The sequence below is a fragment of the Sander vitreus genome, chromosome 9 (assembly GCF_031162955.1).
Source record: "Sander vitreus isolate 19-12246 chromosome 9, sanVit1, whole genome shotgun sequence".
NCBI classification, from domain to species: Eukaryota; Metazoa; Chordata; class Actinopteri; order Perciformes; family Percidae; genus Sander; species Sander vitreus.
The window spans coordinates 33550809-33663749 of NC_135863.1; the positions used below are offsets into that span (position 1 = coordinate 33550809).

The following is a 112941-nucleotide window of genomic DNA, read 5'->3' on the forward strand; positions in this document are numbered from 1 at the left end:
TTCTTGTCCTGTCTATACTTGAATATCACATTGCACTTTTCTGCCTCTGTCTTTGTACTCTGCACAATGACAATAAAGTTAAATCTAATCTTATGACTTTTTATGACTTTTTCGACATACTATACTATGACTTTTTATGACTTTGTTTGACATATAATACAATTACTTTTTATGCCTTTTTCGACATACTATACTATGACTATTTTTGACTTTTTATGACATACCATACTAAGACTTTCTCGACATACTATACTATGACTTTTTATTGCTTTTTTTTCTACATAATATAACTTTTTTAATGGTTCAAAAATCCTATGAAAAATCGAGGAAGGGATGAAGTGACCCTGCCCGGAGGAAGCCCGGGGCCCCCGTCTGGAGCCAGGCCCAGATGGAGGGCTCGTCAGCGAGCGTCTGGTGGCCGGGTTTGCCACGGAGCCCGGTCGGGCACAGCCCGAAAAAGCTACGTGGCGGACATCCCTCCATCCCATGGGCCCACCACCTGTGGGAGGAACCGCTGGGGTCGGGTGCGCTGCCACATGGGTGGCAGTGAAGGTCAGGGGCCTCGACGGACCAGACCCGGGCAGCAGAGGCTGGCTCTGGGGACGTGGAATGTCACCTCTCTGTGGGGGAAGGAGCCGGAACTTGTGCGGGAGGTGGAGCGCTACCGGTTAGATCTGGTGGGGCTTACCTCTACGCACAGTCTTGGTTCTGGAACCATACTCCTGGATAGGGGTTGGACTCTTTTCTTCTCCGGAGTTGCCCAGGGTGTGAGGCGCCGGGCGGGTGTGGGGATACTCACAAGCCCCCGGCTGAGCGCCGCTACGTTGGAGTTTAACCCGGTGGACGAGAGGGTCGCCTCCCTACGTCTGCGGGTTGTGGTTGGGAAAACTCTGACTGTTATTTGTGCATATGCACCAAACAAGAGTTCAGAGTATTCGGCCTTCTTGGAGACCTTGAGTGGAGTCCTGCATGGGGCTCCAGTCGGGGACTCCATAGTTCTGCTGGGGGACTTCAACGCGCACGTGGGTAATGATGGAGACACATGGAGAGGCGTGATTGACCCTCTCCATGGACCCTGATCTAAACCAGAGTGGTTGTTTGTTGTTGGACTTCTGTGCTAGTCATGGATTGTCTATAACGAACACCATGTTCGAACATAGGGATGCTCATAAGTGTACTTGGTACCAGAGCACCCTAGGCCAAAGGTCAATGATCGATTTTTATAATCGTTTCATCTGATCTGAGGCCATATGTTTTGGACACTCGGGTGAAGAGAGGGGCGGAGCTGTCAACCGATCACCATCTGGTGGTGAGTTGGGTCAGGGGGTGGGGGAAGACTCTGGACAGACCTGGTAAGCCCAAACGGGTAGTGCGGGTAAATTGGGAACGTCTGGAGGAGGCCCCTGTCCGACAGACTTTCAACTCACACCTCCGGCGGAGCTTTTCGTGCATCCCTGTGGAGGCTGGGGGCATTGAACCCCGAGTGGACAATGTTCAAAGTTTCTATTGCTGAAGCTGCGGTGAGGAGCTGTGGTCTTAGGGTCTTAGGTGCCTCAAGGGGCGGTAACCCACGAACACCGTGGTGGACACCGGTGGTCAGGGAAGCCGTCCGACTGAAGAAGGAGTCCTTCCGGGATATGTTATCCCAGACGACTCCGGAGGCAGTTGCAAGGTACCGAAGGGCTCGAAGGGCTGCAGCCTCTGCCGTGAAAGAGGCAAAGCAGCGTGTGGGAGAAGTTCGGAGAAGACATGGAGAAGGACTTTCGGTCGGCACCAAGGTACTTCTGAAAACCGTTAGCCACCTCAGGAGGGGGAAGCGGGGAACCATCCAAGCTGTGTACAGTAAGGATGGGACGCTGTTGACCTCAACTGAGGAGGTAATAGGGCAGTGGAAGGAGCACTTTGAGGAACTCCTAAATCCGACTAATACGCCCTCTATGGTAGAGGCAGAGCTGGAGGATGAGGGGGGATTGGCATCAATTTCCCTGGTGGAGGTTGCTGAGGCAGTTAAACAACTCCACAGTGGCAAAGCCCCAGGAACTGATGAGATCCGTCCAGAAATGCTTAAAGCTCTGGGTGTGGAGGGGTTGTCTTGGTTGACACGCCTCTTCAACATTGCGTGGAAGTCTGGGACGGTGCCTAGGAGTGGCAGACCGGGTGTGTGCCAATTACAGGGGTATCACACTTCTCAGCCTCCCGGTAAAGTCTACTCCAAGGTGCTGGAAAGGAGGGTTCGGTCGATAGTCGAATCTCAGGTTGAAGAGGAACAATGCGGATTCCGTCCCTGGTCGTGGAACAATGGACCAGATCTTTACTCTGCAAAGATCCTGGAGGGAGCCTGGGAGTATGCCCAACCGGTCTACATGTGTTTTGTGGATCTGGAGAAGGCGTATGACCGGGTGCCCCGGGAGATACTGTGGGAGGTGCTGCGGGAGTACGGGGTGAGGGGGTCCCTTCTCAGGGCCATCCAATCTCTGTACGACCAGTGCGAGCTGTGTCCGGGTTCTCGGCAGTAAGTCGGACTTGTTTCAGGTGAGAGTTGGCCTCCGCCAGAGCTGCGCTTTGTCACCAATCCTGTTTGTAGTATTTATGGACAGGATATCGAGGCGTAGTCGGGGGTGGAGAGGGGTTGCAGTTCGGTGGGCTGGGGATCTCGTCGCTGCTTTTTGCAGATGATGTGGTCCTGATGGCATCATCGGCCTGTGACCTTCAGCACTCACTGGATCGGTTCGCAGCCGAGTGTGAAGCGGCTGGGATGAGGATCAGCACCTCTAAATCGGAGGCCATGGTTCTCAGCAGGAAACCGATGGAGTGCCTTCTCCAGGTAGGGAATGAGTCCTTACCCCAAGTGAAGGAGTTCAAGTACCTTGGGGTCTTGTTCGCGAGTGAGGGGACAATGGAGCGGGAGATTGGTCGGAGAATCGGCACAGCAGGTGCGGTATTACATTCAATTTATCGCGTCGTTGTGACGAAAAGAGAGCTGAGCCAGAAGGCAAAGCTCTCAATCTACCGGTCAGTTTTTGTTCCTACCCTCACCAATGGTCATGAAGGCTGGGTCATGACCGAATGAACAAGATCCAGGGTACAAGCGGCCGAAATGGGTTTCGTCAGGAGGGTAACTGGTGTCTCCCTTAGAGATAGGGTGAGAAGCTCAGTTATCCGTGAGGAGCTCGGAGTAGAGCCGCTGCTCCTTTGCGTCGAAAGGAGCCAGTTGAGGTGGTTCGGGCATCTGGTAAGGATGCCACCTGGGCGCCTCCCTAGGGAGGTGTTCCAGGCACGTCCAGCTGGGAGGAGGCCTCGGGGGAGACCCAGGACTAGGTGGAGGGATTATATCTCTAACCTGGCCTGGGAACGCCTTGGGATCCCCCAGTCGGAGCTGGTTAATGTGGCCCGGGAAAGGGAAGTTTGGGGTCCCCTGCTGGAGATGCTACCCCCGCGACCCGACCCCGGATAAGCGGATGAAGATGGATGGATGGATAACTTTTTTCGACATACCTTACTGACTTTTTTCGACATACTATACTGACTTTTTATGACTTTGATATTCTATACTATGACTATTTTTGACTTTTTTCGACAGACTATACGATTACTTTTTACATACTATACTATGACTTTCTTCGATATACTATACTATAACTTGTGATGAGAAATCATTCAATGAAGCCATCCTTAAAATAATTTAACAAGAGAGTATTACAGCAAGTATGGTTATTTATTTCAGATTTATATCAAAATACCCTTGGTATATTGCAATATATTTACAACACATTGTACAAAAATATGAAAATGCAGACCGTTTCTGCTTTCTAGTAATGCTGGCTACTTGAGACAAAGTTAAACATTGGGCTAGTGTAGTACGCACATACTGTATGCACTTCTTTGAATTAATACAAACATTGTTCTTAATGGTAAGGCTACCAGGCAATATTCACATCTGTATACTTTGTTCCACGATGAAAATCATGCATTTTCTTTAGGGAGACTTTCAAAAAAGAACTATACAAATTTATATACATTTATATCAGGTTTTGGCCAGTTATCAAATGAAATAAACCTTTTACCAAAACATGGTTCATAAAAACATACTAGCCATCCACTGCAAGAGAAACACCTGCTCTTTGATGCAATCACAACCATGTTTGCACAGCAGTAAAACAAGAACAAACACAAAAGGACATCAGTCATAGTATTTTACTATTAGGCCTCTATATGGCTACATCAAATGAATGACCATCTGTCACTTAAACACATACTTCACAAACTGACACAAAAAGGTGATGCATTGGTCTCACAATAGACATAAAAAAGCAAAATATAGAAGTTACAGCAGAAAAACAAATTGCCCATCAATTGACATAATACTTCTGACAGGAAATGTGTGAAATGTATACAATCAATGCTGACTTCTGCCACAAATGAAAACCAGTGTACTTGACTAATTTGCACAACCATAATGGTGAAAACTTAGAAGTCTATCAAAAAATTATTAAAATACACTTTTGCTATGGCCCATAGCAGAAATAGAAGCCCTAATAAGCCCTCTAATGCCAGTTTCCAGTCATGCTTTAACATGGGAATGAATCATGAACATTTAAAAACTCAAAGCATACTTGAAATCCTCAGCATTTCTTAAGTGCTCTCAAGAAATTAGAAAATAATAAAATGCACCTTTGCTCAACACCGTGTATTTCTCCTCGGCGATAACGAGAACCAGAACAATACAGAAAATAAGTGCACTCCCATTTGAATATGAATTTTGTTTTCAGCAGTATTTGCATTAATACCAGGTTTTCAAAAGAAATGTTCCAACAGTGGGCGAGAAATGGGGACATTGAGAGCGAGACGGAGGCTGTCTTACTCTCCCTCCTCCTTGATGCGCTGCTGTTTGTTGCGGCGAGAATCCAGGTCGAAGGAGAAGTCAGACCACTCGTCGCGTGGCGGGAAGGAGATGGTCTGGCGCAGGGTGAAGCGCACGGCGTCGATGACGCGCTCGCCTCGGGCCTCGGAGGAGCCCATGCTGACGGTGGAGGCCCCGCTGGTGGTGCGCACAATGTGGGGAGGTGGGGAAAAATCCATGGCCTGTCGGTGCTCCATGATGCCCTTCCAGATGATGTGCTGGAACTCAACAGGGATCTTCATCCTGGACAGGTCCTAATGGTCATTACACAGGGGAGCGTTAGTATTCGCAGGCGGAGCCACTCTTCTCTCTAACCCATCAAATGACTCGTGTTGGATAGGCAAGGGCTCACCTCCATGTTATAGTTCTCAATCTGGTAGATGTTGGTTAGGCCCTGTGCTGTGAAGTAGTCCAAGCAGCCTGCGCAGCCCAACCGTATAAGGAAGCTGTGGGAGGAAGGGACGAGAGGAGCTTTAACAGGTGGAACAATCTAACTGTTGCTCACTGTTTAAAGGTTCTCTGGGTAGTGGCACTTATCAACAAATTCTACTTTGCTAGACCTGCTGCATTACTGGTTTTATCAAAGTTTCAGACTCAAGTTATGTTGGAAAGTTTACCAAAAAAATAGACAAATAAAATCTTCTTTTTTTCTTTAAAATAGGTGCTGGCAACAACCTCATTCTAAATTAATACATGTATTCAAAATATATTATAGAGGCAAATCATTGAAGTACAATTCCAGGCCTGCATGGTTGCTATCATTTAAGATACAGTACAGGTCAAAAGTTTAGACACACTTTCTCATTCAAGTGAATGGGAAAGTCCAAAAGTCCAAACCTTAGACTGGTACTATATGTGCAGTAGCCTATAATGTGATGTTTGTTAGTGCTGTTCTGTGCCTGATGAAGATCTGATTGATGGAAACGTTGCACAGCAACAGCAAATACAAAAACACTGTGAAAGCATAAAATTGCAAATTCTACTTTTTTACTTTCAAATGTTTCTAAATTTACAGGATATTTTCAAGCCATTAATATGCCATTCAAATAATGCTCCTGTTTGGTCCAGCAGACAAGACTGCTGAATAGAGATTTCTTGGATGTGCGTACAGTTCTCTCTCTCTCTCTCTCTCCAACATTTGAAGGTAAAATTCACACTAATTTCCCAGGTCAAGGCAAAAGGAGATGGGGCCTCTGCACTCTGGGCTCTTTGACTCTGGAACACCTTTTCAGAGGCAGGCTAGCCCTTTAAGTCTCTCTTAAAAACACATTATTTTTTAATTTTCTTCTGTGCTTTACTGCAATCATTCTTTTAGTTAGAGTAAATGGCACTTTATTCTAATCTTACTCATATTTTACTGTACTACACTAGGTCAAACTGTGGCTCACTATGTATGTTGTTTGTTATGATGATGCATTTCTAAGTGAACTGTAGATGTATCCACTGTGGTATGACGAGGTACCTGGAGATGCTGCTGTCCATTGGGTATGGAGGAGGGGGAGTACAGTGGGAGGAAGGCACCATGGGTAGCTGTGGCTGCAGTGCGTGTGTGGGGCTCAGTGAACTCATGTCGTTCATGGGGATGTGAGTGCCCATCATGGGAGTCACTGCAGAGACAAAAAGGAGCTACTGTGAGCTTTCTTTTACTGCTCTGGGATTTAGAGATTACGTAACGTCAAATGAAACACATGGGGGGAATGGATTGGGAGGCGGGGGGGCATGCAGAGGTTACTCTCAACATGACACATAATGCATCATAACAGGTCCTGCGGGAGAGTCTCACAGGGATCACATTCTTTTTGAGGAGGAAGCTTTCTGTCAGGCGGGTGGTGGGGGAGGGGGGGCTGAGAGGTGTTCAGGTCCCCTCCTGCCTGCCCGGACATGCAGTCTTTATAAGACCACAATAAGCCCAGGGGGGATGGGGCGACTAGTGGGGGGTGGTGGGGGGACATAGCCTGAGATAGATAGGAAGAGAAACAAAGGGGCACACTTACTGTCAGTCAGGCCTCCAGCCATGCTGGATGGGGTGAGTGTGTTACGCTGCTGGGGGTTGATGAGCTGGCTGACGGAGGGCAACTTGTTGACTTTTCCGTGAGTTGGGGAGCAGGAGCCGTAGGAGGGCTGAGACTGCATCGACGTCCTGGGGCGGGAGAGAGGAGGCGACATGCTGTTACAATCATCGCTCAGCAGCACTCACACGGGATGACAAAGGCCTGCGCAGTTTGCTCTTTACATTTATTCTAAGTAAACATAACTGTAACTGATAGTGCATTCCATTTGTTATTAGGAAGTTGGAATTTTTGATTTCTTAGTCGGAAAAACGCTCCCAACTGAAGTCGGATTTCCGAGTTGGGAGGTCAGAAAACCTTGCAAATGGTTCAATAGCGCCCCCTGTAAAGTGTCAAAGAAGTAGCCCCTGCAGTGCGTTTCACCTAGATGTATCAAATTTGGTATGCAGATACAGATCCAGATCTACAAAAAAGCCTCTTGCAGCCATACCCTAAACCCAACCGGAAGTTCGCCATTTTGAATTGAACATTTTTGGGACATTTTGGACCATTCACAGGCGTTGTAATTTAACAAACTCCTCCTACAGATTTAACCCGATTGACTTCAAAATTGGTCAGTACAATCTAAAGAACCTGGCTATTGCAGTTATGTCCAATGGTGTGGGCGTGGCATGGCATTGAATTTTCTTATTTCGCCATGAAACAATGAACATGGCTGCTCCACTGTAGTAATACACAGTTTATTAGCACTACTGTCCTATTTATGTCTCACTAAATCAGTTGTACACAAAGTCCTGTCCAACTTCTATCTGTGGACATGTTACGCTGTTTGTATGCACAAAATACAGCGTAATGCGCTGTTATCAACTGGTATTGCTAACAATGGCGAACCTGGCTAGAGCACTTGGTAAACGGAACGCAGTCAACTCGGGTGTGACGTCATTCCTAGCTCTGGCTTCCGAGGTGAACGGAACGTACTGTGATAATACCATTTTAGTAAATTACTAACGTCATTTAATTTGTGGGCCCCTAGAGAATGTTTCCTCCTCATACTGACCACATATTTCAGTCATGAAATAGCAGAGCAGTAAAAGAAAAGGACAGAGTTCAAGCAACAACAAAAAAAGCTATTTATTATGTTCTGACAGACAAAGTGCAATAGCCACATAAAATAACAAAACAATCTGTTTCAAACAGAATGGTCACGGATGGAAATGTTCACATCTGCTCTGTACATCACAGAGTGCACATCAAACAAACGCGCAAACTGTCCTGCAGTGACTTTATAAAACATGACCAGCATTAGCAAAAAGTTCTCTCAAGAATAAAGTCTCTTCCCCCCCACCCAAAACCCAACGAGATAGATTTTGTGAGTCCAGCTCTCATGATGATGCAAGGTCAAAAACACATTTACTTAAATAAGCTCAAGTAACATAAAGAAACTGATGTTTAAGCTTGGTTCCTGTCCAACTTCGCCTTCATAAAAGGCTGAATGGGACGAACGTTTCACAGACTCTAAGCAACAGATACATGACACTGCCATAAAACTAAACAGGGACGACCTGAACAAAGTGAGGGTGTCATCATAATAGGCAACCTTACAAAATTTACTTTTTATGGACAAAAAGAACGCATGCAAATCAGTCTACAAATTATAATCTATGGATTTCAGATTGGTAGAGAGCCAGTAGGCCAGAGTGGATAAACAAAGGCTTTGCAAGGCCAGCATGTAGGGCTAAGGCCTACATTTCACACTGACAATGTCCAACTCATAATGGCTGAATAAAATAACAAAGATATTCCATGATCTTGCAGCAGATCTTAAAAAACTGAAAGTTCCAGTGTCACATCCTCAGTGCAGAATCCCAGAAGGCAGAAAGGGAGGAGATCAGAAAAAAAGTTGATGAAAAGGAGACAGAGAGGAGGTCCGTGTGACTCGGAGGAGGAGGGAGGAGGAATGTGGGTCAGAGTTTCAGGAGGAGCTGCAGCGCCACCTCTGCTCTCCTGCCGGTTCCATGAGTTGGCTACCAAGACGGGCTTTAATCAGACTGCAGGGAGGAACCAGAAAAAGAGAGAGAGAGCAGAAATAAGTGCTCACTGACAGAGGAGGAGAGAGTAGTGACCCCAGAGAGGCCCAGAGCTTCAGAAAAGTAGCTCAACAAATGGCAGGGTTTCCCCCAGCCTGGTGGCCCATTGGGCCTAAGTTGTCCCCCACTAGGCCTAAGCCACTGGGGAAACATTTTTAAATGTACTTTTAAGACGTTTTTTAAACCACAGTTAAAGTTGGGCGGCTCGGTTGGAACTTTAGACATAGTTATATTTTCAAATCTCCAGTAAGCTTTTAGGGCCCTATGAAATCTGTCTTATAGCTTTTTTAAATTCTCAATTTGGCGATTCCGTCCATGATTCTGTTGAAACTATTTGGCTCTACGTTAATGCTGCCATCAGTCTGTGACTGGCCACAGGCGGGCCCTCGTCAAAAAAAAAAGACACTTGCCACTGGGCCTAATAACTTTTCTGGGGGAAACCCTGAACGGTATTGAAAAAAACAGTGATAAAGAAAGATACACACACAGAACTACACAAAGTTTATGTGACAGAGAGCTGTAACTTAACACATCAATGTCCTACACTAATGAGTTTGTCCAGAAGATGGCACTCTATGAACACAGATCACAGCATGTCAGTACTGTTATGTGCAGCAATATTTGGCGTTAACACAGTGGAGGAATAAAAAGACCTGGCACAATTGTTGTTGATAGAACCTTTTATTTCAAAGGCTGTGAGGGAGACATTGCAGGAGTTGTAAATGACAGAAATGAGTACCACGCTATGTTGGCCATGACAATTGTCAGAATATACAAAGAAAACTAAGAAAAACATGCATGATAACCACACAAAGAAGGGCAAATATACCAATTTCTTTTTAAATATTCAGGCTTTAAAAAAATCTTGAATTTAGAATCTACACTTCTCAACAAACCCACTAAAACCTGAAATGCAGGATTTAGTTAAATGTTGGTTTGTTAAATGATTGTTAATAGGCTTTACCAACATGACAGCAACCGGTAGGCAGCAACAAACAAAAGTGAAGTAAAAACCGGCAGATGCAAGCATTATCTCACTGTGAGGCTGTTTGCCAGTCTCTTAATGGGAAACTATAACGTAAGCAATAATTATCACCATCGGGCTGTCAAACTATCGTTTACACCCATCTCCTCTTTTCCATAGCTTATAGTGAAATGGGCGTGGACAAGGAAAAGTGTGTGTGAACATGTGTGTCTGAGACAGTTTTAATTATGCTCAGAGTGAACAGATGAGGCTGAGGCACGGATTTTGTTGGGTGCTGTTGTGCAAACCCTGGCAGAGCACCCAAAGGCGTTACCGCCAATCGTTGGAAGCTTCTCCTTAACAAAGCATAGCCAGGTACATTTGTCACGATTCGTCAGCTTTGGCTCACATCCCATGAGAGCGCAGAAGAGAAAACAAAAGCAGCTCTACTTGATGCAAGGCTCACCCTCGAAGTTGCCAGCATTGAGCAAAAAACTCTAGGTCCATTCTTCGCTAAGAAACACTGAACAACACCCATTTTAGAGCAATTATTATCTGCGATGCTTCAGTGGCAGCAATAAGTAGAATCCAGAAATCTCATGCATAACCTTTATCAGTGCAATCCACTTTTCCAGCAACGAGTCAGTCAGATTTAGTCAGTTAAATCACTGCAGTCTATTTAAAACAAAAAACAATTTCATCCAAAACAAATCTTCTGTGCAAGCAAACGAGCAGTTCAGTGACAGTAGATAAAGAGAGCATAGCTAAAAAAAACAGCACAAGTAAAACTTTGAAAATTTTTTTGAGGGTAAACCTTACAAGTAATGTAGGTATGTTTTTCATAATGTGCCTAAGAACAAATGAGCAAGACTTTATAATGGATCTGAACAAGTACTCACTGTTTCTGAAGGAGATTCTGCTGCTGCTGCCTGTACGACTCTATAGTGTGCTGTGGCAGAAACTGCATGAGTTCCAGAGACTCTTTGATTTTTACCAAAATCTCATAAATTTCACGGCCTTTGATCTGTAAGAAAAAAGAAAAGAAAGAAAGGCGGTGGTCAGTAAGCAGCTTGGACACACTCAGAACAACGTTTCAAAGCAATTCCCTGAAACAGTAAAAGTAACACCTACAGGCAAACAAAAAACCTCCTCATCTGTAGATCTTCTCTTCTTGATGGTGGACATCTGTATGCCATGGGAAACCTGGCGGAAGGCTGCAAAGAGGAGGGTAAAGTGTTAAGTATCTTTGGCCAAGTGCTTAAATAGTGAGCCTAAGTCAGAGCAGGAGGGGAAACAAGTGAGAGAAGAAAGAGTTAGAATGTGGAGAGTCACGTGTGGAGTGTTAGCGAGTGCAGAGGTTAGGGGTCCTCGACACTGGCAGCATGTCAGATCAGACCAAAGCATGACAGACCACCACCAGCCCCGGCCCTACTTACGGCGCTTCGTACCGTCATTGCTCTTTGTGCCGTCCGTTACATGCTGCTTGCGGATGCTGTCCTCGTCCGCCTTCCGGTCTCGGCCCGGGCAGGCGCAGATCCTGGCCTCGAAGCACCGGCGGCCTAATACCTGACCACTGGGAGAAGACGGGGGGACACACACACAGCACGTAAGACACAATCCACCGCTTAACTGGAGGCATGACAGGCAATCACAGCAGACGAGGATAATTGTGTCTCTTACTCTCTGGTTTCCAAAGTGACAATGATGAGAATTGGGCGTCTGTTCATTCCGCCCACGCAGCTCGAGTTGCACATGAAGTTGTACAAAATTGTGGTGAATTCTGTCCCCACCTGAGAAAGGAGAACGACACTGATGGTGAGTGACATCACTGGGTGAAATGAAAAATGGGAAAAACAAAAACAAAGAACTGGTTTTTAGACAGGATATTGAAGACTGCATTTACATGCACAGCCATGACCTGCCTCCTGTAAAACCTGCGTTTAAAAGCAGGCGGCCACAAATAAGAATTCTCCCCATCCACTTCAATATTTTTGAAACAAGGCTGCTGTATTTTAGTTTTGTAAGTGATGCAGAAAGCTCTACTAGATTTTATCTCAGGTTACAGCAGAAAGACGCCTAAATATGTACATTTAAGTGTATGTAAATGCAGTGTTAGAGTCATTAAAGTTACAATTTTGGTCTTTTATCACATATATTTAATATATCGAAAGACATGATTTTAACCAAAGACAGCGCAATTCCTTTATTTTCCCCAGCCAGATTTTGCTGATGCAATTCACAAAAAACGTAGAAGTAAAATGGTTTTAGAGTGGTCTTTAAAAGTCAATTACAACGGCACAATATTTAGCCTACCGTAATAACTAAAGTAATGACTTCAACATTATTTAAACCCCAGTTACTGGATAAAAACAGATTAATCACCCTGATCCTTCCTGATAGCTGTCAAAGTGTTTTAATTACATATCATAACTTTCCATGTGACCTGTTACCCCCACATGCAGACAAACAGGACTATTTCCTTCTGAGGCCTGTATAGAGATGAAGTAGTGTTCCTACTGAGGGGCTTCAGGGGGCTGAGAGGCTGGACATGACAAGTCTGTCACTGCTGTCACAGTCTGTCAGAGTCAGGCGGAGGTGGTGAGGCGTCGCTGACGGGGCATTCAGCTAGCCTTGCTCGGCGATGATAGACAGCTCACCTGGGGAGGTTCATAGGGAACTAATACGCTCTGTCTTCCAGTGATGGAGTCCTCCACATACTGGGCATGGTTGTTTCCCTCCACACGGATCAGGTGGCTCGGAGGAGCTATCTGACCTGGAAGCAGAACACACAAGTTGTGTCATTAAATGTCGACACCAAACACTATTTACTAAAGTGAACCGTGCGAAGATTTGTTTAAATAAATCAAACAGAACTGACCATCGTTGAACTCGCGGCTAAGCTCGTGGTTCGGGCAGCGCTTCACCACCTCGGTTACATGTTCGGCTTTCTTGTAAACAGGCATGGCTCTGATAACAGCGCCCTGGGGTGGGTTGGTCAGGACTTTAATCTGAATGGGACATGTCTTGGCAATTTGGCAGTATAACTTCTTCAGGTCTGTCGAGTACTGGAAAAGAGAAATCACAAGACAAAAGAGAAAAAGATTACATAAAGCATTGCAAAAAAATAATATAAATTAAAGATACCAAAGTTGTTCAGAAAAGTTCATGAGCAAATTGTTTAGAAGCTTCCAAAAATGTTTGCCTAAATTTTAAAAAGCACAGATCAACACCTGTTGCCTGGACTGTGCACTTCTGGTTTCCCTGAAGCAAAAAGGGTTAAAGACAAGACTGTGATTATGACCTACTTAAATAAACTCACACAAGAGTTTTGGTGCTACGAGTGTGTATTGGGCAACCTCAAGGATGTCTCACGGAGAGCCTCTGGGACTTCCGTGGAGAGACATAAAATGGACCCCTCCAGCAGCAATTAAACTAGGCCTGGCTTTCATCTTCAAGGGAGGAGTATTCTGCTAAAGCATCTGCTGGCCACTCATCACACAGAACAGGGCTTCTGAAGACACTGGCAAACTAACACTACACAAAGTAGAGTGCAGTTTTCCTTGTGCAGTTGAAAATGACTCGGTTTTACTTTTGAGTACAGGAATGAAGTAGTATTACAGGAGTTACAGAAGATCCATGTATGACTGGTGCCAAAATGTGATGGTCTCTTACACAAACTGGCTCACATTCAAGGTTTGTAAGCCAGGAGTCATGAAGAATGGATGCACGTTGATCCCTGGCACTGTTAGGATTGATAACCAGTAAGCCATCAGAAAGACTGAATTGTTACTAATAGGCAGAACCCAACTGTGTAAACAAACCATTCAAATCAGTGCTGTGTAAGCAGAGCCTTAAATCCTCTGTGTGCAAGAAACATCGGGTGGGGGTGGTGGGGAATTTTTTTCATTTCTGAGTGAACATTGTGAAAGCCGCTTGGGGCTGTGTTTGAAAAACAATGCAACATAAAATTCCACCTCCATTAAGTTTGGTTCCAAAGAAAAGGAGCTCATCCCAGTACCTGTCTATGCTGACTTTAAATATTACACAAGCTTGGCAGGGACATTTTCTACTCTGCTCCCCAGGCACAACCTTTCCTTTCATCAGGACAAACTCAAAACACTGCCTTCTCATCTCTCTTTCCCAGATTCTTGCTCGCAAACCGAACACATTACTGCTGTGCATTTCAACCAGAGACCGGATCCACTAATAAAAGGCAAGTTAATAATAACCCAAATTCTCCGCTACGCTCCTTTCCTCAAGTGACCTCATTATAAACTGTACATGCACAGGACAAATTGACACAACACTACAATACGCTGTGAATATTCACTGCTGGAAAGTTAAGGTAATATTAAATATTAAAGCAGACAGTAAGGTAAAATAAAAATCAGTACCAAGTGTTTGCCATTGTGCATAAATACATCTAGCTAACATGATGTACTGACGATGAGCACAATGAAAGCTCTGGGACATGTACGTCAACACAATGACTGAAGTGATTCTTCCTTAAAATCAAAGCAGCTTTAAAAAGAAAGAGAGAGAAAAGCCTAAGATGAATGGTTGCAGTTGCCCCCTCGCTCCTAACCTGATACTCCCCGTACGCCTCTGTCAATCAGCTAAATGAGGTGGAGAAGCCAAGCAGAGGGTCGGGGGAAAGAGCAAAAGAGAAAGAGCGAGCAGGAGATCATGAAGCAAAGAGAACGAGAGATGTGCTGGGTAAAGGGTCACTACGTAGTGTTTGGAATAATTACAGGGTGCTGGATTTGTGTACCTGAAGGCGAAAACAACAACTCAAAGCAATAAGATCTAATCAGAGATGCAGAAAAGCGAAGTTTGTTTAGAACATATGCTACCGTGACACACACACACACACACACACACACACACGAGCCCTGAAGGTACAAACTTTGAGCACACAGCTATGCGCTGCCGGTGCTGTGTTTGCTCAGCAGTGAGAGTGGGGAGCTGCTGCTGATTGCTGAAAGCAGTGCCCGGCTAAAGCTAACAGTGTTCAGGGGTGGAGGACAGCCAGTTGACTGATGGGATTCAGTGGCTCACACAGGGCGCGGTGCTCAGGTGTTAACATGCAATTATGAGCCTTTCATTGGTCACATTGTGAATTGCACAGCCAAAGGAACACACAGGCGCACAATACAGAGCTGCTTAATCACAATCATTTGAAAGAAAACGGTTTCTACATATTTTGCAAGAACCACACGAGACATTGCTTTCAGCTGGCACGTGATGTGTCAGTGAGGCGAAAAACAACAACGAAAGACCTAAAGTGGCTGCATTCACAAACACAACCTACTCAACTCCGCTGTTGTGCAGCTCTGCAGGACAAAGAAAATGAGCTGGTTTAATAATGGAACTATGTTCTTATAATAATCTAACTGCATGCAACATACAATTTGTTCCGATGCTTGTACAGTGCTGCATGTGTGCAATTACTTTCTAACACATGCAACTCTTGAACACACAAACACACTTCCCGTGGAGCACAGGTTGAGGCAGGCCCACAGCTGTAGCATTCTTTTCTCCCTGACAGGCGCTGCGGGCACATGCAGAAGTCAAGTCCTGACAAACATCAGGCCTTAAACAAGCGCTGTTTGGCGCCTCGGGTCTTGTCTTCTTCATACCTGACATGTCATGTCATGCCCAAAGCTTCTCCCAAACCTGTTTAATTCCTCAATAATGCAAAGGAGTTTTTTTCTACTCTCCGCTTTTCTCTGAAACAGAAGTAAAACACCTGCTTTTTCGAAGAAAACGTTTACGGGGTCAAATGTAAAGTTTATACAGGATAACTACCTTTCTCTATATCTCAGTCTACAAAATAAAGAATGTTATGTTGTAGTCATCAGCACCAATCTTGACCACACAATCTGAGTGATGACACCTGTCCCAAGGCAAACCTGTACACTGACATGTGGTATCACGTTTGTGTGGTCAGTGCTGAAAGAGTCAAATATGCATCTGACACTTGGGATTAGCCAATCAAACCCTTTTCTAACCAGCGGCCTAAATGACTATAACTACAACTGAGTTCATTGTGCTTGAAAATAAAAGCCAGTAGAGAGATATGAAGCCATGAAGAAAAAGATCTTGTTTTTCCTTTCATTCTTTTCAAACATTGCGCTCCTCAATAAAAAAAACTTGTTTTAATGACTCAAATAATTCCCAAAACCTGTTTGATCTACTTATCCTGCAAGGAAGTAATAAAGCTGCCAGCGTGTTTGTGTTATTCTAAAGTTCAGTCATCATACAACAATGGTTTTTGTGTTGAGAGCTCCCACAAACTCAGTTGTGGTTTGATCCAGGAAATACTACCTTTTTTTGTATTTATACAACTACAGCATGATCCTGTTTTCTGTTGAGGTAAACCAATGCTGCCAGTATCTGTACAAGGTTGTTTGCGCAGAGTAAAAAAGAATCTTGTAATCTAAACTGTAAGAGAATGGGCTTTTCCACAACGATTTATGAAGAAATCGCATAGCCCATATCATAAAAAACCTTTTCAACTCTGCTTGTTTAAAAAAAATTCCCCTCTAACTTTTCCCATCTGTAGCTTTTAGGGCTTGTCTCCCTGTGATGGGCGAGTCGTGGCAAGCTTCTTGACAAAAACAAGTCTCAGCCCCATCTCGTGAGGCGTGGGACGGGCCCGCAGATGTTCCAGGGGCAAGCTGTGTCTTGCTGCCTTTCGCTAGAACACTCTTCTCTTTGAGCATTCAAGGGCTCTCTCCTCCGGCGCAATGTGAGATGCAACCATCAAGCTTAACTCTCTCAAAAAGACAGAGCCTACTCCAAAAGCACAGGGTTCAGGCGAGAGGCACACAGTATTTACACAAGTATTACCTACAGGCCCTCAATCCATTACTGTAATCCCTCGAGCTCTACAGCGTCCCAATGATAGCCCAAACCATGACATTCCTCTCCTTTGACTACTATATGTGGTGGCAGTTAATACACATGGCAAACACAACCAATCTTCAGCCTCACAATAGTTGCCTCTGCAGCCAACAATGGCTGCCTCATTAGCGACACTCCATTAATTTAGTAAAGCAAAGAAGACAAAACATCTCTAACCCATGTATTCATTTGACCTGGCCAAGTGTTTTTTTTTTTTTCCTAACTAAATGATTGAAGAGGGAGCACCATGGAGACTGCAGGAGTGCCAACAAGAAAACGGTGTGGGAGCAGTTCTGGGAAATGTTGACGTGCTGCACCTTACTGTGTATGTGTGTGTCACACAGTCATCCTAGACAGGAAGAGGTTAAGGTGTGGGTTAGGGATTAGGTGTGTCTCCATAAGAACAGTCATCAAAAAGCACAGTACACAGTCCACTAAGTCGTGTGGAAGATCCCGCAGGCCTTCAAAAGGGGGCATTAGCAGATCTATGCGGTGAGCAAAGCTGTGGCGGTGACATCTTCAGTGGCTCTCTGCCATCCGTCCATCAGTCCAGCAGTAGAGCTATTGGGTTGAGATTACGGGAGCTTTGGAAAATAGCTCCTCAGATCAGGGGAGGGAGCCTCATTGTGACGGGAACCAACACTATAATCACAATTCTTTAGAATTAGGTCGACGGCTACTGTACACCACAGGGGAAATGACCCTCTCTATGAGCCATTATGGGAAATAAGCAGCAGCACAACAAAATAACGTTCAGTGAGGCAAAAGTGTGACAAATACTTTTTGGTAGGATTAAGTGACGTAATGCATCTAAATGGCACTACATGAGAAAACAACTCTGAGACAGTATTAATATGTTGTTTTATTGTTTTTAGGGGTACAAAGGAAAAATAGAAACCAGTAAACAAACACCAAGAGACTCTTTACGTAGCTCATCCATTAAAACAGCGAACAATTAACTCTATCTCGATGGGTTAGTTAATAGGGTCATACATGTTGGACTCAATTACTATTAAATTAAATTTGTGCATTTTTTATACTGTTCCAATATCAAAATATAATCCTATTTTTTTATATCATCTGCTTTATAACTGTGAATGTACATTGTATGTTATATTCTATCATTCAATAATTCTTTCATATGAATAGAAATAAGCATTGGCACAACAATATACTGTATGTATAATTTTTTTTGGCTCAATAAATAACATTTGAAATAAATGATGGACGCAGGTCAGGAAAAGTGCCACTGTATTCATCACAGATTTCCTTTTATTCATATTTTTATTTTATTTGCTATATTTTTAGCTCTCATTGTTGTTTTTCATCTTCAAAGATATATTCAAAGTTGCCACTCGGACAATAAAACTGAATTTGGTTGGATCATGCTGGTATTACCGGACTTTACAGTATGTAAAACCTAGGCGTCAGGGAACGATACACTTACTCAGTACGGTAATAATAAGTAAACAATCCACTACTTTGCCATGTTAAGTCAGACCAATCAAACCAGTCTTGCATCATGTGTTGTGACTGTGGGACACAGACTGTTGCACTACATGTGTCTATAATGGGGATGTGTCCTAAACCAGTGTGGCTCAAGCTATGGGGCGTGCCTCTCACAAACCACACTCACAACCTCCTCACAGTTGCACATCAGACAAACACTTTTGTTTTTGGACTGTGAAAATGAGAGGGATGAGTGAGGCAGTGTGGGAATTGGGTAAATGTCACAATCCCACACTCGGCGTGGCCCAGGAATAAGGTGAGATCGCCCAGCACTCCCTTCAGTTCAGCCTGTTTACTGGAAGGCACAGTGCAATGAATTCACTGCAGTCAGCTCAGCAGGTTTTTCAACAGTCCCATTGGACAAATCTGACAGGGATGCTTGCGTGGACTTTTAGTTATCAATCTCATTTGCCATTTGCAAATACTTCATTGTATTGGGGGTCCATTATGTAATCGGCAACACGTCACACAATAAGTAAACCAGTGTTTTCCCTAGGTTTGTGGAAATAGGTGCACATATTTAAATGTTGTCCACTGTGGACCAACTTCAATCAGTAGATCTGAGTCATTTAATAAAGTAATTTAGTTAGTTTTGATGCTCACATTGATTTTACATTCATTCAACTTAGGTGATGCCCAAAACGGCTTGGGTGCTGTGCCTAAGCCTTATTAAGGTAGGGAAAACCCTGCACGTGACGTAACTGTGACATCATGTGAATATCATCAATCAGGGTCCCTCCAAAAACACATCATTCATACGTACAATGAAAAAACTTTGTCTGAGGTTGACATCCCTGTCACCTACGATTGTCCGCCAGGGTGCATTAATACACCGAACTTGTGGGTCTGTTACAGTGTCTGCACACAGCAGACACATAAACATCAGAGCAGGTGGGGCTCTGATGCAACAGCTGTCCCTCAGCCCTGTCATGCATAATGACAGAGCAGGAGGAGCTGGTTCTGTAGGTTTACGGAGCATTGCATGGTGACATCTAGCTGCACACGGCATCACCACACCTGGACCAACTGCTCACCTCTGTCATCAACAAAGTACAAGTGAACTAAGCCGAAGGTAAGAGTAAACTGAAGTTTAAACATGACATGAACATTCAGGATTTCACCCAGTGCATTAGAGCTGTAATCGGGCCTTAAAAGTTAGGCTCAACAAGGTCCGAGCCCGACAGAATTCGGCCCGAGCCCGACAAGTACATTTTGATTGACAGCTTTTTAAAAGCCTGAACCCGTTTACAGCCCGACATTATTCAAATGTGCGCACGCACACAACTCTTTTGCCTTTTGTCAAGAATGACTAATTTATAAATTTTTTAACATCATTTGATCAATGATAGAAATTAGGACCCGACGAGACCCGACAGTTGGGTTCGGGCAAAGATCTTCAGCTCTACAGTGCATTGCAAGCTTGGTGGCCCAACAGGCCTAAGCCACTTGGAATTATTTTTTAATGTAATTTAAGACGTTTTTTTTTTTTGTTTTTTTAAACTCCAGTTAGCATTTAGCACTGACTTAATGTACGGCCCTATGAAATAGGTCTTATTGCTTTTTTAAATTCTCCATTTCACGATTCAATCTGTGATTCTGTTGTTACAAAAACTATTGGGATCTACATTAATGCTGCTATCAGCCTGTGACTGGCCCCAAACGGGCCCTCGTCGCCACCTGACTAAATAACTTTTATGGGGGAAAACCTGTAACATGATCACCGGGAGCTAAGTGAAGGTATATTTGAGAAATATAGAGGAGCAGTTTTTAACATCCATCCACATTCTGGGCGATTTGGACAAAATCAAATATCACAATATTTCTGACCAAATACATCGACATATACAGCGATATTGTTGGGTTGACTATTGGTGCTTTCAGAAAATATTTACACATTGAGATTTTTGATAAATAATCATTTGTGGATATAATGACTAAGTGAGAAAAGGCAAATAATAAAACAGCTAGTCACATTACGATATTCAAAATTTAAGACAATATCTAGTCTCATATATGATTAATGCGTGGTTAATGTGAATGGTCTCTTTTAGTGACAGCCAATTCCTTTCTTTTTCATCAAATGCAGTGTAATGTCTGAGCCTTAGCAAGAAATGCCTGGGGTTTAGTCGCGATTTGAAGCTAGACATTCTCAGGTGTCATTCTTCCTTGCCAGATGTAGTTGTGCAACCTACATCTGCCTAGAGCACAGATTGTCAGATAAGGAGTTCAGGGTTAGTATCTCTTCAACCTGACAAATCACTGCCTCATATGATGACCTGTTCTGGTGACAGCTAGAGCATAAAAGTGTCTCCATATGTATTATGACAAGCATATGACTGCTTATATGACACATAAAAACGATATGAAATGATGTTAAAAAAAAATTGACATATGCCAAAGAACCTTTTGGTTTTTCACCTGGTAAAAAACAGCACACAGAACAGCAGCAGAGGTTAGCATATTGTGATTGGAAACTTACCTGAAACTGTGTGAAATTGTCCTATAGGAGTGTGACAGTGTGTCACTAAAGGCTACATCCACACTACTACGTTTGACTCATGGGAGATGTAAAAACGGTTTCCTTTTTTGATGTTGGTTAAAGGAATAATTCAACATTTTACGCTTATTTGCTATCTTGCTGAAAGTTAGATGAGAGGATCAATACTGCTCTTATGTCTGTACATTCAATAACATAATATAATATAACAATATAAGGCAACAAAAACCAAAGTATAAAAACAAGTCTCCGCTCGCTGCCTTGCTCCTGGACAAGTCATTTTTACACTGTTGGTTTTGGATGGAATGAAAAAACAAGATATAGATGTTAATTAATAAGATCTGTTTTTTGTTTTTTTACCTTTGAAAAGCACTAGGCCAGGCTGTTTCCTCCTATTTCCAGTCTGTACGCTTCCCTTAGCTAACTGGCTACTGACTGTAGTTTTATATTAAATGGACGGATATGAGAATGGTCATTGATCTTATCATCTAACTCTTATATAAGTGTATATAAGTGAATAAATGTATTGCCCAAAATTTAAATCTAGTCCTTGAAGACATTACTATCCAGTACAGTAGTTAATACCCATTTATGTAAGAGTATGTGCAGAAAACCACTGGAACATGTTTCAGCTTTTCAGGAAGATCAGTGAAAAATACCCTCTATTAAATCAGAAGCTGAATTAAAGATGTTAGTGTTACAAAGGCTAGCTAGGAGTGGAGATAAATACTGCTTAACAATGAGCTAGAATCACTAACTTTAAGCAGAATAGGGCTGTCCTCGACTAAATAAATACTTAGTCGACTAACACTCAAATGATTTTATCGACTAATCGATTAGTGTATTTAATCGACAGATCTGTAAAACTGACTTTCTACACAAAGAATCAGGCAAAAGCACCACGTTACATCTTGTGTTTACCAGAGATCATCAGTGTTCATAAGTTTCTTGGAAATAAGTCATTCAGCATGAAATCACATAAAAGACTAAAGAAATCTTAGTCGACTAAGACCAAGACGTCCAAATAGTCGACTAATCGACCAAGAGGGGGCAGCCCCAAAGTAAACTGCACAAACTAATCTGATGAGTAAGCGTCTTACCGTCCAGGTGGCAGACTTTGCGGTGCTAGACTGCTGGAAAGACACATCAAAGGTGTGGGTCCCGGCATAATCTGTGTTGGATGGGATGGCAGGTGAGGGAGAAAGGGCATCAAAGGTGGAGCTGGGCTGGGCGTAGGGTGATGGGGCTGTCACGTTGTTCTGTGCATGGTCATTGTTGTACGGGCTGGTGGAGGTTGAGCCACCGTTCTGAATGTTCTGATCCATGCTGTTCAGCAGCCCCAGGTTTGTATACTGTGACTGGAGACAAAATGGAGGGGATGGGGGAGAGGGGAGCAACAACAGAGGAATGTCTTTAGTCATTATGGGAGAATTCTGAGGTGCTTCAATCTGACAGAAAGGAAACAGGTTAATAATGACTCTTGACCATGTAAATAGGCAAATTGTTTTGTGAAACTTGGATATTTAATGTCCAAGGGGAGTCAAGGCAGCTTTATTTGTAGAGCACATTTCAGCAACAGGGCAATTCAAAGTGCTTTACATAAAACATTAAAGAGCAATATTGAAACAGTTGTACATTTTATTTCCAAATTGTATATATTTTAAATATTGCTCGTGTAGTATTCTATTATTATTTCATGTATATTGTTTCCTATTATTTAGGCCTATTATGTTTACTCTGTATGTGTGCTGTGTGTCTGATATTTTGCTGCTGCAACACCGTTATTTCCCTTTTTTTGGGATCAATAAAAATCAATCTGTCTGTCTGTCTATCAGCAATATAATATATATAATAAAAAAACAGATAACACAAGATTTTATGACGCTACTGTGGGACAATGTATAAGCCGATGCTATATACACGTAATCTACCCGCAATCCTTGCCGTTCCTAGAACGGCCGGTCTCACTGGACTTACTTTTTAATTCTCATTATATGCTTACAAGGGTTGGTCTGTCATCTGTTAGACTGATCTACATAAACATTGAGAACGTGACTTGCTTGAATTAGCTTTCGGTATGTGGTGTCGTAGTTTCAAATGACACCAAGAAACATGTGGGTAAATTACTACATAATACCACATAGATTCAGGTAAAATAATGATTGACCTTAAAATGCATGTTCAAGGTTTTTACTTATTTAAAAAAATATGGACCCTGGTGGCCCTAAAATTTGTTTAGAATTAATTTACTATAAGAACACATAAAACTATTGACAAAAAATTGCATGTCAAGTGACAACAGAAGGTGGTGAAGGCTCACACACACACACACACACACACACACAAGAAAGCATGCTACAGGAAGTGGAGATCTTGTTTCCCAAAAAAAAAGGAGGAAAGTTCCATGGTATATCAGAGTAACATAAACCATCTTTCCTTGTGTTGTGTCTATGGTCAAGCTCCTTCCTGAACCAACACGTTAACACTCCTGAGATCACTGGCCTCAGCTACGTCTATATTATAAAACTACTAAATGTGATTTTATAATTTAAACACTCAAATTACCTGCTGAGCTTTGCTTTTAGATCAATGTTGTGCTACAAACTGCACTACCTCGCCTTCTCATTCCATTTTCCACAGCCACAACTATTCAGACGGGAGGAATGGCATTAAAATATCTGCCTTTAAACAGGATGGAGAATACACCTGGGTCGTAGCCAGACCCTTCCTACTTGCTCTGCTTGCCATTCACCCCATTCCTTTCCATTTATAAACGGCACATTCCTGGACGAGGTGCCATGGCTCTCGCTCTTTAGACAGCCATTAATCTCTCCAGGGCCTCTTGTTTATTTCAAGCCCGACTGACCACAGCTGTCCGGCTCACACCCATCACACTGCCAGGTGTTAGTGGTGTGCCAGATGACCAACAAAACACAGACTAGGTAGGTTATTTAACTATTAATCAGGACAGTGAAGTATGAAGCAATGTTGCTGCTTTATTAGATACAGATCCGCTCAAACTCAGGCACAGACAGACACACCTGAGAGAGGTCATTCGAGTCAACCTCAACATACTTGTGCAACAACGCCACAGGCTAGCTAGCTAGATTTTCAAATGAGGGTCACTGTGTGTGGTGCAGGGCTGCTTAACCCCCCGGAAACAATGACACCAGGGCTTAGAAGAGCTTGTCTGGAGAACAATTATGCTGGTCATGCAGGTGTTAGGAGACAAATGTTTTGTGAATGGAAGACAGACAGACAGACAGACAGACACTCCAGCCTTTGGCAGAGGCTTCCCCAAACACACACTCCCTTACAATGGGCTAATTACACACACACACACACACACACACACACACACACACACACACACACATAAAGGTTAAACTCATTGGGCTGAAGAGTGGCAATGTGCAGAAAAAAATGTGAATGGTTCAAACTGGTGTGACTAAAGATAAGTTTTTCAGTTACTCAAGAATTTTTATTTATTTATTTTTGCCTATGTGAATTAACAGCAGGAAAATCCCTGTTTTGGGAACTAACAAGGTGACACAATTTTCCTGTTTGGACAATATGTTCCCGTATGTGAGGAGTCAGTGATCATGATCATGATAACAGAGTGATTCTTTTGAAATGTGACACAATTTACTGCAGTTGCACAGAGGTGCTCAGCCGTTCAGAGATGTCACAGCCTCCCCCGTTACCTGATGCAGGCATCTGCAAAGGGGAATGTGACAGGCACCAATTATCAATCTCAAATTATTATTCTAAAGAAAAGACTGATGCTGGCCAGAGACCAAACATAGATAAAAGCAGGGATATAAAGCAGAATGCCTGTCATAGAATACTTAACATTAAATACAGGGCCCTGGACAATGCTTCTCGTGATTTAAATGAATATAAGGATTAAAGATGAGGAAAAAAGATAAAGCCATAATTGACCGGATAGTGAGGCCCAGCAGTCGAGTCTCACCTAACTCATCATGCTTTAATGTTTAATTGAGTGGAAGTGGGATACCAGCCTTTAAAACGGTTGTGTGAGGCAGTTTCAGGCCTTCTATACATTTCCTTTCATCAGATCTCATTCCACTATAATACAGCAACCATTTAATAACCACTTTAGCTGCTCTTAAAAATTCCTTGTTCATAGCCGACGCTGTGTTTAGGCCTTTGGGATGTCAGGCTGCTAAGCAGGAACACTGTAAATCAGCAGCCTTGACATCCTCAACAGCCTTTAATAAGGTTTTTGAAAGGTTGTGCAGTCTGTTTGGGGCCTTCAAGCTCATTTCTTTGTCTGAGAAAAATGCTGGGGTAAGCATTTCAGGCCAACGGGAAAAGGAGTGATGGCTTGTTGATTATAGAACGTAAGATTCTGAATGATACATTATGAAGGACACATATCAGAGACATTTCAAAAACACATGGCAGCACTCATTTAAAAGTTACTGCTAATGCCAACTTACTTAGTATGGCATACTGAAGCATTCAAGGTATTCCTGGTTGTTGTTATAGTTATTGGTAGACCAATGGCCAAATTAACTACCATGTCTTACTATGGACATATTAAAATAGTAGGCTCAAGAAATATTATTAAAATATAGTTGAATAAAGGTAAACCATGATCTCTGCAACTTGTGGAGGGCTGTTAAAACATGAATGTCTGCAAGTTCTGTGTCAGTTCAGTTATAACTGGTGTCTGATTAATATGTTAGTTTGATTATTATCCCCACCAGTGTCACACAGCATCACATATTCTGTGATCTACCAGTCCCTCTGCCCATAAGTGTCCCGATCGACACCATGAACGGTACACTGTCGTATAAATTGCAAATTTGCTTTACATTTAAGTTGTCCTGCTGCTACTACTGTTGGGTGGTCACACACAAAGTCTTGAGCACTGATAAAGCCAGAGCTTGGGAGACTAATAGATGACAGAAACCAGAGCAGACTTGGCCTGAGGGGGGAATAGCTCCCATTCCAGGCTCTCTGCTGACCCGCTCCCTGTACCTTGGGCCAGCATATAAGAGCATTGAGGGGACTGGGATGAGTGACCACAGAGGAGGGAGGCATTAAAGGCTCAACAGGTTGGGGGTTGAGGTGTGGCTGGGTGGGGGTCTATCTACACCTTATACCTGCTGGGGTGGGCAGAGTAGGTGATTGTATCTACATCAACACACCATTAAAGCAATTACAATGGTGGACTCAACAGCAGCGCCTTGCCAGCCACATTTTAATGGCTGCAGCGGCTCCCTGGAGACTGAGGACAGAGGAACCTGATACCTCACACACTGAAGGGATTGAGCTGGACACCACTTAAAGACCCCCTGCTCAACAACTTAAAAGACAGTGACCTGACACAGCTGCTATCTGCAACCTGCAATCTGAGAATCTATCAGCGCTCTCTTGCTCTGCTGTTTAGGTGCAGGATTTAGATGGTAAAAACACAAGAAGCCCGACACAATAGTTCACTAAAGCAATGACAAAGAAAGATGGGAGCCTTGTCATAGAAGAGATACTGACAATTCTAAAAGTAAAGCATGTATTTCACTGACAACCTGGTTGTTGCGTTCTAAAATACTGTTAAGACTGACGGGGCTAAGCTTTCTCCTTGCTATTGTAACATGATGGTTAAATTAAATTGATGCAAACCTTACTATTTCCAAAATCACAATATTGCAAGGTTGCCTGATAAAATAAAAAGCTGAAAGTAACATCAGTACAAACTTCTTTTCATATTTCATTCAATTTAAAACATCCTTTAAGTGTTTACCGTCGAGCTCTGCAAACACAGATGAATCAATCATGACGCTTGCACTTTCAAAGTGAAAAAATGGGAATCAAACCTCCGTATTTTTTTTTATTCTTCATATTAACAAATGTAATGCAGGTTGATGCATTTGCCATTTGTGGTTTGTTTTGTCTGTGAAAGAACAGAAGAACATTTAATAACGTCAGACATCTTGGAAAAAGACACTCTGTTCCCAAAAAAGCAAGTGTAAACTCCTGGTCCCATAAGTATCCTTCTCAAAATTAGTTATCAAATAAAGCACAAATATCTGGATCATTTTATTAAGATTACCTACACTATGAAAATGGTCTACTCTCTTTTTCATTCTTTATATTTTCCTTAGCTTTTCCATGAAAGGAACAAAAAAGTCTCACCGCAGAAAATCAAAACCCTCCAAAGCCTTTTGGAAGTCAGATTTTCTCATTCGACATTTTAAATCTTTCGACAACAACAATCAGACACAAATAAATCACATCAACGGACTAAGTCAATGCCCAGCAAGATACAGTAGCAGCCATTTCACAAGGACATACAGTATTCAAAGAGATTCTCCAGCTGTTTACATTCCCCTGCTCTCTGTCTACCACACGCACACACATGTGCACGCAAACACACGTCAAATGCAAAGCCATCTTCCCTGCGTTGTCTTTCTATAGTAACTTTTACTTGATTAAAACAGGCTATTTATATTTTCTTTTACTTAATCAGCATAAAGAATGCCTGGGTTACCATCCAAAAAATATCATGTGAGAAATAATACGATAATAAGATTTTGGATAATTTAGAACACTGACATATCATTTTAAGTCCTAAAAAACAAGGCCTTGAACTCCTATGTGATATTTCATTAGTCCGACTGAGCTCTGGGGAACTAACTAAAGGAATGGGTACGATGGATGCTGCCCTATTACCAGTTCCTCTGCTGGTCTTACCTCGCTGTAAGATGTGGTGGACCCCGTCTCCAGGTACAACATGTTGGCGCTGAGATTGAGCAGAGCTGCTGCTGTTTGCTCCACTGGCTCCAGGATTCCACAAATCTCTTTCCCTTACTCTAAAAGAGTGATGTGGACTACAGATGCAAAGTGGACAAGCAGGAGCTTCTATAGGAATCTATGGGAAGGTCATATATACCGGGAATAGAGGGGAGGGCTCTAAGGAGCTACCTGTCCAATACCTGAGTCCACACCCATCTCCAGGAGAAGCACTGTCTCCTTACTCGTCCTTTGAAGCTGTGCAGGGCTCCTCCGAGGTATTAGTTGAGCAGCCAATGACTATTTCGTCATGGTAGCAATGCTTAAAATCAACCTCAAGAAAAAATCTAATTGCTGTTATCATATGCTTGCATTTTTACTTTATTTACATTTTCCTTACTTTCCCTTACAAAGCAAATATGGCAATCCAAATAAAGTAACAGTAAAAACTTACAACTTTAAATCACTTCGGAATATTTTTATCTTCATGCACTGCCCAATGCAATGCATCATTTCTACCTGTAAAACTTAATTTAAAGTAAGCCACGACAATGCATCCTTGAGTATATCTACACAGGTGCATGATATTAAAAAAAAAATCCAAATGGACAAAAATTCTATCAATGTCGATGACAATAAAGATTAACATAATTTGAGTTGATACATTCAGAGAAAAATCCATTAGGCCAGCCAGCCCCAGAGTGGAGTCTGGGGTTGGGAGACCTACAGTAGCTAATTAGCATAAGAATTGCTCCCCTCTGCAGCCCCTAAGCAATCCTAATGTAGAAAAACAATGTGACTCCTGTAGATTGCTTGTATCTATCAGAGATGACTGATGTAGATCTGTTTTGGAAACATGCATTGTGTCTAGATAAAGCAATGGTGCTAGCCCTGAACAGCTCTCTAGAAATTTGACAGTACCAATACAATTACCACATGAATTTAGGAACTATTTGGCCTCACACATTTATTTTCCATATTTTACCTGGGGAGCTAAAAACCGCCAAAAAAACAGCCTATTGTTCCTTTCAGCAGACATGCTTTTGAAACCAAAAATTGAAATTGTTGCTATTGAATCTCCTACACGCCAGAGCTATTTCCTAAACAAGCAAAAATTCCATCTGTAGGTTTGTATATTTATAACTTGTAAGTGAAAGTAAATCGAAATGTGCAATCATCTACTGTAAGAGCAATATGGAGTAGAGTAATACTACAGATATAAATATGAGTGGATAGTGCTAACTGCACTGGTAGATGACAAAGGAGGAGACTGGTCAGTGGGGCAAAATCACTTCTATTACAGAGCCATGGGGCTAAAACTCTTGCCCTCTGGTCAGAATAATTTAAGAGCTGTCTGAAAACTTAAGCACAACTATGACCTGAAGTCAGTGTCTCCAATCACCAGCCACACCCTGGCCGGGCCCTGTGGCCCTGGGGCTCTGAGCCTACAGGTCAGCCTGTCACAGAGGCAAATCAACACTTTAAAGGGGCCCAATTCAATGGCCTCCCAAGGTACCCAGGCTTCAATGAAGACCTTTTGAGTGTGACAATTAGTTTAACTTAACAAACTAATTATGTTAAAACAACATTGCCATCTGAAAAGCAGATAGAGTACTCATCGTAAGGGTGAGGCAGTAGTAAAATATAGAACAGTAGCTGTAACAGGGCAGGACAGACTTAGTATAATGGCTATATAATGCAGCTGAGACTTAGGTGGCAATAAACTGCAGTGGGATTGTAAATCAACACATAGCCTAATCTTTTTAAATGTCATGCATTTCTTCCATATTTAAACAGAGAAGACAACAACAAACCAATAATGAAACAAATCCTAAAATGATGCTTGTTTGTGGAACAAAGTCATTCTTAGGCTTTGGACTGTGGATAATAATTGAAGGACCCTAAAACCGGTATACAGGTATTACATTGCCTGCCTATTCCAAACGCTATACTCAGACAGTGCAGACACATCTCTTTTAGCTGCATCACCTCAGATGCTCCAGCGGTGAGAAACTAAGAAGAGAGTCGGACCAGGCCGCAGCTAAAGATCTGCAGATCCTGGGGATCAGACAAAAGAGGCTTTACTAAAGTTTGTCCCTTTAAAGAGCCTGTTCCTTAAGTCAGCTAGATTAGTTTAGTATCAAGTGTCAGGCTGCAGTAGCTGTGAAGGCACAGACACCTGCCCTGAAAACAGTGTAAGCTCCCATCCACACTGACATACGCAGGAAGTCAGTGGGGGGGGGGGAAGAGAGAGAGAGAGAGAGAGAGAGAGAGAGAGAAAGCATCACTTGGGTGGCAATTCCTAAAACCCAAACAATCAACTGCCAACAACTCCTGAAATGTTGCTGTTTAAAAGAAATAAACTTAAGCTGCTTTAGATAAAACTAATTTACCATCTGGACTATTTGATTTAATAAACTGCCAGAAACATTTTCAAAGGAAAAGAAAAGACCAACTACGCAATTAACCAGCCATTATTTTATTAGTAATTAATTAGTATTTGGTATGTGGCTTGTGTTCAAGCTCTATTTAAACCGCTGCAGAGTCATTATTCAGTATCAGGGTTATTTTAGTGAGCGACTGAAGTAGTTAAATAATATATATAGATAGATAGATAGATAGATAGATATAGATAGATAATAAAAATGTATTAGGACAAGTGTCAACTCAAAGTGCTGTACAAAAATCCATTTCTAATTTTCCTTAAACTTGACACAAAAAGTCAAATAGATGTTTTTAGTTCTTTACTTATGTTGCTGCTGCTGTAATATCACGCTGAGGGAAAATGCAACCTAGTCACTATACCCATTAAGGGATCAGGAAAACACTGTTAACTCAGACATAAATGGATAATTCCAACTTGATGGCAATGCCATAGATCAGTTTTCTTTTTCATACATTCACTGTTGTCATGACCACTGATATTTGAAACTTTTTAGGAACTAAGGGGAAATTACTTTGCACTTCAATCGCAGGAAAATAGTTCTAGTTTTGGTTTCAGACCATGGGTTTCTGCCTTCAAAAAGTCCAACATAAGTTCTTTCCAATAGGCAAAGAACTATCAAGGTGGAGATTAAAGTACTGAACCTATGTGAGTGGGCAAACACTAGCCACAAGATGCATTAAAGACTGCAGCAAAGCACTGGTTGCAGCAAGTATCAGCATTAGGACTAGTGATGGGAAGTGTTGTGTAATGTCGATGTTTAAGTGACAGCTATAAATATGTGTTGAATCTAAAAAAAAAAAAGAGAAAAAAATGAAAAAGAGAACAATTTAATTCAGCTCTATTTGATTTTTGTTTTTCTATACTTACATACTTTGGAAAAAAGATGTTTTGCCTTTCTGGTGTTTTCAATCTGCTTTCCAACATCCCTTCAAACAGCAGTCACACAACAGTAAATTTCGAATATCTCTGTGTTGTTATCTTGTTGCATGCAAAAAGTACATCTTAAACAAATCACTTTTAAATCGGTTATTGGACTGAATTTGCCTAATCGCCACAGTTCTTCAGATACAGTGAAAATGTAAATAGTAAAACAAAAAATTTAACTTTTAGTTCCCAAATTGGTTTACAAGCTCCTTAGTTGTTGGAATTATTTGGTCCAGAAGGCACAGAAACGAATAAACAAAAATGTATATTCTAACCAAAGCTTGTCCCACCATTGAGAATGTCCATTTCTGATAGCAAATAAAACTATACATCTCTAATATTGCTGTTTAAATGATGCCATGTGTCCTGCTCACTTCAAACTAAATGTATTAAAGTCAACAACTGACTTTTTGAACTAAATTTTACAATCTAACGGAGACTTGTTTTTCTCCCCTGAATCCACCTCAGTCTACTTTAACTCTCATGCATGTTGAAAAGTATTGTATTAAAACTCCAGATTTATAAAAAAATATTGATAATTGGTGTTTTACAAAAGACATTTATGGGATTACTGCTGGAGGATTTATTCATGCACTCTCTCTCAAAGGGTGTGACCTACACGTTTTTCAGTTGAACCTGGTATGATATAATGCTGCTGTATAAAAGAAAAAGTTAAATCTGGTCTAAGCTGTAAGAAAGATGTAAGAGAAAATACAAGAGATAAGGGTAATAGGGGCATCCACAGTCAGAGGAGGTCTCATTCTGACTCAGCAGTTAGTAAGTAAACCGAGGTAAGCACTCATTCCTTGGAACTACACCTTAAAAAACACTTCTTAACGTGCTGGAGGCCAACTGGTGGAGCATAACAAAAATACAAAAATAACTTATTATGGTTGGTAGTTAATGCACAGGTTTACTTTGGATTAATATAGCAGTCCCTAATAATTAATCCAAGTTAAGGTTAAGGTTGTGCTTGTTGTTACTGAACTTTTTAAAAAAACATGTAAAACTAGTGTTGTAGTATGAGAGGTACAGCGACCTAAAACAGTTGCACGTTTAGACAAATAAAGAGCAAAATGGACTGCTAACATACATTATTCAGGTAAGGTGGATATAACGACTCATAAAGACTGCTTTGAAAATGACAATGACGAAAACATCTGATGCTGACATGGCAGCAGAAATGATTGCACCACAAGTGGCAGATTCGTTTCAGATGACAGCATTACCATTAGATTGACATTCTGTTAAAATTAGGTAACAGTGGAGAAAGCTGATCAGCTGCTTAGAGATTAAACTAGCCATCACACATAAGACACACAAGGTGTGGTGAAAAAAGCAAGAATCCAAAAACAAACATGTAATTAGATCTCAGAGAAGCTGTGTGTTGATTGAGCTACTCTGCTGCAAAGTTGTTTCAACTCTATTCTGTGTCTGTTCCACTGCTCAACGCTGCATCTTCCACGCACAGCTGATCAGAGCTTTATCTGGGTGTAAAATCAGCTGTTTAGGGTAGGATATAGCGTTTCTCCTGCCACTATTTCTGCTACATTCCTTCATGTTATTCTACCCTGCGTTTACTCCTCTCCTCCTCCTCCCCCCTTGTTGCCGCCCCCACCTTTACATAGAAAAGACACGTACTGATAGATGAGAGCTGGGACCTTTTGCAAGAGAGGCAGGTGCTTCTTTAAACTGTTGCCCTGCAGCTTCAGAAAAAAAAATTTAGAAGAAAAAGGAATTTCAGATTAAACATAAACCCTACACAATACAAATAAGTTCCCCAGGGCACTAAACGGTGAGCTGCATTCTAATGACTCATGAAAGAGGCACACCTCCACATGGGTGGAGAGGAGGGGGGGTTTTGCCTACCTCATCTTTTCATCAGAACAGACACCAAAGATTGGGGCTTGGTGATTAGCAAGCAGCCTTGGCAGCAAGCTCTTCGCCCCACACGGATGCTGCCCACGTTGCTGGCGTGCCAATCACTGCACCACGCCCCTCTTTGGTGTGGAGGAAAGTGGGTTGTGGGGGGTGGGGCCATTAATCACCAGTTCAAAAGAGCAGCAGGCCCCCTTGGGGGATGTGCAGGGTAACATTACTCAGCTCCTTTAACAAAATTTTTTATTTGCTTTTTTTTTTTCCACCCTGGCTGGACAACAGCATTCCTACACTGGGAGGGGAACATGCACATCATCTCTCAGTAGCAGAACTGGCAAAGAGAAGTCCCTCACTACAGGTCATCAACATCTAAACAAAACGTAAGGCAACATAAACTAAACATCTAATACCAAAAAGTTTTTTTTCCCACAATGCTTTATTTGACTGCACTATAAAGTGAATGTGAAGAAAAAAAAACCAAGCGAAGAATCCCTGGTTCAGCTGATTTTGATTTAAAAACGAAAAAAAAACAACTAGGAAATGAAATGTCACTACCTAAAGCCCATCAGCCATGTGAATGTCTAAATGCACATTCTACTATCAACAGACTCTCTGAGCGCTACCTTTCTCAGAGGGGCCACCCAGGTCAAGCACAACTCAGGCTGAATCAGATAATATCATCACCTTACAGACAACATCTCAGACAGAAAAAACAGATAAACCAGCCTGATTCACTGGCTGATAAACAGCTCGGCACCACTTTTTCACAACTGTCTTGGGGAAATTCCAATGGTGATATGAAAATTAAAAGTACATTTTGTACCTATGGAATTTACCAACGGAAGTCCCATTAACTCAAAATGAAAGTAATCACAGATGCTACTATGTTGTATAGAGACTATGCTGTTTTTACTGAATCATTTAAAAGGTAAATAGGAGCATTGTGTAAGGCATCACTTCTGTGTTTTAGAATTAACTGGTTAAGAAAGTATATTGTCTTACAAGGCATAAAACTGACAGGTTTAAAAAAAGAGAACTATTTGTAAACCATCCATATTGTGTCTGTGAAGGGTACTGATTCAACACTTAATCAGATGGAAGTTGGTACTGCCAGGGACAGAAAGGTAATTGCTTGAACCTTATTGAAGGACTGAATAGGGTCATACAATAGAGCTCAACAGTGACCGCCCACTCTGGTTCCAGAAGTGATTTTCCCCATTCAATTGCTCCGTTGATGTTTTTAGAAAATGCTTATATAAAGAGTTTTTAGTCTGGAACCAAGCCAACCAGCTACGAGATGAATCTTGACCATAAAACATTTGATTTGGTTAAAGAAAACATTTTGAAAAGGTATTTAAAAAAAAAAAAAAAAAATCTGTTATTATTGTAAATAATATAATAAAATATATTTAAAATTAGTGTGTAAGTAGTAAAATAATACAAATGTAAACGGGGCAAAAAAAATTGGTTTTGTCCACTGCCTGCATTTCCCCTTTACGTCACCTTCAGCGGCCTTTGCAGTTTAGTTTAGCCGACAAAAGGTGACTGTCCTGCGGCAACGACAGCTTAGACACCAAAACGTCTATTTAAGATTAGAAAAAAGTGGTCGTGGTTTGGGTTAAAACACCGGTCCTATGTCCTATACAAGTACAATTTTGGCTGTACTAATTGTGTCACCCACTGTACGCCCATGGTTGAGCTCTATAATGACGAGCAGGTCATGTTATTTTGAATATTGTTAATTTTACATATTTCTTATCTTTGGTTATGGTGGGTCTGAGGCAGCAGAAATTGCTAGTGAAAGACGATTAAAATGAAAACTGGTGTTTTGCTTGAACAGTAAACCTACGTACTTACAGTGAGCGTCTCATCTGGCTCATGCATGGTTATACAGTCCATACTGATCTGAATGGTATTTCCTGCAGACACATCAGTTGGACTGTCTTTGAAGTTCAGCTCAATGGGCTGGGCTGAATGGATGGCAGATCTGAAACATAAAAAGACAGATTATACTGAGAATAGTTAGTTGATATACAAGTTTTATTTTTCTTAGTCGCTTAAGTCTGTTGTGTATGTTTTTGCCTTTACAGTACAATGTTGTTTTTGTAGTGTTCACTCACTGGTCCAGCATATCAAACAGCTGATTGAACACATCTTGGCTGAAAAAGTCCGTTGTCTGTGCTGACTGATTCTGGGACATGGTGGTCAGGAATGAGCTCTCTCTCCAGGACAAACGAGACGAAGGGTCCCTGAGTCTGCAAGGAGACAGAATCAACCACAGTCACATTCATTTTACTACTCAGATTCCAAAAAAAGCAATACTTACTTTTACTATTGGCATTTTCAAAAACGGCAAAACTATTTTAATAGGTAGTTTTAGAAGCTGCAATGTCAGCAAACATTCAACATGAATGTTGATGTGCAGGGCTGAGATTTGGCCACCCAGTCAGTGGAGGAAAAGAGGAGGAGGAGTCCTGCTGGCAGCCATTCATGAAGAGCACGTCCATTGTGAAGAAGTCAGCCTGCATAATACTGAATATTTGTACTACACATAATGGTGATTATGCACCATTCAGACAGAGGCACTTTGACCTGCTCCTCTGAAACATTACACCTGCTTCAGAGCTCAGCCTGCCATTGTTCCTGCTGAAGTGGCGCACGCTGCAGTCTGAGACAGGCGGAATTCCCCCCACAGTCTATATGATAGCACTGCTGCAACTTCTGGTATGTGTACAGCTGGACGGGCTTGGGGGGGGGGGCGAAAGGAGATGGGGGGCCATAATCTGAAGCTGGCACTATTTTGGGTTTTGGAATTCCCCAACACTGCGTGGTGAATGATATTAATACCTGACTTACAAACACAGGCATATCTAATGAAGCAAATAATTTAACTTATGCAGGAGGTACACATGGAGTGTTGCATTTAGAATAAAGGTTTATTAAGTTTGCAATGCCTAAACATAACCATAAAAAAATGAGATGCAGGAGATTAAGCATACAGATAATTCAGTTTGGGGGCAAATTAAAATATAGTCAATTTAAAAGCTTTTGCAATATAAACACCATTTAGAACTGCTTAAGAGGCGCAATGATGTACTACTACTACTGGATTATACTCTAGCTCATCTTGTGTTGGAACTGAACATGTACACAGTTTTACATGCTGTGTACCTGTCAATTAAACATGTCAAGCACATTACTGAATACACGTGTTTGTGACTATTGAAAGAATAACACAAATAGTATTTTGACAGGCTAAATGCACTCAAAATTTAGTAGTAGGGTAAAGTAACAAAACATTGACAAGGTATGCATTAAAACGCTCTGTACATCAGTTAACTGTTAGCCGAGTCATGATAGGAGGATATGAATCAAACTGATTGGATATGTCGGCTAACTTAAAATATGAGTTAAAATGACGTATGGTTACACGCGCAAGCTAGCGTTAGTTAAGAAAATAAACATATTTTCGCCAATCTAATTTGGTTAAAGTAACAGTTACAGCTAACACTAGCTAAGTCGTTTTGTAACAATAACCATTATATAAAACAAATATATCTGCCATGCAGCTTTAACGTGAATTTAATAACGTTAAATTAAATTGCAGCTTGTTGACTCAAATGTTAGCCTCTTTAGCAAAAGTTAGCCTCATTTCATTTTGAACAGGTAACGTTAACTATTGGTCATTTTACCTCAATTCCCCTTATCTGGCCAAGCTATTATTTAGGATACATGTCTGCCTTGGCTTAGTATCTTTACAGCACAATTTCCTGTGCCAGCTGGAGTTTATTTAACCTAACGTTACAATTATTCTAGGAAATGCTAGCTTAAAACCGTGTTACCTTCAGCGTCGCGAGTTTAACTAACCCGTCTGATCTTGTCCCGGTTGCCTTTACGGCCCTTGTTAATTGTCATGGAAACTAGAGTCTCACGGCAGCACAGGGCAGATGCCGACAGATGTTTTTTATATTTGTAAAATAAATAAAAAAAACAGGTTAATTAAAATGTTGCAGCACTATTCATTAATCAAACACACATATTTTTGATCTATTTTTGTGATATGATGCAAAATAATGTTATTTGTAAATCATTTAAATTTAGACATTAAGCCTACTTTTGCCTCAGCAGCTTGTCTTTGGAATCAAATATAGGCCAAAACATTCCACGTTTGGAAATTATGTAGGTTATATTTCTTAAATACTTAAGATTGTACTATAGCCTATATTAGACTTTGGGCAGTTTTAATTTGACTATTAATACTATTGATCTACAATGTAAATCAAAAAGACTAAGGGTTTCATAGCAGATAAGTCCAACCAAAAAACAACTTGAGTGGATGAATTAAAAAGCAAATAGCCCAGGTAAATTGCAGGTGGAGCAGGTGTGGCATCATCTCTGTTAATGGAGAAGGAGGGTTAAGGTGTGGTCCTCCTACTGACCTCTGCCTCAGTTAAGCTCCCTTTGATTGTGGCTTGAATCTTCATTTCAAATTGGCAGAACTCATCCAACTGTCACCTCATTAACTTGTCTAAAAGACTGTTGAGCTTTGATTCACAGCATTGTCTGTTGACTGGTTAAAATCCAGAATATAATCACAAACGTTGTGCATCAGGTTCAACATGTATAGCCACATTTTCATCATAATAAACCTATAGGCTACACCTGATGTCATGTGCTTTAAACAGTTTTTAGCTGTGTTGCATGTTTTCTCTGCAGTTGCATACCATGTGTGCGTGGTCCTGTTGGAGTTATAACTCAAACGTATTGGATAGAGTTAAAAAATGCATCATGTCATCAAACTAAGAGCAAGGCCTTTAAACAATAAGTAAAACATGTCAGAGTGGGAAATCTTAATTTATAAAATTTGAAAAACAACATATAAACATAAGTTCTTTATTGTACCCATGGACACCCTATGGTACAATTCTGGTTTAGTTTAAAAACTTTTTTTGTAATCTATCATTAAAACTATTTTTATATATATTTAGCAGTTTTATCTGTTCAAATAGATGGGTTTATCCCAATTCTGGGTGTTGTTTGTCTGCTTTTGGGTGTCTGGTTTCTCAGAGAGTCTTTCAGTTAGCCTGAGGCGAAGGCTATTCAGCATCCACTTAAAGACAGTGCAGCGCCTCCAGACGAGACTGGGCCAGAGGTCAGCACTAAACAGGGGTGGCTATTGTCTCTTGGCAGGTTGGGCACACCGACCGATGAAAATGCAATCAAAACAAACAGTCCAGCCGATCGGGGCCCTTCTCCAGTGTCTTTATTAATCACTTGTTCAAAGGCCTAAGACCATCTCCCCCTCATCTGTCAGCCCTGGCTGGAAGAGGGACATGACTTCAAAACAATAGAAAGCCCCAAAGTTTCTCCTCTTCTCATCCCCTTACTTTTATAGAAGTGAAACAGTCTGAAGTCAAATCCTCTGGGGCAAAAGGACAAGCACAAATTCCTCTACGGTTTGGAATGCAAAAAGAACAAGAGAGGAGGTGAAAACTAGTGGACCAAAAAGATACCTTGATGCTTGAAAGCTGATCAAATCTAAAAAGCAACACCATAGAAAAATGAATGCTTCCAAAACATCCCTTTTTCAAAAATGGACTAAAGCACGACTGGTAGCAGGTTTTATTTGAAAGCATCATATAATACGTTTTAAACCTGTAGCAGTGTAGTTCAACTGTGTACTCAACTTTCTGTTCAATCAAAGCAGAAAACTTGAAGCGCAATGATGATTTTAAAAATCATTGTCATTGTGTGATTGTCAAACACTACTACAAGGACACATGGCATTGTATTAAAAGTGTCAAAGAGCACACAGTACATAATGTTTCTGCACACTATTGCATACACAATGACAAGCTGTAAGAAAATTATATAAATTTAAATATATATTTAATATAAATTATTATGAAATGAACACAGTGAGATAAATGAATGAAGTAGTGCAGATGGAAGCTGTACTTCTAAATAGTATTGACAAAATCAAGGTATGTTTGATTTATTTTGTCATTGGAAGACTACATGAATGTGTGTCTGATCACGAGTGAAATCAAGAATTATGATTAGACATGCTTGACGTAGTCATGGTAGTTATGATGAAGTTATTTAATACTTTGCTTTGCTTCATATATAATACTGAAGAACTGTTCAAATAAGAGATGTACTGTATGTTGATATCCAGATCTAGATCTTATTGGTTATTAATTATATTGGTTGATACATTGTTTTTGTTTAATCCCAGTATTTTGTGCGTTTTAACAGTTGCATGCAATGCCTGTTAGCAGCAATTGAAGTTTATATATTATGTTTATTTAATAGTTGGCACATATAATTATTGGGTTTTCTTTTTTTCTACTTTCTTCTGTTTGATGTTCTAATGTGCTTCATAATGACTTTATTGTTTTAGTTGCATTGATATGATTTTTTGATGGTGAGAATTTTTGATGGTGAGAAACATACTTTTGTTTTGTCCTGATGCCTGTGCGTATAAATAATCTTTAAACTCTAAACTAAATGTATAATCTCAGATGTCAAAGAAGCAACATAATGTTCTGGCATCATGTTATCATCCTGACTTTGGTATTGACCTATTGAGACATTTATGGGCCAAGTTATACAGGATTCAGAATTGTGCTGCAATTAGTAATTCAATCATCTATCATTCTGGATTTAAACATCTGCAAAACACCTGATGTATTTTGAATCACAACATGCATTTACATTGAAAAGGCAGTAAGTCAACTTCAGTTAGGATCAGGAGAAGACCAAGCAACCGCGATTGTCATGTAATCCGTTTGCCACTTTGGCCCTGATGGCCTTTTACACATGCATTGTTGCCATAAGTATACCGCACTTAAATATATATTAGGACAGAGCAGCAGCTGAGGATCCAGGCAGACACAACTGTTTTCAGATCGCTTTGGACCTCCAGACAGTATCAGTCTGAGTGGCAGTCCAGGTCAAACAATGAGTAATTTTCTCAGTTTTAATAAGTCAGAACTTAGTCAAAGGGTAATTATACGTGTAAATGTTTGTAGCTAAGTACACATTTCCCATATTTGTATCCCATGTTAAATCAATTCAATGTTAATAAAGATGAGTGTGCTGATGCAGGATTTAATACCTTTTTTATGTTTTTATAATCACATGGCTTCAGCTACATCGTAATATTAAGGAAAACTAATTCTGTATGTTGATATAACATGTATGTACTTACCGATGAAAGGGAAACTCTGGGTAATACTGCACAGCTGTGTAAGGTGAATTCATGTTGTCAAGCCAAACTTCACTTTGCTGAACTCTTCACAAATGATCAGCTTGTCATAAAGGCACCTGTATCAACGGCTGTGCATGAGCTACAAGAATAAATACAATTAATGAAGAACACAAAAACAAAGAAACAAATAAATAAAGGCCTTGATTAAAGTGCCGGAGGGTACAGTGCAAAGTGGAGAACGTTTGAGAGATGAATTTGAATTTAGGTATTTTTTTTTAGGCTAGCCTACAAATAGGAGGGGCCTGTGTCAGCTCTCTGACCAATCCCCAGCTACAGTTGTACAAGATATCACTCACTCTCAGTTGCTAGGATATAGATATCAAGCAACTACATTTGACCCTGCTCCTCCCCACTTGGTGAACACAGCTAGCCACTATCCTGAAAAGCTCACCCCTACCCTGCTATGTGTTTCTCTTGCCAGTTATGATATTTCCACCCAGATTCCCCAGTGGCTTTGTGGGTTGAGGGCATGTCTGTTGCATCAAACTTCTCACCAAGGCCCGGGAGGCTTCGAGCATGCTGAATATTACCATGAACACACTCTGAACAGCATTGTGTGCCGATTCAGCAAAGATTCAGTTAGTGAAACAACAACAATATCACCCAAATATTTGATTATAAGGAAGTGAAATACTCTTTTTCTAAGATCTCAGATGTCTAATGAGACATTAGAGGAGGACAAGATGGCCATTACAGAAAACGAGAAGAAAATGATCCTCCTATATCCTCTTTAAGATTGAGCGGAGATAAACAGACATCATACGAAACACGAGGCGGTTTTAAAAACTCATTACAGTAGCCTACATCCTAGCACATACTTCCAATCCAATATCAGTCTCTCTCTCTCACCCTAACAGTATGACACCGTAAACCTAGAGGTCTTGTGTGGTTTTCAGAGATGAACCGCAGATGAATCAGCAGGCTAAAATAAAAAGGTAGGGTCACAGCGGGGGGAATGATAATAAATAGATGTGGTGTATCCAGGGAACACAAACCTCTAAGCTGCTCTCTTGTACTTTGAATAAAGAGATACAGTCTCTCTCTCCAGCCTCTGACTGCCTGCTGTGCGCCCACTGCCACAGATACAGCAGATATGTACGCTGTGGGCCAACCTGGTGACGTGACACTGGGCTCACACAGCTGTTATTTGAAAGATATAATCTACCGCAGCACAAGCATTTGCTATGAAACAAGATTTCATATAAAAATTTCTGATGTTCAGCAAGTAATTTTTACCATGGCCACTATCTTAGTTTGGCCTGTTAGCATGCTAACTTTTAACTTTATTTAAACTTTATGTAAACTTGAACTTGACTTGACTTTTTTGTTAACACAGAACCATTTGAGAAGCCGGGGTTGGAAACTGTTTAATAAAGGGCAGGCACTTGTAAAAAATACCTGGCAGGTGATTGGATGAACCATCTGTCTATCACATTCTCTATTGTTGTTTTGAACCAACAGTCGTGGCCGTCACACACACCTAAACCACGCCTGTAGCTGTCATGAGCGCCTCACGGGACGCTGGTTGGTTCGGTCCGCAGCTGTTCGGATACAAACGCATTACTTAAAGCCTAGTCTATATCAACGACGTTCTACTTCCGGGGTTGGTCCATTGCCGACGGAAATTCCACTGGATTTCACTCATTTAGGCCGGATAGCCAATGCCTTGGGCTTTCTTTGTGTTGCCGTTCTAAACGTGGATTTGTGAGGACTATGGTTAACTGCTCCTCAGATCTCTGCAGGGTAAATCCAGACAGCTAGCTAGACTATCTGTCCAATCTGAGTTTTCTGTTGCACGACTAAAACTACTTTTGAACGTACACATGTTCCACCAAAACAAGTTCCTTCCTGAGACTATTTAGCAGAGGCACCGTGGCTCCGTCCAGCGCTTAGCGCCGCCCAAGACGATTGTGATTGGTTTAAAGAAATGTCAATAAACCAGAGCACGTTATAGCCAGACCTTCCTCCGCAGATGTGGAGGAAGGTTGCAAAGTGAGACTACTTAAAGCCTGACAAGATATATGTTATTCTCGCGTGATCTAGTGATGTAAGAATCCAGCTGCCGTGCAAGGTAAGCTAACTTTGGCTTATTAGCACTAAACTCAAAGTCCAGCTCAGCCTGATGGGAATGTCATTATTTTTGCAGGTATTTGATCATAAAATAAAGGATTGGACAAATGAAAATTTTGACCTGATGATGGTACTAGATTCTAGAAGTGCTAAGGAATCATTAGCACAAGGAAGTTGTGATCATTCATTGATACTAGTTAATTCAGGGAGATTTGAATCTCTACCAATTTTCATTCCGATCCACCCAATAGTAATAGAGACATTTCACTTAAAAAAACAAAATGCCAACTCATGGTGGCGCTAAACAAAAAAGTCAGAGGATCACCAAAGTCATTAGGATTCATCCTCTGAAGACCATGAATGTCTGTACAAAATCTCATGGCAATCCATTCAATAGTTGTTAAGATTTTTCAGTCCCGAACAAAATGGACTGACCGACTAACACTGCCATTCTTAGAGCCATGCCGTTAGCATGACTAAAAATACGTTTTGCAACATTTTGATCATAAATGTGTGTAATAAGGTTTAATCCTCCACACTGTTGTTGTCATCTTTGGCTAAGATGAGTGCGACAAATTGGCTACTAGTAAATATCAAAATTAAAATTAAATCAAGGAAACCTAGTGTAGAAATGTAGTGTGAATATCTTTAGTTTTCTATACTGTTTGGTTTTGCCTTACATTTGCACTATTTAGAATTTATTATTGTATTGTATATATTACTTTCTATGTATATTGTATATATACATTCTTTTTTTAATCATTTTTTATTTGTATATATTACTTATCTTTTATAGTATACTTGTTGTACCTGTTCTTATTGCACTGTGGGTTGTAGAGAAACATATTTTCTCTGTATGTCTGGCACATATTGCAGAATTGACAATAAAGTTAACTTGACTTGACTAGAATTGTACACAGGATTTGGATTTAAGTATCTAAAATGTGATATGATGTCATAAAAGACACTTGATTTGTTAATTAGCAAAAAGCTATATACGAAAAAGAAACTTTATTCTCAATTTGTCACATACAATTGACAGTACAATGTAGGCAAATTGAATCACTGCATTTAACCCATTCTAAGTATTAGGAGCAGTGGACAGCTGTACATACAGCATCCGGGGAGCAACTTGGGGTTCATTGTCTTGCACAACAATATCTGCAGTCAGTCACTTTGACATGTGGTCGGGTGAGACTGGAATCAAAATCTTGCCAATCTTGTGGTTGAGGGGCAACCACTCTGCCACCATACCGTCACTTTGTGTCAAATTCTTTGACAATAAAAAGTTAATACATGGATAAAATACAGAAAAGTTGGATGTCAAACTTTGAAGAAGATACCATTGCTGTTATCATGTGCACTGAATCACAACACTGCACTGCGACTGTCTGCCTGTCTAAGCAACTATTTCCCATGGCCACTGCTGTAAACATCAGTTGTTGTTAACCAGCTTGCTCTCCATTTTAATCTCTGCTCACAGCTACAGTAAACATGCACTTGTAAAACCTCTGCGCAATTATTGTTATTAATACAACAAATATCCTCTAATAAACCTTTTACACACGCTGTAGCTTTGACCATGTCTACCTCTCAACATAACAAGGACAAACTGACCTCAAGATGTCATTAAATCTGATATTTACAGCGACATCTGAAACCCTTACATCATTAATTACTCTAAGGCCCCGGCGTTGGGAACCAGTCACCAAACGCCTATTACTTCATTTGAGATGTATGTGTGTGTTTATGAGTTGGCAGCTACGTCAGTGACAGCTCAGATACTGTCATCAGTAGGAGTGCACATATGTCTAATGTGCTTATTATTCTCGTAAGGCTCTGATTTGTGAGCGCTAAGCTCGCTCTAATCTACAATGTCGGCAGTCAAAACCATAGATGGCAGCCAGCCTGTACAGTGAGTGTACAGCCCAATATCTGCTTCATTCATTTTGGTGTGTTCATTGTCCTGAAGGCATTATGAGGCCCCGTTCACACAGCCTTTTAATGTCTAGAGTTTACATATGGGATGCCAAAGAGCAGTTGGCGGAGCAGCTGATGAAGTAGCCCCGACGTTTGCTGCACTATGAAGAGATGTATTATCAGTGTCAGTCACATACACCACACTGTGGCCAATCACTCTCACACAGTGAGGGGGTTATGGGGGCATACTTGTGTGCGTCTGTGTGTATATTCCAGTTGGTGACTAATGCAGGGGAAATCCAGATGAGTCAAAACTGCCAGTGTCCGGTGCAATGTCTGAGAGGTGATAATTTACAGCCTATGCACTAAACTGCCCGGCAACATGGCATTGTTCAAAACATCCCCCCATATAACTATACAATATGTTGGGGAAAGTTCAAGCAGGCCGTTAAGTGGAACATTTGAAAAACTTTCAGGAAGTAAGTACAGTAAGTAAAGTTTATGTGTATAGCAATTATCACAAACAAAGTCAGAAAGTGCTTCACAGCCCAAATAAATAAATACATAAAAACCCATCGATACCCAATAAAAATCACAATAAATCACAACGGCAAGGAAAATTTAAATAAGTAATACAGTCAACAATGTGGCTAATAAAAACGCATGAATTAAAAGATGCGTCTGTAGCTGCTTTTAAAAAATATCAACAGCATATAAAGTAGAAGTATATAAATGAATTTCCCAGAGCATGGAATATTTTCAATGTCATACAACCAGTCCTGCACTTCCATAACGGCGCTTAAAGGTAAAGACCTGTAAACTAGCACAAGCTTTTCCATGTGACCAGTTAAACCTGTATCTGTGTTCACTGAATCACTTTTTGCATTAATATTTAGACTCCCAGACAATTATAAAATGCTTTCCCACGGTATGATTCAACTTGTGTCTTTTGTCACAGTGACTTTTACACCTGATATCCTGTCGTCAACTTGGGAAAACCAATCATGCCTGCAGCAACAAAAAGGCAGTGAGCCAGAATTTTATAATGCTTCCAGTATAACCAGCTTCAGTTGGAACCAGATTTGTTAATTAAATGTTTATACACTACACGAGTGATTATGAGAAATAATTTGTTGTGATGGAACTGGTGAATTAAAGAAAAGGTCATTAAAAAATAATTGAAATGAAATTGATTACATGGTATGTTTGTGACCAGAAAATGACATCCAATGGCATAAAACCACTATGAAGAATCATATTACTCACTGACCATTTGCACTGTGCTGATCTCTGTACAGACACAGTACATACATATCTCACTTATTGGCATTTATGTATATATATATATATATAAGGGGAAGAAAAGCATCACAGGTCAGATTCAAACCCTGGACCTTCTGCGTTGAGGAACAAACCTCTGTATATGTGCACCTGCTCTACCAACTGAGCTAAACAGCCACTATTTATATTTTTTTTAACTGCAATGTCCACACTTTTCTATTTTTATCTTAAGTTATCTGTATATATAGGCATATACGTATGTATATATTAGTTCAACTTTACCTATTTTCATTTAAATATTTGATTACAATGTTATACGGCTCTGTTTACAATTTATTCTAGTAGATGTTTTTTATTGTATACATATTTTTGTTTTTAAATTCACACTTGCCTTTGCAATGTAAACGCCTGAGTAGTGAAACCAAAAGTCAACTGTCATTTAGAAATTTTTACGGACCTCATTTCAGTAGTTTTACGTTTAGATTTAAGTATTTTTGATGCCTAAACTTAGTTCTGTTTCACGTCTACATCCATGTTTAAAAGAAGAAGGAAAGACACCTAAACTGGAATTGTTCATTTGTCTAAAAGGCCGTTTTTCCTCGCCACTGTCTCACTAAATGCTTGCTCCTGTGGGAATAACTGGAATAGTTGGGTCTTTGTAATTTATAGAGTGTGGTCTAGACCTACTCTATCTGTAAAGTGTCTCGAGATAACTCTTGTTATGATTTGATACTATAAATAAAATTGAATTGAATTGAATTAATGGATCATAAAGGATGCTGCATTGGTATTAACATTATTAATCTGAATGCAGACTTTTAAAAAAAGAGGACGGTGTAAAGTGGAGCATTGCTATCAGAGAACACAGTGAAAACAGTGATTCCTCAAACAGAAGTGTACAGTGTGTAGTGTACAGTATACAGATTTGGATTAACCAGCAGGATGCTGGAGCAAGGGATTGCTAAACAAAAACAAAAACATGAAACTGTGGATTAAATCCTGCTCCGGTTCAAACGAGTACCAGTGGATCGCTTTGTTTTTCTCCCCGAGGGCACAGAATCCCATCACGAACTAGAGCGGAGCACTTTTGGTAAACACAATCAAAGCTTTTCACCAAACCAGTCCCAGCACTGAGGAGCAGACAACCAGTGAACCACAAACCATCAATCATAACTAATCCAACACTAAACCTGTCTTTGCTGTCTTTTGATGTCGGTCGACATCACTCATGGTGCAGTGTTAGCTTAGCACAATATAATTTCACATTCACAGTGGGGAAATGAACTGAAACATTGGCAGTTTGAACTGAAACAAGGGCTTATTACCACATAATTACATTAATAATTGCCTAATGTGACATTCAAGTGAGCCACATACAGTTAAATAAATGAGGGCTTCAGCTTAGTGCTTAAATCTTGACTTAAGATACATTTTAACTGAGCAGGCTGTTTTCATGAACCATTTGTACATTTCGCAACGAAAAGCAATGCACAGTAATTCCTTTGTATTCCATGTATTTATTGCTGTATGCACCACATTGACTGCTGATGTATAAGAGCGCAAAGTGCCATGCAGGGAGGAGGTCAGGGTGGACGGGAGCGTCATAAACACAGGGTTTTTAAGCCGGGGAGCGGAGTTTGGGTCTCAGAGAAAACATAAAACTTTCACCCAGGAAACGTGTGTCGTGTCCCGGGAGTACCAGTTAAGGGGATTGGTGTTTTAATCCAAACCACGATCTTTTCTCAAATCTTAACTAGTCGTTTTGGTGCCTAAACTTAACTGTCATTGCCGCATGACGCTCACTTTTTGGCGGCTAAACTTAACTGTAATGGCCTCTGAAAGGACCGTCACCACGCGATGCACTTTCCTCGGCTCACAGCCATCTTTTGTCGGCTATTTCGTAGGATATCATGCGAATTGTTGTGCATAACTTTTCGTACAATATTACACAAACCCGTTTATGAGAATCCATTGAACTGAACCATTATCACCTCTGCTTTACTAATCGTTTCCATGCAGACAACCTATTAGGATCAGATGGTGATCATCTTCTCAATTGAGAGCAGGCATTAAATGAGGAAATTGTCCGGACTCAGGAGCAGGGGTGATGATATTTTACACTGAAAGAGCAGGTGTTCCCAGGACTTGCTTCAGCACTTCTGTGAGGTAATACAATCTTTCATATTCTAACTTTCAGAAATATAGTCCATGATGTAAAAGTTGTGGACCGATGTTTAGCAACCACACCGCTGGTATCCTGGCAACAGGTTGACAAGTGTGATTGGTCTGCCCCTCAACCCATTAAAAAGCATGTATGCGTAGGACATAATGATGCCTGGGGCAGCTCAAAGACACATTACCCCCCATCTATGAGCTTACACTCGTCCACATGTAATCTAAGCGAGGGGTTGAAGTGTCCTTTGTCACTGGATATGCTTTAAAAATAAAACACGCTGTCGATGTTCTGGGATGCTTGAATGAAAGTGGATAGTTCAGAGGCATTTCTTCGAGTCTCTGATGAGTAGATAGATATAGTTCATCCATAACATACCGAAGCCATCAAACAATTACATGTTCAACATTGTGATGCCAGAACAAAAAGTCCCTAAATACCACAAAACTGGGACACAGTCATTTTTATCTTCTTCGAAGAAAACAAATCTTGTATTCACACATGACTCAATTCACGAGAGAGCATATGGTGCTGGCATTACAGAAGGAGAAAGGCTTGCTTTTATTGGTGCTGATATCATTGTTAAATTCCTATCATGAGTCACAGTCAATAAAACAGCATGACCTTAAACAATGACTTTGATTTTATTAGTTATACCAACTGCTATAATTATTATGAATCATATTTCTCCATATCTGTATATATCTGTATCTGTGTCTCTCTTTCCCAACCGGCAGCAGCAGATGGCCTCCCACCAAGAGTCAGGGTCTGTCCGAGGTTTCTGCCTGTTTAAAGGACATTTTTCCTCGCCACTGTCGCACCAAATGCTTGCTCTTGGGGGAAATTGTTGGGTCTTTGTAAATTATAGTGTGGTCTAGACCTACTCTATCTGTAAAGTGTCCCAAGATAACTCCTGTTATGATTTGACACTATAAATAAAATTGAATTGAATTAATTGTTCATTCTTTTTTTTGCCGACCTGTTCTCCATGTACATGAGGTGACTTAGCTCAAGTGAAGACCCATGCATTTCTTTTTGCTAATTGATAGGCTTAGAGAATTTACACTGCAATGACCACATATGAAAGTTGATCCAGTGAGCAGGAGGCAATGGGATGGGAATGTTTGCAGTGTCAGGTAGTCCAGGTTCCATTGGGATAACGTCACATGTCAATCTCTGTGAGGGTTTGTGATTGTGCATATGTTTAGGTGTCATGGCATGGCCGTGTAAGCTTAGTGTGAAACAGACATGGCGACACACTGAAGGCCAGTTCCGCTCTTCTCATCTTACTATAAGCCGTACATGATGTCTCTATCTGCTGCCGAATCATGCCAGCGCAGCAGAAGGCCTTCGCAGCAGAGGATGTGGTGTTTTTTTAAGGTTACAGATGCTGATCGAGGTGAACGGTCCGCCACATCTGAAAAGTTCATAAGTGGCATTTGTTAACCGACGGTGTCAGTGTCAACCTTGAGCTTCACATCCCATAACCAAAGTGGAGTCTGACTCACTTGGCAGTGTGTCTGAGTGACACCTGGCTCAGCACTAACGCAGAGTTCAAACCTTCAGACACCTTCAGATACATAGTCATTAACCCTTTTTGTTACAAGCCCTAACTAGAATCAAATCAGTTGTAATGCAGAAGTAAAACAAAAATATCACTACTCTCTTGAGATAAGATATTTTTCAGTGTGAAAACATTTATTATGCAGCCTGCAGTATTTCTGTGAACAGATTAATGCACTAATTTGTTTCTAAACACACAGAATGGTGCTATTATATGTAGTTTTATATCTAATTTAACTTACTGTAACTCAATAGTTATTTACTTAATATTATCATCCATGTAATGACATGTAGCTGAGGATAAATTGAATTCAAAGGAATGATTCCAACATTTTAGGGAATACACTTTGCTTTCTTGCCGAGAGTTAGATGAGAAGATTGATACGACTCTCATGTCTGTACGCTAAATAGAGAGGCAAATTCCTTTTTCATCCGGTGGACCCAATGGGACCATAACGGCAGTGAATGGGTAGAGACAAATATTGTTTTGATCCCGTTTGCATTGAGCCATGAATTAAACACATGATGTTTGTCAATTTAAAAAAAATGTTTGCAAGTGAAGAAAGTTTGTTGTAGATTTGTCCACTTACTTTTGTGCAGGGGCAGAGCCAGACGTTGTAAACCTTCGGGGCTCAGCCCAAACCTAGGGGGGGTCTGGGGGGCATGCTCCATTTACAGCAGCTATGTGCACCATTTTTCATGCCATTTGATAATAGAATGCCTAAAAATCTGTACATCATATGGGAAAAAACATGATAGTTGCCAAGAAAAAGAATCATCCTGTAGAGCCTACATCCTATTTAGTATTTGATTGTTCTCCAACTGTCTTCATCATTCTGAAACTAGAATGAAACAAATGTTGAGGATGACTCATTTTTACTTCTGCCACTTAAAAAGAGGCAAAACTTGTCTGATGTTACTATTTTTAAGTTACATATCATAGGGTAGGAATTTGACGCAAGTTCACAGAATGAATGACGATATTTCCCCGGTAATAGAACTTTTGCTCCATTAATTTGCCGGTCCAGTCTGAGAGACTGAGAGGAAATGACACAAAGTGGAAGTTATTTTAAAAACCTAAAAGATTCGGGGCTTTTGAGAAAACATTCGGGGCTGGAGCCCCAGAAGGCACCCCCTTGCTCCGCCCATGCTTTTGTGCAGGCTTAGCTAGCTGAGCTGTGTTCCACAACACACAAAAAGTTATCTTACATGATGTGTTTTATCCAGCGTCTTTTTTTTAGCCAGGAAGCGAAAGAACAAGCAAGACCCACCACCTGTGTGATTAACGTTACATTCCGGTACGAAACACACAGGCAAATTAGCTTCCAAGACGTCACAAATGCAACTTTGGGGTGAGTAGTCTTTCTAATTACGTATTTTCACAGCCTCAACAGTTTTACGACAAACTGGGGGTAGATAATGTGTCTACCAGCACAGGCAAGCTTTTTAAATAACTCATTACACAAGACCAAGAAAATAGTTCCAGCACTTAATCATTTAGAGGTGCTGTTGGTCGGATATTTTTAACACAGGCTAGCTCTGTCCCCCTGCTAGGCTAAGCTAACTGCTTGCTGGCTTTAGCTTCATATATTGTGTACAGGTCAGGAGAGTAAGATGAGGAAATTCCACATCACTTTGCCAATTTGAATGGTTTCGTTCAGTTCAGCTCAAAGATACGTAGTCACTGACGGGTTTTTTTACGCTAGGCAATCGCATCATCGTTCAACTGCACTTCAGAATGAAGATAAGTAAGTAAATACATCACTGTTCCTCACGGTATACATTGGGCACTGTTTTAACTGTCTTTAGTTCAGTAGTACGTTCAGTATTTTGGCTGTTAAGTTCAATTCAGTACAAAACTAGGCGTACAAGCACTGCTTATACGGTTAATAGCTCAGCAGACACTTATTTATATTTATATAACAGATATCACATCATGATTGTTTCTGTAGTTTTTGAAGTTTTTTAATAATCTTTTACCCAGTAAGTAACATACTGTATATCACGGTGGAGCTGACGAGGATGTGCATTCACCCTAGTCGGGATAAAGCCTGACATGTCCCTCATCTTCCACTCTCTGTGTGTTCTGTTCTCAAACTCTGTTCGCTTCAGGAAACAAACTGCCATTCTCAGCGTATGGCTTTCTAGCTTGGTGACAGACAAAGCCTGACAGATGTACTTCCATTGATCCAGACTACCAGTCTGACTAAACAGTTGCGTAACAAAGACGGCTCCCAAACTTGATGTCATTTGGGATTATGGTCCATTCCACAACGCAACAAGCACCCAGATGGTTTAATGTGTTAATTATTTATTATATTATTATTATTATTATTATTATTATTGGAATGCTGCAGGTGATTACCAACCTGAAACCATGTATACAAATAATAAAACTCCACAATAATAGATTTGATCATGTTAACAAGGAACACCAAGCTTGAAATGTGTTGCTATGCCTGCATGACACATATTGTTGTTGCCTTGTTCCATGTTTGTTAGTCAGTATTAACCAAGCAGGAAAATAACAGGTCTGAAAAACAAATCTGTTTTGAAGTCTTCAGCAGGCTGGCTGAGAAGGTTGCAGGACAGGTTTGTTGAGCCTCAGGGGCCTGTGGATCCATTCAGCTCCTGCACTCAGTCTCTCCTCACTCAGATCCTACAGTACAGCTTGTTACTTCTACATTAGGCACATAAACCATTTAAAATATGCGTAATCCTGACAGACGCTCATATACAGCCGAGTTAAGTGATCCCAAAAGATCTCAGAGCCATGCCACTCTCGCGCAGCCAGAGTCTGAGAAAAAACCCACCTGATGACAAATCTCTGAACTTTCACTGCTAAAGCAAACACATCAAGTTGATGGTGAGTTTAAATGAATGCATGTCCAGTGCTGTTTGGGGGTGATATGTGATATGCACGGTTGGGTTTTTAGTATGCATTATTCACCTGCTTTTGCTTGGAAAAAAAGTGGAAGGGTGGAAAATGTGATGAATATGTCATCAGACAGTTTTTCCGTGTAATCTACAGACGTCGAATTGCTCCTTTTCAGCCCCACCCCATTCTGACACAGCCAAGTAACTTTGCTCAGTTGCAACACACACACGCACACACGCACACGCACACACACACACACACACACACACACACACACACACACACACACACACACACACACACACACACACACACACCCTCAGGTGGACTGCAGCGAGAGCAACGGATGGGAAAGAGATCAACCGTGGGGTGAACTTGGACGAAAAGTTCAAATGCCAAACTTACTGTAAGGTGATTCTGTGAAGGCATTGCCATAGAATGCAACGCGCGCACACACACACACACACACACACACACACACACACACACACACACACACACACACACACACACACACACACACACACACACACGGAGGCTTCATAACACCTCCTTTCCCGCTGTCAGTATTCGTCACAGAGAGTCATGGCACAAAGAAAAGAAGCTTATCTTTCACTATGCGAGGCCTTTCAAAACACTACACTATCCCGCTTATCAAAACAGTTTGCAGGAAAAATGCCAGGAAGCACAGAAAATGTAACTTTAGTCCTTTCAGACTCGGTTCAGATCACGCTGAACTGACCGGGGAGTGTCTGTGACCCATCTGCACTGCCAGAACTGTGTACACTGTGGCACAACAGGAAATGCCACAGCCATGTCGGTGGCACCAAGACTGAAGACTGCTGGAATGTAAACTCTGTCCACACACAGACATCACACCCGTCAGCACTGTCTAACCAATGGCAAGGCGTCACAGTGCCACCAGCAGGTTTTGGAACAAAGGACAAAAGAAATGCATGCTCTTAAACATTTTCAGCAACAACTCCATCCTCCAGGATCATCCAATGAGCACTGAGAGCCCTGGAGATGTTATTTCTCACTGTGTGTGTGTATGTCTGTTACAGCTCCAGCTGTGATTCTCTTTAAGTAATACACAGGCTGCATCTCATAAGTACTTGCCTCCAGATCTTATAAATCAGGCCCCTGAAGGCTGCGGCCATGTGAGCCGTGACAAACAAATTTTGGTTTGCGCCTTCTATGAGCTTCATGTTGAGAAAATATTTACTGTGCATGTAAAGTACGTCCAGGGGCTGGCCAGTTCACGTCTACTGAAGGTTAGCAACGGCGGACATCTGGTGAAATTGTAGCCCACAGCTGTCGCCAGCCTGACATCTCCTTGCTCTCAAATTTATCTCCCGCCACTGGGACATCTGCGTACGACATGCCAGCCATATCGAGGACATATTTGCAAACTGTGAGGAGGTTGCTGGGGACACAGTGGCTGACACAAGAAGCCCGAGGGCTGCTGCTGCTGCTGCTGGGCGGAGGGGGTCAGAGGGAGAGCCGGGGCACTCACTTAGCGTCAAGACATCACATTCTTCCCTCCTGTGCCGCAGGTCAGGCTGGGGGGGGGGCAGTTAAAGGAGGGCTGGTCTTTAACCGGGGCTCACACTGACATCTTAACCTCACTCATAAACTGCTCCACTTGCTGAGGAAAACAGGCCCTTGAGGCAGAAATGGCCACTGCTCGGACCAGTGTGATTAACATTCTTAAAGGATAATAACACTGTTTTGACATGATGACATGACATGATGTGTGGTATGTTTTCACACTGATAGACACACTGTGTGATATGGTTTTGTATTTCTGAAATTTTTGGTTTTCACTGAACAATGCCAACAAATTTGCCTCTGTGTTGCCATGTGTATTGGCTACAAACATGATTAAAGATACCAAAGTAAAAGTACCGATTGATTAATTGAATGATTCTTTATTTACGTGTCATGCACACTTAAATGCCCAAACCCTGATGTGTTTATACACCAACATTTCAGTTGCAGTGTTCAAACATTTCATCAAATTATAGGTTGTTTTACAGCTCGTTCTTAAACAAAGTATTCTGCCTTCTCTTCTAAGCTTGGCAAATAAAATCTGCTACAAAAAAGGTTCCTTTCTTTAAGCATAATTCAAATTCTTCATAATCATCCACCCAGAAGATATCATCACAAATAGAGGTCATTTTAGTAAAAAGTGCATCCCTTATGTCCTCGTAAACAGGACAATAAAACTAAAAATGAACCTTGTTCTCAATTTCAGCCAGCTCACATAATAAACAGAGTCTGTCCTCCTAATGACCCTGTCAGTGTATTATTGGATCAGTATTACTGATGCACTAACAAAGTAGTGCTACTTTACTGTGTAGTTGGTCAAAGTGGAGCACATTCATAACAATTAGTATTTTGTGGTTTAACTTACTTGCCTTTACACTGCCCCTGAAACTTCTAACATTTAGATGAAACACTGTACGACAGTTTCACATACAGTATATGAGTATCTGCTTGTTGTAGCACTTTACTAAAGCTGTATGTCCTCACTGCGAGAACATTTAGAATGGTGACTTTCTAGATGTATTTTGCATACTTTTATAGACATTTGCTCAACACTCTGCCTGGAATACCTGCTGTCTTTGGAAACTTTGGCACAACATGAGCATGTAAACATGGAGTCTAAGAGGCTAAAAGTGTCGAACATAAACTCACCTCATATGTCTTCTTTAATCCCTGATAAAAATGACTGAGGCTCATAGGAATAGAATTAGACTTACAAACACACAACAGTGCCAGTGCTGAGGCAGCCAAAACCATAAGAAAACAACACTGATAAAGCAATTTATCATGTTTAAATACATTTTACTACTGTGTATTCTAAAAATATACTGGAAAAGTGCATATCCTATGATATATATATATGTATATATATATACATACATATATATGTATATATATATATATATACATATATATATATACATATATATATATATACATATATATATATATATATATATACTGTCTCTATGCAGTGGTGGAGTAACCAAGTACATTTACTCAAGTACTGTACTTAAGTACAAATTTGAGGTACTTCCACTACATTTCAGAGAGAAATATTGTACTTTTTACTCCACTACATTCATCTGTTACAGCTTTAGTTACTAGTTACTTCGCAAATTAAGATTTTTGCACACAAAACACATGTAGTTTATAAAATCTGATGTTTTATTCTAAATGAAACTACCTGACAATATAACGGCCTACCAGCTGAGATGATCAGACCATTAATCACTTAGTTGATTGACAGAACTGTTTTGTTTGTTTCCAGATTCTAAAATGTGAGGATTTTTCTGCATTGAGTACTTTTACTTTTAATATTTTAAGTACATTTTCCTACTTACATACTTTTACTTCAAACATTTTCAATGTGGGACTTTTACTTGTAACAGATTTTTTTTTTAAAGTGTAGTATTAGTACTTTTACTTCAGTAAAGGATCTGAATACTTCCATAACTGTTTTATGTATTCACAGTATTTAGAAGAAAGCAGACTATTTCCCCCTGTTGGCAAGAAGGTGGAGGTTAAACTGTAAACTTAACTAAATGGAATTTAGAATTGATTTACCTTCAGGCAAACTAGTGTAAATCATAACTCTGACATAAATCACACTATGTTTTCCACTGTAGCCATAAAATATTATCATGGGCATCAGATTGCAGACAGCTATGTTGCGTATGTGTATGAGGGTTTTAATACGAATGTGGGTTTAGTATGTGTGTGTATAGCCTACATGTCTGAGGCTCCCGCCGGTCCCCTCCGCCGCAGCCTTTCCAACAGCTTGTCATCAGTGCTTAGTGTCACCGCCGCTGACCGTCTGCCCAGCGTCTAGTGGGGGCATCCTGAAACTAGGAGCTGGATAACTAACATGGCAACACAGATACACTCTCACATACAGTACCAGTCAAAAGTTTGGACACACTTTCTCATTCACTTGAATGGGAAAGTGTGTCCAAACCTTTGACTGGTATACTGCCTGACATGTGAAATATGGCAGGGAATGCAATCATTAGTGAATAGTGCTTGTCTAATGTTGAATACATACCACTATGGTGATTTCCATCAGTTACACACGCTGCATGTACAGACTGGAGCTGTCAGCAGCTCAGTCAGCACACTGTCACTTAACACCTAGTCTATATCCTTGATGTTTCACATAATATAATCATAGTAATGATTAGTAGTTATTAAAGTAATAATAATTGTAACGTGAGGGTTCGATATGTGGTGGTTGTATCCCTCCAGGGTTTCCCCCAGAAACCTTGTTCAGCCGGTGGCAAGTGTCTTTTTTTGACGAGGGCCAGCCTGGGGCCAGTCCCAGACTGATGGCAGCATTAATAGTAGTTTCTGTGAAAACAGAATCATGGAAGGAATCGCCAAATTGAGAATTTAAAAAAGCTATAAGAAATATTTCATAGGGCTCTACATTAAGTTAGTGCTGAAAGCTAATTTCAGATTTGAAAATATGACTATGTGTAAGTTTCCAAACGAGCCGCCCCACTGTAACCAGTTTAAAAAACGTCTTTAAAATACATTCAATTTTTTTTCCTCAGTGGCTTAGGCCTGGTGGGGGGCAACTTAGGCCCGGTGGGCCACCAGGCTGGGGGAATACACTGGGGGAAACCCTGCACTCTAACTTAAAAGAAACAGCTGGATGGAGACGGTTGACTTTGTTGAGCAGCACTTTACTGTTCTTCACTCTTCATCAGCTCCACAACACTTCCTCGTTTTGCTTAATCACATGTAACTGAACTAACCAATCAGACGCTAGCAGAACTTAGACTCAGGTAAATGGGAGAAAACCACAGAGGTAGATTCATAACTGCTGATATAAATAATGAATCATATAAATACACGAATACTGTAAATATGTGAATACTGACTGTGTAAACACAAATATCTAAATGGTTAACTGTGTAAACATACAGCTGTGTAAATTAACTGAAATATATGAATTAACTTGTAAACCTTACATAATGATTTCAAATTAATTTTGATTAAATGGACTTTTGTTAACCATATTGTATGTTTATACAGGAATAAAAACTTGAACCAATACTTTTTGTGTCATGGCCTAACTTAGTTCAGCATGAAGCTAGCCTGGCTCTGTCCAAAGGTAAAACATGGAAATATTCCAGGACATAAGGCCCAAAAACGTGCTAAGCTAAGCTAACCGGCTCCAGGCTGTAGCTTTAGTGGTATCGATCTTTTAATCTAAGTCCCAGGATGAAAGTCCATATTCTCCAAAAATGTTAAACTATTTCTTTTGAGTAATGGGGCTTCTGGTTAGCTCACCTGGTTGAGCTTCCCCATGAGTTAAGGCTAGGTCCTTGTCGCAGCGGCCGCTGGTTTGGTTCCGAACTGCGGCCCTTAGCTGCATGTCATCCACCTCTCTCTCCCACTTTCCTTACTAACCCTAACCCTTAATCTGACCTATCAAAAGCAATATATATATATATTTACAGTATATATAAATATATATATTTTTTAAGTAGTTAAAATGAACTCCACCTCAAGAAGCTACAACATTATGTCTCAGTAATATCAATCCAATAATAGAATTGCAATTTATTATTGTAATAACAAAACACTGACAGCGTCCATCCAGAGTTCCTTTCCTTTAATACTTTAATTACATTTAGCTGATAATGTTCTTTTACTTAAGTAGAGCTTTAAAAGCAGGACTTTTGATTGTAATGGAGTATTTTTACACTGGGGTATTGCTACTTTTACTTAAGTAAAGGGTCTGAATTCCACCACTAGAGGAAAGCTGTCTGTAAGAGAAATAAAACGGAATTAATTCTTTGTGGTTTCGCAGTTATTGTTGACTCAGCAGGTTGGCCTGATATTTGTGTCTCAGTAATCCAAAGCATTTGAAAACATTTGAAAATGATTAGCTAAATGTGGGGGCTCTGGGATTCACAGTGCTTGGGGTCAAAGGTTTTAAGGCAGAAAAAAATCTCAAAAAAAATATCAAAAGAATCAAAAATATTGCTGCTCTGATTTTTACTGTGCACAAACATAAAGGTGGAGAGTCAGACAAAAGGTTGCACATGTCTTGAATGTCCCTCTCAGCTTTTGTTTTCCATAATAAGAATCCAGGGTGTGTTCTCGGCTGTAACATTCTGCATAGTTGGGAGTGGATTTGACAGTTCTCCAAGTGTCCCATAGCCCTGAGTTCAGCAAACACGCTCCAGACACAACAGTGACAGCTGGGGGAGAGATACATAAAAACAGCGTCTCTATCTCCATTACAAGACAGCAATCCAGACAACAACCCAGTAGCCTCTGTGCGCGAGTGTGCCAACACATCCACATAGGCCCAGAGTACATGCGCGAACAAACACATGCACGCCTTTCCTCACACATTCACTCCTTCACACTTACTGTATTCACTGCTGCGAGGGCAACAGATGGAAAACCGAGGGAGGCGAGAAGAAGGGGAAAGTGCCACAGAATATAATAAATGCTGTTGGACTTGGCCCGTTAGCAACCAGCATTCCTCTGACAGGCGTAACATGTTTCCCAAACAAACAAGCAACACAGATGTCAGAGGAATAAAAATGGTGACTTGAGGTTGCATGACCTGTGAAAAGAAGCCTGGTATTCAAGCTGGCATATCTTTGAGGGCTTTGAAGGTATTTCAGAGAGATGAGAAGACTGCGTGCCACACCAGTATTGCAAGAGTGTCTCGGAGAATTTGTCTTATGTTACCCGCCCCAAGCATCCCAGGCAGCTCTGGTTGTTAGCCGGGGCCATCCAGGGTCACAGGCACTGATGGGCACTTTTTAAGCCTCTCACTTTCTCGATCACATTCAGCTTCAGGGCAGTGGGGGAAATCATCTTGCATCACAATCAAGCAAAATAACCACTTGGACCTGTCGAGCTAGACATGGAGACTTCCGATGACCCTGACCTGCAACAAAACCACTTGTACAAGGCCATCCCTCAAACAGGCCTCAAGTTAACTAGCTAATTTGTTAATAGCTAATTCAATTCAATTTTATTTATAGTATCAAATCATAACAAGAGTTATCTCAAGACACTTTACAGATAGAGTAGGTCTAGACCACACTCTATAATTTACAGAGACCCAACAATTCCAGTGATTCCCCCAAGAGCATTTAGTGCAACAGTGGCAAGGAAAAACTTCCTTTTAGGCAGAAACCTGGTGCTGGTGCCAGTTGGGACACAGAGACATTGATACAGATATGATTCATAATAATTATGTCAGTTGGTATGATGAACAGTGGCTAGCTCACTTAGTACTGTTTTCATACACAACATGCTTCTTGTCTTTTTCAGAATTAGTCTGGATCAACGGAAGTACATTTCCAGGATAAAGCCTGAAATCGGAGGTCCCTCACCTTCTGCTAAAAAAAAATGCAAATAAGCCAAGTGTTTTTTTCTCCTATCCTATATATGCATGTGTGGTTTAGCCAGACCTTACTCCACAGCGCTGTGGAGATAGGTCTGGCTATGTGAAACTATTCCAGAATAAAAGTGAACACGCCACCAGAGAGTAAGGATAACTCACTGAGGAACTTTTAAGGTTTTGTTTTACAGGCTGGCTGATGTGCCTGACAGAGGTGTGTCCTAGTGTCAGTCCATAGCCGCAAACTGCCAGTTTATCAGTTTGATGTTCTACTGTTGGAATAATAATTGGAGTGAAGCACAGGCCGTATTATCTAGCCCAAGGCGCTAACTTACCTTTCCAAAAAGGAATGCAATCATTAACTTTGAAAGTCATTTGTCTTCTCTGAGTCCATGTGCTTCTCTTTGACAAAGCAGTGATCTACACGTACTGTACTGGGTTGTGAGTGTAGAGGAAAAGGTGATGAGAGTTTAATCCCTCAGATTTGAAATGCAGCACAACCTCATATAAAATGGCTGTTTAATTTGGTTATTATAAGATTTAGGCCAGAATCTGTATAACAAAGAAAATACTAATCAACTTTACTGTAGTTTAAGTACTTTAAAGGTCCCATGACATGGTGCTCTTTGGATGCTTTTATATAGGCCTTAGTGGTCCCCTAATACTGTATCTGAAGTCTCTTTTATAAAGACCTTAGTGGTCCCCTAATACTGTATCTGAAGTCTCTTTTATATAGGCCTTAGTGGTCCCCTAATACTGTATCTGAAGTCTCTTTTATAAAGACCTTAGTGGTCCCCTAATACTGTATCTGAAGTCTCTTTTATAAAGACCTTAGTGGTCCCCTAATACTGTATCTGAAGTCTCTTTTATATAGACCTTAGTGGTCCCCTAATACTGTATCTGAAGTCTCTTTTATATAGGCCTTAGTGGTCCCCTACTACTGTATCTGAAGTCTCTTTTATATAGGCCTTAGTGGTCCCCTAATACTGTATCTGAAGTCTCTTTTATATAGGCCTTAGTGGTCCCCTAATACTGTATCTGAAGTCTCTTTTATATAGGCCTTAGTGGTCCCCTAATACTGTATCTGAAGTCTCTTTTATATAGGCCTTAGTGGTCCCCTAATACTGTATCTGAAGTCTCTTTTATATAGGTCTTAATGGTCCCCCTAATACTGTATCTGAAGTCTCTTTTATATAGGCCTTAGTGGTCCCCTAATACTGTATCTGAAGTCTCTTTTATATAGGCCTTAGTGGTCCCCTAATACTGTATCTGAAGTCTCTTTTATATAGGCCTTAGTGGTCCCCCTAATACTGTATCTGAAGTCTCTTTTATATAGGCCTTAGTGGTCCCCTAATACTGTATCTGAAGTCTCTTTTATATAGGCCTTAGTGGTCCCCTAATACTGTATCTGAAGTCTCTTTTATATAGACCTTTGTGGTCCCCTAATACTGTATCTGAAGTCTCTTTCCCTAAATTCAGCCTTGGTAAAATCGGCCCATCTGAGCTTTCATTTTCTCAAAGGCAGAGCAGGATACCCAGGGCTCGGTTTACACCTATCACCATTTCTAGCCACTGGGGGACCATAGGCAGGCTGGGGGAACTCATATTAATGTTAAAAAACCTCATAAAGTGAAATTTTCATGCCATGGGACCTTTGACAATCAATTATTATATTGTAGCCTACTGTTTATTGTCAACACTGTTACAGTAGTTGACAGTCCACATTGAAGACTTGCCAAAAGTATTCATAATTTCCAAATCTTTATGTCACTCTCATACTCTCACTACACTGTAAAACCTCATGCTGTTATGCAGTTAAATCAAATGATCTTTTATCGTTAAAATGACTAATGTGTACATGTAATCAAATGTGAGGCCATTTGTAGTGATATGAACCCACAAAAAATGATAACCTGACTCTGTAGTTCCCCTTCAGCTCGACAGAGCGTTTTACCATCTGTCAGCTCACTGTTTTGTTTTTCCGGCTCACGACTTTTTTTCACTGTTTTGATTCAGTTTCACTGATCTAACCAGCGCTGTTTGCAGCAGACAGCTGTTTTCAGCCTAACACCTAAACGACTGTACGATATCTGCTCGGCACTAAACAGCAGACACATTTAGAGATAGCTGGTGAACTTAGTCGAGCATTTAGCAGCTAAGATATAAAAGATATTTTTTCAGGAATTTAAATCAAGTACATAATATGTCAATGTTGTGTTTACAGCTTGTTTCTGCTGCCCCCAAGTGGCAAACAAATAAACTAATTCTGCTTTAATGTAGCGTAAAAAGATGTCACTTTTAGGTGAAGTTCATTTTTAACTTTACAAGATGGACATTTTTCTTTTGTGTCTTTTTATAGTTCACTTCATTTCATATTTTATATGCCGTTTTCTTTTGCGTTGTGCAAATATTTCACCAAAACAAGTTCCTTCCTGAGACTATTTTGCAGAACCACTGTCCACACTTTAAGGTGAATCATGATAGTTTCCTCCAATAAAAGTAAAAACTGAAAAACAACACTGATATGACAGTAACTCCTAAATTAACTGCAAAAAGGTCTGATTTTGTGGCAGGTAAAGAACTGATCCTCAAACTCCTTCAAACTGAGCAACGCATTCTCATGAACGGGTTTGTATGCAAATTCTGAATTCTTTAAATCAACTTGCAATGTTTTATGGCAGCATATACACTTAGATGTTTAAAATGAAATAGATTAAAATGTTTAACAGTGTACATTTTGTGATGAAATGCTTTTTTTTATAAGCGAAAAGAAAACTAACATCGGTGTCCTTACATCAAACCTCTTATCACAACTGCAAATCTGTCAATAATGTAATTAGTTATATATACTAAACTTACTGCATCAGTATCTGCCCTCCTGACGTGTCTCAGCAGTGAATCCTGAGTACAGACTCTACAGACAATGTTAGCAGCAAATTAGAGCTTTAATTCTGGTGGAGTACCTCAAGGGCAAAAGGAACATCTGAGGACAGCGTTGGATCATACATAACACACCCACGCTCCCTCCTGTCTCCTACACGCACATGCACACACACACACACACACACACACACACACACACACACACACACACACACACACACACACACACACACACACTGGGCCATCATATTCATTCTATATCCTGACATTTAGAGCAAGTCACATCACATCTAGACGTCAGCCGAGTGAAGCGATGCTCTTAAATGATAAAGGTCGGAAAAAAGGGAACAAAACACGTAAGCTGCATCATCTGACCACGTAATCACAAACGTTCAGCGGTATAAGACGTATTCAGATCCTTAACTTAAGTAAAAGTACTAATACCACACTGTAAAAATACTCTGTTACAAGTAAAAGTCCTGCATTGAAAATGTTTTGTAAGTATCATCGGGAAAATGTACTTAAGTTTTAAAAGTAAAAGTACTCAATGCAGAAAAATCCTCCCATTTTAGAAAATGCAAACGAACAAAATAGATCTGTCAATCAACTAAGTGATTAATGGTCTAATCATTTTAGGTGGTCTTGTAGGCCTGTATATTGTTGGGTAGTTTAATTTATAAAACACATCATATTCTATAAACTACATGTGTTTTGTTTGCAAAGATCTTAATGTGTAAAGTAACTAGTAACTAAAGCTGTCAGATGAATGTAGTGGAGTAACTAAAGTAACTAGTAACTAAAGCTGTAACAAATGAAGTGGAGTAAAAAGTACAATATTTCTCTCTGAAATGTAGCAGAGTAGAAGTAGACAGTGGCATGAAAAGAAAGTAAACTCAAGTGCAAGTACCTCAAATTTATAGTTAAGTACAGTACTTGAGTAAATGTACTTAGTTACATTTCAACAATGCAAACATTACATCTAAAGAAATCCGTCGTTATTTCAAATGATTAGTGACGCGACGATTTCGTTGCAATGCTACTGCTCAATGCTTTTGGTAACTGCTTTACCTGCAACTAAAATGAAGGCATGACAATTACAGAGTAAAATGATTACAGGTACAAATGTAGTCCATGGAAACCAAACAAAAACAAACACACACAGTTGGATATTCTCCCAGTAATGTCACCGCTTTGAATCATTGGGTGACCTGAATGTAAAACTGAAGTTTTCTTGAGGGCCAAAGCTACATAACTTTATAAATGTTCATTTATCTGGCAGTTAATCCTGTTTTTCGGAACATCTTTTTACAACTTGAAGAGCAGAAATATGGATGACGTGCTTCGCTCCAGGCCAGTGCTTGATCCAGGATACAAAACATGTCCTCACTCTGGGAGGAAACATGTTAACCCCTTCAAACCCTAAGGTTATGATACACGATCCTGAAGGTGCTGAACTTAACCGTATACTTTACGTTGTGGGAAACAGCTGCATGTGCTCCTGGGATGAATGCTACTTAACCTTGTTTCCTGAAGAGAAAACCTGCTAAGAGTCTAAATACTGCTGGCTTGATTTGCCTACATGTACTTGTATTTGTCACTCATTTGTGAACAGAACCATATTTTATCAGTGTACAATTTCACTTTCAAAGCTATAATACTTCAGATTTTCATGAAATTAAATCCTGTTTTTGATACTATTTATGGGTGGCATTCTTTCGGCAATATCCATATAATGCATTTAAATTCTGTAATTACCTCTCTATATAGTAGTTTATAGTAGTTTTTTTTGTTCTTTGGCGAAATCGGAATGATTTGTTTATGATTGTGTTTTGCCTATGTGTTTTTTTTTTAATTCTTTTTTTATTTCAAAGTATGTTGATTGTTAAAAAAAACAAACTAAACTAAATAAAATAGTAGGCTAGTTTTCATTGTTACTGGCGGCGTCCGCCATTCCCGTGCTGGATTCTGATTGTCTACCTGGGCAGAGTAAACAATACAGCGTGCAATACAGTGTTACTGTAATGTTTCATTTTGTCTCAGCCTCACTGTTTGCTCTTTACTCCTCTATCAGAATAGTCAGAAAAGTCCCTCCCCCTCCAGGTGGACCACCATGGGACCTTATTTCGGAAAAAATAGGAATGGTTATGAACGGGGAGGGACACATTATTTTTTGTTCCCAATTGAATTGAGCCATGGATTACACATATGATGTTTGTCCATTTAAAAGATACTTTTGCAAGTCAATCAAGTCTTAGTTTGTGGTAAAACTTTAGTATAAGACTGTGAAAATTAGAAAGACTACTCACTTCAAATTCACATGGATGACGTCACGCTGAAGCTACGATGTTTCCGTGTTCCGTAATGGAATGTAAAGTTACTCTTGCTCCTTCTTTCGCTTCTCTGCTGATAAAACTTTACTGGGTAAAACAACGTTACATAGCTAGTTAGTGAGCAAGCCGAGCATCAAGCAAGGGGACATATATTGTAGGAGACGAGAGATGTAGTTCACACAAAACTAAGTTGTAGACAACAAACCTACAACAAACTTTGACTTTCTTCACTTGCAAAATTACCTTCTAAATTGATGAACATCATATGGGTAATTCATGGCCAATTCAAATGGGATCAAAACATGATTTGTCTCTTCTCATTCACTACCGTACATATTTTTCCGAAATAAGGTCCCATCAGGTCCACCGGAAGGGGAGGGACTTCGCCTCTCTATTATACAGTAATGCATTATTTAGAAACAAATTAAAGTAATAGGATTACTTTTTTCCAGTAACAAGTAGCGTAAGGGATTACGATTTAAAATTCAGTAATTACAGGGTTAGGGTTAGAGTAACTACTCCCAGTAGCGCTCTGTTACTTAGACATTTGGAAGTCAGCATGTTTAACCAAAATGTCTCACATATATTCCTACATATGTTAAATACAAGAGATGTGATGTGTATTGCCACTGTTTAAAGGCACATAGGCACAATAAGTAATGCTGCTGAATGTGGCTCAGGTGGTAAAGCGGTCGCCAATCTACCAATCGGAAGGTTGGTGGTTCGAATTCCCTGGCCCTGCAGTTCCATGTCGAAGTGTCCTTGGGCATGACACTGAACTGTGACTTGCTCCCGATGCTGTGCTATCAGTGTGTGAATGTTAATCTGATGAGCAGCTGGCACCTTGTCCAGCAGCCTCGGCCACAGAGTATGAATGTGGGTGAATGGTGAATGGTTTCTGTACTATGTTAAAGCACTTTGAGTAGTCATTAAGACTAGAAAAGTGCTATATAAATACAGTCCATTTAATTTAGTAAAGTAATGTAATGTACTATTTATTGAGTAATGCACAATTGATTGCAGTTTTTAAATAACTTGACCAACACTGCTCTCGTTACACCGTATTAGACCTGCATTACATTACTACTAAAATATTAAATTAACTGTTGACATAACACAGTAATGTGAGCTATTTAAATTAGCTGATACATGGTTAAATGTAATTTGCTCTTACCAGTGTATCGGTGTGTGTACTTCGTCCACAGCAATCCCACCAAGCCGTCCCAAAAAGTCCCAGTTCCGGAAACATATTCTTAGTAAATCTTTACAATCATTCCCCAAAAGAACCAAGCAGGTCTGCTTTGTTGCACCATCCAAATTGTCTTCAAAACTTGACATTTTCAGCGTGTAGCTCGCTAGCTCGAGGGTTTACAGAGAGCGGAAGGTGAGGGACGGAGCAAATGTCAGGCAACTATCCTGCAAATGTACTTCCGTTGATCCAGATTACTGCTAATGCAAACCTGAACATCCTGCTGCTGCTTGACACTAAAAGCATACAACTGGCGAAAACAAGGATGGATTTTGATTGTGAAGCAGTCACAACAAACACCATGTATTTGTCACTGAGGTTAACACTGACCACGATCGTTTTTTCATCTATAAACAAAGACATGGTCATATTGAGAGTGGATCAGTTTGATATATTGCAGGGAGTAACAGAACAGGAAGGAGCAGCCACAGTGAGCTGTTAGATGAAGAGCTGCAGGCTGCACACCTCTAACTCTTCAGCAAGGTAACCAACTTCACTATGTACTGTTGTTGTGCTGTGACATCAGATTGTGGTTTCTATCATTATCAATCAACTGCTTATTAAAGCAACACAACTTTGTTTGGCTTCTCTGTGTTTCCTGTAGTAAACTAAACTTGCTGTTACCAGGGATGGAGCCAGACGTTGTAAACATTCCTAACCCTAAACCTAACCCTAACCCCTTTGTTTTAACCCAAACCTAACCTAGCGGGCTCCAGGGGCATGCTCACCTGGGAAGATTTTGTTCCCCATTTACAGCAGCTATATGCACTATTTTTTCAAGCCATTTGATAATAGAATGCCTAAAATCTGGTAAATCATTTGGGAAAAACCTAATAGTTGCCAAGGAAAGAATCATTCTGTCACTTGGACATCTCAAGTTGTGTCATGGCCACCACTAGGTTTATCTTTCAGCAAACATGAATTCTTATATATTTTGAACAAGGTCAGGGAATTATAACTCACTACTTGTGAGTGTTCTGAAGTAAAACAAAGTGCAAAGGAATGTGCAAATTGTATACCACCTGTTAAGTTCTGGGAAGTTGAGGACCCAAAGGCAGAGAGCAGGCAGGAGAAAACAGAAGTTGAGAATTTATTAAACCAAAACACAAAAAAATAACCAAGGGAGTCCAGAGAATAGCTGACACGGAGAACCACGACCGGAACAAACACACACATAGAATGATCTGACACAGGACAAGGGGAACACAAAGACTAAATACAGAGGGTAACGAAACTAAAAGGGCTGGGAAACAGGTAGAAAACATCAGGCAATCACAAGAGCAGGAAAACACAGGGAGTAAAGAATCAGAATCAGAATCAGAATCAGAATCAGAAAGGGTTTTATTGCCATGTACGTTTTTTAACACATACAAGGAATTTGTTTTGGTGTGGTTGGTGCACGTCACACATTCTTTAGATGGAATATTAAACAATGTAAGTATAAGTATATTTACACAGTATGTATTAAGTTAAAAATAAAGAATAAATAAAGATATAAATAAAAAATAAAGAGCAAAGAGCATTACAGCAGAGAGAGAACAGTGGAATGAAGGTGGACTAGACAAGACAAGACAGAGAACAGACTATCAAAATAAAACAGGAAACAGAACATAAAACAAGACCAATAATCACACAACAGAAGGAAACAAGACATGACAGTTTCAGTTTCAGTTTATTTATAAAAAGGACAATGTGCAATTGCACCAGATTTAGCCTTTGGCTAATTTTCATCTGCAGTCCCTTGAAAACAGAAAACCAGGCTACAAAAATGACAAGAAAACAGACTACAATAAGACAAAACACCAAAACCATAACACCGCCACAAAAGGAAAAGGGAACAAAATTTGGACGCTCATATTTCTTGTCTGTGACATGCTCCAAGACAAACAGGTGATACCATACGAGGCCGAGCGACACACAGTAAACACACAAATCAAGGGGAAATTCCAAAACTGCATGTACTGTAAAAATACACTACGAATGATAAAACTAAACTGACAAATGTGCTCCCCATGCTCCAGTGAATCTCTGAGGGGCAGAAAGGCATGGGAATGGGCTTTTAAAAGAGACACTGGGGGAGGAAGAAAGGAGTCCCATTGCGAAAGAGTTGAATTACCATATCACTGAGGAGCAAAAACAAAGCTCCTTGAGAGCAGCGGGGGATCCGTCATCCAGTGAAGAGCGGTGTTGAAATGCAGATATTTCTGAGTACTCAGACACCACACACTGGTAATAAGCAGTGGGGGGAGATCACACAGTTGTCACAACCTTATACAGAACATCCTGAGAATCAAGGCTTCAACAGTACACTAAAGCAAACCTGAATATGCAAAACCCTTTGGCAGGGCTGGGTATCGCTGATTTCCCGAATCGATTCGATTCTGATTCACAAGGTCCTGAATCGATTACATTTTCGATTTGATTTGTGATATTTCAGTTGCCAAACCAATTGATTGCCATATCAATCAAAACAGCTTTGATATAAAAGAGATTCTACAATTGTACAAGGTTCCCTCTCACCTGCTGCATTATTTAAAGTACCAATGTTTACAATAAGAATGGACCCCAAGGCAGTTACATTAAAGTCCTTTTTATGTAACATGAACACACAATAAAGTGCAGCTCTACAGAGTCTATAGTCAGTGAGGACTGAGTGACATTTCATTTAGATATCTTGAGTTGAGAGGTCAAGGGACCCCTTTTAAAATGGCCGTGTTAGTTTTACCCTCACCAAAATGTAGCCTATCTTTGGAGCGTTTTTTAACCCCCTTCCCGTTTCATATGATACAGACAGAGATCAATTCTGGACTTTATGAATCGATATCGGATCATTCAAATGAAAATCAATTTAAATCGGAAAATAGATTTTTTATACCCAGCCCTACTCTTTGGTGATCCTTGTAAAATTTGAATGTAAACAAACGTATCAACATGAATTCAAGATTTACAAATCTTAGCAATCAATTTGAACGAAAATAAAACTACTACCGTGTATAAATGCAGAAAGGTTAGAAGCCGAGATTTCCTCGAGCCACGCAGTATCCCAGTTTGTTCTGGTTCCCGAGGAAAGACACGAGGCCCACGAACGCCTCAATGTGGATGGGCTGATTCAGGACCAGGACACCGTTGGCCTTCCCAGGAACGGGCCTCATGGCGTGGACTTTCTGCGCTGCATCCTTGAGCTGCTCACAGAACTTCTGGATCTGTGGACGGGAAGAAGGATCAGAAATCACATTTATTTCCTGTTTGCACCTCTTTGACTTCACGCCTTGGCAAACATGAGGTCCCATTATTATTATTATTATTATTATTATTATTTGGAATTCAATCTGTTCTGTCATACTGTACAAGATAAGTAATCGTTAGGCCTTTTGAAATAAGATTTTCCAGTTTTGTAAGTTTTGGTTTGTTTTTATATATTTAAAAAAAAAAAAAAACACAAATATTGAACAGGTGGTTGCAACTGTTACTGTTGAGCCCTGAGCTGTTTGAGTCTGTGAGGTTCAGGTGCCAGTCACCATCTGTCTGAAGTCACTGAAATGTGTATAATTCCCCTCCTCTCTTAGTCGGCCTGACAGCAGAAGCAGCATGTATGACGTGTTTGAAACACTGTTGAAATCTCACTACATAGTAGATGATTGCTCCATTCCTTTCTCTTCCTCATGCTGAGTCGCCTGCTGTAATTGCTCATAAACATCCATGTTGAAATCCCTTGGATAGGTTTTGCAAACACACCATACTTTTGTGTTTTGGTTACAAAAAACACAAATCGTAATTTTGCACGTTAAGTAGTCCACACCTGAAACTTTTTTGAAAGTTTGAGTGCTGGTTTTCTATAGGTATACATTATATGTAATAACTGGGCAGTCTTATGATCCACATGTGTGTGTCAGAGGATTTTATTGGGTGTGGAAACAGATTGACAGATTACACATGAATGGTATCTGATGCCTAATTCCAGCAAGTCATTTCTGTGTGATGACTCATTTAACCACACGATGAATGTCACCACACTGTTGTTGTTTTAATGGTATAATAGTTAAGTGTCTCAATGACTCTCAGAGTACACACCTCCACTTGGATTAGTCATAAAACCTAATATCAAAATATTTCAACAGATACATTCTGAGAAATTAACAGTTCACCCCAATCACAAACTTCCACAGAGTCCTGCAGCTGTTCCAAACTTTCAGTTGTATATGCTGAGATGTGTTTAGAGATATGACTCTAACTTGTGCCAATTTTCACTGGGAATAGTCCCAATGAAAGCTGCTGACATCGAAGTCTGTGGATTATTCTGAAAATGAAGCCACAACTATTTGCATGGCTCGACACCACTAGTTTGAAGCAGGGTGTTTTTTTATCGTCATCGCAATATCAACTGCCGCAATAAACACATCGCAAAAGGCTGCAACATATCGCAAAAGAGTGTTAGTTGAAAGAAAACTGCACTTTAAAATGTAACTGTCATTCTTTTTTTAGTGGTGCCCTTTATATTTAATCCAATGTTAAATTTGTTCAATAAAAGAAAGTTGGAAATGTTTTCATTTCATTGTTTTAAATTCAACAACCAATTTGTTGTATTTTAGCAGAATACTGACAGCAGTAGAAATGCAGAGCTGAGAACACTTTGATATCTGTATATTTATCGCAAGTAATATCGTTATCGCGATATTCAACAACGTTATTGCATATTGTGATTTGGGTGAACGGAGCCTTCAAACAATGCCACACTGTTATCATGATACATATGATTGATCCACTTACGTCGCACAGAGCAGCGAATGTGTCACTGACGTTCCTCACAGGGTGGTGGGTGAAGGTGATGAAGGGGAAGTCTGTGGCGAAGGGGTTCCATTTGGAGGTAAAGGAGGGCTCTCTTAGCCGGTCCCAGAAGACTCGCACCCCCTCCCCCTCTCTCCTGAACATAGAACGACACAGAGGAACACAAGTGATTAAGTGTTTCTCTCTGTCAGGGACACGTTTGACTCAGATGGATAACACCACTAACTGCTTTCTACAGGCACGTTCTTGTTTTGTTTTTCATTGAGAATTATACAGAAAAGACACTGAATATAAGCTATATATATATATATATATATATATATATATATAAATTGATTCAGGTTAATCAGGTTGATTCATTTAGGTACTACAAATTAAAAAGCCTGAAAACTGAAAAACCCTTTTTTCAAAAGCACTTGCTTCTCTCTGCCTTTAAGTATCTAATGTTAAAGTAATCAGGTGAACAACTAAGAATGTAGCTACCTCCTAAATGGCCACACCTTCATGGACCGTTCTTTTTGCCTTACCTTGATTTCAAAAGGGGGACTACCAGACCTGTTGGTTGCATGGTAAAAATGTAAGAATAATACTTTAAAAAAAAAGAAAATGGCACTAATCTGTCCTCAGGGCAAATACTTAGTGTAAAGAAAACCTCATGTTTACCAGTCTTAGAGGTAATCTACAGTGTGTTCATCATATTAAAGTAAATACCGTGGGTTTTAATGAAAATGCCCTGGGGTCATATCTTTCCTCGGCCTAATGAAACCTCAGAAGACTGAGAGCAAACAGACCTCTGAACACTCGCAGATCCCATCTTTGAAATGATGTTGGTATCTACATTCTGTGAAGGTCCTTACAATTCTCTATTTACTGTTTGTCCATCAAATGTGATCTAGGGCTCTCATATCTGATTACAGTGTCTGTTCAAAAGGTACAGGGTCACAAAGAGTTTAAAACAATCTCCTCTCCTTCTTGTTTTAGGCCAGTGTTACTTACCTTCCTGCATCATATTCAAATAAAGCTGAACTAAAAAGCAGCACAGAAAATAGATCTGTAAGTATGAGAAATAATGATAATTTGAACCACGCAAAACCTTGGTGTTTTGTATAAACCAGTTTCCAGGAGCAGTGTCCTCCATTTACCGCACCTGACTGGACATGGAAATGCCTTTTCTTCAACGGCTTTACTGCCATTGTGATGCTCTGGATCTATCCAAATAAAACCATATAAAATCATCTAATAGGAGCCTTGCATAACCTCCATTTCAACTAGCAACTCCAGTCATATTTCTAACATGCCTGAGGTTCATGTAGCAAACATACAAATAGAACTAAACAACATGACATCATGACTTCACGTAAACATACACGCCACTTGGCTTTAGGAAAGTGGCGTTATCTGTACGTATTTTGATCTACGCTGTATACAGCGGACGGCAGTCTGCAACGTCACAGCGTAAACATACACGCCACGTGGCACTTTCTAAAGCCACGTGGCGTGTTATCGCAAGGCTACGAAACATCACACGCGGGACAGGTAGTCACATGTGGGACTCGATCCCTGCTCTCCTGGGTGGAAGTCCTGTGTTTGACCCATCCTCCATTTGGTCAAAAGTATCATGATGTTAGATTTTTCCCATATCGCCCAGCTCTAAGTCGATTCATTGATTGGCTTAATCATGAGTCAGCAGAGATGAGGAGCGGGTTACAGATGTCTGGTAAGCTCAAGTTTTCTAAATCCACACCTCCAGATTGTTTTCATTTTCAGACTTGTAGTCTTCAGGCCCAACCGACGCTGACTCAAGTGACATCACTTGAGACATTTATCAGACTTCAAACAGTTCGTCTGGAGGCCCAAAAGGCTTTATACAACTTCCTTCTTTTGATTCTTTTTTGGGGCTTTTTTGGCATTAATTTGATAGGACAGCTGAAGGTAGGAAGGGGGAGGGTCTGACTTTTATTTGATATTATATAGACCAAAGTAATTGATAGATTAATTGAAAATGTATTAAAAAATTGCAGCACTACATATGTATATATTGTATTATGTATATGCAAAACAAGGATTTAAAAGATTGTACTGGAGATATTGTATGGGCAATATGCACTATTCAGGGGTGGCTTGTGGCTCGGAGGTAGGGTGGTTGGCGGTTCAACATGTCAAAGTGTCCCTGAGCAAGACACTGAACCCCAAATTGCTCTCCAGATAAATAGCTGTCCACTGCTCCTAATACTGGGATGGGTTAAAAATGCAGGAAAAAAATGTCACTACATTGTACTATGTTGTGTCTATTAGGAATAGTTTGTTTTTTTCATTTACTGAAGAACACTTCTTCAAGTATCCTTAGAAGTCTTTGCACTATTGCTACATGACAATGTTTTCTATTAGACTCAAAACTATATTTAGATTGGATATAATTAAAAACTCTGGCCCAACAGGTCTTTGTGAATTCATGATGGGGTAAACAAGTCCCTGATTGATTCAAAAAAGTAGCAAGAAAAACCTGCAGTGACAGGTTTGACTCCTCAGTCTAATGTAATTACACTCAGAGTACAGCGATCTTTACAGTAGATTAATAATCCTACAAAAGACACAAAGTCAGTGGTTCAAATGTAAACATGCTGGCAACACGAAAGTTGGTCGGAACAAAAGCAACTCTGGGTGATCACACTTCTACATGGAGGGATCATACTCCAAATTTGATGTGGTTTTTAATTCATCTTTCTTTGACAACATGATGTTTTCTGCCCCCCCCCCCCCCCATACCAACACTGATTCAATATCAGAGATGCCTATCAAGATTTCAACATTTCCTTAGGCATTGTGCATTGTTGAAACATTTGTGCCGTACGTTATGCGAGTCATTTGCCTGCTGCATACTTTTTTAACACTGAGAATGTAATATTTGTGTAGGTCTGACACTAAACCCACAAATCTGCCTTTGCATCCTCTGTACTTCATGTGTGGATGTACAAACACTTGGGTTTATTTAGTGCTCAATACTGTGAATACACGTTGTGCCAGCTTTCAAGAGGCAACTTGCAACACAATTGAACACATTAAAATTGTGCAAACATGGCTCATAAAGTGTGGCTTGTTATGCAAATCAAACAGTTTTGGTGTTTTGGTGATTCTGTCAGGAGTTTGTGGAATAAAGAAATGTAATTATGCAAAGTCTTATTAATATTGTACCCGCTGCTTTGCATAAAAAAGTAAGAAAGAAGAAAAATAAATCAGCATGCAGGCGATTTCCCAACACTGTTCTGATTCCTTTAACAACCTGTCACACTGATGTGCACATTTTACCACATACTTTGTACAAGAGCGCTTCCTGCCAAACAGAATTAAACACCTAAGGCTAAACAATAGCGCTTTAGCTGGTTCTATGTCACGGTCACAGGGAGGGTCTGCATCACAATGCAATCACCACTGAACATTCTGTGCCTCCTCCGCAGCAAATGCTGTGCAGGGAGAAAAGGGGGAGAAAAAAAAGTGAGGATGGTGAGGGTTACTTTTGTACACACTGCCCTTTGTAAGAGCACACAGCTATTGCTCTAGTATAAATGGGGATATAAAAAAAGCTTTGGCAAATTCCACAGGTAAGCTATCACTGGGAGAGGGACCAGCCCAAACAGGCAGCGCAGGGCTGGGCTTTCCAGCCAGAGGCCTTGGAAGTCTTCACTGTGTTTATGTGGCAGAGCTGGGGTTTGGACTTTCACTGCGCCTCACTTAGATACAGTCACGGAAATACAAAAAAGGTGAACGCAGGCTACACCTTCGTTATGTCAGTCATAAGTTACCAAGGAGACACGGTTTGTGTCAAAAGAAAATTTCCAAAAACTGACTAGCGAACACCTCAATATTGAGGCTTAACAGAGAAAATCCACCCTCTACTGACCTACCCAGTTGAGTTCCACTTAATCCACTGTGTTTATACAAAATGCACACATGCATAAGAGAAACGCTGTATTCTGAGCTTTAGGGCAAGTGACGAAAAAATTCCTCCCTGGGCTTTCAAGCGCTTGGGACTCATAAGTCAACACACAAGATAAATATCAAGCCCAGCTCCAGTTGTCATGGCAAGTGTCCCACATTGTCTCAGAGCAAACAAACAAATCTGGTCCGATTGCTCAATAGAGCCTGCAGGTTTGTCAGCCATCCATACATGTATCCATCCAACATGGGAAAGACAAAGAGAGAAAAAAGGGTGGAGTGATGAGTACAAAAAACCAAGGAAAACAAAGAATTGAGTTTAAGCGTTATACACAATTTCCATAGAATGTTCAAGCCTTGAAAAGACATTTACATTATTCATGATAAAAGCTGCTAATGCAACCTCTGAAGCCTAAAACATACAGCCATGTGTGGATACTGTGGATGTCATGATGCAAAAGCTGTGATATAATAGCTGCAGGCTGTTGGCAAAGACATTTCCAGCTTGACAGCAAGTCCACAAGCTGAAAACTGCTCCCAAGGACCATGAATTTAGAGCAGCATGCGCAAAACATTATATACCTATTGGTGCAAATTCAAGTGTGTATTACATTTTTTTCTAAATGTATGCAGTGAAAGTCCTCTTAATGAAAGTGCAGCTGAGGTCAGAATAACTGGGAAGCACTGGGAGTCATTGAAGGAAGCAGTGATTGAGAAATGTAATCTTCAGTGGTTATGAATAGGCAACGTTAGCGTCAAAAAAGTGTTGCAACTCTTTTTGTAGCTATTAAGGAAACATTCTTTTCCGCATCTATTAGCATATATTGTGCAATGCCATTCCCCAATGTCACAATGCCTTAACCTTATGTCCCAATACTCAGTATTTGAGGGTTTATTGTTTTTAATGGATCCCCATTGGTAGTTATCATTAGGGCTGTTGAAATGAATCATTGCATTGATGCATCATGATGCGGACGTGGACAATTCTGCATGGATGCAGTGACAGACCATAATCAATAATTGCCTACAGATGTGACTTGTTGATATTCCGGTCTGTCTGTCGTGTTCAGACTCCACTACATCCAGGAAAGGGATTTTTTTAAGAGCAGATACAATAAAAAGGGGAGTTCATATATCTCTTGAATTTGTTGATGAAAACCATGTGTAGCAATAAATAATAATATTGAGGAGGATATATCGAATCGGATCGAACCGCTGACAGGATAATCCTAATTGACTTGAAGCGTGAAAATTCACACCCCTAGTTATCATGGCAACAACTATTTGTCCAGAGGTGCACAGTAAAATTCAGTGCAATCAATGTTCACACTACATAATACATATAGCAGTTACAATATCACTACACACCCAACCCAACACATACAAACAAATAGAGCAAATTGAAAGTGAAACCTAACAATAATAATAAATCTCAATTCCTTTGCACATTCACACAGTGAAGAAAGTCGCCTAAAAAATAACTACTTTAGTTGTTCCATTTCTCTATCAGGAACAGAACTACTCAGCCTGTGAAAACAGATGTGTCATGTCTTCTGAGAGACATAATTAAATTGCATTATGGGAAATGTAGGATCCAGTGTTTTTGAGTTTAATCCATACTAGAAAAAAAGTCAGGATATCTAAGATTTTTGTTGTTGTTAATTCTTCAACTTTAGGGAAGTGCAATACTGAATCACTAATGATTTATTACCAAACTACAGTCTCTCTCTTGGACTTCCAGCCCTGCAAGCAGCGGTAGAAGAAGTATTCAGATCCTTTACTAAAGTAAAAGTACTATTACCACACTGTAAAAAATACTCTTTTACAAGTAAAAGTCCTGCATTGGAAATTTTACTTAAGTAAAAGTATGTAAGTTTCATCAGGAAAATGTACTTAAAGTATTTAAAGTAAAAGTACCTCACATTCTAGAAATTGGAAACGATCCAAACAGCTCTATCAATCAACTAAGTGTTTAATGGTCTGATCATCTCAGCTGGACTTGTAGGCCGTTATATTGTCGGGTAGTTTAATTTACAATAAAACATATTTTATAAACTACATGTGTTTTGTGTGCAAATATCTTAATTTGTAAAGTAACTAGTAACTAAAGCTGTAACAGATGAATGTAGTGGACAATATTTCTCTCTGAAATGTAGCGGAGTAGAAGTAGAAAGTGGCATGAAAAGAAAAGACTCAAGTAAAGTACAAGTACCTCAACATTTGTACTTAAGTACAGTACTTGAGTAAATACACTTAGTTACATTCCACAACTGCCTGCAAGCTTAGAGTACATTTATTTTCATTCTTGATCTTAGAAAATATGTGAGTTACACTGCTTTATTCTGTACTGCTACTCTGCAACAGAAGCTTATTTAACACTTGTTTTTGCAGCAGATTATTTGAGATGAGACAGTAGCCATGGTTTGTATAACCTGTAACGTGAAACTTGGAGTAAGAAGTCATTTTTGCAACTTGTTTATTTATGTAGCTACCCCAGCAACGTTGCCCATCAAAGTTTCGCCTCACTGACTCCTCACCTAAATACTGTTTTACTGTTTGCATTTGATTTGGTTAAGGAGTGAAAGCAGCAGTGTCAGTGCTCATTTAAAGAGAATTGGTGGTGTGTGTGTGTGTGTGTGTGTGTGTGTGTGTGTGTGTGTGTGTGTGTGTGTGTGCACACATCCCTCTTCCTTGCTTCAGATTTCAGCATTTAACTCTCCTGCTTCACATCACAACGGTCGTGGCTCTGGTTAAATTACATTATGCTGATGAAATCTTAACTAGCTACTATGTACTGACTGCCCTCTGCTGTCTGGATGTGTAAGCTGCTTTGGTTTGTATGGGTGTGGTCGAAAAGACTGCAGAATGAGAGGAGGAGGATCGTTTGTAGACCAGATCTAAAAGAAACAATGCAAAGACTGACCCAAACTACAGTTTTCACACCTTATCGATCTGTATATAAAATCATAATAAGACCACTTGTGTCAGCATAACAATTGACAATGTGAGGAAGAAATTAAATTAATTTATTGTAATGAATAAAAGTGTTTTAAGTAGTTGAAGATGGGGGCTAAACATTTCCTCTGAAGCCTTATTCAGAGGAAAACTACATCTGATCAGATGAGAAACAAAGGAGTGCAATGCTGGGATTATTTCTAACCTTCATAAATATATATATATATATATATATATATATATATATATATATATATATATATATATATATATATATATATATATATATATATATATGTTTCCTACAACAGTTACTGAAGCAAACTCTAGTGGGGCTTCTTTAAAACCTCCACACCCAACTGTTTCAGACAGGAATAAAAATGATGTGCTGGGTAATTAGTTTGTCTAGACAGTTTGGAAAGAAGGCACTTAAAGCACATCTTTCCCCACCGATGCAGAATATACTGTGCTTTTTACGTCATGGGTGCACCTGGAGAAATGTGGGATGAAAACAAAATCATCTGGAATAAAAATACAGACACTCTTTCTGTTGGCATCATCAATGGGGTGGGGGGGTACTGATGCCAAAATAACACGCTCCATAGAGGGACTTTGATATTCTTTGTTCTGAAGCTGATGGTCTGGGAACACCGGGGTCAAATGTTCATGAAAGCTCTTTCAGTCCCATTCAGTTCAAGTTGAACTCTATTAATTCTATTAGAGATGCAACGATTAATAAATTAGTTGTCAACTTTTTAATTGATCGTCAGCTATTTTGATAATCGATTTGAGTAATTTTTTAAGAAAGAAAAGTAAATATTCTCTGATTCCAGCTTCTTGAATATGAATATGTTCTGGTTTCTTCTCTCCTCTGTGACAGTAAACTGAATATCTTTGAGATGTGGACAAAACAAGACATTTGAGGACGTCATCTTGGGCTTTGGGAAACACTGATCCACATTTTAACCATTTTATAAACCAAACAACTAATCCATTAATCGAGAAATGAATCAACATGAAAATAATCGTTAGTTGCAGCCCTTCATGCTATTATAAATGATTCATTTCCTAAAGTACTAAAGTGTACAAACAAATGATCGTGGTGGCCTGTTATGTCTAAACTTTGATTTTATGACATTTTACAATCAAATGTTGTAAGAAATAGAAAACAAACATATCAAAAAGATCTAGAAGCAATGGATGTCAGGGATTTTTCTGACTTAGAGTGAGCCTTTGGGGGGGGACTACACACGGCAGTAAGCACGATCGGTCTGCGGACAGTAAAGGCAATGAGTCTGTGTTACCTTATTTAACAGAAATCTATGCATTTTCCTGTTATTTCTGACAATTTGATAAACAAAATGTTAATCATGCTTGAGCAAATGAAACCCCAGTTAACAAAACTGGTTAAAAAAATATAATTAATATTTAAATACTACCGCTAAAATCACCGGGAGAGTCCGGATGATTGACTCGGGATGATAAAACTAAGATTAGTGCTCATAATCAAGTTTTTGTTTTGTTGTTCAACAGTTGTTTGGAGTCAGAGTTACTATAGTGAAACAGAGACACAGCGAAGGCAGCCCGAACTGTATGGGGACTTTCTAGCAACACTGATTCCCACTAGCAGTTGCAGAATCATGCATGAAGACATCAAACAGATGAAGGAATGTGATGTGGCGTGCTGCTGCCTTCAGCCGTCTCTACAGAGGGTGCACACTGACATCAAGTGGTCAGATGACAACTGTCAGCTGGCAAATCAGGCTGCAGATATCTTGGATTCTCACACTCTTGGATGGGAACAGTAATACCTCAAGAGTAACAGCCAAGTGTCATTACCATGACAGCTGAATAAGCAGCTGGATCATATACTGGTACACGGATGTGGAGAAATGAAGAAATGAAGACTAAATAGGGGGACTTAAAGTGAAGTGCAATCTGTAAGACCCTAAATGCAGTAATTCATGTTTGCTAATTGGCATACAACAATTTAAGTTCATATGTAGTGAAACTACAGTAATTTATTTAATTGATTGATTTAAAAGCAACTTGGAAGGAATATTTACAATATTTACAGTATTTACAGTTTACGTAGTCTATAGCCACGATGTTCAACTTCCGGGATTGCTCCGGTGCCGCCCAAATTCTGCCGGATGTCCCTCATTTCGGCTGGATGTCCGTCCCCTTCCTCTGTCTCTGTGTTGGCGTTCTAACCTCTGGTGGATTTGTGAGGACTATGGTTAACTGCTCCTCAGATCTCTGCAGGGTAAATCCAGACAGCTAGCTAGACTATCTGTCCCTCTGACTAAAACTACTTCTGAACGTCCACATGTTCCACCAAAACAAGTTCCTTCCTGAGACTATTTAGCAGAGGCACCGTGGCTCTGTCCGGGGCTTAGCGCCGCCCAAGACGATTGTGATTGGTTTACAGAAACCAAAACTTGCGCATGTTAATTTGGAACCACGATCGGATTCGAAACCAAATTTTCCAAACGATTCCAATAAAGAAACAATTTCATTGGAATCATACTTTTTGAAAGGATTCCAAGTTGGAACCGGTTCTCGATGCCCAATCCTAATAGCAGCTGAATAATATTCACAGCCAGACTTTTCCTACTTTTCTCTCGCATTGATTGTGTGGAAACAAAGTTCCATGTACTGTTACAGCAGTAGGGAGGATTCATTTTCATATATACATGAACTTTACTCTGTAGATCAATTTCTGCCAAAAAGCAGACGATGCAGGATGAACTAGACGAACAAAAGAAGAGACAGAGAGGAAGCGTTGAAGATGAAGACTGAAAGAGGAAATGTTTGAGAGTCGGGAGCCGGGACTCCCGGGTGGCTTTCACGAGCGCTTTATGTATAATTTAACGTAATATGCGGAGATAAAGCCTCCAATAAAGGCTGCACTCTCTAAGCTCTTCACAGCGTGTTACGTTTTATTCATCAAATTAGTTTTAGTTGGTTTGGTATCCCCTGAGCCGACTTTAAAAGGTTTGGATGAAAGGACTACATTAATTTTGCCACTAATCAGTTAAGCGACAGCTCCAAGTGACAGCTATGCACTCCTTCTCCCCCCGAAAAACTCTCTGCACACTTGTCTCTCTGCCATGCCTGTTCTCTGGCTGCTCCACTTGTCCCCAGTTGCCCCCTGCACCAATCCTCTACATGCATCCCCTTCACAGCGCTGCCTTAAATTGCTGCATCGGCTCACTGTTTTCACTGAAAACTCCAATCCCTGTCAATAGTAAATCATGCATCATTTCAACCTTTGAAATTTATTAAAAAGGCTGCGTGCTGCATTTTTCATTAAATCTTCTAAATGTTCACCAAACTTGAGAATGTGTTGTTTGATACATTATTGTAGGATAAGTTATGAGACTATTACATACAAAAACATGCCTAGTCTTTTTGCTGTTGTTGCTACAACAACAAAAAGACTAGGCATGTTTTTGTGTGTTTGAGCTTAATGGTTAATCGTATCCCAGAAGGGATTCTCTTTCTCACAGGGAATTTAACTTTTGTAAAACAAATTAGAGCACAGCGCAGATAATTAGGGCTAATATTTGTAATTCTCCAAGTAGGGTTTTTCATTAGCGACAAAACACTCCAAAGACACATTGTTAAGTAGACTCACTGAAAATGACTAAAAATGAGACAGGACACCAGAGATCCAAGGCTTTCTCTCTAGCACAATGCTGTTTTGCACACTGTTAATACGTCAATGAATATATCTCTGGTAAGTTCCTGTTCATCACACCACAAATTACACGACATTAATAACCCTCTGAGGTTAGAGCTGCAGGTTTTTGGGATAAAAGGTATATGTTTACTGTTGAAGGATTAAACAAGGGCCAGTCTGGATCAACGGAAGTACATTTCCAGGATAACTGCCTGACATCCTGCGTGTGTTGTCCCTCACCCTCACCGCTTTCTGTGTGTTGCCGTTCTCCAACTCCTGCTTGGTTCTTTCGGGGAACGATTGTAAAGATTTACAAAGAATATGTTCACGGCATTTACTCTCTAAATGGGACGTTTTGGGACCAATTGGTGGGATTGCTGTGTAAATGTAAATGGACTGTATTTATTTGTATAGAGGTTTTCTAGTCTTAACTACTACTCAAAGCGGTTTAAAGCTATAGTGCGTAGTTTCTGCTGCCCTCATGAGGAATTCTAAGTAATGACAACAAAACTGTCGGCACGTCCACATGATACATGAAGCCTTCCGTGACCACGCACCCAAACGGTGATACACTGGTAAGAGCAAATGAGGTTTAACCATGTATCCAGCTAATTGAAATAGCTCACGTTACTGTATTGTGTCAACAGTTAACTTCATGTAATATTGTATGTGGCGTTTTCTTTTACGGGGTGCAAATGTTCCACCAAAATAAGTTCCTTCCTGAGCCTATTTTACAGAGCCACCATCACTGCGTCCAGAGCGTAGCACCATTCAAGACGATTGTGATTGGTTTAAAGAAATGCAAACAACCTATAGCGTTTTTTTCCTCCTATCCTAGAATGTATGTGTGGTGTAGCCAGACATTCCTCCACAGCACTGTGGAGATAAGTCTGGCTATGCGAGAGTACTCAAGGGTTAATGAGCGGACTTACTCAATGAGAGCGCGCTTTGGGAAGCTGAATTTGCCACAGGAGATGCGGTCCACAAGGTTCAGTGGGATCCTCTGGATTTGCTCACAGTTGAACATGACAAAGTCGTACTTGAAGACCAGGAGTGAGTTGTCTGTGATGAGAACAAGACGCTCTTTTTCATTGTTCCAGTGATCCACCCTGAAACAACCAGAGAGAGAGAGTGTGTTAGACCCATGATGAAAAATCCTTTCTCTTTTTCTATCTGTAGTTCTAGTTCAGTTTTTGGCTCACTGAAATCTTAACCAAATTTTATTCTTAGCAATGTAAAAATTCACAAACTTTTTTTATGTAGAAAGGGAACAGAGGATGACTGGAAAGCCAATGACACCAAGACGGCGGCAACAGAGCAATCCCGGAAGTGGAACGTCATGGATATACTGTAGACTAGCTTGACTGTAGCTTCATATTTAGCATACATATATGACAGTGGTGTCAATCTTCTCACCTGACTCACAGTAAGAAGTGATTTTAGCGTTTTCCCCAAAATTGTAAGTATTCCTTTCAATGAACTAGATTTATTACTGTAGGTCCGACCGATCATTAACGGTTAACCGACAAGCAGGCAACGCCCAGTTCACTCGTCTCGAATATAATATCAGCGTTCCGTTGACAGCTGCGGACTGGTACCGGGCGCACAGCCACAAAGTTCCGTGCATAGAGAGGCGGAGTCCCTCCCCTTCCGGTGGACCACCATGGGACCTTATTTCGGAAAAAATATGAACGATAGTGATTGGGGAAAGACAAAGTATTTTTTGATCCTGTTTATATTGAGCCATGAATTATACATTTGATCAATTTAAAAGACAATTTTCCAAGTCAGGAAAAATCTCACTTTGTCGTAAAACTGTTGAAGTATAAGACTGTGACAATACGTAATTAGAAAGAATACTCACTTCAAAGTCGCATGGATGATGTCTCGCTGAAGCTACGGTTTCTGTGTGTATTGTATCGGGATGTAACGTTACTCACACGATCAACGGATCTAGCTCATTCTTTTGCTTCTCGGCTGATAAAAGATGCAGGATAAAACACATTAGGTAAGATAACGTTACATGTGTTGTGGAACATAGCTAAGCTAGCTAGCTAGCGAGCAAGACGAGCATCAAGCAAGGTGACGTATATTGTGGAGACAAACTATGTAGTTCACTGAGCGGTTTCCCACAAAACTAAGTTAGGTATTTCAACTAGGGTTGGGTACTGAATTCATTACCTTTTAGGCAACGACAAAATTGCCTCTTAAGTATCCCAAAATGCCTCGTCATTCAATACCCAGTTTCAATACTTAAAGTGCTCATATTATGCTTTTTGGCTTTTCCCCTTTCCTTTATTGTGTTATATATCTTTTTTGAGCACGTTATAGGTTTACAAAGTGAAAAAGCCCAAAGTCCCCCCCAAAGGGACTTACCATCTCCAACAGAAAACACTGTTCACAAACTGCTCCAAACAGCTCTATTGTAGTCCAGCCTTTACTTCAGAGACAAACGTGGTCACTTTGGAACACAAGTTATAATGCTCGCCTAGCTGCTAGCATGGCACTCCCTCGTGCTCTGTAACTAACAAGCTAGCAGTACTTAGTGCGCATGTGCGACTCCCAACAAAGATAGAACAGAAGTGAGATGTCTCACTCTGTAGCTAAAACAGAGAGCTCAACACACAGGGTGAAAAGAGGAGCTGCAGCAATGTGCAGTACAACAAAAATATGGTGTTTTCTGAAAATTAAACCACATAAACCTATTCTGGTACAACCTCTAAATACAATTATGAACCTAAAAATTAGCATAATATCAGCTCTTTAAGGAGTAAATCTCATCTGTGTCAGTGAGCCAATCAGCACGCAGCATGCTTCTACCAAGATCTAATCATGTCTGTGATTGGCTGTCTAACGTTACACGCCTTAGAGACAGGCAGGAAAAACTCTACGTTACACAGAGAAGGGGCTCACGTAGTAGGAGCTGGAAAATAAATAAAAAGATGTGTCCCGTAATGTATAATGTTGTCATTTCTTTTTGTTTTATAAAATTGGTATTGAAAAAAGTATCGTTTAGGAACCGGTAACGGTAACGAAGATTTTTGAACGATACCCAGCCCTAACTACAAAAAACCTACAAAAAACTGTGACTTATTTCTTGACTTACAAAATTATCTTTTAAATTGACGAACATCATTTCAGTCAGACAACTCACATTTGAAATGTTTATTATAACAGCAGAACATTGGGTTTGGCGGCCAGACTCCGACCTCATCACTCCCCGCAGTTTGGGTTTACATGAGATATTGAGTGATGATAAAGTAGCTTCCCCCTGGCCAGAGCCTGCAGGTGGATGCTGGGGTGGTGGTGGTGGGAAAAGCAGTATAGTGATACAGCTGCAGGGCAGCAACAGCATTGGCAAGGTGGAGATGGGGAAATTGTGCAGCTTAAATAGACCGCCAAATTGAGGGGGTGTGTTTGGTAAATGATACGGAGAGTGAGTGAATTATCATCTTCCAGTATCTTCAGTTACCTTTTATCTTCTCTTTTAATAATCCACTGTTACTGAAAATTATTTTCACACTTTGACACTAATTGGAAGAAACCCTATTTTTTTTGTTCTTTGTGCATAAATAAAAGTTGTCTATAAAAGTCTTTTATGATTAACACATCTCACACATAAGAAATAAATAATCAAATCAAGAACAAATAATAAAAATAAAAGAGGAACAGTCAAATGAGTAAAAGTAGATGAATTGAGATAATCTTGCTTTTTCTAAAGCGAGTGACAATCCCTGAGCAGAGCAAGATTTGAGGAATTTCTCATGCTTTTCTGACATTAGTCCCCACCGGCCTCCCTCAGGGAAATTCAGCAGCAGTGTCACAGAATTACCATATAATGCACTCTCTGTGTTGCTTTATCCTGCTTCTGTAGCGACAGTAACTGCAGGCACAATGTAGGACAAACTATAACGTGTGTTGGACAGAGCTGCATAAATGGGATGTATTATTCATTCTCACATGGCCAGCCTTTTAAATGTTTCCTGAAAGCTTGTGCAGTAGTGATACAGCCTGACAACTGCAAGTGCACTTGGTGAATGTCTGGCAGTCTCTGTGTTGCAGGCAGTTAGTTGACTTATTCTTGGAGTTGGGTTTGATAAGAACATTGATATTAGGCTCGCGTAATTAATGAGGACGTTTCTATCTAATCATGCTGAGGCAATATGGGCTTGTACTGTGCCAGTGTCGTGCAGACTCCTGTCCCACTTCAAGAGGCAGAAACACTTTCTCTGTGTAGCGCTAGACGTTTTTTGCATCAACTTTAATATCGGACCATTTCTTTTTAATTTGGGCCACGGTCCGACCTCTGAGGCTGTGGCATTAACTGTGTCTGCAACATGTTGTCACTCTACGTACAGCTTTTTTTTGGCGTTAATAATGCCCACACTGTGCCCTCCAAACAGATTTTCCTCTTTTCCACCTCTCTGACAAGAACTACAACTTCACATTGAGTGAAAGTCCTGTGCTTTGTTTTCCTCTCTGCGCATGATGTTGGTATGGATGTATATTAATTTGGGGCATTTCACTGACTATTTAAGGGCGTGACATGAAGCCGCCAAAGCTGCGCCACATTTAGAGTCGATTGTGATTTATAGGACGTGGGACGTGCGTGCGCACGGTTTTATAAATCTGAATATTTCTGTGCGTAGTTTTATAAATGAAGGCGCTGTGAGCGCCTGCTACAGCTTTATATACAGTACAGTCTATGATCGCTACGCAGTAACTTCAACCATAGGGACAACAACGCTAATTAGTTACATTGCAACATTGTGTTTACAGGTGTGTTAACTGCAGCGGCTGTGAGAGAAGGAAACGAGATGAATAAGGACAGAAACGTTAACATAAATATTCCCAACGAAGTCCCTTTCACCTTGTCTCACTTCACCATCAACGGAAATGTTCAGTTTAATGTGAATTAAAGCAGCTGATAGCCCGCTAGCTCACTACACAACGCCTCAGCTAATGTCGTGTCAACCCGCAGTGATTTAATACAGCAGCTGGGTGAATGGATTTGTTCACCTAGCTGGCGGACGGTAAAATATACAGCTACTACCACAGCCTGTAAGAGGGGATAAAATGCGTGCCAGACCGTGGCTTTTGCCAGAAATGTATTCGCTGCAAACAGCTGGCTATCGGGTAGCTGGAACTGACAAGTCACTGGAACAAAGTCGGCACACACACACTAGTCTGGTGGCAAGCGAGGAGGAGGAGATACTGCGGTGTTGAGTGACAGATGGAGGGTTGCATGAAACAGCTACAGAGTTTACGTTGCTGTGGACTCAGGATTCCAGCCGTAGAGACGAAACAGACTATTTTCTTTAGTCGTTTATAAATCAATATTTTGTGACTGCTTTGCTCTACATTATCCCTTACTTAGAACCCATTTAGGCTGAATCAAGTCCTGCATCACCCTGTCAGGGTTCTTATTCGCAATAATGACCGGCTCGCTCTACATTATATGTATCCCTTACATAAAGGTTTAAACTAGAGCTGAAACGATGAGTTGATTGGAATGAAAGTGTGTCAATTTGATAATCAAGTAATTGTTTTAAAAAATGTAAAACAAAAATGCCAAAAACTCACTCTGCCATCAGCCAAAGGCTGTGAAAGCTGCCATCTACTTCTTGATCCACCAGAGCTTCAACGTCTTTGATGGCCTGATTCAGAGTGCCAGGCTGAGGAGACAGAAATGCACGGGTGTCACTTTCTAGTTTTTTTCATTGTGACAATCACAATGTGTGCACAGAAAGCTTAAGGGGGAATCTTCAGGGCAGATGCACAGCTGGGACTGGTACTCCAATAAAATGTCAGTGCGTCAAACAAAACGACAACAAACAAAAACATGAAGCCTCAACATATGAAAATGACTGCAAATGAAGAAAGCTGAGCGTGCAACTTCTGTGTATAAATCTGAGTAACTCAGGTAGGCTATTTAAAGACACAAGAGAAAGCTTCAGTACATAATACAATCCACATTCAAATTGTCAGCTACGAGCATTTCTGTTTTCCAATGCAATCCACACTCAAACTGTAGTCTTTACAACATGCTATTGCTATTCTATCCTTGCATATTTTATTATTTCAATGGCAAGTTAAAAAGATAAGGAGTTCATACAGAGGGCTCCTGACAGTTTAACTCTAATCTGAGCCTGGCAACATGGGATGACTTCCCATCACAACCCAATCCAGACCTGCAATAAACACTGATAATATTTCGAGTTGATTATTATTCTCTATGGATATTTGAGGATTTGTGGTGTTCTTTTATTATTTGCCTGGTGTTTATATAGATAACATATATGTATACACGTAATAACAATTACTGAGCTATGGAAAAGGGGTAGGATTAAATAAGTGTATACTATTCCTAATCCTTTTCAGACATGTCTGTGTTGGTTAATGTTTCTTATTGTTTATTGAATGTTTTGCTTATTTAACTTATTTGTACATTTCTTTGATGTTTTGTTTATTTTTGATGTCTGAAATAAATGTCTTCATTCATTCATTCATACTATATATATATATATGTATATATATATACATATTTATATATACATATGTATATATATATATATATACATATATATATATATATATATATCCAGTTTCCTCAACAACACCTCTGTGCATCAGCCTCATTTTAAATTATAGTCCCCAAAAAATGTATTGTAAACATGAATGACTCAGTATTTTACACAGTGGTGGAGGAAGTACTTAGATCCTTCGCAAATGATGTTGCAATAGCCTACCACAATAAAGAAATATTCAGTTACAAGTAAAATGAATGAATTTATACTTATTCTACTGAAGTGAGTGCAGATGTATGACCATCAAAATATATTTTAAGTATTAAAACTAAAAGCAAATAATCTGCAGCACAGACCTTTAACAGGGTAATCTTGTTGACTGGTATAGGCCTATATTAAAATATCATCCACGCAATGTGTGTGTGTGTGTGTGTGTGTGTGTGTGTGTGTGTGTGTGTGTGTTTTCATTGCAACCTAAGCTAACACTGGTACAATAAGATGCTAGCATTTATGTTTACTGTTATACATGCCCCTACAATATATCATAATAATAATATATAACAGAATAGTGGTAACCAACGTTACAGCTGTCAACTAAACGACAGAAAAGTTGTAGTGCAAAGCGTAGCTAGTGTAAAGCAACAAAAAAGTACTGAAGTTAACTTAAATACAGGTAACACAAAAATGTACCTAGCTTAAGTACTTGATCGATTTTCATGAATTTCAATTAAGCCAGAAGTTGCAACGTGATGTGAAATTTCAAAAACTGTTGTCAAGGGGAAATGTAAAAGTCTTTACCCTCAACACAAAGAACCTCCTGCTCTTAAACTGGAGCAGAGGTGACTCCACAGAGTAGTCACTATCCTGGAGGCGGGCCTCTCCGATCACCCCTGCTGCTGCCCGCTCCTCCGTACTCTCCGCGGGGGCAGGAGGCTGAGTGTGCTCTGCCCGCTCCTCCGTGCACTCTGTGGAGGCAGCAGGCTGAGTGTCCTCCGGGCCGCCGGGAGAAGAGCTGAGCTGATGCTGCTGCCCCTTACTTGGCGCACCTTCCTCCTCAGCTTCTGCCATCATGATGGGGCTTCACAACACCTCTTTAAAAAGATTAACAACACTTAGCCTATGTGTAGCTATTTATCAAGTGAAAGACGGGCAACTTAAGACAGCTTCTTTAGTTAGTAGTAGTATATATTTTGACTCAACTGAAGGGAGGCTTTTATGAACTGACAATCTTCCCTCTAGTTGCAGGTAAATAAACGCTACATAACTTCTCTAGTATCGAAACTTAAGTCCCTTCAAACATATTTACTCCCTAAATCTTTTGATTTGAGTCAACATTTCAAAGTGATAGTACTATAAAGAAAAAGAGGCTTTGCTTACCACTAATTATCGACGTTACAGAAGGTGGTAAAATGTACAGTAGATTAAATGTGCAGTAGCAACAAGTGCATCACTTCCTTGTTCCGAGTTTGTTTAATGGGCGTCCACAGCAGCAGCAGGACTGGCTGCGTCTCAGAGAAGCTTACTCTCTTACTTACTCTGGTCGGATTTACAGTGTGACAAACCTTAAACACTGCGCACTTACTGCACCTATATACTAATCTATAAATAGGTGCCTTGCTGGTTTCTGGACATGTTTTCTACTTTACTGGATTAATATCATCTTAGTTTTTATGTATTATGAATGTTATGAGACTGGGTAAGGGCTTTAACTTTACTGTATGTCTCTTAATGACTCCACTATCTCCAACGTGCATGACCAGATTTACCTGTTATGCCACTGGCCAAGTTTCTTTGTGCTTTGTGTATGTTTTTGTGTGTCAGTCTGTTTGAAGCAATTTGATTAAACTCCACACCGAAGGCCCCACTTAGGAAAACAACTCCTCTAGGACATTCTTTCTTAATGTTATTTAGTTATATGTATGTGTTATTTGTTTCTGTATTTATTGTTTGTTTATTTCATATTAATGTTTAAATATGTTTATATGTATGCACCAAACCAAAGCAAATTCCTAGTAAGTGCTACTTACCTGGCAATAAATCTTTTCTGATTCTGATTCTGAAGTAACAGCAAAAGTGTTTCATGTTGATGCTCTTATTTTCTTCTATTAGTCAGCACTAAATGACATTGGAAACAGTCCATATACTGTCATTTTGATAGGCTCTATCTGTGGTGTGTCCCGTCAGACCACTTATCACCAAACTGGCTCAGGGAAATGTGCATGATCAGGGCAAACTGGTTATTGTTATCATCTCTACTAGGTAGGCCCAAACGCAGATGCTAGGAGAACTACGCACATAAGATATTTCGGCTTCACTTTACAGTAAAGTTTAAACTAATCTAAAATATATTTAATTCATTAATCTAATAATCTATTTCATTACCAAATTTCTGTTAGCATAGGATCAAGACTAAGGAACAATAACTTAGACCAGGGGTCTTTAACGTTTTTTTTAAGCAAAGGAGGCGTTATTATGGATCCCACGTAACGTCCAGGCAAGACCCGCCCTACGAAGCAGCTCGAATGGTTGGCGTTAGGCATTGACCTCGAGTGGTTAAGGTTAGGATAGCCGATTGGTCAGAGGATAGGACCTGAACAAATAGGGTTACGTTACCTAGCATAAGCATGGACGCCTGGCCAATAGTAGTGTGTGAATGCTATTGAACTGCCTCGAAGTTGAGTGTGTTCCATAAGAAAGCTTATAGCTACATTGTGTAAGAATTTCTCCCATCTAGCAGTGAAATTGAATATGACAACCAACTGAATATTACTTTCTAGCCCCTCCCATTCTGATTACGTTTTAACTGCTACGGTGGCCGAACCCGAAATGAGCTCTTCGTATCTCCATCGTTTACATGCAGCTGTTCTAGCCACTCAAATATTTGGTCTTGTTGCTTTGCCTGTGTCGTTTTAATTATCTTTTTAACTTCCTTGGCGACTCCGTGTACATGTCGTCCCCCTCCCTGGCATTCGTCACGATGCCACTGAGTGTAAGAGGGCGAAAGGCAGTGGTATGTCTCTCTTTGGCTAATGCATTTTAGAGATGGAGGTATGTCCCTCTTTGGCTAATGCATTTTAGAGATGGAGGTATGTCTCTCTTTGGCTAATGCATTTTAGAGATGGAGGTATGTCCCTCTTTGGCTAATGCATTTTAAAGATGGAGGTATGTCTCTCTTTGGCTAATGTATTTTAAAGATGGAGGTATGTCTCTCTTTGGCTAATGTATTTTAAAGATGGAGGTATGTCTCTCTTTGGCTAATGTATTTTAAAGATGGAGGTATGTCTCTCTTTGGCTAATGTATTTTAAAGATGGAGGTATGTCTCTCTTTGGCTAATGTATTTTAAAGATGGAGGTATGTCCCTCTTTGGCTAACGTATTTTAAAGATGGAGGTATGTCCCTCTTTGGCTAATGTATTTTAAAGATGGAGGTATGTCCCTCTTTGGCTAATGTATTTTAAAGATGGAGGTATGTCTCTCTTTGGCTAATGTATTTTAAAGATGGAGGTATGTCCCTCTTTGGCTAATGTATTTTAAAGATGGAGGTATGTCCCTCTTTGGCTAATGTATTTTAAAGATGGAGGTATGTCTCTCTTTGGCTAATGTATTTTAAAGATGGAGGTATGTCTCTCTTTGGCTAATGTATTTTAAAGATGGAGGTATGTCCCTCTTTGGCTAATGTATTTTAAAGATGTAGGTATGTCCCTCTTTGGCTAACGTATTTTAAAGATGGAGGTATGTCTCTCTTTGGCTAATGTATTTTAAAGATGGAGGTATGTCCCTCTTTGGCTAATGTATTTTAAAGATGGAGGTATGTCTCTCTTTGGCTAATGTATTTTAAAGATGTAGGTATGTCCCTCTTTGGCTAATGTATTTTAAAGATGGAGGTATGTCCCTCTTTGGCTAATGTATTTTAAAGATGGAGGTATGTCTCTCTTTGGCTAATGTATTTTAAAGATGTAGGTATGTCCCTCTTTGGCTAATGTATTTTAGAGATGGAGGTATGTCTCTCTTTGGCTAATTTATTTTAAAGATGGAGGCGCAACATGGCGGCCATCATTCGAGCGACTCGCTTGTATGTATTCTGAATGATTCTGAATGTCAGATTCTACGCGTACAATAATACTTTGATTAGTTGGTGGAAGTAATTACACATGAATGAGTACATACTTGTGAAAGAGCAAAGGGAATCAACTCAAAAACTTACATAATGGAGCTTTAACTGAAAAACATACATTGTATAAAATTAAGTTGCACAATAAACTGGGTCTACAATACAGTGTAGGGCCGCCTATGCCTTTACATACCTTTTTAGTTCATAGCTAAGCTATTAAAATAATAATTGTTGGCATGATTTTATAAATCATGTTGTAATGTTAAACATATAGTACATGTGGTACACTGAATGTTTAGGATTAACTGTATCTGTGGGTGGCTACCTTAGTAACTATCTGCTAAGCCTATCAATGTGTTTGACTTATATTTGCTAATAATATGTTGGATTCATGTTAAGACATTTTTAAAAAAAATTAAGAAACTTTCAAAAAATGTATAATTTGGTGGCCCCCCCTGCAGTAATTCTGAGGACCCCCTAGAGGTCCTGGACCTCCTGTTGAAGATTCCTGATTTAGGCTGCTGCCTAGATTAAATTTACAGATTTGTGCAACACACTATTTATACTGTTCATGGAGATTTGAACATGTTTTGATTTTCTGTCTCAATCTCTGTCAACGTTGCTGTCTTGACATCTTTTCTTAAAATACATGCCATTCATGATTCAACTGGACAATAACACAATCAAGCAATTGTGGGATAAATCAGATCATTGAAAGCGAACAAGACTTTTTCCTCCCACAAATCCTTGAATAGCATCCCCATTTAAACATCAGTCTAAAGCTAATGTTTTCTGACATAGCATACTGTGAAGCCACTCATTCCAAATCACAACTCTGTCAGCGTGCGCTTCCAAACGCCTTGTTGGAAGTTTAATACCAATCCAGTTGTAATCTGCAGCCATCAAAGACATGTAAACACATTTCTAAAGGAGTTCTTTCTCCACGGTTGCTTAGCTACTCCCACGGAGATTTTCATTTTACTATTGTGTGAATGGCCAGCAGTTTTTAGTCCACATCTCTTTTAGGATTTTTTTGGGTCTGTAGTGAAGTAATTACTTCTAATCAATCCAGAGCTTCTTTGCTTCAGAGCACATTTTCTAAACTTTTCCTCTGCTCTGCTGCTCTTTCTGTCTTTGTTCGTGATAACTGCAAAATAAAGACCATTGCATAATTGAATCACAGACCTGGTGGTAGTTTTATGGAAATATCTCAGCATGACAGCTCCGTTACATTGGATTTCTGCTGCCTGCCACACACTCTTAAGTAAACCAGTGAACCTAGAAACCTTTTGCCCCTTGATGCATCATATCATTCGGAGAAGCGTGGATAAGAATAATCTATATTGTTGTATGTAGGCCAAGTAAATCAACACTGCATAACTGGAAATGCTCACTGTTGCCAGGCTGTAAGCGTTTCAGTTGGTATCTCCTTTAGTTTATGCTTCAGTCTCTCCATGCAGCTTTTTGCTCCAAAGGCATATATGTTTATCACCACTGGAATTTACTATGAATTAATAATAGGTTAAATAATACATTTCATACGTTTTGGATGAAACAGCGCTGCATGTATATGTCAAGGGGCGCTATGATGGCACGTTAGTAGTGCAGCATGTGTTCCCCTTTGTAGCTAAATGCAGTTAATGTTCACCAGTAGCTTAATATTATCTCTCATATTTTGAAGTGTATCCTAGTTTTGTGTGTGTTTGTTGTGGTAGTATGTAAGGTGGTGTGCACTGTACTGTATATATTAAAACATATGAAATGTATGAGGAGTTCATCAAAAATCAGTACAACACCTTTTCACATAAGCCCCTAAATGCCCTATTGACCACTGCTATAATAATGTTTTATAATAACAATAGATTAAATGACTGTATGTGTAAGGTAAAAGGAGATGCTCATAGTGATGATTCCACAGAGAATGATCGCCCGACCCTGCAGGAGGTTGCGGCCTTTTACGCTCCTCTTTTGCAGTCCACAGACAGACCCGTCTCCGACCCTGCAGTTCCCCTCAGCTTTATGGAGCATTTTTGGCATCTTTCTGCTCATTGTTTGGGTTTCACTCTCAACGCTCTCTTCAAGGTTCCATGGCATGAAAATGTCACTTTATGAGGTTTTTTTAACATTAATATGAGTTCCCCCAGCCTGTCTGTGGTCCCCCAGTGGCTAGAAATGGTGATAGGTGTAAACCGAGCCCTGGGTATCCTGCTCTGCCTTTGAGAAAATGAAAGCTCAGATGGGCCGATCTGGAATCTTCCCTTTATGACGTCATAAGGGGAAAGGTTACCTCCCCTTTCTATGTTTTGCCCGCCCAGATAATTTGACCCACCCATGAGAGAGAGACATCATGGCTTTCAAACGAGCAAAGTGGCAGTTGGTCAAGGCCACACCCCCACCATCCACCTTGCCCCCCCCTCTCTCCTCTTCAATAGCTACAGACACAGAAATGGCACATCCTAAGGAAAGCTCATTGTGGGACTGGCTCTGGTGGCTGTAATTCTGCACCAAGGCTGAATTTAGGGAAAGAGACTTCAGATACAGTATTAGGGGACCACTAAGGTCTATATAAAAGAGACTTCAGATACAGTATTAGGGGACCACTAAGGTCTATATAAAAGAGACTTCAGATACAGTATTAGGGGACCACTAAGGTCTATATAAAAGAGACTTCAGATACAGTATTAGGGGACCACTAAGGCCTATATAAAAGAGACTTCAGATACAGTATTAGGGGACCACTAAGGCCTATATAAAAGAGACTTCAGATACAGTATTAGGGGACCACTAAGACCTATATAAAAGAGACTTCAGATACAGTATTAGGGGACCATTAAGACCTATATAAAAGAGACTTCAGATACAGTATTAGGGGATCACTAAGGCCTATATGAAAGCATCCAAAGAGCACCATGTCATGGGACCTTTAAGGTGGAGTACACTGGTTCAGTTGACGGATGTAAAGTCAACAGAGCCTTTTTATTTTCTATGGAAAGCAGGAAATCTGACCGCGTTTTGCATGAAGCATACGGCTCAATGTGTTGACTGACCATTCGCCATATCTGAATTTGCATTATTTGCAAATGAGGTCCATCCATCACAACACTCCAGGCTCCAGAAAAATCATCAAACTGTCCAACTAGGGAGTGCTGATCAAATATGAATCAAGATTATGTTACTGCATTGCTTATTTCTCGACTCAAATGTTTTCAGAAACATATTTTAGTGTACTTTTTTTGCTGTAAAATGAGAATGTTTGTGACCAGGCCGCCATGTTGAAAACAGTTGAGCCAATACCAAGCATCACCCAAATGGCAGTTCGTCTATCCACCTATTGGACCATTTTCGATTCCTGCATATCTCTAGCTACTTTGATCTACATGCTTTAGTCATGTCTTGTTTTGCGTTTAAAGACTGGGATTTACTGTAAACGGGGGGGGCAGTGTCTAGCTCAAGGACACATGGGACAGCAGGGCCAGGGCTCAAACCACCAACCTTCCAATTGGTAGGCGACTGCTCTACCCCCTGAGCCACAGCCGCCCAAAATACAGTAATTATTAAACAAAATCCTTCAACAGGTATTTTCAGTGTAAAGCCCGATAATTCTGCTTGGTCTATTAACACTTTAGCCTGTTGTCTTATCCTAATTAAATGGGATAAAATAATTTGAGTAACTGATAGTGTCCCATGTGCAGGAATTCAATGGAATAGTTCAACATTTGGGGAAAAAAGAGGGGGTTATAAGGGGACTATTTGTTGGAAGTGTCGAGGCAACCTCATGGTTATGGGTTTTGGATTAAACAAACAAGATGTAACATTCATTAGTTAGCTTAAGAGGTGCTGTCAGGACTTTATGCTAAGCTAAGCATAACAGGTACAAGCATATTTCCCCGAAAATGCTCCCATAGGTCATTTGTTCAGGCAGCATTTATGACTCATATGAATGTTTATGGTGGCAGTGCCCTCTAGTGGTCTCCCATAATTATTATGTGAGCAAAGTAAGGAGGCAGGTTGTTTTGTCCTTACGGAACTACGTCATGTTCTGCGTGACATGCGTAACCAGCACTTAAGTAACAGATGATTTTATCCCAAACCACCATCTTTTTCTAAACATAACCAAGTCGTTTTTTTTTGCCTAAACCTAACCAAACTGCTGCTGTTTCACAACGGTAACGACGTGTTTCAAACTGTCATTTAGATATGAGGACGGAAAACGCTCCTGTTATCTCCTTATTAGAGAGTAGGAATAAACGACCCATATCGTTGTATGGTTTGGAGGACTGATTATTTTGATGGGTAAGTAAGTGATTTGTTTCCTTTTTTATATGAAATTTACATTATTTTTTGACATTTTAAATGAATTGTTGGAAGAGGCAGACATTTTCTGTGCACTAAAATGTTTTTTTCCCCTGTTTGCTGGGGTATTCTTTTGTATATAACTTTAAAAAACTTAAAAAATTAAATGAGAATTACTTTTTTTTAAAGAAAAGGAATGAGAAATAATAAATTAACTAAAGTGATATTTCTTTATGTGGGGCATGTTGTACACTTGTGGAAACCAACGTGAGTTGATTGAATCAGGGCCAGAGAATCCTCTGCAGATGACATCAGTTGACTTTACAGCTCAAACATACACACAAACATGTCCAGGGGCATCCATCCTTCATCTTCAATGTTCTTGGTGGATGGAAGTAATTCAATTATGTCCCAGCACGTTTGTGTTTGTTTATCTATGTCGCGGCGAAGCCTGATTGAACCCTCCTGAGATATCACATGGGATGAGCAGATGTTGTGTAGACCTCTGTGACCCCGTACGTTCCACAGTCATGATCTGTGTGTGTGCAGTGGCTTGCTGAGGCATAGCAACACTGGCAGCTTCCTTTTCCCCTGCTTAGCCCGTGAGTAATGCTCAGACCAGAGCGCGGGGGCTGGGCTATGAGGGTTCATTAACTCAGCTGAAGCCTGATGAGCTGGAAAACTCCTAACCTTTAAGGTTTCAGCCCAGCAAAAGATCCTCATCATTTTGCAGCGCATGGCAAACGGCTTGATAAGGCCTTGCTTCATTTTTATTTTTGTACCATTGATTAACTTATAATAGAAAAATGCATTGTTGTCAGAGCATCCGTATGAATTCCATGGTTTGGATATTATTGCAACGCTCCATCAGTGGTGGAATGTAACTAAGTACATTTACTCAAGTACAGTTCTTAAGTATAAATTTGAAGTACTTACTTGAGTGTTTTCTTTTCATGCCACTTTCTAATTCTACATTTCATAAATAAATATTGTACTTTTTACTCCACTACATTAATTTGACAGTTACAAATTCAGATTTGTACACACAAAACACATGTAGTTTATAAAATGTGATGTTTTATAATAAACTAAACTACCCAACAATATAATGGCCTACAAGTCCAGCTGAGATGATCAGACCATTAATCACTTAGTTGATTAACAGAACTGTTTGGATCGTTTCCAGTTTCTAAAATGGGAGGATTTTTCTGCATTGAGTACTTTTACTTTTAATACTTCAAGCACATTTTCCTGATGATACTTACTTTTACTTAAGTAACATTTTCAATGCAGGACTTTTACTTAACACAAACCAATCTTTGTTTTATTTATACAGTGTGGTATTAGTACTTTTACTTACGTAAAGGATCTGAATACTTCTTCCACTACTGGAGTTAGATGACAGGAAGACAATATATCACATATATTTGTACGATGGGAAAACATTTTCTTGTTTAAATATTCAGTAGAATAAAGGATGAATACATCTTTGGACCAGTTACAACCATTCTCAATGTTTATATCTGAAGTTAACTTTTGCATTCCAATTGAACTACACTTAATTCTTTCAGACAGTAACGTGCATCTCGGGACCAGTGTTTGTTGTCTTGAGTTGACAATGATGTGGCGTGGGAGAGCTGCACATACTGACCGTGAGCTGACCACAGTGTTTCCTGCCCAGAGGCTCCACTTCCAGATGACTGCAGACAACTGTTTCACTTGGCCCTGGCCCAAGCCTGACCTGTCAGGTTCGGTTCACTGGGACGTTTAAGGTCAATGATGGAGAGTTTTAGGGAAGTCAGCTTGGTGCCTGCTGAGCCTGAAAGTGATAGTACACACATAAATCAGTGTGACATGTGGCTGTCATTTCTCAAAGGTAAAAGGTTAAAAAGCCCTGACCCTCTATGTCCAGATCTGAGAAAAGTTTCACATGAATGGCTTGTGGTTCATAAGCTTGCATTTGGGGTTAAGAGATAGCATGTCAAACTACAGCTGAGTGTAACTAGTAGTACACATGTTTTAAAAGAAGCAACTAGGAAAATAAAACTATTTTCAAAGTTTATTTGTTTAACGGAATAGTTTGACATTTTTGGAAGAGTTTGTCGAGTTTGATGAGAAGATCGATACTGCTCTCATCTCTGTTAGGTAGTGTTGCATTGCCAGGCCCATCTCCACAGCGCTGTGGAGTAAGGTCTGGCTACACCACACATACATTAGGGAATAGGAGAAAAAAACCTTTGTGTTGTTAGCATTTCTTTAAACCAATCACAATCGTCTTGGACCCAGCGACGGTGGCTCTGCTAAATAGCCTCAGGAAGGAACTTGTTCTGGTGGAACATTTGCACCTGCAAAAGAAAATTAACGCCACATACAATATTAAATGAAGTTAACTGTTGACACAATACAGTAACGTGAGCTATTTAAATTAGCTGATACATGGTTAAACGTAATTTTCTCTTACCAGTGTATCTCCGTGTGTACTTCGTCCACAGTAATCCCACCAATCAGTCCCAAAACGTTACGGTTAGAGAGTAAATGCAGCAAACATACTCTTAGTAAATCTGTACAATCATTCCTCGAAAGAACCAAGCAGACCTGCCTTGTTGCACCATCCAAATTGTCTTCTAAACTTGCCATTTTTAGCGTGTGGCTTGCTAGCTCAAAGTGTGTTGTTGTTTCCCGAATCAAAGGGTTTTTCAACACAGAGAGCGGGCCGAATGTCAGGCAATTATCCTGGAAATGTACTTCAGTTGATCCAAACTACTGTTGGTGGAAGTGTGAAGCTAGAGCATGGACGCTGTTAGCTTAACCTAGCAAAAAAACAGAAGACGAGAACTGCCGCACTTGCAATTATGTATTTAATGCTGTTGGTTGGCTAGTGGCAAGAAAGATAGAACGAACTTAGAACTTTCTTGGGTTGCAACAACTTAACGATAGGCCAAATTTTGAACTTTAGACATAGACGGGCTAGCTGTTTACCCCTGCTTTCCGCCTTTATGGTAAAATATGGTGGAAATAGGGTGGAAATGGTGGAACAAGCTCCCCATTGACATCAGGACACACCTCTTTTGACTGCACCTTAGCCAAGAAGATGATGGCTAAAAAATAATAACTTTGTTATTACATGCGGCTCTTTGTAGTTTATTTGAAGCATATGTACTTGTACTCGATTCTTGCTGTTCGGAGTTTGTACCTTCATTGTTGAATGCACTTATTGGAAGTCGCTTTGGATAAAAGCTAAAAGGAATGTAAAAAATAAGCTAGCCTTCTGGCTCCAGCTTTATACTCTTAGCCAGTAAGGAAAACTGGTTTTGTTGTGTAAAACAATTCCTTTAAAATGCTTAAGAGTGGAGCTTAAACTATCATAATCAGTTCATTGTCCCACAATCTTTTGAGACAGTCAGTGTGTGGTTTGTGGTTATTTGATTAATTGAATTTTTATTTTGAAAAATCACCCCAAAGTCACAATATCATCTGATATGTTTTAAGTCCTTCCTTATACCTGATCTCGTGGCCCTGGTCTTTAAGAAGGTAACTGTCAAAATCTATATTTGATCAAATTACCATACAGCGAATGTAGTACTCCAGCATAGGAACATGATGCACAAAGAGCGGTCAGTTAGGGCCCCCTGGCAGATTAAGCCTTGGCTGGCACTAGTGTGTGGCAGTGTCAACTACAAACAGTGCATGTTTATTGCACATACAAAGACAGTAAAATATCAGTGTAAATTGACATAAAGTATTGTTCAAAAAGAGGTTGAATCAGAGACAGAGATACCTAAGAATATTAAAATGTCTGCATAGTTCCAGAGGCTGAAACCTAGCAACAGTTAAGTATGAACAGTTGGAAAGAAGGCTTAGACATCACTGGTAAAAGATTGTGTAAATACCACTTGGGTAAAAAATAGATAGCATGGCAATAAGTCATAACAACAGTTCAAACATGACTTTCACTGCAAATTGCTTCACCATGCACCACATTGAAGCTTGCAAAGTGTTTTCCCCATGAGGCTAAACCTTAAGTGATCCTCATGAGTTCAGTTATGGTGCAAATATCACAGGAGGCTAAGAGCTGTATGACTGTGTTCAAGCCAGCATTGCAATGTACTGACCAGAGGGAGAGATGATCCAGCCACTAAGTGGCAGTGTTGTTCCAGTGATGATAAAACACTGGCAGATCATGGAGAGCGGGACCAGAGGGAGCAAACTCATGTTCTACATGTGTGATTACACCATGTTTAACATGTCACCAGCCAAACTTTGCTTATTAGCCAGCAACCTGACAAGGAATATGATATGATTAATATAGATCCTATCATTCCAGCTTACTGTGCACTTGTAAATAAATGTGTTCATGTGATGTCAATTTGGCTTTGCTTGTCTTTCTTCCCTCTCTTGCCATCCTGATTCTGTCTCATCTTTCTCACATGACCTCTGACTGTAAAGCAGACAAGCCCTCCTGGCAGATGTCATTACCAATCCAAACTGTGTCACCCTGGACACACTGACTGCTCCCACTTGGCCCGTCCACGCAACAGGAAGCACCGATTAGATATCATATAATTCATCATAAATTGTGATGTTTCTGACTCATCTGAGTAGCACTTTAGCCTTGAGCTCAGCCTGAGACTGGCACTGAAAAGTAGCCAGAAAACGATTGCTTTGATATGTGCTACTAACAGGGGGAGGATGAAAGCCAAATCAGAGCTGATGAATTAAGGCTGGCAAGTAACACATTTATTCTTAACTGCCGCCTTTGAGCAAGGCAGTCTATTTTGGGCTTCATCAGTCTCCATGCTCATTTGATATTACATAACCTCAATAAACTCTGTAGGAAACTTGTGTTTGGACTTTCATTTCTACAAAACAAGCATTAACATGTTTTTTTTTTCTCAAACTACTAATTTTAAAACAGAAATGTGAAACTTCTACACACCAAAATGAGGTTTACTGGATACTAGATCATGGGAGTTTCACTAGAGGTGAGAAATATTTGTGGGGTTTTCCTGGAAACATACGATCTCTGTACCACTATGACTGGAAGGATGAAGGTATTAGACTGCAGAGGGTTTGCTCATAAAGCCACTGCTGCTCTGCTGTTAGAACAAGTCATTTTCCTTTTGGTAACCAGGGTTCAATATTAATGGTGTTTTTTAGAGAAAAAAAAAGTACTTTCCTGAAAATCCATTTTTACTGGCCCCTATACAAATTGTTTTTTATTAGTGGTTATCGAATAATGCCAAAGACTCAAGTAAATTGATATATTTCTTTCTTTCTTATCTTTGTTTACAATGTATAAACATGTCATGGACAGAGTCATAGATGAGTTAATACATGGCGTTTTACTTGCCCCAGGCCATCGAGCAACCTTTATTGTTGAACCCTGGTAACTAATAGCTTTACACGTTTCCCCCTGGTGCTAAGGTGTCACCAGCATGTATGTGAAGTCCTCTGGGAAAACTAAAAGTATACAGTCACATATGCAAAAACTTGCTATGCAAAGTGCCAACTCTTTATTTAAGTATCAGCAACATTTCACCTTCATTTGTAATTAAAACTTAGAGTTTGAAGGCCAAAACGAGCCATCATTTGCTTATGTTTCCTTTGTCTCTGGTTTAACTGAGACAAGCAAGCAACAGCCATTTAGGAATTCATACAAACAATGCTCCACCTCTACTTTCTAAGTTCACAGATTTGTCACGCAATGCCTGTAGGAATACAGTGCATTTTCTGCTCTGCCGCAAAGTCACTTTCTGCTCCACTGACATTCTCTTGCCCGTTGATTGGGGCAGTGCACAGATTCATGTGATTTATTGGGCTTGATTGCAGGACGAGCAGCAATTCACTGCTTCCCCGTCATCATTAACAGTGCATAATCCTGAAACGGCCTGCATACTTTTTTTTTTGTTTGTTCATTCCCTTCATTTCCTGCTGAATAAATGGGTTTTCTGCACAGCTAAATTCTAGTTTCAACATATGCAACTTTATGCTCTGTTTAGTTGACAAACTTTTGTGTGCAATTGTGGAACATTAATCCAGTAAGGTGCATCTGAGGATGTTGTCTCTGGTACACCTCCATCACATCATCGCCCACAGTGTCACTTCTAGAGGAGGAGAAGGCAGCAAACACGTTCTTTTCAAGTGCTTTCTCTGGGAATGAAAGGCAATATGAGATAGAAACCCAGAAAATGAGGAGGAATTACAACAAGGTACAGACCACGCAAGGCATCGGGACTTGACGATGATGAAACAAAAGCCCACTTTAGAACAGAGAGCCCTAAAAATCTTACAAGTCCCCAGTTTATCAAAGCCAATCCAAGAGGCAAAGCCCCCTCCCCATCAGTCATTTCATGCCCTCACACAGTTTCTCATCTCCACAGGGAGGCAAACTTTGAAACCAGATAAATAGTTCACCCCATTTACCAGCAAGTTGAACACCTTCATTTCTCCCGAATATTTGTTCAATGCAGCTGGGTGACGTTTTAAATCCTGAATTTGTGCCTTTGCTTGTTTGTAAAAAAGGGTGTGCAATGGCTACTAAAAATAGCTCCATTGACCCACTTTAGAATAGTACTCACTGGCATTGTTAAAAGGGATAGATCAGATCACACAAGACCTTTAATAGAAACATCCTGTATTCATGTTTTCATTGTAAGCTTAAGGTGACGATGACATCACCCACAACATGCTTTTCTGTTATTTAAAGGCTCAGCAAGGCCATCTCTGGTTTCAGTCAGTTTGCTATGAAGGCCGTACACATCACTGTGGTCTCTCTCCACTGTCAATGATCTGTCTGAACATGGACCTGACTGCCTTGGAAAGTACCCCTTATTAAAAGCAGCTAGCCTCGGGCTGTGGATTGCTGTGATAAGACATTTTTATTGTCAGATTTATCAGCATATTAGTGAGCTGGTCAGGTGAACTCAGGGCAGTAATTCTTAACAATGGGTACTTGTACCTCAGGGGATACTTCTGTAGTTACCAGGGGGCAGTGGCGGCCTTATGCATCAGAGGGACCCATTTCAAAAATGAATATGGGGCCCTACCCAAAAAACATAAACACACAGAAAAAAGCAAGGATTCCTGTTGATTTGCATCAATTGTATATTTTTGTTACTATGTGCACCTTCAGCTTCATTAACAGGCACCTCAACATAGAAATAATCTAACCTACACCTAGGGCTAGGTAGCAAATTCAATACTTTTCAGGCACCGACCCAATTGCCTCTAAAGTATCAAGTATCGAAAAGTGCCTTGTCATTTAATCTCCAATTTCAATACCTAAAGAGCAAATCTCATCAGCGTCAGTGAGCCAATAGGAATGGAGCATGCTTCTACCAAGATCTAATAATGCTGCTGATTGGCTTTCTAATGTTACACGTCATAGAGACAGGCACAAAAAAGACAGGGCTCAGGTAGTGGGAGCTGAAAAATAAATAAAAAGATTTGTGCAATAATGTGTAATGTTGTCATTTCTTTTTATTTAATAAAATTGGTATCGAAATTAGTGTCGTTTAAGAAACCGGTATTGTTAACGATATCAATTTTTTTTTAACGATACCCAGCCCAGGGTCATGGCTGTTTACAACGTGTAGCCCGTTCAGCGAGGTTGTTGTGTTTTTAGCGGTTCCTACTGTAATTCTAAGCCTAAAACGTTTGTCTGTCAGTTGGGTACAGAGCTCTGCGTGAGCTTTTATGACTGTCAATATAGCCAGCATCTAACGTTAGCTACTCCGCTGTGCTGTGGAGTAATGTCTGGCTATGTGAGACAAGTGTCTAGCAACATTGTTGTGGATGCTGTGGTCTCAGCCTGGCAACCTCCGTGAACTTTGAGTCTGGCGAGGAGGGGGCGGGGGAGACGACTCTCAAATTTGTACTGCAGTAACTATTTTAAACACTAGCTGTCAGTATTACATATTGCACCTTTAAATTAAACTGAAATGAACACGTATTGGGAACCACTGACCTGCAGGGACCTATAGGGATAATGTGTGAGCCGTTTGGTTGACAAGCTTTGTGGCTGAGGAAAGGTCCAAAGCAGCGAAGGGCACTGAATGGCATGTATCTAGCAAGAATGCTGACTTTTCTCTTTTCTGGTTGATTTACTGAGGAAGTCTTTGAACTATTCTCAGGTGGACTAATAAATGAAAAGCAACAAAGTACAGCTTACAAAATCTTCCAGAAGAAATCAGGGAACGAGGATGACAAAACAAAGGCTAACAGATCCCACATTTGCACTTTATTATAACCACAAAAGATTTGTATTCTCTTCCTACAGCACATGCTGCACATATGCTGTTTTTAAATACCTGCTAAATCCACATTACCATGTACTCATGAATGGTTCTGCAATAATAAAGACATTCTGAACTAAACATTTTCTCCAAAGTGAGCTGCAAGTCGTCTAATGGAAGCGACGATAAGTGTAAAATCCTGGACAACTCCCCTGACACCTTCTTGTAGATCTGAATCCAGACATTGCTTTCTGAAGTGCTGCACTTTCATGGGAGAAAAAAAGACACCTGCTCCTATGGCAACAGAAAATCAGTTAAATGAAGACAAACAGGAGGCCTCTGAACCTCCACCTACGCGTGCACTAAAAAACACAACCTCCTTTCACAAATCCATCAACGTGGTAACTTTGTAGACTGACTGAATGCTAATGGCTCGTAGCATGCACCGCTTAAATAGGTCACGACTGGGAATAATTGTATTAACTGCTGTAAACAGAAATAAACAGGGGAAAGTGAAGAACAGTAATGGCTTGTCATGATCTATTCCGAGGCTTTCTCGGAAAATGGCGGAGAAGTCTTAGGGGAGGCACTCAGTGTCACAATTTGGCTTTTTGTAAAAACTGCCATCTGCTTAAGAAAGCCAATTATGAACTGAGATACGGGAAAGCAAAAAAAAAAAAAAGTGTCTTTAAGACCAGAAGCTTAAACCTGATAAAATTCTTCAGAAAATCATCCTCAATGATGTTCGCTCATATTTGAATACATCAACCAACGTGTCCCTGAGCCAGACACTTAACCCCTAGTTGCTCGAGAGGCGTGCGACCTCAGACATATATAGCAATTGTAAGTCACTTTGGATAAAAATCGTCAGCTAAATGACATGGAATGTAATGAATAACAGATAATATGACTTTGAAGCTTTTATTCTTCTTTACCTTACATCTCTGAGCTATTATACAGAATGCATTAAACCGTGATTAAGTGCTCTGTAATTCAGAGTGGGAAGTTAGGAGAATATGAACTGAAAGATTTAGTTATTTGGTGTGATCGGTCCAGTCCACTGTCTCTCTGTTTATCTGGATTTTTCCTACAATGTTTAAATGTTCTGTCTGGTCGTAAGACACAATGCCAAGAACAAGCTGTTCCCTGAGCGGCCCACAAATATGTGCAGTGGAGGCTTTTGCAGTGAAAACAGCAGGAAGTTGATCAATTCTTCTTCAAAAGTTAACCCAGCTGGTCAGATGCACACGATTTAAAACACATTTGCAGACACACGCTTGAGCAATATCCTCACGTCCTTCGTGTTCTTCCCTAGTATCAGATGAATTCCTAGTAGCAGTTGACTCTTATTTCCTGGTTTCATCACAAACAAATCTATTTGCCCTTCTATCTTGGGAGCTACATTTACTCGACAGCACATTCATAGTGTTTGCTGGTCAAGCTGCTCTACTCTCTCTGGGTGGCGAGAGTAAGATATTCTTTAAATGTTTAAACAGATGGCTCCCAAGAAGTCTGGAAGTAAAAATAAAAACATGTGCATGAGGCTTGAGAGCTCAGAATGCCATCTATTCTTCATCCTTTATCTCCTCTGGGATCTCGGCCTGGGGGCTGAGGGTTTTGGAAGCGCATGCACACTCGGCCAAAAACAACAGCCAAATGGCGATATATAATTTTGAGGTTGCCTACAGTATGAAAGCATTCCACTGTGAACAGTGTTGTAGATGCAAATCATGACTTAAAAACCTAAATAGCATTCGGAATGGGTAGCAATGTCTCCCATTTCCATAACGGAAACTGTAAATATTGTTCATTCTCTACTGAAAGTGAGATTGCAGTAGCATTCACTGACATCCAGTTGTGCTTAACCTTTTAATGTTTTTTTTTATTTTATTTTTTATTTCGTTGTTCCTTTGGACACTAACAACACAAAAGTGACAGACAGCCATTGACATAGAGCCATGCCACCAGCATGGTATCAAAAAGTCAGTATGCAGTGCAATTTGTGTATTGCATCTGTGTGGTGGTGAAACAGCTTGGTTGGGCAATAGATCCTCGTCTTGTGGTATTCGACAAATTGTTGCTGACATGTATTCAAACACAAGTATTTCCTGTATACTTTTGAATGGGCAGAGGGAAGTTTCACTGTCCACAACTGTTATTGTGCTATTGTGTATTCCAGTGGTTCCTAAACTTTTTCTGTAGGTACAAATATTGTCTAGGGATGGTTATCCCAGTCTGTTTCAACTGCCAGTATACTTTGTCATCAGCACTTTCCATATGTACAACTGAGTGCAAACGTCTGAAAATGTGCATCTTCATCCCCATATTTAAACAATATCACGTCTGTCGTGACGGCTATGACTCTCTTTGATTTCAGATGTGGTCGGACAACACTTCTTATGAACTAGTTCGGTTCAGCACAAGCAGACCCTTAAGCCGAAACTATACTGTCCGAGTCCATGAATGTGTGAGGGTTCGTGTGACGTAAATGTCGTCATCAGAAGGTGTATGCATACTGCGATCAAGGGGGTAAGCTTCTCTCACAACGCATACCTCCTATGGCGCCATTTTGATGCTAACAAGCACTCACCCCCCCGTTAGCATCCCATTGACTGCCATTCATTTTGACGTCACTTTGACAGAGAATAACTTCACATCTGAAGCGTTTAAAGACTGTCCGTTGTTTATTTCTAAAGAAACAAGACAATGTATAAAAGGCTCCATTACCTTGTAGCTCACGTTATGGCTCCGTAGCAGACGTTTTTATAACAATAGGCTAACGATTGGGTCATAACCACGAGACTTCCTGTCTCATAGTAGAGGAGTTACCGTATAGTACAGGAGAAGCTCTCAGGCAGTTTGGACTTCCATCAGCTGTTTAAGTGTAATGACTAATGTTAACTATCATTTTAGTGATCAATAATTAGCCTGTGTCTATGTTATCTCCTTACATATACCTACGCTCTCCGTCTCTGCTACATTGGGAATGATTGAGATTTCTCTTGGCACAGCTACCAGAAGACTTCCAACTTTCAGACAGGTTGTTCACGTCACATCTACGTCTTCAAGCTCAGTTGGAGGCTGCTCAGTAACGCTCAGCCATCACCGGGAAAGAGCTTCTAATATCCTTCACTGGTCTCTATCCAGAGCAACGGGATCTGTTGGTCCAGTTTATATACTGTCTATGACTGCGATAGGCTCTGTGTGGACATCCGCAACTGCTAATTTGTTGTAACAGCGCAGATGTTAGCTTGATTTATGGTTCTGTGTTGAATCTACATCGTAGGTCACGTAGATACGTACCCTATGCTGTACCCTGCTGTGCACCTCCCCAAAAATGTAACTACACGTCGCGGCAATGCAGACTGCAACAACTGTCATTGGTCAGCTTGGCTGGGCCTGGTAGCCTCGCATTTCCCTCTGTGAACATAAAAAATCAAGGAGAGGGTTCCCTTTTCCTGCTACAGCTTTCTGACAGTGGTCAGACAGTACAGGGGAGACACTTTGTTTCTCCATTGCCACAGGAGTCGTAACTCGCTCCAAAGCTAATCCCTGTCACCCTCTCACTCGCTCTACCACACACTCCCCACGCATACACACACACAACGGCGCTGCTATTCTCTTAAAGAGATATACTAGAATGATGCAGACACACCAGCCTCACAACGGCATAGGCCACTTATGTAAGCTACACAACCATAAATCAGCCTTTATCCAGAAATGTCCACGCAGCCACTCCACTCCACACTTGGGAGAATAATCAAGCCTTTAGTATGTTGACATTTAGCTCAAAGAACCACTTTGCCTTAGTACAACCTCACAGAGCCGCTAGCGTGGCTATCGACTCTTAACAAAAATGGTTTCAAATTAACTAAAATTAAACACTAAACCAAATAATTATAATAATTAAAAACTTCACCATAAACAGGCCACATGCCAAGAGCGATTTCTACCGCTAACTTCCTAGAAAGAACATACCTGAAAATCTAATGTTTGATAAAGGGTTAGAAGGTCTAATTCTGCAGGAAGACTACAGCACTGCAGGCTTGTGCACACATTACTAACTGTGCTCCAGGACCTGATGTCTCTCTTCCTCATATCCTAAATCGTCAGGCTGCCCAATCTCTGCCTTGGAGAAAAACATTTACCAGAAACAAAACACAGATCCCTCTCGGTTTTCAACGTATGCCTGGGAAACATGCGGGATGAAGACACAGTGTGAAGGGTGACATGTATAAAACATGAGCAGATTGGGAGAGCGAGGTGAGCACTGAGCACTGCTTCGGAGAACAGATTAAATTTAAAACGTAGCCTATGTCTGATTTATGACCCCCTAACCTTTTCACCTGATGATCTTGAGCTGCTACTGTATATTTCAAACAATTTAAAAGAGATGTCAGTTTCCTTTCTTCTTTCTCCTTAAATAAGTACACTGACTCATACAATTACTATATGCAAGACAAAAGGGAGTACCCTCTATTTACACAGCCCAGCCACTCAATTTACAGCGAGTACTTCTTGTTATCAGATAGACAAGATCTTGTTCTGTGGATACAATGGGAAAGTGTTTAAAAACAAAAAAAAAGGTAGATGCAGTGTGAAATAAAATGGGAATAATGTGGAATCCTTGTTGGGATTGACTTTTCCCATTATCTGTTTCTGTGAGCAGGAACAGAACATTATCGCATTGTTGGAAACCCACGTCAAGTCTTTGCCACTCAAAGCATATGAGATAAGAGAGTTGACAGCTACACAGGAAAACACATTACTATTTCAGTTGGCGTTGCTGCTTCCGTGCTGCTCTGCATCCATTTTGAGTCATCCCTTACCCCTGTTCTTAATTGTTAATGATTTCTTCAAATAGGAGCCGGCATCGCTCACACTTTCCCTCGGAAGGTGTCACATTCCAAGATGTAAATCCGAGGTTAATCCACAAATTAGGTTTCTGCTGGCAGTGTGCACGGATACTGTGAGAATGTTGATTGCACGAGAGTGCACTGTTGCTACTATGCAAAAGTGAACGACAAACTCAAAATGACTTTGATCATGTAGTTCAGAATCATTTACCAGCGGGATGGAGAGCATGTGAAACACGCATGGCCAGTGAGGGATGAGGAGGCTAATGCTAAAAACACGAAAAGCATGGTTATCCTCAAAAGGCCTTATTAAAATTTAAGAAGAGGTGGGGGAGGGGAGGGCATCTACACAGATCTGAAGAAATTATGCTATAGAGCCTGCTGAATGTGGAATATATTCTTCAAAATGCCATTAAAACAATTGTTACATGTGGGCTAGATGTCTAAAAACCTTTGTAGCCAAATGTAGCTACATTTTAACACGCCTAGACCAGTAAATCACCAATATCCAAAATCCTTCAATTTTATTGAATTAAAATTCTCTGTCTGAAGGCATACACTCTTGTTTCCTGGCTCCAACCTTTGCAAATCCAATATTTTAGATTATTATTATAGCATTACAACATTATTATTATATAAATTGTGTATTTAAAGGTATAATATGTAATATTTCTGCATTAAAATGTCAAAAAACAACCATACAGTACCTATATACATTTTTAATTGTGTACTTAAATTATCCCAAATGTTTCCAACAATGTTCAAATCCCGAGAAATCTTGAACTTCCGTCAAAACCATATGGTCAAAACACGGTAAACAGCAGATGATACGTTCGAGAGTAATTGTAAATCATACAATGTCAAAAAATTATACTCTAATAGTAACAGTAATACATAATTTTTACATCAGTTTTCATTAATTACATGCCATTTTGCAACACAGTAATACACTAGAGATGAACATATTGATTTGATATGTCAATATTGATCCAGCTTACTACAATGTGTTACACTGACAAGTGCTCATGCTAATGTTTGGCTAAACTGTATGCTTTCTAAGGTTACCATACATTCTAAGGTGTTCAAAATGCACATTTTTAATATGATTGTTTTGACCACATTGAACAGCACTGGGCTACCCCACGATTACATTTGCCACATTAGCGTATTGGTAGTTGAATAATCTAATGCTAAGTTAGCCAGCTAGCGCACCCCAGTCTACTGGGGGACTGCCCATTTCTCCGACGCTCCATTGTTCTGACCTCTCAATAACCCGAAAAATTCCCTTTGGTCCTACGAATCCCACTATGGCCATGCCAAGACCCGCCCTACGAAGCAGCTCGATTGGTTAGGGTTAGGCATTTGACCTTGAGTGGTTAAGGTTAGTATAGCCGATTGGTCAGGGGATAGGACCTGAACAAACGGGGTTATGTTACCTCGTCGGGAATACCTCGGAATACATATAGGTGATTCCAAAGGCCCACTTTCTTTTTCTTGGCACTGTAGCTTTACTAATATGTGAGAGATGTCTTTTATTCAAACAACAGTTGGAGACCCATCAGCTGGCGACATCATCTTCACTGTAATTACCTTGAATAAGGACAGTCAAGAACGACAGGTTGCTAGGAGACTGTTGCAGAAAGAGCCTAAGGAAGGCATTAATGCTGACCTTTAGCAGAGGACAAGGTAAGAAAATGAAAATAGCATATGATGTTGTTTATACCATGATTCAGCAATTTAAAGTAGCAACATCATAGACATTGGTCATTTATTCTTCAGTGAAGCAAAATTCATGAAGGCTTTTAAGTTAATACTGCTGCTTGGACTAACAACAGATGCTTGAATCACTGTTTCCATGACTCATGGTGTAAACAACACTTCACACTGTGGTTCTAATACACAAAGTGTTGACACTCGTGCATTGTCTTTCAGTTACTGATGCTAAAAGCTTGATTCAAGTTCTCTAAATTCTGGTAGGAATTCTGCAGACCACATACAGAAAACAGCATCCGATTTAAAAACAGCCGCAGAGTTTCCATCAACAACCACCAGTCTTGCGTGTGGGCCCTTTAGCTTTAACTGTGTGCACATGTGCTTCAAACATGAATTACTCATGTGATGAGATACACAGTGTGAAGATCTGGTCACATACCGTACAAGAGTGTATTCAAATCAGGGCATTTATCTGTCTCAGTGTCACATGTGACGTGAGAGCCAGCGCCATAGGCTTGCCCGGTGGAAGCAATGTGTTCGTGCGAGAAGAAGGGAATAAACTTTTCTCCATGGATTGATGATGAACGAGATTTACTTTTTAAGACATAAGCTTTGCAACTGTAAGGGTGTCAGTTTGCTACTTTGCTGACAAGTGGTCTGAATATTTCACATGGCCTTTATTCAGGTGATTGATGTTGGGCAAAGATGTTAAATACACACAGAATCTATAGGCTAGGATAAGGATTTCGAAACCAAAATGGAGTTTGGGTGTCTTTCTCTCAACCAAACAATTTGAGTTTCAGTTACTTTGTTTCCTACATTTTGGTGAATTTTAGATATTAAAAATAACAAAATATTTGGTACACTACAACAGCATTTACATGTTAAATCATTTGGTTTAGTTTTTGGTTCACGCCCCTGGTACTCCAGCAGAGTATCAGGAGGGAGGCCAGGCTGTAGGCTTGGCCCACGCCAGGGACCCACAGTCAGCTGTCCTCTCTGGCCCACACCCCCTGGGTCCTGGATGCCAAAGAGAGGAGGAAAGGGAGGCTCTAATGAGCTTTAACTAAATTATCACAAAAAAACAAACAAAAAAAAAAAGGTTTCTGCAATGCCAACCCAGCTGAGAAAAGTAGCCATGTTTAAGCTGGACCAGAGAACATTTCTGACATAGTTCCAAAGTGTTGTGAAAAGGACAGCAAGAACATTAAGATATGAATTAAGCGTTCAAATTATCTCTAAACATGTTGTGATTGGCCAAAAAACTCAACATAAATACAATATAATAGTAGATAGAACAGGGAATAGGTGGAGACCTTAATTGTAAGTCAACAATTATTACAAATGATCTCACTATTATCACAATTACTTCATGATTACAAATAATTTACTATAAAATAATAATGAACATATTACTTTTTAAGAACCAATAATTAAGGTATTAATTAAGGTGTTCATTATGTTGCACGCAATTTTGCTAAGCACTGAACTAAGTATGAAGTCATGTGTGTCATACATGAATTCCTTTATCAATCCATGCATAGTCACAGTCATGCATTTATTAAATACGGATTGCATACATTTTTGTAATAAACAATTCATGGACTACATAATCAGGCTTTCAAATGCGAGCAAGTTCATTTACAACTGTCAGTGCCACTTGGTTAGAGCAACCACAACATGATGTTTTCAGTTTCTGAGAGAACAATGAATCTGCCTATCAAAGATCCAAGAGTCCAACTGGCCGTTCGCTGAGCTCTGATGCATTCACAGCTATTACACACGGCCTTGGAGACATAATCAATGATGTTGATTACAACATAAAACACAGAGGAACAAGGAAAGAAAGAAAAGTCCCATACCATAAAAATCTCAAAGAAACAAAGACACTATTCATATATATTTTTTTAAATAACAAGATAAAAGC

At 40.2% G+C, this 112941-nt stretch overlaps 2 protein-coding genes and 2 long non-coding RNA genes across 6 annotated transcripts; 1 reads left to right on the forward strand and 3 right to left on the reverse strand.

Annotated features, from left to right (window-relative positions):
• Positions 1-3696: 3696 nt before the first annotated feature.
• tp63 (tumor protein p63) lies at positions 3697-27805 on the reverse strand. 3 transcript variants are annotated; one of them, XM_078259856.1, is made up of 12 exons: positions 27593-27804; positions 21973-22230; positions 12839-13025; positions 12618-12733; positions 11641-11750; positions 11397-11533; positions 11092-11174; positions 10860-10984; positions 6895-7040; positions 6363-6507; positions 5253-5346; positions 3697-5154 (listed from the first exon to the last, which is right to left on the reverse strand). In XM_078259856.1, exons 1-12 carry the CDS (start codon positions 27632-27634, stop codon positions 4858-4860), a joined length of 1740 nt encoding a protein of 579 aa, XP_078115982.1. In that variant the 5' UTR covers positions 27635-27804; the 3' UTR covers positions 3697-4857. The 3 variants fall into 3 exon arrangements, with proteins under 3 accessions (XP_078115982.1, XP_078115983.1, XP_078115984.1); XM_078259857.1 differs by having other exon boundaries at positions 11409-11533; positions 27593-27797; XM_078259858.1 differs by lacking the exon at positions 6363-6507 and having other exon boundaries at positions 5063-5154; positions 27593-27805.
• Positions 27806-34742: 6937 nt separating this feature from the next.
• On the reverse strand, positions 34743-35539 carry LOC144523902 (uncharacterized). The gene is made up of 3 exons (XR_013502549.1): positions 35206-35539; positions 35000-35134; positions 34743-34866 (listed from the first exon to the last, which is right to left on the reverse strand). It is a non-coding gene; the product is annotated as an uncharacterized LOC144523902 (long non-coding RNA).
• Positions 35540-67577: 32038 nt separating this feature from the next.
• On the reverse strand, positions 67578-89295 carry tprg1 (tumor protein p63 regulated 1). The gene is made up of 6 exons (XM_078259859.1): positions 89185-89295; positions 88606-88898; positions 86864-86955; positions 82213-82389; positions 70690-70843; positions 67578-69125 (listed from the first exon to the last, which is right to left on the reverse strand). The coding sequence occupies exons 2-6, from the start codon at positions 88876-88878 to the stop codon at positions 68931-68933; spliced, it is 891 nt and encodes a 296-aa protein (XP_078115985.1). The 5' UTR covers positions 88879-88898; positions 89185-89295; the 3' UTR covers positions 67578-68930.
• Positions 89296-95347: 6052 nt separating this feature from the next.
• LOC144523904 (uncharacterized) lies at positions 95348-101053 on the forward strand. The gene is made up of 2 exons (XR_013502550.1): positions 95348-96211; positions 97783-101053. It is a non-coding gene; the product is annotated as an uncharacterized LOC144523904 (long non-coding RNA).
• Positions 101054-112941: the final 11888 nt, after the last annotated feature.

Excerpts from the sequence above, each read along its gene's own strand:
- tprg1 (XM_078259859.1), bottom strand. The coding sequence starts at position 88,878 with ATGATGGCAGAAGCTGAGGAGGAAGGTGCGCCAAGTAAGGGGCAGCAG. Across the intron at positions 82,390-86,863 it reads AGCCTTTGGCTGATGGCAGA|GGTGGATCACTGGAACAATG; the intron begins GTGAGTTTTTGG and ends TGGTTGTTTCAG. Across the intron at positions 70,844-82,212 it reads CCAAAGCGCGCTCTCATTGA|GAGAGAGGGGGAGGGGGTGC; the intron begins GTAAGTCCGCTC and ends TTCTATGTTCAG.
- tp63 (XM_078259856.1), bottom strand. The coding sequence starts at position 27,634 with ATGTTGTACCTGGAGACGGGGTCCACCACATCTTACAGCGAG. Across the intron at positions 13,026-21,972 it reads CAAAGTCTGCCACCTGGACG|TACTCGACAGACCTGAAGAA; the intron begins GTAAGACGCTTA and ends TCTCTTTTCCAG. Across the intron at positions 11,534-11,640 it reads GTCACTTTGGAAACCAGAGA|TGGTCAGGTATTAGGCCGCC; the intron begins GTAAGAGACACA and ends GTCTTCTCCCAG.